This window comes from Chiloscyllium punctatum, chromosome 48 (assembly GCF_047496795.1).
Source record: "Chiloscyllium punctatum isolate Juve2018m chromosome 48, sChiPun1.3, whole genome shotgun sequence".
NCBI classification, from domain to species: Eukaryota; Metazoa; Chordata; class Chondrichthyes; order Orectolobiformes; family Hemiscylliidae; genus Chiloscyllium; species Chiloscyllium punctatum.
In genome coordinates this window covers 30,092,846-30,237,024 of record NC_092786.1, presented here as the reverse complement: position 1 = coordinate 30,237,024, position 144,179 = coordinate 30,092,846, and the positions used below count along the sequence as shown (strand labels likewise).

Here is a 144,179-nt window from a genome sequence, read left to right as displayed (position 1 = left end):
TTAATGGAATATTATCTTCATGTTTCCGACTAAGTACCTTCAATATCGCTGAAATGCTCATTTTATATTTCTGAACTGATAAATTCCACATTCTTTGAAACATGTTCTTGTTTTTAACAGTTAAATTAAGAAAAATAAAACTAAATTATCTTCTATTTTAATCCAATTATGGAATTTAAATTTGAAGTGAATAATGCAAAAGAAAAGCAAGAAATTGCTGAAGAAATAGTCAGAAACATGAAAACTACTGTAAAATCTTCTAAATGTACTTGAAAAGGAAAATATTAGCAAAAACAGACATGGTCCCAGCACCGACAAGGTCAGGAGAATTTATAATAGGAAATAAAGAAATGGTAGAGAAGCTAAATGACTAAATATATTTATCTTCAGAAAGGATGATGCCTAATGTCTCCCTGAAACCATTATCATCCATGGGTCTAGTAAGAGTCCGGAATTCAAAGAAATTAGTATTGTATTAGTAAAAGTATAGTGCTGGAGCAACTAATGGAACTGATAATTGGCAAAATCCCAGGAAGTGATGACCTTCACCCAAGAGTGTTGAAAGAGATGGCTACAGAGATACTGGATGTGTTCATTGGTGATGATCCATCAAAATTCTATTAATTCAGCTGTTGTGTCTGTGGATTGGAAGGTTACAAAAGTAATATCTCTGTTTAAGACAGGAAAGAGACCGAGCGAGAAAACAGACCTGTCAGCCTGATGTCACTAGTAAGGAAAATACTAGAATCTGTTATAAAGGATGTGATCATGGGTACTTAGAAAACAATTATGTTCTTGGACAGAGTCAATATGGATTTATGAAGAGGCAATCATGTTTGCCAAATCTTTGTGTTAATTCATTCATGTGATAGCGATGTCATTGGCTGGGCCAGCATTTCTTGCTGAGTCAGGTGACAGGATTTTTAGCTCATTGCAGTCACAGCATTTATTTGGCTAATCTGGTTTGGTTTCTGGTCAATAGTAATCCTCCAGAATATTAATAATGAGGGATTAGGTGATGATAATGTCAATCAATGTTAACAGGTGATGTTTATACTCTCTCCTGTTGGAGATGGTCATTGTTTGGCATTTCTGTTGTGCGAATGTTGCTCGTGACTTGTCAGGAAAAAAGAATTGTATACGATTTGCTGCATTTGGGCGTGGACTATTTTGGTATCCGAGGAGTTGTGAATAGTGCTGAACATTGTATAATCATCAAACATTCCCTTATGATGCAGGGAAGGTCATCGATGAAGCAGCTGAAGATGATTGGGCCTAGAACACTAAACTGAGGAACTCCTGCAGACATGATTTGAAGCTGAGATGACTGACCTCCAACAACTGCAACCTTCTTCTTTTGGGCCAGATAGGACTCCAAACAGCGGAGAGTTTTCCACCATTTTCCATTGACTCAAGTTTTGCTCAGGCAGGCATCTTGATGCCAACTTTGGTCAAATGTGGCACTGATGTCAAAGGCAGTCTCTTTCACCTCACCTCTGGAATTAATTTCTTTTGTGCTGATAGATTTTGTTTTGAGGATGTCACCAACAGTCAGAAATGAGTCAATGTTGTATATTTGGATTTTCCAAGAATTTCCAAGTAGGGTGGCATGGTGGCTCAGTGGTTAGCACTGCTGCCTCACACTGCCAGGGACCTGGGTTCGATTCCAGCCTCGGGTGACTGTGCAAACTCCACACAGACATTCTCCCCATGTCTGCTTGGGTTTCCTTCAGGTGCTCCAGTTTCCTCTCACAATCCAAAGATGTGCAGGTCAGGTGAATTGGCAATACTAAATTGCCTATAGTGTTAGGTGCATTAGTCATTGGTAAATGTATGGGAATGGGTCTGGGTGGGTTACTCTTCGGATGGTTGGTGTGGACTTGTTGGGCTGAAGGGCTTGTTTCCATACAATAGGGAACCTAATCTTTTGACAATGTCCCATAGGAGTTTGTTATACAAAATTAAAATGCATGGGATTAGATGTAATATACTAGTATGATTGAGGGTTGCTTAATTGACAGAAAGCAGACAGCATGAATAAGTGTGATATCCTGAGGTTTCAGACTATAAACGGGGGTGTCACATGGATCAGTGTTGGGCCCCAACAATTCACAATCTATATCAATGATTTGGACAGTAGAGACCAATTGTAATATTTCCAAGTGATGATAAAAAGAAACTTGGTGGGAATGTGAATTGTGAGAGGGGTGCAAAGAGGCTATACAGGAATGTAAGCAGGCTGAATGAATGGGCAAATGTATGGCGGGTGGAGGTTTATGTGGATAAATGTTATTCACTTTGGTAGAGGAACAATGGACAGACCAATTATTAAACGGTGATGAATTTGGAAGCTTTGATGCCAGAAGGGACTTAAATGGCCGTGTTCATAAGTCACTGGAAACTAGTATACAGCTATCATTACAACAAAATTTCAGTACAGCAGCAAAGAAGTCCGACTTGAATTGAACATGGCTGAGACATTTGGTAGTTTGGATTCAGTTCCAATCCCTTTGCCTGAGGACGGATATACTTGCCAAAGAGAGAGTGCAGCAGAGGTTCAAAATTATTGATCCTTAAGGAGAGTTTGAGGTGACAGGACCTATATTCTGGACAATAAGAGCAGAATTAAGCCATTTGGCCAATTGCAGTCGGCAATGCTTTGTGCTCTTGGTGAGAATGTTTCTCAACCCCATTCTTTTGCCTTCTCCCCATAATCTCCTCATTTACCCTCCCGCCCACCTTATCCCAGTTCCAACTCTGCATCATCTTCATGACTTGTCCTACATGTCCATCTTCCTTCCCACCTATCCACTCCACCCTTCACCTCCCCCCCCCCACAAACCAACCCAACCTCTCACTCTCGCAACCCTCCACTCCAACCCCAACCACCCCATCAAACCAGCAGACAAGGGGGATACATAGTGGTAGTTTGTTGCACTGACCTCTACACTCCTGAGGTCATGTGCCAACTTGAAGACATCTCCTCCTCCTACCCCCTTGACAATGACCTCACCACCCCCCCCCCCCCCCCCCCCCTCGCACCCCCATCACTAAACCATCATCTCCCAGACCATACACAACCTCATCAACTTGGGGGATCTCCCACCTACAGCTTCCAACCTCATCGTCCGGGAACCCCACACCGCCCAAATCTACCTTCTACCTAAGACCCACAAGCCTGACTGGCCTGACCAACCCATCATCTCAGCCCGCTCCTGCCCGGCCGAAGTCATCTCCACATACCTTGATACTGTCCTATTCCCCAGTCCAGGAAGTCGTCACAGACGTTCAGGACATCACCCAAGCCTTCCACCTCCTCCCAAGATTTCCATTTCCCTGACTCCCAACATCTCATCCAGTCCCTATACACCTTTATCCATCATGACGAGGGCCTCCAAGCCTTCTGTTTCTTCCTCTCCTAGTGTCCCCGCCAGTACCCTTCCACTGACACTCTCATTCATTTGGCTGAACTGGTCCTCGCCCTCAGTAATTTCTCCTTTGCATTCTCCCACTTCCTCCAGATGAAAGGGGTAGCCATGGGCACCCGTATGGGTCTCTTTGTCAGCTACGTGAAACAGTCCAACTTCTGCAGTTACACCGGCACCATTCCCCACCTTTTCCTCCACTACATTGATGACTATCAGCATCACCTCGTGCTCCCACAAGGAGGTTGTGTAGTTCATGTAGTTCATCAACTTCACCAATACTTTCCACCCTGACCTTAAGTTCACCTGGACCATCTCAGACACCTCCCTCCCCTTCCAGGACCACTCCTTCTCCATCAATGGTGACCAACTCAACATGGACATCGTCCACCAACTCAACATGGACATCGTCTACAAACCCAACGACTGCCACAGCAACCTGGACCATACCTGCTCCCACCCTGCCTCCTGTAAAAATGCTATCCCTTATTCCCAATTCCTCCGTCTCGGCCGCATCTGCTCCCAGGAGGACCAGTTCCACCACAGAAAACACCAGAAGGTCTCCTTCTTCAAAGACCGCAATTTCCCCTCCCATGTGGTTGATGATGTCCTCCAGAGCATCTCATCCACTTTCCGCACCTCTGTACTCGAACTCCACCCCTCCAACTGCAACAAGAACAATATATTGCATCACCCTCCGCCATTTCCCTCCCCACTCCATCTGATTTCCATAAAGACCATTTCCTCCGCAACTTCCTTGTTAGGTCCACGCCCTCCCACCAACCCACCCTCCCCTCCTGACACCGCAGGAATTGCAAAACCTGCACCTACACCTCCCCTCTTACCTCTGACCAATGCCCCAAAGGAGCCTTTGACGTTCATCAAAGTTTTACCTGCACATCAACACGTCATTTACTGTATCAGTTGCTCCTGATGTGGTCTCCTCTACATTGGGAAGATGGGATGTCTACTTGCAGAGCGCTTCAGAGAACATCTCCGAGACACCCACACCAATCAACCCCACCAACTTGTGGCCCAACATTTCAACTCCCTCTCTCACTCTGCCGAGCACATGCAGGTCCTGGGCCTCCTCCACTACAGCTCCCTCACCACCCTACACCTGGAGGAAGAACACCTTATCTTCCACCTCGGAACACTTCAACCTCATGGCATCAACGTGGATTTCACCAGTTTCCTCATTTCCCCTTCCCCCACTTTACCCCAGCTCCAACCTTCCAGCTTAGCACCGCCCTCAAGACCTGTCCTACCTGCCTATCTTCCTTTCCACCTATCCACTCCACCCTCCTCTCTGACCTATCACCTTCATCCCCATCCCCATTCACCTATTGTACTCTATGCTACCTTCTCCCCACCCCCACCCCCTTCTCATTTATCTCTCCACTCTGCAGGCACCCTGCCTCTATTCCTGATGACAGGCTTTTGCCCGAAACATCGATTTTCCTGCTCCTTGGATGCTGCCTGACCTGCTGTGTTTTCCAGCACCAGTCTAATCTAGAATCTGGTTTCCAGCACCTGCAGTCGTTGTTTTTACCTCTTGTCACTATGTCATCTGCAAAATTAGCAAAATAGACCTCAGTTCTGTTTTCCACATCGTGAACAGCTATAGTCCCAACACTGACCACTGTGGAACTCCACTAGTCACCAGCTGCCATCCTATAGAGGACCCCTTTATCTCCACTCTCTGTCTTTTGCCAGTCAGCCAATCTTCTATCCATACCAGTACCTTTTCCCTAATGCCATGGGTTCTTATCTTTATTAGCAGCATCCTTTGTGACATCTTGTGAAAGGCCTTCTGGAAATCCAAATAGATCATTGCTTTCTTTTCTTGAATCTCTTCTGAGTTTAGAAGAATTAGAGGAGATGCAGAAAATATATTTCCCCTGGCTGTGTGGTCTAGAACCAGGGGACATGCAACATCCGAGAAGCAGGAGAATCAATGTTTCAGGCAGGAGCCCTTCATCAGGAATTCCTGAAATGTCTATTCTCCCACTCCTCGGATGCTGCATAACCTGCTGTGCTTTTCCAGCACCACACACTCTTGACTCTGATCTCCAGCATCTGCAGTCCTCACTTTCTCCTCAAACCAGGGGACACTGGTCCCCTACTCCAGCGATGTGTAATAATATCGCTGAACATATCTAAATGACACACCATTTAGAAGTAAAATAAGGAGGAACCTCTTCACTCAGAGGATGGTGAATATTTGCAATTTTCTAACCCAGTGAGCTATAAAAGCTCTCCCATTAAATATGTTCAAAACAAAAATTGATTATTTCTAATTACTAATGACAACAAGGAAAATGAGGATATAACATGCATATTGCATTGATGTAAATGATCAGCCATGATCTAGAATGGCACAATAGGCTTCAGCAGTTGAATAACATTTTCCTACTCTTATGTTCTTAAGTGCTTTTATATGCCTGCTAAGTACTTTAATATGATGAGCTGACATCACTGATGTTTCAGATTAAAATGGAAAATGGGAAACCTAGAGGACAGATATGGTGAAATCTCTTTGAGCAGTGCTGTTTCTTTGCCACAGAATGCAAAATCCAGTCTCATGGGTGCAATATTTTTTGACTTCCTGTGATAAGTATTCTCTCTCTTCTATCAAGTTTTCTATTCTAAATTCTTAAGTTTCTTACACTCACTCTTAGGATCTATTAATTGTTTTGAAAATTCCTGTGTGAGCCTGATTGTCACTGTATTATACATGTCACATCCATATTTTATCTGCTTCATTCCACTTTTCATCTCTTATTATCAATCAGGGAATGGTGGATGTGTTAGCAACAAAATTCCTCCAACCATTCAGTGGAGGACCCTGAAGCATGTAGATGATCAGAGGGATTTTGTTGGGGAGGAGTAAAGAGGTTGAAATACAAAATTCCCTGATAATTGAATGTGGAGATGCTGGTATTGGACTGGGGTGGACAAAATTAAAGGTTCATAACACCAGGTTATAGTCCAACTGGATAAAAAAACAATGACTGCAGATGCTGGAAACCAGATTCTGGATTAGAGGTGCTGGACCTCTGATGCTGTCTGAATTGCAGTGTTTTTCCAACACCTTTAATCCAGAATATAGACCACCTGGACTACAATCTGGTGTTGTGTGACTTTTAATTCTGGAAATTGAAAGCATCCAGCTCATGTATGGATCTGAATATGAACATTTTCGATGAAACAGTACTGGAGGCAGGATAATTCATCAAATGACAATCTGTTGCCTGTCCACTATAAATCTGTTGTGAAAAGTGCCAGGCTTTGGTTTAAAAAAAAGGGCCCAATGGGTAAAGGAGCAACTTCCCCTCCCCCACCCATGAAACCCTCCACCACGTGACCGCCCATGCAACCGAGCTTGCTGCGATATGACGTCAGATGATTGACAGCGTCCAAGCCATACACGGGACAGCACGTGACTGTTGTGTCTAATCAGGAGGCGGTGGGCGGAGGCGGTCGATCAGGGTTGGTGACACTGGAGGTCGTGTGCCCGCGACGGTTATCAGGCGGCAGCGGACTCGGCTGTGGTGGTGGCGGGGGGGGAGGGCGATCGACAACAAAGAGGACAGGATGACCCGTGAGTAGCGGCGATAGAGACAGAGATATGGTGTCCCTCTGCCGATTAAGCCGTGGACTCGGAACCGGGGGAGGGGGATTGCGAGCGCCGCCGGGGCCTAGGCCCGGGATTGACGGTCCCGCATTTGGAGCGGGCCGCTGGCTGGCTCTGAGGGAATCGGGCGATGCTGGGGGGAGGGGGAATAGGCTCCGGGTTCGCTAACCCCTTTTTGTTTTTGTTGTCCCCGGGCGGCGTGTTCCTGTGAGGACGGGCCCTGCCCCTCCCTCTCCCTGCCACGTCCGCACTCCGAGAATATTAGTCGGCTCAAAATAAATCGGCGGAGGCGCCGTTAAAGGGGAGGGGGCGGCACGCTCCTCCTGCAGCTCTATGTTGTGGGGTGGGGAGACATGGGGCCACAGTGCCCTAGCAACCGGCCCCGGCCCTGAATCTCGAGTGGAAGGGCCGGAAGCGGTGACAGTTGAACGGCTCAGTGGTTAGCGCCAGGGACCCAGGTTCAATTCCAGCCTCAGGCGACTCTCTGTGTGGAGTTCTCCCTGTGTCTGTGTGGGTTTACTCTGGCTGCTCCGATTTCCTCCCTCAGTCCAAAGGTGTGCAGGTCAGGTGGATTAGCCATGGGAAATGCAGGCTTACAGGAGTAGGAATGGGGGCAGGTGGGATGTTCTTCAGAGGGTCGGTGTGGACGCGATGGGCTGAATGGCCTGCTTTCAGTCGGGATTGTCTGACTGCTGACAACATGCATGTAGAGTCGTGATGTAAGCGAGAATGTGTAGTCCAAGTGGGCTATTTGGCCCATCGGCCCTGGTGTTCGATTAGATGGTCACTGATTGAAGGGCTTTTGCCCGAAACGTTGATCTTGCTGCTCGTCGGATGCTGCCTGAACTGCTGTGCTCTTCCAGCACCACTCTAATCCAGAAACTGATTATTCATGTTAACTCTGCCATGTCACATTCTCTTTTTATTAGCTTTATGTTAAAAAAAATCTGAGGAGTGCTCTCAAAGGTACAGGAATCAGTCTCTTGAGTCCATCTATAGGAAAACCTGACGGTCTATCTTTGCATGAATTTATCATTGGATGAGGAAAATAAATAATGGCCTTTTTTGGTCAAGTGCTGCATTGACTGGCTTGTTGGCTTTGCACGTCTGCCTTCTGGTCTGAGTGACTTTTGAACTCACCCAGTCTGGCTTGACCACCTATAAACTGTCTGAACCCTGAACTGCTGAGGACCAAAATTGAGTGTGGATTTATTCTCTCGTTTTGAGACACTGTACCTGTACATTGACAGAGCATTCTCAGCCCTTTGGGAAAGGATTCTCAATCTTTCAGCTGTTTGTCTGCCATTGCTCCCCAGCACTCATTAACCTTGTCTGACACAATCTGTTGTGGCTTAGAAAGTCACCACACACAATATTAGCTTGTTCAAGGGAAATTAGCTCATTCTTGTTGGGGTGAATAAGTGAGAGGAAAGAATACATTGTAAATTTTTTCTTTGCTTTCCTGGCTCTCATTTAATTATTTCCCTCAAATTGAGGAAATTGTCTCTATGCTATTGAATGCTATTAACAAGTCAAAGTTTAACTGATTTATTATTGTAACATGCACTGGCATACAGTTAAAGTATTGTTTGTGTGCTAACCAGACACATTATACCTTAAGTATGAATAGTAAGTAGAACAGAGTAGTGTTATAGCTACAGAGAAGATGCAGAACTGTAACATGAGGTTCTTTAAGAAGTCTGATAACAATGGGGATGAATCAGTTCTAAGAGTTTTCACACTTTTTTTGTATCTTCTGTCCATTAGACAAGAGTTTAACTGTGCTGGGAAGAGTCTTTGATTATGTTCTTTCTATTTTCCAATTTTATGGGGTTCTTATCAAATATTTGCATCTACTGTTTTCGTAGATACTTTTCCTTCATGGGCTGTGGTGTCAATTGATATGTCAGCATTTATTGTCCATAACCTTTTAAGGTCCTCGTAGGGTAGCAACTAGAATTGCTTTAGTTTGTGTGGTATACCCACAGCCTTGTGAAGAAGGTCCTTACAGGATTTTGACCCTGTTATAGTGAAGGGGCACTAATGTTCCAAGATTAGATGGTATATTGCTTGGAGGGAATTTGTAGTTCATAGTGGTGCCATTCCAGGTAGATTTGAGGGACAAATCATAGATTGTTGTATTACATCTTGTAGATGGTACACACTGCAACAATTTATGTATAAATAGTAGAGGGAGTGAATGTGGAAGATGGGATGGAATTCTATGAAGAGGACTGCTTTGTTTTAGTTTGTGTTTATTGAAGCAGCAGGAAGAAGAGAGTATTCGTTCACATTGTTGACGTGTCTTCTAGATTGTGGACAGGCTTTGGGGAGTTGGGAGATGTTACTCATTGGAAACCTCCCAGATTCTGTCCCGTTCTTTGTAGCCAGGCTATGTGTATGGCTCATTTCTAGTCAGTGGTAATTCCTGGGAGGAGGATGGTGGCTAATTCTGCAACTGGGTAATGCAAGTGACTATCAACTTGTCATAGTTGATCTCTCCAATTATTGGGAATAATTGCCTATTGGCACTTAAGCCTAATTGTTCATATCATGTTGCTTGTTGCATAGACTGCCTCAGTTTGAGGTGAGGTGGGTAAGCTTGGATACTGGATTTGGGCCAGTGTAATGTAGAGTTTTAGAGACAATAACACATCTGTTTAGGGTGTTGGGGGAAACGTTTTGTACAATTGCAGCTGAAATTTAACCAAATGGGCACCATTGTCCACACACTCTGGGTGAATGGGCTATATTTGAAGCTTTGCACCTACCTGAATGTTTTGAGTTTTTTTTTGACTGGTAACATTAGGAGTTGCAACTATTTGTATAATCTGCATTTATAAACCTAAAATATGTCCTGTTATAGATTATAGGAGGCAGAGCCAATTTTTGTCATTGGGTGTTTTAAGCCCAAATTAATTTCTGTTTCAGAAAATCATGCCGTTCAACTGAGTTTCAGAAAGGGTTACTCTGTAATGTAACTTTTGCTGAGGAAAGCACTTTTTTGGGGGGGGGGGGTTTACTGAACAATTGTTTAACATTTTGCATCACAATTGCATTTTAGATTGAATTGTTCATCTCTTCAACAGAAGCAAAACTGCAATATAGTATTTTTCAATCTAAAGTTTTAGAAATTGTTCAGTACTGCTCCGTTAGTCAATATTTGATCATTGACACATGGCATTTTGAAACCAATGAAGTCGCATTCCAATGTAAACATTTAAAATGAAAGCCACTGGTTGACTTGGAAGCATTTCCATATCTACTGATATGTAGTTCAGGTTTTGGCCTCATATCAGTTTTCAAGTTACCATTCTGACATGGAATAGAGAGCAGTATGCACAAATAACCACTTTGGGAGATCTACACAAGATTTTTTTTAACTCTATCTTGTATGTTATTAACTTGTCACTCACCCCAAAAGGATAAATATCAATGATGGACAATCCACTTGCTGTTTAGTATACCACAATAAAAAGTCTTCCTGTGGGTAACTGCACCTTTTGTAGGAGACTAGACCTATTTTAATACAGCCTACGCTGGTAATCTTTTATTAAAACAATTGTGTTGAAACTTGGGGGTGGCTCAGTGCTTAGCACTGCTGCCTCACCATACCAGGGACCTGGGTTCAATTCCAGCCTCAAGCGACTGTCTGCGTGGAGTCTGCACACTGTCCCCATGTCTGCATGGGTTTCCTCCTATAGTCCAAAGATGTGCGGGTTAGATGAATCGGCCATGCTAAATGGACTATAGTGTCCATTGAGAGGGTCGATGTGGACTTGTTGGGGCCAAATGGTCTGTTTGTACACTGGAGGGAATCTGTGATTAACTGTTGGAATTTGAACATCTGATTCAACTTCAAAATAATGTTTTTATAAATTTTATGTATCATCCAGTGGGACCAGTTGAGCACTTTTTCTTCTGGCTACAAATTGCCAACGTTTTTTTTTAATCTGACTTGCTTTGCTGTAAAACCCTTCATCTGTTTTCTTCCCTCTTTCCATGTATGTCATGGGCTTCTATTTACTGTTTATCTTGCTCACAGTGTGGAATAACTCTCCTGTTCTACGCTCTACCCTTGCAAATTCACAAGGATTTGAGTTTAATGATCTTTGACACATTAGTTGCAGTATCTCAAGCTCTTTTTTTAGTTTAGTAAACATGCCATAGGGATCTGATTTGAATACTCTACTGAAGCTTATTAAATTCTTCTCTGCAGTAATTTAAGTCTCACACTGAACTGACTGTTAATAATTTAATGGGCCCGTGCACAGAAACTGAAGTTCCTCAAATTTTGTCGATTGCATTACATCTGCTTGTCCCTTGGCAATAGATATGGGAGCATATTTCCTGACTATGATACCTGATGCCCTTTTTGAAGTTCATTTAGGAGTGATAACAATTTTTAAAATGCCAAAAGACAGTTTACATGCTTTTAATATATTTTGAGGTACAAGTGTCAGGATTTTCCTGTTCTCCCAGTTAAAAAGCTGCATCTATTTTGTCGCTATTGTAAGCCATCTTCAAAATCTCTTTTGAATATGCCTGAACTCAATGAGCAGAACTTACAAAGAAAAGTGAAAGTTTACCATATTTCTTAGTCTCGCATTTTCAAGTCTTAATTATTAGGCACAACATTTTTGAAGGATCTCCTGTAATCTGAATAACTTTTCAGTTTCATCTGGACTTGTCTGTTGTTGGAAATGCCAAGCAGACTTTTTAGAATACATTTAAAAAGGCTTAAATTGTACTAAAACGCAAATGAGTTTGTTGCTATGGCAGAAAATGTCTCTCAATTGATACTGAATATCAGCAGTTTAAACCGACAAGTAATTCATGAAAAATCCATGATTTTAAAAACAGAAGGAGTGTGACTCACTGGATAGTTTTTCAAAGAATCTTTACAGGTACAATGGGTGTAAACGACCTCATTCTGTGCTGGAAGACTGAGATTCTCTACACGCTTGATACGAGAAAGGTGTCATGGCGGATGCCATGGAGGAAGCAAAATAAAATTAGCAACCAGAAGAACTGCAGATACTGTAAATCAGATTCAAGAACAAAGTGCTGGATAAGTACAAGTCTGGCAGTATCTGTCAGAGAGAAATCAGAGTTAATGCTTCAGGTTGAGTGACCCTTCCTTGGACCCTTGAGTTCTGAGGAACGGTTCACTGGATCAGAAACGTTAACTCTGATTTCTTTCCACAGATGCTGCCAGACTTGCTGAGCTTTTCCAGTAATTTCTGTTTTTGTTGAAACTAAAATTTATCGCGAGTCTGTTTTAGTGCTTTCTCAAAACTTGACTTTCAATCTCAGATGAGTACATGGTGCAGATCAGCGCATGATTTACTTAAGACCTGATCTGACTGACTTGACCACTTGCAGAATTGAAAATTGTCAATATTATTATCTGGTGGCAGTAACTTACTAACATTGTAACTCTGAGAATTATGGGCCAGATTTTCCTTTTTGTTTTAAACTAGAGTGCAGCATTTCTGCAGAGATTGTATTGAAGTGTCCCTCAAATACGGAGCAACACCCCCATCCTGACGGTTGTTTTGTAGTGCAGAACTCTCAAAAAAAAGCAAATCATGCCCCCTTTCACTGCAGTCAGCTGCCATATTCTGAAATGTTTAGCTCCTGACAGCCTGATAACTGGGATTGGATTGTGAGGCAAAGATGGAATCTGCTTAATAGTTACTCAGTTTTAAGGCTGTTAAATATTTAGTAATTGTTCTTTTCATGACTATTTTGCTTAATTTCATTGCAACTATCTAATGTCACCAATTTAAATGCAGATTTTGAGGAATTGTCAAACAGAAAATTTCAATTTCCTGGTTAATTCATTGAGTCTGCTTCGATGGGGATTCTGCAGGGTGCCTATTTGTTTTTAATTCTATATTGAGAATGAGTATTTTTTTTGTGCGTAATATAGCAAATTGCCTAAATCAAATTAGTTCCACTTAGGCTGGTGAATTGATCTCTCTTCAACAAAATTAGAAAAAAGAACCTGCTACACTGAAGAGGTTGAGCTCCATTTCAGAGGTAGCCCAGTTATGTTGATTATATCTGAGAAAAGAAAACCAATGTATAAATTACCTTTAAAATTTAAAAGCAAACTTTGCAGGAGTCAAGTTGGTTAGTTTACATTGAAGTCAGTTTCTTCGATGTATATTTATTCTAATCTGCATCTATGCTTAAAGTGCGACTATTATTCAGACTTGCAAGTTATGTATAAACCTGTTAAAGTGACAAAGCCTGTGGTTTTGTTACTGTTGCAATAAGTCAAACTTTATATTTTGAAAAAGTCTAACATTAGCTCACTAGTGGTTTTTTTTTACTAGTTGGCCTGATAAGTGAAACTTAATTCTTGCCCGTTAAAAATACCTTGCTGAAATTAATTGAAAGTAAGCAGCCCCTAGACCTCTACATGTTTTCCCGTTTCAAGTGCAAACCTGGTCAGGTGTCATTACTCATTTTAAACAGTGGATGGTGTGGCAGATAAGCTCACTGAGATAATGGTTAGATAGCTTTAAAGGTTATGCCTTTTTACTAAGTAACTTGTATATTTCAGGTAAGAAAAAGGCTGAGATCAGTTTTCCTAATCTTTCCCTATGGAAACTTGTGTATTCTCAACTGGATCACAATCTTAAAATAAGATTACAGAAGAGCTCACCTTTTTAAAATAGATTATTGTGATGCAGAAGACCTGATAAAATTGAGGGAGTCACCATTGACTTTTTCTCTTCCCAGGTGGTAATCAACGAGAACTTGCTCGTCAGAAAAATGCAAAAAAATCAAGTGAGCAAAGTAAACGGAAAAGAAAGGATGATGGTTTATCTGCTGCAGCCAGAAAGCAGAGGTAAACCAAACAGTGTCAACTGAATTTGTAAATCATAAAACAGTTAACTGATGATCTGGAACCAAAATATTGCAACTTGATGAGCAATTCAAATGATTCTGTATTTTTGTCAATGAACTTTATTTTAGTGAGGGGTTGGGTACAGACACAGGCAAACAATGGGCATTATTAAAAATGGGCCAGTTAGCATCTATGGTTGACATTTGAGCTATACATCCTTTCCAAAAACTAAGATGTGGATGGGGCTAAATAAAGTTTTAGGCGTGGTCAAAAAAGCTTGTTGATTACTGTAACAAAAAAGTAGCTCACGTATTTGGTAACTTAAGTAGTTTCTAAAAATCTACACAATACTTAATGAATGAATGTTACTATTGTTTTTTCATTCATGGGATGTGGGCAATATTGCCCATCCCTAGCTACCCTTAAATCTGGTGGTGAACCATTGCAGTCGAGATGGTCCAGGTCAGCTTGAGGTCGAGGTGGAAGGTGTCAGTGAAGTTGATAAACTGATCAACCTTGGTTGCGCTACAGTCCAGTCCAAATGGGTAGCCATGGGCCCCAGCTATGCCTGCCTCTTCGGGTATACAAACCGTCAATCTTCTACACCGGCACCATTCTCCACCTTTTTCATCTCCATTAAAGACTGTATCGGTGCCCCGTCATGCTCACAAGGAGGTTGATCAGTTCATCATCTTCATTATCACCTTGCACCCTGACCTCAAGTTCACCCGACTATCTTGGATACCTCCTTCCCCTTCCTGGATCTCCCCATCTCCATGTCTGGCAACCGACTCAAAACTCACATCTACGACAAACCTATGCACTTCCATAGCTACCTGGACTACACCTCCTCCCACTCTACCTCCTGTAAAAATGCTGCCCCTATTCCTAATTCCTCCGCCTCCACTGCATCTGCTCCCAGGAGGATTAATTCCACCATGAACATCTCAGATGGCTGCCTCCTTCAAAGATAGCAATTTCCCCTCTCACATTGTCGACAATGCCCTTCAGCGCACCTCTGCCTTTGAACCCCACCCCTCCAATTGCAACAAGGACAGAACTCCACCTGATTCTCACCTTTCACCCTAACAACCTTTGGATACGTTGCATCATCCTCTGCCATTTCTACCACCTACAAACAGACCCCACCACCAGGGATATATTTCCCTCCTCACCCCTATTTGCATTCCAGAGGGACCATTCCCTCTGCAACTCCCTTGTTAGCTCCATGCCCCCCCACCAACCCACCCTGCAGTCCCGGCACCTTCCCTTGCCAGTGCAAGAAATGCAAAACCTGCTCCTACACCTCCCTCCTTACCTCTGTCCAAGACCCCAAAGGATCCTTCCACATATGACAGATTTACCGTGATCTCCTGAGTCCATTGCTCCAAATGAGGAGGCAGGACCCCAACTTGCGGAAAATTTGAGAACATCTCTGGGACACGCACTAAACAGTCCCACCACTCTGTGGCCAAACGTTTTAACTCCCCCTCCCTGTCCACCAAGGACATGCAAGCCCTGGCTACCTCCACCACCAAACCCTAATCACCTGATGCCTGGAGGAAGAGCGCCTCAACTTCTGCCTTGGGACACTCCAACGACATGGCATCAATGTGGATTTCACCAGTTTCCTGTATCCCATTTCCCCCGCCCCTACCTTATCCCAGATCCAACCTTTCAACTCCGTGCTGTCTGACCTGTCCCTCTGTCCATCTTCCTTCCCACCTATCTGTTCCACCCTCCTCTTCACCCCCACCTTCATCTACTGCCAGTCCCACCCCCTTCCCATTTATCTCTGAGCCCCCTTTGTGCCACCCCACATTCCTGATAAAGAGCTTATGCTTGAAACATCAACTTTGCTGCTGGGATGCTGCCTGACTGGCTGTGCTCTTCTAGCACCACACTCTTCAACTCTGAACTTCAGCATCTGCAGTCCTCACTTCCTCCTGGCTGAACCATGGCAGTCAGACCATGTATTGTAGGTAGACCCACGACGTTACTGTAGAGGGAATTCCAGGATTTTGACCCAATGACACTGAAGGGTCAAAGTCAAGATTGTGTGAGGCTTGGAGGAGGGCTTGGTGTTCTCATGTATCTGCACCCTTGTCCTCCTTTTTATAGAAGTAATTTTGGGCTTGGGAGGTGCTAAAATAAGGAGCTGTATAAATTTGATTTATTTCAACTGTTGGATCCCCAGGCTAGAGCCCAAAGGGGATCCCACTTTGCCTCCAGTATTAATTTTTCTACATGGAGATTCTAAATTTATGACGTTATCTTTGTCAATCTCACATTCTTGGGTGGATATACAAAATAAATATTATCCAGGCATCTATTCATACCAATTATTGGAAATGTGATGGTGTATAATTTTGTATTCTTGCAGGGATGCTGAAATAATGCAGCAGAAACAAAAAGCAAATAAAAATTCTGCAGGAGCTAATGCAGGAACTTCAAACTAACGAGCCCACATCACTGGCACTCTACCTACTTTCCTGGATGGGTGCATCTAACGAGCAACGCGGCTTTGTCTTCAAATATTGAACATATTTAAAACATTGGGTTCCGATACTTCAGAAAATTGCATTGTTGTACCTTTCTGTGGGATTATGCCATGTTTTAATGCAAAGGAACGTGTCTTGCTTGTAGAATTGGTACTGATGCAGTATTAGACCTCGTGCTGTAAAGGTGCATTTTTTGCATGAGCATAATTTGAGAGGTATTTCCAGTTTAAGCAGAAAAAATGCTTGCATTTGGATTTGTGACCAGCCTTGTATTTTTGTATCAACGCTAACCCTTTAAATTCTGTTTTAATAAAGACAGCATTTAAGTTGACTAAGCTGGATTTAGCTGCTTGTCTTTAAATTGCCACTAAAGCTTTGCCATTCTTGAAATATCTTTTTTAGCTCCTGTGATTTACTTCCATTTGTGAATCAATCAGTTCTTAGCACCCAATTAGGTTTGACATGTTCTACTGAAGTTGGTATTTTTAAAAAAAACTGCAATATTTAAATTTTTGTTTTGTAAGCTTCATGTACAAATTAAATCTTAACTTCGTCCTGACAGAGGCTAATTTTAAATCTATAATTAGGGCTGTTGGAGTAAGTAAAGGAAATGTGTGCTGAAGCCTATTAAATAAAATGAGTGATTTGCGATTAGTTTTCTTTTGAAGACTGAGATTTGATGGCAGTTGCCACTTTATGGATCACAATTCTGCTATGGTGCTATAAAAGCCTAAGATAATTAGGTTGTTACTTTGATGATTAGATTGACTGGGTTATTCTCTGGGTGAGATGTGGACCAGCGAAGTTGTACAAGCTTGAGGAAATGTCAGTTGTTCAGACCAGAAGAGCCAATATCAAACTGAGTTAATAATTATGTTGAGACAAGTGAGTCACGGAAACATTGCAGAATTGTTCACAATTAATTAATTTTATCTATTGGGCAAGGTAATTCCAAAATACCATATTGGAGGGAAAGTGTTGAAATTTCTGAATAATTCAAGCTTGCGAGAAGTTTTACTGGATGGATGAATGAACTTAGGGTTGAATGGTTATCTTTGTGTAAATGGTGATTTTATCTTATATTGCACCAGTTGTTTTTCTTTGCTTTAAAATCAAAGCAATTAAACAATACGTGTATGTAGTTAAAGGAATCCGGTGCAGGCTAATTTTAGTTTTGTGACTGCATGAGCATTAGAAGCTGAAGGATCAGCTCCCAATTCAATTTGATTACTCGATCATTATAGTATAACAAACAACCATTCATTTATATGTATTATAAGCCCCTCCAATTTAGTACAGTATCATGTAATCCAGTTCTATTATTCCATATCAGTCTTTTACTGAATTCTAGCTTGTAGTAATACATCAATTTCCTGCCTTCATGAAATGTAGATATTGTTCTTTTTAATCTGGGCACACACATCACCTTGTTTTGAGGTCCTGTATAGTCAGTATCTCAATTGCTGAGATGCTAATGTTTTGCTTAATAATGCAAAGTGAGTATCATAAGTGGAATTGATTGAATTCTTGAAGTATATCACAAGTCTGAACCAAATATTCAGTGTGATCATCCTGCCCAGCAAAAGGCCTGATCATGGGCAGTGCATCTTTGTCACAGAACTTTTGGACTTTAATGGGAATTGGATGTTTGTGATGAAACCACACCCATTAACAATTTCCCTCCAAGAATTTTAATTGTTCTATTCCTTACAGTCCTGGTAATGACATGACACACAATATTGCTCACTTCCAAAGTTATATTTGAAAACCCATATGCTGCTTTATTTTCACAATTCCTCTGTTGCCATTTTATCATTGTTATAAAAATTGATTTGTTATCCTCATTAAATAATGCAAATTACGATCTTGCAGTCCTATTCAGGATCTCCATCACACTTCTGTAGCACAAATATCAGGCATTCTTGTTCTGGCCAGTGATCCTAAGAGTAGATCTGGATATTATTCAAAATAGCCTAGGAAAACCTTTTGCACCAGGACTTAAGGTATAGGCAAACTTCTACATGATGCCTGAAACTTGCTGGTGAACAAGTGTGGAGCAGGACTTCTGCAAAAGTAATGAATCACACTAACACCAGTGTTCTTTGCTTGAATGCACATTAACATTGAAACTGCTAACATTTTGAAAGAGCAGCTGTCGAGTATTTTGGGTGGATAATTCATTTGTGATGTTCATTCTGTACATATAAAATTTCCTAAATGGTTTCCAAAGATTTATATTGGATCTAAAGAGTTGATGCTCATCTCAAGCAGTTGATTCAGCTGCAAGTTTAATAGATGGGGGACCTGGTCATAAGTGCAGCAGTTTGAAATTCAAGCCCAGTAGGTTTGTGTATTTTCCCCAGCCTCTACACTGGAATCTGATGTTTCCGTCCATGAGCAATCTTTACTTTGCCTCCTTCCAAGCATTTACTAATTCCTCCTAATGTTTGCTCTGTCTGGATGCCAACTTTTTTTTTTAACCCTTCTGTGAAGTACTTTGTGCTGTTACATTACTTTTAAAGGTTGGTGAATAAAAAAGTTGTTTCTTGTGAGCTTCTGTTTTGTAAATCTAAATCATGCTCTGAATCGCTGCTTCACAGCACTGAACCGAAATTCATCGTTACTTGCTAAGCCATTCCTTTTAAATTTCAGAATTTTGCATGGTGACACCATGGTTAGTTGTATTTTTCAACCCCACTATCCTGCCTTTTCCCTGTAACCCTTGATCCCCATACTAATCCAGAACCTATCATTGTCTTAAATATATTCAGCAACTTGGCCTTCACAACCTTCTGTGGCAAGTAGTTCTATGAATTAGGCGTCCACTGGCTGAAGAAATTTCTCATCTCAGTTCTCACGGCTTGTCCCTTCACTCCGGGGTTGTGCCCCCCCTGCTCCAAATCTCTCTCACTATTGGAAACAACATCCCCATGTCAACTCTATCCAGTTTCTCTGTATTCTAGAAGTTTCAATGAGATCCTATCAGTCCCCTTTCTAAACTCCCATCGAGTACAAATCCAGAGTTTTCAACTGCTCGTCAAGTGATAAGCTCTTCATCCCTAGGATCACTCTTGTAAACCTCCTCCATGCAGACACCCGCATGTCTTTTACACTGCCCAAAACTGCTCTCAATATTTCAAATGTAGTCTGACCAGAGCCTTTTATGGCCAAAGCCATAAATGTCTGCTCTTGTAATCTAATAATCTAATCCTCTTTGAAATTCATATCAATATTGCATTTGCCTTCCTAACTGCAAACTGAACCTGATTGTTAACCTTAAGAGAATGCTGAACTAGAATTCTCAAATCAATTTGCGCTTCAGATTTCCAAAGCCTTTACCTGTTTCAAAAATACCCTATGCCTGTTCTTCCTACCAACGTGCAAAAACCTCATACTTTCCCACATTATAATCTATATGCCACTTCTTTGCCCACTTGTTTAGCATATCCAAGTTCTTCTGCAGCCTCCCAGCTTTCTCAGTATGACCTGTCCCTACACCTGTCTGTGATCTGCAAACTTTGCCAGAGTACCCTCCGTTTCTCGTCCAGAGTTTCATGTATAACATGAAATATTATGGTCCCTGTGGAAGTCCCCTATTCACCAGCTGTCATCATGCCAAAATAGAATGGTACCACTTTTTATTTTCCTGTGTTGTACAACAAAACTTTGCTGTGCATTGTTTTCTACTCCATTTTACTTGAATGTTAACTCTTCTACATTTATTTAAAAAAAAAGTCAGATAAATCGATCATGAAATGTCACTTCTTGACTGAGCAGTAAATGGGTACTGATATTTCCAAATCAGTATGATGCAAAACTTTGAGGGTCTCGTGGTTAGTAACATTCAAACACATCCACTGCACTTGTTCTTGGTAAAGGTGGAGTTCGAAGCTGATGCCAAATGATGTTTGAGCTGTTGGGAGTACATCTTTTAGGCAGTGATAGCAGTATGCATCATTATAGTGGATGGGGTGCCCATCAAACAAGGAATTTTGTCATGGATGGTGTTGAGCTGCTTAATTGTTGGAGCTACACTTTTTTTCAGACAAAGGAACCGTATGCTCTGTGTATTTGTTGGACAGACATTGGCTAGTTAAGTTAGTTCAGGCCCGGCCTCTGACCTGCTGTTGTTCCGTAATGCTTATGTAGATGATGTTATCCAATTTCTGGTCAGTGTTAACCCCAAAATGTTGATGCCTGTACCATTGTGGTAACGTTGAACTGCAAAGGGCAAATATTTGTCAAGTTATGTTTAAAATTTAGGATATAGCATGTATGTTGGCCATAATCTTAAGTGTGGAGGTGCCGGTGTTGGACTGGGGTGGACAAAGTTAAGAATCACAACACCCGGCTCATACTCTGAAAGGTTTACCTCCCAATACCAGGTTAAAAATGATTGTGGTTTTCTCCAACTCCCATTCTAATGCAAAAAACTTTTAAACATTGGCTAATTCTGGTTCTCCAGGTAGTAAAATCTAGAAGCATTCTTTTTAATTACATTGAAAATCAGGGTGATTTCAAGTGTCATTGAATTGGTAGTTTGATTATTGGTCTCTGGTTCTTCTAATTACCAGTGACTTGATAACTTTTAAAATGAAAAGCAATTGGTACTTAAGTTTTTTAATAAAGTAAGAAATGAAATGATGCTTTCTAATTTTATGTGGACTTGTTTAAATTTTTTTGTGCATTTTATTACTTTCATATAGTTCATTCTTGAGTGGGAGCATCTCTGGTTGTAGCAGATAACTTATGACCATTCAGCATAACTAGCATAATCTGGAATTAGTGATTTTACAGGTTAGAGAAACTTGAATTACAGTCCTTTTTTGCCTCTGAAAGCAAGATAAATTTAAGTTTTTGTCAGCCTTTTCTTTTCACTTTTTAATTTTGATTTTCATTCCCACTCCAAAAACGCTGTCAACGCAACTTGCAACAAAAAGGATTAATCCATTACGGCAGCAGCACATTTCTTTTGATTTGAAGGATGAAAGGCATTAAGTACATAAAACCTGTAGATCATAAACTGAGTTGCTGTCGTCTTGTGTATAAAGTGTGTGTGTGTGTAATATGAAGTGTCTATTTTGAATAAAATAACTTTAGGAAGCTCTTTTTGGAATGATTTTGTGCTGGCTTTTCTGATTTCCAGATAACCTGAAACCAAGTAGAGACTCATCAGTTTCAGCAGTGGGAGGGAAAACATTTTGGAGTCTCCACATGAGATACTTTTGCCATTTCTCCACAGGAAGCAGTAGTCTTTCGAGAACAATGCAAGTTGGCCACTGGAATATTAGTGTTTGGCTGACCACAAGAAAAAAAAATGTTACTACTTCATTAAAAATAAGGCAGTGCTAGAAAAGGCTTAGCAGGTTTGACAGCATTTGTGGAAAGAGCAAGGTTTGAATGCAGCAGGATGACTTTAAAATCAAGAGTGATAAGGAAAGCTGATATGCCACATGGACAGCTGGCTGGTTTTGGTTTAGATTGTATTTTTAATCATGAACTAGGGTGTTAATGTATCCGATTTGGAATGTAGGTGGTTCATTTACATTTTAAATTTCAAGGCATCTTTCTCTGGAATGCATTTACAGTTGCAAAAGGGGCCCAACTCCATAATTAGGGCTTACAGATATCAAGTATTAAGACAATGTGATGGTGAAAGCAGCAATCCTAGACCATTACCTAATTGTTTTACTGGGTATTGTACTTGAGATTGTGTTCCTGTCTGAGGGGAATCTGGCAAATCTGAGGGGAGTCTTGTGCCTATTTGTTGCACAAAATAGTAGAATGTGCAGATGATGAAATTCTGCAAGTGCTTAATTACTGATGGAGATTGAATCTTGAATGGAGGTTTTTTTCCAGGAGAGGCTGGACTAATCAAAGTCTGATCACTATTGGTCATATTTTGTCCATTCCCTCTGCCCTTTACTTCAGGGTATGGAATTGCTATGGTACTGAAGAAACCATTTGTTCTGTCACATCCATCACTGATCTCTTCAAGAACAAGTTAGCTAAAGCTTAAGTCTTTTCCACATCCCTGCAATTTCTTTTTACCTCCAAGTCTTTTCCAATTCCTTTTTGGAATTCACAATCTAATTTGCCTGTGCCATCATTGGGCAGTATTGTGTTTCAGAACAAGAAGTTTTTCACTTTGTTACCAATTTATTTTTAAATTTGTCAACTGGTTCTGAACATTTCCTCCAAAGGTAAGTTTGTATTGACTATCAATGTTCCTCATCGTTTTGAGCACCTTTTGTCGAATTTTGTCTCAACTGTCTCTAAGAAAAGCCTCAGTTTTTTCCATCTCAGTCATGATTGACGTTTGTCATTCCTGGAAGCATTGTTGTAAATCTTGTCTTCATCCTCTGAAGTGTTTAGATGGTGCTTATGAAGGTTTATTAAAACTTCCAGCTAAATAACAGCAAAGAATAGCACATCAAGAATTTCTGTACTAAATTACTAAAAACAGTTGAATTCAATTGAATTTTGTAGAGAAAATATAACATGATATATTCCACAAAAGTAATATTCTTAACTCTAAGCGGTTTACCATTGCGGTTTACCAGTCAAGTAATTCCAGGACTATCACTGTGCGGGTCACACTAAACTTCCTCTCCAGACTAAGCAAATCTTCTAGCCTCAGGAACTAAGAAGGAATAATGGAATCAGCATTTTCTCTGCTTAAAGTACAGACCGTGTGGATTCTAACAGTTGCTGTTCACCTCTCAGATGACTCCACAAGTCAAAATTGCTACATCAACCTGAAGTTCAGGAAGCCCCTAAACTGATCAAGTGGACTCTGAACACAGCAGAGGAATTATCTATCAATGCTAGATCCTACTTGAAATTAGTTCCACATGCGTTCAGGCAAAGGTCTTGTAAAATCAACTTTGGACTGAGTACTGTGTCCCCTCCCATCTTGTGTTTTACAACACCTAAAAAGGCCAGGTTTTGTCAAGGTGGACCAAGAACTGGAAGGGGCACTGGGTGGACAGAGAGCTGGAAGATGCATACAGGTGGGCTGCCTTAGTAGCCTGAAGGTGGGAGGGGTGGGAGCTTGCTGGGTCTGTATTGTATGCACTTTTTTAAATGTAATTGGATTGTCTTTTGATGTACAAATGTCATTGCTGTCTTGTATTGCTTGAAACTGGGATTTGAGGTTTGTCCTCATTTCCCTGTAAACTGGTTGAACGGTAGGGTTTGAGGGCCTGGCTTTGCTGCTTTTCTCTCCCTTGTAAAATTGCTGTTTCTTTGTATACAGCTGTAAATGTTAACCTTTTTGTAAACTTTTGTAATTGTTTAATAAAATATTTTTTTTTTAAAAAAGGCCAGGTTTTTAGGGAAGGACAAAGAAAATGCTTAGTATCGATTGTTGCCATTGTGAACAATGTGCCCATCAAGCGGTATCAAATTTTCAGTTGTAGTGTCTTAATGTTGAGCTAGTAAAAGAAAATGAAGCACGTTTAGTATTCTAGAGCCCACTGTCTCATGGAATCTGCCCAGATATCTAAGAACATAGGAATAGGAGTAGGCCAGTTCCCCCAAAGCTTGCTCTGAAAATCTTGAGTCAAAAGTTGAATTAGTAACGTGACATCAGTGGTGAAATCCTGTGTTCTGAGTGCACAGATATATCATTGAGAGGGACAGCTGATGGGCCTGGAGATGATTTCCTATAATCTTTGTCTCTCATTCTCTTTTGGAATTTTCTATAGCCTGGTTCTTTGTATCTGTTAGACCCATTTATCTTGGCTGTGTCGAAGTTTTCGAGTGTTCTGATTTTTTTTGTTTCCCAGTCCTTTATTTTGAGTGTTTCAATTATACTGCATTCATTTAGTTCATTCCTTTTTTTTGTAGTTTTGGTCTGGCAGTCATTGTAGTTTATTTGGTATTGGTCTGTTTTCAAATCACTGAAGGTAGCCTTTTTTTAATATTTTCACTTGAGCTTGTTCTTTGTCTTCTCCTGCAGCTATTACGAACTTTACATGCAAATTTGCTAAAATTTAGTTATTTAGTCTTCTGCCTCTGCACTCAGTTAGGTGGAGGTATACTGATGCTACAGGGCAGAGTGTAAGGAGCATTAGTTTTGTAAGAGCCTACGGTAATGGGTGAGTAGAAAAACAGTTTGGGAGGAGGTAGGATTGAACAGAAGATTGTGGGAAGTTGAGAGATGAAACGTAGTTGTGTGGTGATAATGATGTAATTGGCTGTCTATTTACTGGCAGTGAATTTGTTAGATGATAGGGTGGAACACAGTCTATAATTCACCTTCATTCCATCATTCTCCACATCCATGGATAAAGAAAATTTAACCTGCTTTAACATCTGTTAGAGATATCAGCTTAATAAAAACTGTTTGCCTAATTTGGTAAGATACAATGCTTTGGTTTGTGATGTTGCAGATTTGAAGTGAGTGAGTCAAATAATTTGATTATTTTAATGACAACGCATTCACTTTGCTGTCAAGCTGAGAGACATTCTCAAATGTATCTTTCAAAGCATCTTAGTGTAACATGACTATTTTTCCCCACTGTTAAAGATGCTTGCATGATGTCACCATGAGTTCCAGAAAATGTGTATGTGGAGTAGGGGGAAGCAAAACAGATGAGAGCACTAAAGTAGTGAAGAACAAAATCATTTTATGTTGCATGGGGCTGATTAAACAGTGGGATGAGCAGCAATGTGCCAAACTACTGTCAAAAAATGAGTTCATCTAACTGTGGAGCTGAGCACATTGGCATGCATTGTGTAGAATGCTACATGAACTCCCTCTGGCAGAGAATGGATCATCCAAATTGTTGGGCTTTTTCTTCATAACTGGACCTGTCTTACCTCCCAGCTCTGAAAGAGGTATCCAGTCACTCCGGTTTCCCTGGTCATCATCTTTAACCCTGCAAATAGTCAGGTGGTCATAGACCTGTACAGCAGGGAAACAGACCCTTTGGTACAACTTGTCCACGCTGACTAGATATCCCAACCCAATCTAGTCCCACCTGCCAGCATCCAGCCCATATCCCTCTAAACCCTTCCTATTTATATACCCATCCAGATGCTCTTTTAAATGTTGCAGTTGTACTAGCCCGCACCACTTCCTCTGGCAGCTCGTTCCAAACATGTAATACCCTCTCCGTGGAAAAAGTTGCCTGTTACATCTCTCATATCTTTCCCTTCTCCCCCTAAACCTATGCTCTCTAGTTCTGGACTCTCCCACAGTAGGGAGAAGACTTTGTCTATTTGCCCTATCCATGCTCCTCATTTTATAAACCTCTCTTAATGTCACCCTTTCAGCCTCTCCCTATAGCTCAAACCCTCCAACCCTGACAACATCCTTGAAAGGGTTCAAAAAAGATTTTTGAACCCTTCCAATAGGAAGGAGACCTGAATTGCACACAGTATTCCAAAAGTGGCCTAACCAATGTCTTGTACAGCTGCAACATGACCTTCCAACTCCTGTACTCACTACTCTGACCAGTAAAGGAAAGCATACCAAATGCCTTCTTCACTATCCTATCTACCTGTGACTCTACTTTCAAGGAGCTATGAACTTGCACTCGAAGGTCTCTTTGTTCAGCAACACTCCCTAGGACCTTACCATTAAGTGTATCAATCCTGCTCAGATTTGCTTTCCCTAAATGCAGCACCTCACTCTTATCTAAATGAAACTCCATCTGCCACCACTCAGCCCATTGGCCCATCTGATCAAAATCCTGTTGGAGATAACTTCCTTCGCTGTCCACTACACGTCCAATTTTGGTGTCATCTGCAACTTACTATCTATACCTATTATGCTGACATCCAAATAATATGTATAAAATGACAAAGTAGTGTACCCAGAATGATCCTTGTGGCACTCCACTGATCAAAATGTTTTTCCTTCAAGCAGATATTTCAATCCCCTTTTAAAAGTTACTGTTGAACGAACTGCCATTCATTTAAGGGAGGAATCAAACGACATCTATGTATTATTAGGAAGTTCAAAGCTTCTTTATACCTTTTTTGTTTGATTTTGCTGATTAAATTCATCTCTATTCCCAGTCAGACCACTGGGAACACTGCTCTAACAACCTCACTTTGTCATCTGTATGAATTTCATCTTTCCCCAGCAAACCTTAATTCTGATAAAAGGTCCCTGGACTCCATATTAAATCTGTCTACTCTGTGCTGGTGCTGCTAGGCCTGCTGTGTTGTCTAGCACACTATTTTTGTTTTATAAGTGCAGCATTCATAGTTGTTTACTTTACACATGGAGTAATAGAGTTGTACAGCATGGAAACAGACCCTTCAGTCCAACTCGTCCATGCCCACCCAGTATCCTAAATTAATCTAATCCCATTTGCCAGCATATGGCTCATGTTCCTTAAACACTATTCAGATACTCATCCAGATACCTTTTAAATATATTGTAATTGTACCAGCCTTCCTTTGGCAGCTTGTTCCTTACATGCATTACCCTCTGAAAACATTGCCCTTTAGGTCCCTTTTTAAATCTTTTTCATCTTGTTTTCGATCTTAGCCTTCTGTTTTAGACTCCCACACCCCTGGGAAAAGACCTTGGCTATTCAAACAATCTGTGCCCCTCATGATTTTATAACTCTTTATAAGGTCAGCCCTCAGTCTCTGACACTGGGGAAAATGGCCCTATCTATTCTGGCAACATCCTTAGAAATCTTTTCTGAGCCCTCACAACATACTATAGCAGAAACACCAAAATTGTCTACAGTATTCCAAAAGTAGCCTAATCAATGGCCTGTACAGCTGTAACATGACTGCCCAACTCTCAAGCCCAATGCTTGCAAAGGCAAGCATACCAAAAATTGGCTCCACTACCCCATCTACCAGAGATGACTCTTTCAAGGAACTATGAACTTGCACTCAGAGGTCTCCTTGTTCAGCAACAGTCCCCAGGACCTTACCATTAAGTGTATAAGTCTTGCCTTTTCAAAATGAAGCACCTCCCATTTATCTATATATTAGACTCCAACTACCATGCCTCAGCCATTGGCCCATCTGATCAAGATCCTATCAGACTTTGAGGTAACCTTCACTGTCCAATTTTGGTGTCATCTGCAAACTTGCTAACCGTACCACCTCTGTTCATATCCAAATCACTTATATAAATGACAAAAAGCAGTGGGCCAAGCACCAATTCTTGTGGCACACCACTGGTTACAAGTCTCCAGTCTAAAAACTGACAAAGTCTAAAAAGCAACCTTCTGTCTTTGAGCCAGTTCTGTATCCAGATGGCTAGTTCTTCCTGTATTCCATGTGATCTAACCTTTGCCAACCAGTCTTGTTTCGGACCTCACCATTAGCACTGCATCATGCTTATGCTATTTCAAAGCTGGTTCTCTTCCTTTTCAGATGTTACATTCTGAAAACTGCAACAATCATACCTCTCTGGAATCTTCCTCCCCTTCCCTACCTCTCAACTGGATATTTATCATCTTCTGTTTAGGTACTTTAGCCTTCAGGACTCAGTATTGAGTTTAACCAATTCAGAGAGAACTCCATTTCCTTGTTTATCCCCTACCCCTTGGTCCTGCTCTGAGCGCCACAAATCTATTTTCAATATTTGCAGTTTTTCCTGAGTACCCAATTTAGCTATCACCTCTCGCTTGGTTGATCATCATCAATCTTTGCCTATCCCTTTTTCTCTTGGTCAGGGTACTGACTCCATGTACTCTATTCTCTTGCTCCCAATCTCCCCTCATCAGCATAAATTCAACCCTTCCCAGCCCTCTTTAGTTCTAATGAAGTGTCTTAAGATTCAACATTTAACAGTTTTGTCTCTCCAGATGCTGCCAGACCTGTTGTTTCTACAGAACTTTTTGTTTTGTGCTTGCTTTTTATTTTTACATCAAATTTGAATTTAGTCCTCTTAAATTGTTCAGCCTCAAACTGTAATTGGACTGACAATCAAGTATAGCAGTTTTAATGATCTAAAATATACTCTTACTAAAAGAGTTGCTGGAGATGTTCTAGGATGCCTGTCTAAAACCAATTGCAAGAAATTTCATTCTCGAGTAATTTGCTATCATGTGAAATAGTGGAATGTCAATGATTCTGTTGATACAGCGTACAACACTGCACATAATTACACTTTTTAAAACGTGCTTAGTAGATCAAAAGAATTGTTTCTACATAGTATTCCTAGGTGGACCTCAATCTGACCAGAACAACATTTGGAAGAGATACTGTCCTCATTCTCAAATCAATCGTTTTCAGCAGTATGGGTGTAGAGTTATTTGCATTTGTTTTCAAGATACTAACAGAGCCAAAAGCTCCCTATTGTATTTGTGAATTAAACAAAATTATTTAAAACAAGTCTTGTCTTTTCTTTCCCCTATGGTACTACCAACATTAAATTTAATCAGTAGGTGGAAAAGTTAGGTTTATACCCAGATCTGTTCTTCGCTGCTCAGTTATATGCACCATCGTGGTTAGTATTAGACTTGTGGTGGAATTTGCATGAATAAAAAAGCTCTAGTTCAAATCCTGCTACAGCAGATAGAGTCCCCAGAACATTAGGAGAAAGTGAGGACTGCATCTGCTGGAGATCAGAGCTGAAAAAATGTGTTGCTGAAAAAGCGCAGCAGGTCAGGCTGCATCCAAGGAGAAGGAGAATTAACATTTTGGGCATAAGCCCTTCTTCAGTCCTCAGCAGAGGCCTCACCTTCATCCCCCTACGCTCCCGGATTAACGAATTCAACACACGGCAAGATGTCAAACAATTCTTCTGCTGCCTACTTCTCCAACCAGGACTCCCACCCACCCTTTGACCCCTTCTCCCACCTCCAACACACCCCATCCACCTGGATACCCTGTGCTGGCCTCTTACCCACCCTCGCTCTCTTCATAGCCAACTGCCACCGTGCCATTGACTGCCTCAACCTCTCCACCCCACTCACCCACTCCAACCTCTCAGAACGTGTGGCCCCAACCTCACTATCAAACCAGCAGACAAGGGAGGCGCGGTGGTAGTTTGGCACACCGATCTCTATATTGCTGAGGCTAAATGCCAGCTCGCAGACACCTCCTCCTACTGCCCCCTTGACCATGACCCCACCTCCCACCATCATCTCCCAGACCATCCATAACCTCATCACCTCAAGGGATCGCCCATCCACCGCCTCCAACCTCAGTCCCACAACCCCACACCGCCGTTTCTACCTCCTGCCCAAAATCCACAAACCTGACTGCCCCGGCCGACCCATTGTCTCAGCCTGCTCCTGCCCCAAACTCATTTCTACATACCTTGACACGGTCCTGTCCCCCTTAGTCCAAGAACTCCCCACCTACGTTCGGGACACCACCCACACCCTCTACCTCCTTCATGATTTCCCCAGCCCTCAACGCCTTATCTTCACTATGGACATCCAGTCCCTACACACCTTCATCCCCCATCACGAAGGCCTCAAAGCCCTCCGCTTCTTCCCGTCGAACCAACCAGTACCCTTCCACTGACACCCTCCTTAGACTGACTGAACTGGTCCTCACTCTTAACAACTTCTCCTTCCAATCCTCCCCAGAACATTACTTAGGTCTCTAGATTAATAATCCCAACTCAATCAGGATATGGAAATTTTCTAGCCAACTTGTTCAGGGATGTTTTAACGTGTCTGGAACAGGGAAGACTCAAACCTAGGCCTCCCAGCTCCAAGGTAGGGGTACATGCTCTCCACCCAATCTGTGTATAGTGAGCTATACAAAACTCAACACAGAATTCTGAAAATCATCCACTTAAGTGTAATTTTTAAAGTTAAGCTAGAAGTTCTCAATAGGAATGATTTCTCATTTAAGGTTGAGTCTATTAACTTAATAGACAGCTATTATTAATACAGTGAGTCAAATTCCATAAATTTGTAAAATGAACAAAATGTAATGAGCTCAATGGCAACTCGCATTAAGTGGTTAGACTGCTGAACCTGTATCCAATCAGACATCCACCTGCTTAAATGCAGGTTACATAAATCAGGCAGGCAATCAGTAAACAAGTCTGTGTAGGTAGCATGCATTCCAATAATTTTAACAGGTGGGAAAATGAAAGGAAAACAAGATTTCCATCAAGTAACACTAGGTGGAAACCTGACATTAAATGAACAGTGCAGAATTCACACAAACTGACAGCACAAATTGAGATAAATGGATGTAGTCTCAAACCATTACAGAAACATTGTTTCAAAGGAGTTCAGAATTGGGAACTTGACATATGTAGATATTTGACCTTTTGGAAAGGCAGAAGAGATGAAAAAGGTGAGTGGTGTGGCAGAGTTAATAAGAGATGAAATGAGGACAGTTGAGAGAGATAAAGCGGGAGAAGACACTGGTAGGAGTAGTGAATAGACTTCCCAAGTAGTACCCAGCCTGAAGGCAAGGGTATAATAGGAACCTGTGAAGAGAAGAACAGCAATAATGGATGACCTTACACCTCAGCCTGATTGGGTCAATCAAATTGGAAAGGGTAGCTAAGACTATAAATTCAGAGTAATGTGTCAAGGAACTAACCAGGGAACTAGCTGTCCTGGATCTGGTAATGGGTAACAAACCAAGTTTAATAAATGACAAATAAAAGATGACTCATGCTTAACATGATAGAATTTATAGTACAGTTTAGGTGTGAGACAGGTTGGAAAGGAGAGAGTTTAATTTTGTTAAAAGGGAATTACAATCAAACGAGGATAGAGTTAGCTCACAGACTGAACAGATAGCAGGAAACACAGTAAACAAGCACTGGCAGACATTTAAGCAGATAATTCATGACTCAGCAAAAATAAGGAACAAGGATTGTAAGAGAGGAATAAACCAAGAAAGTTGAGAATATAAAATGGAAAAAAAAGCATATCAGAAGACAAAAGTCAGTGATAGTCCAAAAAGACTGGGATAAATTGAGAATCCAGCAAAGGAGAACTAAAAAGATGATAAAAGAGAAAATAAACTGAGGGTAAAGTTTACAAGAACTGACAAAGTCCTTAAAATAGGAAGAGAAATTAAAGCTCATTAGAAACAAGTGGGGGTAATGGTCTTTTAAAGCATTGGCAACCTGTGCCCAGTGAGATTCCAGAGAATATATATTCAAGACTTGGAGGAAGAAAGTAAAAATGTATTGGAACCAATTTTGCAGATGACTCAAAAACAACAAGGTGCCGGGGTGGGGGTACAAACAGTTTGGAAAGATATTGATAACTTGACTGATCAAGAGTTGGCAAATGGAGGACAGTATGGGAAAATGTGAAGTTCATTTTGGAAGAGAAATAGGAGTATTATTTAAATGGGGATAAACTGCAGAAATTTGCAACACAAAAGAGACTTGTATACAAAACACAAAGCTAGCTCACAGGTGCAGCAGGTAACCAGGAAGGCTGTATAAGATGCTGGTAAGACCATGCTACCTTATTTAAAGAAAACTGTTATTTCATTGGAGTCAGTTAAGAGAAGGTTCACTAGGATGATCTCTGGTATGGAGGGATTGTCACAATTTGTCCTGATACCCCTATTGTATTTATTAACAACAGACTTTGGCTGGAACAAACCATCTTGCTACACTGTGTTCTGGCTGTGATAGCTCTTCAGTTCCAGCAGATGGAACCAGTCAGTTTTAAATCAGCAAGTTTGCAGATGGATGAAGCGAAAACGAAAGCCCTGTAGACAAAAAGATTCCTAGCCATAGAAAACACTGGTTTAAAATATGCTGGTCACTAGGCCAATGCAACCCACTCAAATTCCTAACAATGAAAGTCTGTTCTCAGCAGATATGAGCACTTGACTGCTGGCGAGTAAGGTGCACTGCTTTTGGGTTGTCATAACTGAAGATCACACAGGAAAGACGCTTTTACTTCAAAGTGAAAGGGTAGTCCTCACCATATCCAAGAATTTAATTCCTTGCAGTGTTCCCAAGTCTGCAGTGTACAGTAACTGGATTGATCATTTTTTAAAAATATCCTGGGTGTAGTCAAGAATGATAGATACTTGGGATATAGATACAAAGAACAGTTACCTGGGATGAAGCCAAGCAGTAATCCTGTGGAGGAAGATATAGTGGAACATGAAATCAGTAAATTTTCAGGAAAAATTGACTTTTATCTCTGTGGAGTTAAAGATTGAGAAAGAAGAAAGTTTGAAAAATGTCAAATTTAAAAAAAAGCACATTGACCTGGACCCAAAATACCGATCACTGCAGCAGACAGCTGGGAACTGACAACCGGAAGCGGCAGAGACAAACCACTATAAATGCCGGAGGAAACAACACAGAAGCGCTTCACAGGAGGCTCCCAAGCACTGAGGTTGTCACCTAGACAGGGGACAAAACGTCTGCAACACAAATTCCCAGCTCGACGAACAAAACCACAACAACGAGCACCCGAGCTACAAATCTTCTCCCAAACTTTGAAAAAAAAGTGGTTTACTGTAATTCACTTTATTTCAGTTTCTAACCCAAAAGCTTTTACTGAATAAATGCCATTTCAAAAAACAAACTCCTTCATTTTATAAAACTTATTTTTACATTCCTTGCACGTTATTTTTAAAGTGTCAGTTACATATCAAGGTTAAAATTTATCACAAAATAGAATGGGTAACACTTGTTCCTCAGCTCAAAAATATACATTTCAACCTATATACCATCAAAAATATACAGTGTTAGCCATTTAGTGGCCATTAAACAGATGCTCTCAAATGAGAGTAAAATTTTGCCAAAAGGAAAAATGCGTTATAGCGTATTGTGAGCAAACATCACAAATCCCATGAATTATCTGCGTCTTTGAGGACAGTGAACAATGACAATCCAAGGATTTCTAGTCTTATGTTTTGCAGCAGTTGTTCAGTACCTTTTTCCCATCTGCTGCTATTAGCTTTGTCACTGGTTGAACACTGTCCCTGATGTTTGCATTCTTCTTGGCTTCTCTGCACAAGGGAGAAATGAACACAAATTATGTTGATGTATGCACTGGACAGACATCAAGTTTATTCCAATGATTTGTGTTTCAGTTAGAGATTAATTAGTACTGCTGAACATGGTTTTGGCACATAAACATTTGTACTAGGTATGTCTGGTTATCTGATGCATACAGGGGTCTATTGTGGTTTTGTTCTTGTTGGCCAGAGATGGGTTTTCATGCTTCAGCTGTTTTGATTTGGCAACAAGGCGTGGATTCAGATTTCAGTTGCTACAGCCTGTATGCAACACTTAAAGTTGATCGAGAGATTTTCCCTCTGCCCAAGAGGCAGCACCCATCCTGATGGTATAACCTGCAACTCATCAGGGTGTCCCATTAAATCCCTCAGGAACTTGAAATCAGGCTTAACATCCTTCATTTTCTCAGTCCTAATTTGTCAACTCACCCACTGCTGTCAAGATTTCCATTTCCGATTGCTAGCCAGAGAGTGCAGACACTACACAAGACTTGGCTATGAACGTCACTGATTAACATACCTCACTCTTGAATAGTAGCTGCAAGAGCAAGGCACCACAAGACCAAGTAGTGAATCCCAGTAACACTTGTTCAGTACAACTTCTGTTTTAATAACTATTACCAGGATAACTATGACAATTCCATTATTTTCTGGACCTTGTCCCCACTCCAGGAATTTGTGAATACATGTCTCAGTAATGGAACATTTCTCAACACAGGGATTATCTTAACACCAAAAGCTCCAATTTTAATCAAACCAGTGATTAATCAGACATAATGCAGAAGCAAATTACTGCAGATGATGCAATCTGTACTGAACAAAACCATGCTGGGAATCAGAGGGTCAGGCAACATCTATGGAGATAGAGTCATGTAGACTTGAAACATTAGCTTGCTCTCTCCACAGATGCTACTTGATCCTCTGATTTCCAGCATTATTTTTTGTTTGCAATCTATCTGCATTACTTCCAAAGTTCTTCATGTAATCCAGAAACCAGGATAAAGAATGATCTGTAAAGAAAGTTCTTCCTCTTTCATTAAGTGGTTTTGTGTTGTTACCCAAGTAATTGCAGCAGTTAGAATAGACTCATTCGGTTTACTTTAATACCGTAGAACTGTACAGTTAGAAGTGAATTTACCTGGCCAAATGCAGAACAGCCTCCACCACATTGGTCCCATCTTTAGCACTTGTTTCACAGAATAATGCGTTGTAAGTCTAGACAAAGAAGACGACCAGTTTAGAGTCCATTTCTGGTCATCACAAGTCATTCAGCCATCACCTGCCCTTATCCCAAACAAAACATTCTTCAGACATTCAGCCTATTTTCTTTTGTAAACCACATTTGAATCACCATCACTAGGATTGGCACTCTGTCTCACACTGAATTGCTCGCATCCAAAGTGTTCTCATGTCACCATAATTTCTTCTGCCAATTACTCTAGATTAGTCCCCTCTGGTTTAGGAGCTTTCTGCCCACCAAGCCTGCAATGATTCCTATTTATTTCCGCTACATATTGCCTATATGTAGATTTCTATTACTCAGATACATGAATAAGAGGCAATCAATCAAGATACACCTTAAATGCTGCTAATGTGCCTACTTCCCCCACTTGCACTGGTAGTGCATTCCAGGTATCCACCATCCTCAATGAAAAATTTTCCCTACACTTCACCCCTAAACTCCCCCCACCTGTGCCCTCTTGTAAATGACCTTTCCACCCTCCACCTATCCAGATTCTCTTATTGGAATTTTGAATGTCTTAATTTGACTACTATCAAAATGTTCACTCATACCTAAGGAGAGCAGCCCAGCTTCTACAATTTGTCATTTTAACTAAAGTCCCTCACCCATATATATATCCTCAACTTTCTGTACCCTCTCAGAAGTCTTGCCATTCTTCCTAAAAATGTGGTGCCTGGAACTGGACAACTGGTTAACTTGGATTTATTTACATACAGGTTAATCTACAAATTATATCACAACAACCACTAAGAAAGATTAACTCAATGTAATACCCACACTGCTGGACACACGTGCGGAAAGGCCATATGCTCATTGTAGTAACAGTGAAAACCAACTTAATCATTTACCTGAAAAATTGTTCTTTATTAGTGTCACTTTGTTTGGAAAAGCAGCTTTTATATAAATTTCACTTCTGGTTTGTATTAATGACAATATATATTTATATCACAATAAATCTCACCATAGCTAATTTCTCTCCATGGGCAGTCAGCACAGTGCCACGCTGTGTACGAGGCAGTTCGTTTCTCAAATCTATTTTGTTCCCAATTAAGATAATTGGCGTTGGGAAGTCAGTAGAACTCTGAAAAACACATTCATTCATTGTAAACTTTGAACTGTTTGCATGCCATACATAATGAAGCCTGCATATTGGGGACACAGTCTTGAGCAGTCTATTTTGGTATTTTCTGTTTTGTGTTTTAAGTCAACAGGGAATTCTTTACCTAAAAAGAGCATCTGAGAAGCTACTCATCCTGGAGATGGAGTTGTGTCTATTCCACAGGTAGAACAGTTTGTCCACCGCTACAGATGCAAGAAAAAAAAACAGCTCCCTATTCCACAAAAACAATTTCTGTCACAGAACTCACTTGTTCACCTGTTTTAAAAAATACATTTGATGGCTGTCCATAATTTGAAGGGTCCATGGTTTCAGAGTGCCTCTTCCAAGTTATTTGGATTAATCAAGATTCTAGTGTCTGCTTATATAGGTTTCACAATATACAAGGTTTTTGGAAAAAGAGTTCCTGATATTGTTAAAGCCTTAGATCCCATTTAAGGAACAGATTGTAAATCATTTTGTTTCACTGGTGACAACAGCATCAAGAGTATACAATACCAGCTCACCATCTTGGTTCAGGTAGACAGTGCAATACTCCACACACCAACACACAGCAGGAGATAGGTGAGAAGTTTCATATATTATACTTTAGAATATCCTGAAGATAAAATGTATGTCACATCTCATGGATAACTTTGGTTACATAGATAAAATTACCAACCAATCTGGAGAATGCAAGGTGCCATGGACAGAAAAGTTGATGAATATAATTTTCTAGCCTTGGCACAAGATCTCTTGCCCAAGAAAGAATGTTAGAGATTCATTTTTAGACTGGAACATGCAATCTAATCTGGTATTTCTGTCAACACCCCACCTGCCTGCTCAGGTGGTCATAAAAGGATCTCAGAATCTTTAGAATGAGCACATTGTGAAAGCAGTGTCCTTTCCCTATAGCCCTACAAATATTTTCCCTTCAGCTGTTTAACCAATTCCCATTCAAAACTACTCTTGAATCTGCATCAGAAGTACAATCAGGATTCTAAACAGGCTTTTCTTTATGTCGCCGTTAGTTCTCAGTCCATGTCTTGGTCTACACCTGCTAGTTTTCAATGAAGGTGCATTGAAGTGAAGGGTCACTGCGCCCACACCCTCTGCCACATGAGTCTCTAAAGAGAGAGCAGGAACGGACTTTTCATTTCTGCTGTTGGGTATCCAGGCAAACTGCACTGCGCTTTATATCATCCAACTCAAACTAAAAACTTTGAAACAGAAAAAAGTGGGACTCTGGAAGCTTTCTCCACTGGTATATGACCTTTAACACAGCAGCAGCAGCACTCAGTCAGATGTATAGAATGGGAACAGACCCTTCAGTCCAACTCATCCATGCCAACCAGATATTCCAACTCAATCTAGTTCCCAGTACCCAGCCCATATCCCTCCGAACCCTTCCTATTCATAAACACATCCAAATGCCTTTTAAAATGTTACCATTGTACTAGCCTCCACCACTTCCTCTGGCAGCTTATTCCATACAAGCACCACCCTGTGAGAAAGTTGCCCCTTAGGTCTCATCCTAAATCTATATCCTCTGGTTATGGACTCCCCCCACCCCAGGGAAATAACTGTATCTTTATCCTATCTGTGCCCCTCATGATTTAGTAAACCCCTACAAGGTTGCCCCTCAGCCTCCAATGCTCCTGGGAAAACAGCCCCAGTCTATTCAGCATTTCCCTTTAGCTCTAATCCTCCAACCTTGGCAACATCCTAGTAAGTCTGTAAAAATGGATTATCCTTTCTGACCTTTTGCATGTCTGAACATTCCATACTTTCTGTCCAGCTCCCACCTAATCCCATTCAGCGAAAGGACAGCAACCATAGCCTCTCCAATCTATCCAGCCATGTAACTAAAGAATCCTATGGTTTTCCACACTCTCCAAAGCCTTCACATCTTCCCTGAAGTGTCAAAGAATCAGACCAATCTCAGATTATAACAGAATTAGTGGTCACCATGATGCCGTTGCTAATGTTTGATGCTTCTACTTACAGAACCCAAGAATGGGATATACTTTTTTTTAAAAAAAACTTATTTCTTAACTTTCCCTATCTTCAACAATTTGTGCACATGTACTCCAGGCCTCTGCTCCATCGTGTTTAGAAGGGCACCTTTTATTGTGTTGCCCCCGTTCACCCACTCTACAAAATTGGTGCATTGCCATACACCAAATTTCAGTCTATGTTCCCTGAAAAGTGCTCATCAACCTGCTCTCAGTTCACGAGATACAAGTTGAATGTCATCTATAAATTTTAGAATTGCGAATGCGCATACGAGACCAAGTTGCTGTTATGTTAAGAGAAACAGTAATTTGTGTACCAACCACTTCAGAAGCCTCCAGCCCAAACACAAACTTAGTCACATTGCTGTTCTTCAGACCTTTTATTCGCCAAGATTTAAAGCTGCAGGCAACCTCATTAAATAAGATTTCTCAAAACACAAGATGTGTTGAAAGGACTGATTAGGTAATATAGCTTAAGCAAATTAGTCATATACAATTTGCCTTTAACAGGTCCAGGCTGGCTTTTTTCTTAATTCAGTATCGAGAGTGTGGCGCTGGAAAAGCACAGCCGGTCAGGCAGTATCCATGGAGCAGGAGAGTCAACATTTCGGGCTAAAGTCCTTTATCAGGAATGAGGCTTGTGGGCCAAGGGTGCTGAGAAGTAAATGGGACGTGGGGGAGGGTGGGGTGGGGCGGGGAAGAGAGAGAGAGAGGAAAGAGGGGAGGGAAGTGGAAGATAGCTGAGTGTGATAGGCAGATGAAGGTGGGAGTGAAGGTTACAGGTTGGAGAGGAAAGTGGATCGGATAGGTGGGAAGGGAGATGGACAGGTCAAGAGAGTGGTGCACGGTTGGAAGGTTGGATCTGGGATAAGATGAGGGAAAGGGAAGTGAAGAAACTGGTGAAATCCATATTGATCTCGTGTGATTGGAGGGTCCCAAGACGGAAGATGAGACATTCCCCCTCCAGGCAGTGGGTGGTCAAGGTTTGGTGATAGAGGTGGCACAGTACCTACATGGTCCTTGGGGAGTGGGAAAAAGATTTAAAACATTCATCCATGTGGCAGTGGAACGGTTTCGTGCATGTCCCAGAGATGTTCCACAAGTAGGTGTCCTACCCCCTGCAATGTAGAGGAGACTGTATTGGGAGCAACGGATACAGTAAATGAAGCGTGTGGAAGTGCCAGTCCCTTCGTAGTTTCCATCCGTCAGCATACTTTGATCAATTCTTGGTGGTTTATCAACATTATATACCTCCAGCCTAACTAATAATCTCAAATTTTAGCCCATCCAGTATGTCAACTATTCCCCAACCCCACCTTCATTATGACTTTGACAGTATCTTATTGTTGGTAAGGGCAGATACAAAAATACTCATTTAGTACCTCTGCAATGCCCCTACCTCAAAGGAACCCTTTTAGTTAGAGTTAGAGTCAGATTCATTACTCTTATTTTTACTATTCATCTTCAGAAAATGTTAATGTCTTGTGTTGGCACTAATATCATGGCACAATTTGAAGTACCTGGATAAAATTTCTTTCTCAAAACTAATTTGACAGGAGATTATCTGACCAGTGCTGTTTAATCTTGCAGGGAGAATGGTTTAAAAAAGAAATTTATTTGCAAAATGTAACTATCGAGTACTTTGGGATATCTTAAGGATCTTGAAAGTATGATATAAATACACAACTCTCCTTTAAAAGGTTAAAATTGATTTATTTTTTAAAATAGCAATTGGTCATAAAATGTCAAACTCCAGGTGAAAGAGAAAATCATGGAAGAGAAATCAATTTCCCACCTGGAGAACAGTTTAGGAAACTCTGGTTTCTGTACGGTCACTGTACACTAATCAGTTTGATTTGTCGCTATCATTATTGCTTTGCTTGGACAACTCTGCCCTGTGGCACATGCTGTTTATATACACAGAACTATGCTGCTTCTACACTGTAGTAGAGTTCAGCATTATAGGTTCTGAGGAAACCATACATTTGGCACCCACTGTGTAATCTGCTAGTCACCCCATTTAAAAGAGGAAGAGATAAGATAATCTCAGGACATTGAACATTTTAGAAAAATAAGAGAGAATTATACAGTTACAGGATGAACAAAGGACTTGAATCATAGGGAAGCACTACAACAGACATGGGTGATTGACTAGAAGAAGTAAAAGGTAAAGGTAAAGGTAACATGGAAAAATGCATTTACAAAGCGTGTTGGGGGATTGATTCTTAGAGTCACATGTTGCAGAACCTACACAGTAACAGCCTGTTTTAGATCTAGTAATGGGGTAGGATTCATAGACAAGAGAGAGAAAAGGATCCTGTTGGGGTGGGATGTATTTCAGTTTGATGGCGAGCAACACAGATACCCAGGGTCCTCAACTTAAGGTAAATTACAGAAGTACGAACTAAACGGGCTTGAAAATTGGACGAAGGTGAACACCAATGAAGGATCAGTGGCAGATGTTTGCTCAGCAAAAAAAAAAAAAGGCTGCCTGGTCAAAGAGGAGGACAAGGAGAACAACCATGAACCATCTGTAGTGAACAAAAATTGGTCAAGACGACTATCCAATCAAAAACTAAGGCGTACAAAGTGACAAAAACGCAACGTAAGTCAGAAGTCACTGAAGTCTACAAAAAAAAACAACAGTTGGCAGTACAGACTTGAGCTGAAGGACCTCTTCTGTACTGTAGGATTCAAACTAACAAATTCCCCTGAGCATCTTGAGGCATACAAAATGACAGAACAGCAGCTAAACCTGAATGTGGGATCCTTGGAGTTCTGAGAGTTAATCAGGAACAGAGAAATGGCAAAATATTGGTTAGGTTATCTGATTCAGTCTTCAGTGGGAGACATTGTGAAAATCCCAAAGATATCAGATAGGCAAGGGAGGGAAAATTTTTTGTGACAGTATCAATTAGAACACCGTATGTGACAAATAAATGGGGCTGAATGCAGACCAAAAACAAAAAAAAAATCACCAGAACCCGATGACCTGGAGATAAAAGATTTTAAAAGCAAGTGATTGCAGAGACAGTGAAGGCACTGGTTGGAATATTCCAGATCTCACTAGATTCTCAGAGGGTTCCAACAGATCACAACATCACTAACATGATCCCTGTATTCAAGAAGAAACACACAAAGCAGACAACTATAGGCTAGTTAGCCTGTCATTGGGAAAATGACAGTTCAGTAAGAATGCATTAGCTCTTCTAAATGGCCTGCCATTTCTATCTAGTGAAAGTGAAATCATATTTAACCAATTGGCTTGAGTTCCTCTAAGATATGAACAAGCAGAGTTGATAAAGGAAAACTAGAAGATGTAATGCATTTGAACTTCCAAAAGACATTCAGTAATGGTACCACATAGAAGATTACTACACAAGGCAGAGCTCTCAGTATTAGGGGTAATGTATTAGCATGGATTAAGTGATGGTCTTCTCAGGTGGAAATACTAACTAGGGGAGTGTCACAAGATCGGTCAGTCCTTGGGCCTCTATTTGTGACTTGTATTAATAACTTGGAGGTATAATGTATCCAAGTTTGCTGCTGATACAAGAGATGGGTGAGGAGGCATTTTGCAATGAGGGACATAAAAGAACCTGCAAGGGGATATAAGTAGATCGAGTGAATGGCAAAAATGTGAAAGTTTAATGTAAGAAAATGAGAGGTCATGCAATTTGATAGGGAGAATCAAACCAGAGACAGATCCACCAAGAACATGTTTAATAGTGGGACAGGTTTGAGGGTCCAAAATGGCTTTCTACAGCTGCTTTTTCTTATACAACTGCAAACAGATCATGTAATCCAAAAGGAAGCTAGACCACAACAGTAGCTTAAGTGAACGACTATAAACTTGAAAATGCCCACTGTCATAACAGCCCAATACAAAACCGTAGAAAAGGTTGAAAAATTGTTAAGCAAACAAGAGATGTACCTTAATTTCATCAATCCACTCTCTGACATTAAGAAAACTAGTCTCAGAGGTCACGTCGTATAGTAATAACACACCATGTGCTTTTCGGAAGTAGGATTTGGCAATACTGCGAAACCTGACAGAAAATAAAAGGAAGAAAAATGCCGTGGTTTACTAAAAAGCATTTGAGCTATATGGAAATGGGTTTCGTACTGTACAGACTCAAAACGGATTCATCCATATTGTTCACCTACAGTAAGAGACATCGTTACAAAGATGCAGTTTTATTTTTTTAAAAAAAAGAGATTGCTAAGCTAAAGAGATAGTGACAAAATAGAAGATAAAATATGGAATGAAAGTGGTATGACTGGTTCTTAATTCTGGCTAACAAACTTGGTTAAAAAGATTAGAGGGCTTCATTTACTGGGAACAGTATATTGCGAGATTCCTCTCCGAAGGAAAACAAAACGTTTGAGCAAAAATCAAATTCCTCCATTAAAAAAGATCACACTCAAACATGATTTTTTTACCTTCACAGCAGAAACCCACAATCAACCAATCATTCCTGACAAAGTCAGTGACTCATTTTATTGGAATGAAATAGAGCAGGTTCCACACTGAAAAATAGGGCTGGTGCAGTTTTAAACCCCATCTGTAACCTCCAGCTGGGTGGCTTACTATAATAGAGATTTGAGTGTTATAATTTGGAACATGTTGGTGGAACAAGTATTTTGTCATTTACTTTATGTTTGTACAAGAGCAAAGGTTTTGCATCTCTAAGATTATACTTCCCTGCATTAACTATAAGTGCATACACAGATGGACCACTTTAAACATGGCTACGGTGAGTATTCTCTGTGCAATTAACATCTAATGCTATAAAAATAGAATATAATAATTGTGGGCAAGGATGCAGATTTAAATTCTGACTTATTTCAGAAAAGCCATTAAGTTTCTCACTTTAACCAGTCACCTTTACCTCTCCTGCCCAGCAGTGTCCCAAATCTGTAACGTGGCACTTTCACCATCAACCAATAACTTCTTCATTTGAAAATCAACTCCTAAAGACAAACAGATAGATTTTTTTTAAAAAATACAATGCATGCTGGAAAAATCAGAAACCAAAACAAAAATTGCTGGAAAAAGCTCAGCAGGTCTGACAGCATCTGTGGAGAGAAAGCGGAGGTAATGAGGAGTCCAGTGACCCTCCACCAGAAGATAATATTCAACATTAGGATTAGATCTTTTGAAAGAAAAGCAGAAAAAGTTACTAAAAAGATGCATAAGACAATATTATTAATATGGTCCATGTAATTGGGCGCACAGTTTTACAAGTGGAACATAGATTTGTAGCAGGTATTTCGGTCATTTAAATGATCATGACTGATCAAAGTCAGAAATGTATTAGTTTCTATTTTAAATCTTGGTCGCCATACTATAGAAAAGATGTGGAGGCACTGGAACAGGTACAGAGGAGTTTACCAAGATGTTGCCTGGTATGGTGGGAAGATCATATGAGGAAAGGCTGAGGCACTTGGGGCTGATTTCATTGGAGAAAAGAAGGTTTAGGGGTGACTTGATAGAGGTGTAGAAGATGATTAGGGGTTTTGATAGGGTTGACCACGAGAACCTTTTTCCACGTATGGAGTCAGCTATTACAAGGGGGCATAGCTTTAAATTAAGGGGTGGAAGTTATAGGACAGATGTTAGGGGTAGATTCTTTACTCAGTGAGTCGTGAGTTCATGGAATGCCCTGCCAGTAGCAATGGTGGACTCTCCCTCTTTATGGGCATTTAAACGGGCATTGGATAGGCATAAGGAGGATAGTGGGCTAGTGTAGGTTAGGTGGGCTTGGATCGGCGCAACATCGAGGGCCAAAGGGCGCTGTATTTTTCTATGTTCTATGTTCTAAATATACACAGACTGAACTTCAACATCCCTTTAAAAGCAGAATTCCAAAAATTCACCTCCCTCAGTTTAAAATATATTCTCCTAATCTCAGTCTTAAATGGCACTCCTCTTATTTTTAAATGGTCCCAGCAGGTTCGGAACACTAACTCAACCACGTTTACCCTATCTACCCCTTTTAAGTATTATTTTGTAGGGTTCAACAAGACCACCTCATCCTTCAAAGCCCAAGAGAATACAGAGCTGAAAATGTGTTGCTGGAAAAGCGCAGCAGGTCAGGCAGCATCCAAGGAGCAGGAGAATCGACATTTCGGGCTTGAGCCCTTCTTCAGGAATTCTTCTTCAGAGAATACAGGCCATTATCTCTCTTTACAGGACAATCCCACCATTCCAGGGACAGGTTTGGTGTATCTTGGTTGCACTCCATCCATGCAAAGTGTATTCATTCTTAGGAAGTGGGCATCACCAGCCAGCCAGCTTGGCCAACATTTGCTGGACCTCAACAGTCACCCTCAAAACAGTGATGAGGGTACTTGCTCAGCAACAGTTCGTAACAGTTTTGATACATTGGAGTAGTTAGAGTGAAGCATTAAGAGTTGCTATGTGATTGGAGTCCCACATAAGGCAGGCAAAGACAGAAGGTTTCCTTTCCCAATGCAGTTAGGGTTTCCATGACAATAATGAGAAACTGATTGTTACTTTTACTGAGGAGTTTCTATTACTTCTATTTAAAGACATATTCTCAGAATTCTCAGAAGTACTGTAGTGCGATTTTAACTCATGTCTTGCTGCATTCCTAGCACAGTACTGGTGAACTAAACTATCCTACCCAAAAAAGGTTTAACCAACCTTGCGACCTACAACTGCTGGTTTTGCAATCCTTCAGTGACTGCACTTAGGGTCTGTTTCTGTGCTGTATGACTCTTTGGCCCAACTCATCCATACCAACCTGGTTTCCTAACCTTAACTAGTCTCATTTGCCTATGCTGGGCTCATATCCCTCTACACCTTTCCTATCCATGTACCTGATCAAACTTTGTAACTGTACTTGCCTTTACCACTTCCTCTAATTTTCTCCCCTTAATAACATCTCCAAACCTCAATGCATCCTGGAACACAAGTAAATAAAATGCGTTTGGTGTAGGTGACTCACCCCTATTGCCTCTGTTCCAACACCAGTTGAGTAAATACCTGAACTGTTGCTTTCAAACAGAAACATTGAGAATGCAAGGCAGTTCACTTAAAACAGTCACATTAAAACAACAAAATCAGGCAGTTACAAAAGATAAATCTCTTACCCAAGGTGGTAGGAATATGCCCTTTAAACTCATTCATACACAGACGCAATAAAAAGCTGGATTTCCCCGAACCAGCATCCCCAGCAAGGACAAGTCTGTAGAGTGGGCCATCGGGTTTGGAGTTCTCTACTGCATTACCCGTGTTCTGAAAAGACAAACAACATTCTTTGATAAAAATGCACGAATCTAAATTCTTTTTAACTTTCCTTTTGTGAAGTTTATAGTCCTGATTCATCAGAATAACTAATATCAGAATTCAATTCAACTGAACTCAAATCACTGAATTACCTCTTTAAAAAAAAAAGGAAGCTAAAATTTCAATGAGAAAATGTCAGAGATTAGGTAAGGCATCCAACACAATGAACTGCTGATCTCAGTTAATTTCTCCAATTGATCATGATCCCCTGACTGTGTGGGGGATGAAATATGGATGTGTCACAGGTTGTGTGTTATGGTGCACGTGCAGGGATACAGGCAGATGTATCATAGCAGGATGATCTGCTCAGTTAATTTTACATGACAAAAAGGTTATACATCATGCATATACAACAGCTTATATTTAAATGTAGTAAAAATGTTTCCAGGAACTCCCAAAGGTTAACAGTCTGGAAATGAATAAGTGATTTTGTACACTTTGGAATTTTCTCTCCTCCTTAGAGATGGTCAAAGTGTGGTAAAAGGGGGAAGATATTGGACCAGTTGAGCCAAGAGTTACTTAGAGTCATAGAGATGTACAGCATGGAAACAGACCCTTCGGTCCATGCCGACCAGATATCCCAACCCAATCTAGTCCCACCTGCCAGCACCCAGCCCATATCCCTCCAAACCCTTCCTATTCATATACCCATCCAGATGTCTTTTAAAACATTGCAATCGTACTAGCCGCCACCACTTCCTCTGGCAGCTCATTCCATACACGCACCACCCTGTGTGAAAACCTCTTCCTGCCACTTCACCAATTAGGTTCTGGACAACAAGGTTCATTTGGGACTCTCAACCCACCCTCAATTAAGGAAATTTAGTGGTTAACTAATAGCCATCTTCTCATAATCAGCTGTCTTTCTAACCGGCAATATAAACGCGTAGCTTTCTTTGATAACTTTCTCCTCCCACCTAAGGCACAGCCCCACATTCAGCATACACCCTCCTGTACCTTACCAGAGTGCTGTTACTTTGGAGGCATGTTCACAAGTAAGCGTCAGTCCATTCAGTTGAATAAAAGCCATGACCCGCCAACATCCACAACCTGGTGAAATTTCCATCTCAGGAGTGGGGAGACACAGAGCAATTGGAATATCCTGGTCAGCACCCCTAAATCAGCACTGAAATGGATCAACACTGACCCTTTCCCAAAATAAACAATTATCTACTGCCTGGATCAACGCACGCTTGGGGTAAGGTTGAGCAAACACTTACACCACATATTGTTGGCATTGAGTGTCTAACCAGTTCTGCCTGCTGGTTTACCATGCAGTCACCATTCCATTCAAGAGAAGATTTACCATGCTTCCTTAATTTGGGCACATTCAGATTGCCGACCTAGTTTGAATATTGCCCATCAACATGAAAGCATAGAATTGCTGCATTCCCAGAAATATTCAAGTATTACTTATACATTAAGTACATGCAACAAAGCATCAACCTGGAACTGGTTAGTGAGTCTCAGGCTGTTCCAATCTGTCCCTCTCCCAATGGCTGCTAACATGGGAAGCCATCCCTTGTAGAAACTCCACAGGGTGATAATGAGTGAGGTGCAATGATCAAATACAGATCCATCAGAAGACTGTGGAAATCAAACTAGAAGGTGTTGCAAGTTAAGCTTATGGTTTCCATTATGCTGTTGCAGGACCCAAGCAGGAACAAAGAGAAAACTCAAGTTCTGTTCAATAGCCAAATGCAGCCAGCCTGGAGTTTGAGAGATCTTCATTTTTAAGTAATGTTCATCTCTTCACCAGTTTTCATTGTGAATTCTCGGTTGAGCAGAGTGCCTGAACAAAAAGCAAACTTAACACAAGTCTGCAACTCTTACAGAAAGGGCTAGATTAGCAGCTGCTTATGAGCCTAAGAATAACAGTATCCTCAATTTAATGCAAACCAAATAAATTACTTATAAAAATACTTCACATTGCAGATTGGTACATCATAGTTTGAATGATCACAGACAAAATAACATGCTCTTATTGATAGAGGTTTAGAAACAGAACATTTTGGGTCTCTAGGAATTGATAGCTGGCACCACAGTCAACAAAAATGGATTAAACTTCAATTAAATGGCAATGATGTAAACATTTATAAACTGCAACCCCAATACAAATGCATCACCCCCTTCTCCCAAAGTAAAACGTGGATTTACAATGTCGTATTCATCATAATGTTGACTTCCCATACATTTTGGGAATGTCTTGTTTGCCCAATTCAAAAGATTAGAATTGGCGTGTCCCAGGAGTTAATCTAGGGGGAAAAAATGGGAATTGGCCCTCTGACCCAAGGGGCTCAGAGTGGAACATCTCTCTTTCACCCCCCCCCCCCCCCCCAATTGGTCTCAGTTTTTAAATTTCAACCTTTCACCTCTCTGGTCACATGGTTCTGGCTAGGTTGGGAAGGTGCTGAGGGGGTAAAATGTCGCGATGCTCAAGGTATTGATATTGTGCACGGGCAAGGGCTGATAGAGGGTGTCTTCTCATCGGTCATTGTTGGGAAGTTACCTTGGAGGTGAATGCTGGCAGACGTCTCCTTGATGATGCTATAGAACTGGAACGGCTAACAGGCCGTGATGGCTTCCACGTCCCGGGCAGTCCATCCACCTCAGATTTAAACTCCGGCATCTAAAAGAAACAGCCAGATAAACATTCAACAGTCTTGGTCCACAGAGAGATTATTACAAACATTAAAAGCACATTTTATATTCACTTCCCACAAGGTCACTTTTCCTTTGCTCTGTATTACATGAATCCCACTGGTTTCCTGGCTGCTTCTTGTCCAGAGTCATCTTATTGGTTTATTCCTGACTCTATCCTGACATGTTCAGTAACATGTCTGCACGGTGGCTCAGTGGTTAGCAGCACTGACTCAACAGCTACAGGTTGGATTCCAGCTTTGGGTGACTTTCGCACATTCTCCCGTGTCTGCGTGGGTTTCCTCTGGGTGCTTCAGTTTCCTCCCACTGTCCAAAGTGGTGCAGCTTAGGTGAACTGGCCGTGCTAAATTACCCATTGGTGTCGAGGGAGGTGTAGGTTTGGTGCATTAGTCATGGGAAATGTAAAGTAATAGGGTAGGGGACTAGGTCTGGGTGGGATACTTTGGAGGGTCGGTGTTGACTTGTTGGATCAAATGATCTGTTTCCACGCTGTAGGGATTCTATGATTCTGTGTCTACAACCACACCTTTGTGTGCTAAAACAGCAAGTGAATTGTATCAAAACAAACGTTTGACACTAATCTACATTAAATGATATTAAGGCTGGTGATCAAATGTTTTATCAAAGTGATATGGTTTAATAAGCACCTCAAAGAGAGGGTGGTGGAAGGGAGGGAGGGGAGGAGATGGAGGGTTAGAAGAATGTCTAGATCTTACATCTCGGCTAGCTGAAGGACAGTAGCTGATGATGGAATACTGAAAATTGTAGGTTTTGAAGGCTTGGAATTGAAGAACATCAATCTCAGAGGGTTATGGCTCTGGAGGAAGAGAGAGGCTATGGAGAGATTCAAACAAATGAGGGGGGTTTTAGGATGAGTGTTTTAGGGGTGGCGGTGGTGATGGTATGGGGTGGGTAAGGAACATATTTGTGTCACATGTCAAAACAATGGCTTTGATCTTCAATATTTAATTGGGAACAAAGTCCTAAACTTAATTGTATAATAAGATTTGAAGTTAATGAAAAAAGTCAATACAGCTTACTTAAAATGGAATTCACCAACCCTTTGTGCCCCTCACCATTTACCTGGAAACAATAAAGACCTCATTATAGGTAGACCCACAAATACAAAGTAACCATAAGTTTGACACAGCTGGAAGAGAATCCTTCGTTTGCAGAACCAATTTACATGGATAACATTACACTATTCAATGATTTAGAGTTGCTGGATTTGGCCTCCGATAATTTTATATAAATGTAGAATAGTAAATTCATACTCAATTACCTGGAAGCAGGCAAATGTCAGAATAACATTTAAATCAAATTGGTTGGTTAGGGAGGTGTTTGTGCTATATGTACCTTTGAAAAGAAAAAGGGACTGTATGCGCTGCCTGTATACAATGTTGAAACTCTGCCTGATAGTAACAATCAATTATTTGCTCTCATAGCCTACATGTTCCACTGTTTAGAAATAATCGAACCACGGAAATAATCAGTTCCCTGAAATCAACTAATCATTAGACCATTAGCATTAACATGGCAGTATTTTTTGACAAACTTAAATCTACAAATCAGATAGATTCCTAAGAAAAAAATGAATTTACAACACCTAGCAACTCTTCAGAGTTTTTCCTGAAGAAGTGCCAAGCTGTGGTATCTGTGTTTTGTGACTGGAGACATCAGATTTTTGCAACTGGTTGTTACAATGATAGAAATGTTTTGTATGAAATCACGAAACAAATGCTGAATTGTTCATTTCCTGGCGTGAGGCATCTCACTGTCCAGTTAGATATTACTTCCTCACCTTTCAGCAGAATTTATTTTTCATCTTGTAACCACTGAAAGTGAAAGATCTTAAGGGAGACAAAGCTGCTGTGACCTTGATGATTAATGGGGTGAAGAGTGTATTCCCGAGTTAAGGATTGAGATATAAAACAGGGGAAAGTGCTGAGAAAGGTCCAAAGGCAAGAGTACTAGGGCAAACCAGGTGCAGAAAAAGACTGAATTGAGAAAGAAAACAAAAAGCAGAAAAGAAAAAAATGTTTACATTTAAAATCTTCAATTACCTCAACTTCATGAAACGCTTTACAGGGAGATGTGAGATGACATTTCCAAGAAAATGGAATGACAGATTAACAACAATGAAACAGTCAATTAACTGATGACAATTCACAAATTGCTGACTGATTTGCACACTTGTTAAATTTAGCAGATCCTGGTGATAAAACCATAGCTCAAAATTTTCTACATTTATCAGCAATATACACCAGCAACATTCCACCAAGATGGTCATGTGAGCTGTGAAAATTAAAATCAAGACCCACAAACCTTTGGGCAGGACAGTCTAGCTTCCTTATGACAGAAAGCACAGTAAACATGACATACGGCAGTGGGAAAGTGCGAAGGAAAGTTTTTTTTAAAAACTCCCCATGGAATCCATTGTGGAAAGGAACAATTATGCAACATTGGAAATTTCTACAGTTCAGATTTTGAGGTTCAAACGATAATTGCAGAAACTCATTCTTGAAACTTTTGAAATCTACTGAATTAGCCATCTTCATGTGAGGAGAAAAATAAACACTCCAGAATGCCTGTAACTCAAAAGAAACACTTTTGAACAGAACAGGTCAGCTCACCTCAGTATCCGAGGCCACATACGAGTAACTGTAGTGCATCGTTTCATGAGAATCATCGCTGTATTCATCTGAGGAATAATCGACAATGTCCTGAGACGTGGAGACACCGCTGTCCAGGTATCGGTCTGCCCAGTTTGCTACTTCAGAAATTCTCTGTCTGGAGTCATCATTATTTAAGATCACAGATTCTTCATTGCCGTTCAAAACACTGCACGTAGAATTACATACAATATACAGTAGAGAAACAAACCTGGAGAATCAACCAGCCTGTGCTAACTTTGCTACTTTATCCCATTTAAATTTACATCAACATTTTATCATCTAAATCATTTTCTCTCATGTACTCTAGTTTCCAATCATTGGATCTCCAAAATCTTTCCAACTGATCAATCCACTAATTTAGAGACTTCTGAGGTCGGCTTAAAATCTTCTCTTTTCTAAAGGGGAAAGCCCCCTGTTGAATCTCTCTCAATGGCTAGAATTTCAGTTTTGGTACCATTTTTGTATTTTCTCTCTCACCTCTTCCTCCATCCCTTTTAGTTTTATTACAAACTCAAAACCTGTGCAAGATATCAGAGTTGAATACAGATTCACCACTTTTTAATTCTACCTTCCCAGAAACAAACCCAATACTGTGTTTGCAATTTTAATTGCATTTGCAGAGTGAAAATTAATATAGACCATATTGGTTTTACCAATTTTGATATTATATGCAGCAGGTTAGAAAAGAATCAGTTCTTGGGAATTGTGGTACATCAGAAAATGATCCTTTGAATCCTATGTCCAGGTCAGAGTTCAACTCAAGACAAATGGGTTGAGGCATTTTATCATTGGCTCAAATGTAAACAAGCTTGGGTATTTCCAAACTTATTGATTCAATTTGATGGGAGGGTACAGGAATGCAACAAATGAAAGCCTAATAGTGATGAGCAATCTCACACAAGCCCCAGTTTGTAGACCTCTCCTCTCTGGCCTGATGAAGGGCTTATGCTCAAAACGTTAACTCTCTCGCTCCTTGGATGCAGCCTGACTGGCTGCGCTTTTCCAGCACCGCACTTTTCAACTCACCTCTCTGGCCCTCTGCATTACAGCAGCTGAACTAGTCCATCCATACACCATAAACTCTCCACTAAACACATTCACACCATCTCATTTCTGCTACTGTATCAGCCCCATATACAAAATACACCATTTTGAGAATATGTATTATGCTCAGATGGGAGTTCTTTATCTTAACAGACCTTGACCTGGGGGTGAAAAGGGATGAGGCCCAGGTTTGTCAGTTTGTTCTGCACCTATGTCCTTTTTGGGGGTTGACCACCTCACAATGTTTGTTCAACATTATTTTATTTCCACTCCAACCCAGCCTGACTTTGTCCAGCTTTTCACCACAAAAGCTATTTGTAAATTTGTGTTGATCCCTTCCACTACTTTTTCCGTTGTTGGGATACCTTTTTGCATGATTTAACAAGAACCAGAACCTTCATTAAGTTGTTCACTGCTCATTTAACTTGACTACCGGAGAGAACAATTTTATCTTGCACTTCTGACTGGCTTTTCCTTCAGTTTGCCAGAACATCAAGTGCACGTTACAATAGGTCAACATGCAGTCACAGCCCAAAGACTCATGGGATACTATCCTTTAGGATGAGAAATTAAAACAACATCCTTACTCTTATGTTCAGTTATACAGGATACTTGTTAAGACCGTATCTTGAATACTGTATGCAAAGCTGATCTTCTTAAAAAGGATGGATGCAAATGCTTGGAGATGAATCAGAGAATCCCTACAACATGGAAGAATCCCACTGAGTCCACATTGACCCTCTAAACAGCAGCCCATTCAAACCTACTCCCTTACTCTCGGCCTGCAATTCTACATCCCTAGACACTATAGGCAATTTAGTATGACCAGTCCACCCTAACCTGCACATCTTTGAAGTAGGTTTACCAGATTGATATCTGAAATGAGTGTGTGTCCTATGAGGATAGTTCAGACATACTGGGCTTCTTTCCATTTGGGTTTAGAAGAGGGAGGGGTGATTTGATTCAAGTATAAAAGACCCTGAATAGTCTTGACAAGATGATCTTGGAAAAGATGTTTCGTCTTGTGGGCCAGTCCAGAACTAGGGGGCATTGTTTAAAATTAGGCTTTCCCCTTTTAGAATGGAGATCAAAATGGGAGGAATTTTCTTTCTGAAGATGGCAAAGGTGGTTCAGTGAACATTTTTTTAAAGGCAGAGGTAGTTAGGCAAGGGATTTAAAAATCAGGTACAATTAGCAATGTAGGATTTGGAATATAAAAAGATCAGCCATGATCTTACCGAATGTCAAAGCTAGACTGAACAACCAAAAAGGATGTCCTTCTGCTTGTAACTCATTTGTAAGGAGGATACATCCCCATGCCATTAACCCAACTATGTCTGAATGACATTGCCAGCACATTACCGCTCCAACATTTTATGGTTTCATATTTTCAACATTTCAGGGTATCCTTACCAAGATTAATAGTGACCATAGTTGCCATACCTGCTATAGCCAGTGTCAACTATTCCATTTTGTATTTCTGACTTCACTCCTCTCTCTGGAACAGATCCATTTAAAGAATACTGCAATTTAAAAAAAAGCCAACTCTTTAGAAATGATTTTGTCCTGAAATGCCAGTCAAATAGTAAGTGCAGATGGCAACATTTGGACAACAATTATCAGTCTTTCCTCTCTGCCTTTAGGGATCTTTGGTTTTACTCATGGGAGATGAGCATCAGTGGCCAGGCAGCACTTATTGCCCACTTTTGGTGCCCTTAAGATGTTGAACTGCCTTCTTGAACTGTTGCAGTCCATTTGCTATAGCTAGACTCAATGCCATTGGGAGGGAATTCCACAATTTTGACCCAGTGACACTGTAGGAACAGTGATAGGTTTCCAATTCAGATGGCGAGTGGTTTGGAAGGGAACTCTTAGTGGTGGTGTTCCTGTGTATCTGCTGAGTTTGAAAGGTGCCATTTAAGGAGCCTTGATACATTTCTACAGCGTATCCTGTAAATAGCACACGCTGCTGCTTCTGAGCATTGGTGGTGGAGGGAGTGAATGCAGTGCCAATCAAGTGGGTTGCTTTGTCCTGGATGGTGCCAAGCTTCACGAGTGTTGTTGGAGCTGCACTCATCCAGGCAAATAGGGAGCACTGATTCATACTCCTGACATGGGCCTTATCAATGGCTTTGGAGAGTTACTCACTGCAGTATTCCGAGCTGAGAGAGGAGATGCTAATTTGCTAACAAGTCACTGCATCTATACTACAAGGTGAAAAACAAATTAAATAATGTTCTGACAAAGATTTTATTTTGTATTCCTCCTTTGCATCTAAATCGTACACAATAACATATTTACCCTGCAACACCACTATTATAAAGCTTCCTAAAATTTTAATGGAACAAAATTCTGATTCTTGAGTGATTCAATCATTGGGTATTACTACCAAGAAACAGATCCTTTCATAGGAAATTTTCATTTAAAAAACCTACCTTAGTTTTATTTGAGTTGTGATTCCTCTCCAAAGCAACTCTTAACCCATTGTTACTATCATAAAGAGCTTTATTAGCCTCTCTAAAAAAATACAGAGAAGAGAAGGTTAACAACAGACCATTGAAAACTCAGTGATTTCCTTCATCTATTCAGAAAACAGACATGGACAACAATAACATGCATTTAAGATCAGAGTGCTGAATAAAGGACATTGATACAAAAAAAAGTTAACAGATTTTCTCTCCACAGACACTGCCTGACCAGAAGAAAGTGAGATCTGTAGATGCTGGAGATCAGAGTCAAGAAGTGTGGTGCTGGAACGCAGAGTCGGTCAGGCAGCATCAGAGGAGCAGGAGAGTCTACGTTTCAGGCATAAGCTACGTGTGCGGGGGGGGGGGGCGGGGGGGGGGGGGAAGAGGGGAGTGCTAGCTTATGCTCAAAACGTTGACTGCCCTGCTCCTCAGATGCTGCTTTTCCAGCGCACGTTTTGACTCAGTATTTCCAACACTTCCTATTTTGCTTATGTATTTTGACATCATTCCTGACTTGGTGAACATCCAAAAAGGTATTTTCACAGAAGAATTATCAAACATAACTAGACAGCAGCAATTGAGAAATACTGTGAAAACTGACATACAAAGTGGGTGATTCTAAAAGAATAGCTAGCTAAGGGAGGAAAAAAAAAGGTGACACAAAACAGGAAGAAGTAGGCCATTCAGCCCTTCCAGCCTGGTACACCATTCAACATGATCATGGCTGATCATCCACCTCCGTCCCCTGTTCCCCTTTTCCTCTCCATATCCCTTTGGTCCCAAGGCATCCAATTCCTCTTGAAAACATTAATTGTTCTGGCCTCAACTGCTTTCTGTAGCAAAGAATTCCAAATGTTCTCTGGTTGGAAAAAATTCTCATCTGAGTGATGAATGGCCTACCCAATTCTCAATCTGCCAGCCTTACTCCCCTGATCATTGGAAATATCCTTACTTTGTTTGCACTGTCTAGTCCTGCTAGAGCTTTTAGAATAGAAATTTGTCACATGTAATTTTACATTTAAAATACAGTGAAGTTCTACAAGTCACCCCACCACAGCAATCCAATATCATTGCATAGTCCAGTTCTACCATCCCAGGAATCAGTCGGGTAAACCCTCACTGTATTCTCTTCAGAGGGGTTTAAGGAGGGAAGTCAATACCACTGAATGCAGTGGAGGAGCACTGAAAACTTGGGGATGAGAGACATTTTGATGGAACATTCAAAATAACCCATGATTGTACTTTACTACTCTTCTTTCTGATCAGATTTTATTTTAGGAAGAAAAAAAACAAAAAAGTGGTAAATTACCCTGAGACCTTTCTAAAAAAGAAATATGGTATAAATTGTTCAACACGGTAGGGGCATTGACTCCTACGCACTGTCAGGCAACCACCTCCACATTGCATTGTTAAAACCTTCACGATGTCAATTGTACCAGCGCTTCGAGTGATGGATTAGCTGCGGTGTAGTCAGATTGTGTTGGAGGATGGCAAATAGGGCAAAGTACACAATAGCACAAACAAAAGCAGAACATTCCATTTTATTTTAAAAGAACATTTTACACACATATTTAGCTGTCTCCTTTAAAAAATTTAAAATCCTTCAAATAAAATATAACCTACTGAAGCATCTGTATCTGATTTGTGGAAATCTCATTCTCTTCTGTTAGTTTGTGGATAGTTTCCTTTGCCCTGTTGAGGAGATAGAATTGTTAAAACAAAGTTTTAAGTGGTGTCTTGCCACTGCAACATTGGAACTCAGCAACATTGTGTGAATAAGGCCAAAATATCCACCCCTCAGTCTTCGGTTATGCTGTTGCATGACACTGCAGGACACACACGCAACACACACCACCCTGGTGAAAATTTCGGAAGGCATCAGACTCCAAGGCCCTACGATTACTGTTCTTAACCCGTCACTAAATAAAATGATCAAGTTTAATTTCTGTCAGGAATCACATCCCTGCCGTTTTCAATGCATTTGAACAGCACTGAGCTGCTGACATGGTTCCTGCAAAACAAAAGAATTCGTTTTTCTGGCATGTCACTCAAACGACAACCATTTTCAAAAAATCACATTAAAAACGCAATTATTCAAAACAAGGATCGCCACCAGTTACAAAACCAGTTATAATGCTCTGATTTTGCATCACTTAAGGGAATCTTTTCAACACAAGTTAGGTAAACAACATGAAAATTTTGTTCACATAGCCTCAACGAAGGTTCAGTGCAGTACAATTCCTTGGATTATTAGCTGAAAAAAAAAGTAGCCAAAAGAAAAAACAGCATCAAGACTTGTAACCTATAGTCTTGCCAGAGATGTAGGTCTTAGCAAACATCTTAAATAGGTGAGGGATACAGGTGATAGTAAGTTTGAAATGGAAACACAGAGCTTCAGGCCGAAGCAGTTGCCAACAATATAGAGTGATGAAAACTGGGGGCTTGTTAGGAGACTCGAAACAAGACAAGACAACTTGGCCACAGCATCAGGGAGTGCAAGAAGTCAGTATTTCAGTGGAGAACAGAATTGGAGATGGTTAGTGGAGGTAAATATCAGGATAAGAATATCAATCTGATACAGACAGTTTGGTCAGAGGCCCAATACAGATCAACAGCTACAGCGTGACAAATAAACAGGAAAATTCAAGCATTTGAATAAATGCATAATTATGTAGGAGAATTAAGTGCTAACATATTTTTAAAAAAAGGAGAGCTGGCATGTTACAATCAGAGCAGATAATTCCATCAGCTACAATAACAGAAGGTCAAACAGGCAGATCATTATATCGGACAAAACGTTGAGTGTGGTGCGGGTCTTGTGCTGCCAAGAAAGCAATAATACTACGGTGCTGCCTTGTTGAAGGAAGGGCAGCTGGATTTTGGGCCATTAAGCAAGCTTTCCTCTTGGCACAGGGCTCCATGGGAGGATGGTCTATCAACTGAAAGCTGCTGGCAAATCAAAAGGCCACCATTTGCAGAAATTGGCAGTGCCATGGAGGACATGGCTGCTGGTCATACTGTGCCTCGAGAGCCCCAGGATGTCACAGCAATCAGAACAATGGTAGGTGTTGTCAGTCAAGTGCAGGGAATCATGGGTGCTGGGGGGGTGGGGGGGCAGGGAAATGGTCTTGTGGGGCAGGAAAACCATCAGGATTGAAAATAAAAGGACACGGTGATGTTAGTACCATCCCATTAATGTAAAAGTACTGCAGGTTAAGGGTTGACCACACTCACCCCACACAAGTGGCAGGCAGCCCACATGGGCTCTTCCTTTTGTGTTCTCCCCATTACATGTCCTACTTGGAGCAGAGATTTGCCAGACAGGAAGATTAGTGATCCGCTATGTTCGTTGATGGACCATCCAGGAGTCTTCAGTAAAGACAGGGTGTCGTACATAGGTGGGGAGGCAGGACACTATTAAGTATCTATTGCAGTATAATCCTCCCACACTTCATACAGGTTCAGAAGACTCCCTCCATTACAGTGTAAACCTCATTTGTTTAGTTGAAGGAATACTCATTTACCGTTCCTGATCAAGCAGACGATCAGCAAGCTCATTTTTACATTTGTCCAGTCCAGCTTCAAGGATGGAAATCTCGGTCTGACTCTGAAGCAGGGAACTTCTCAAATACTCATTCTCCTGCAAAAACAAACGTTACATAACACAAACCTCAAATACCAAACAACACGGCTGATAGTTACAGATTCCAAACCCAGACCAACCACTTGAGCACATACACTCTGAAATGTCAGCCTGAGTGATACTGATGTTTTTGAAGAGATCATCCAGGCAGAGAGAGCGAGAGGGAGAGACAGGCAGAGCGAGAGGGAGAGGGAGAGACATCATCCAAAAGGTGAAAGCAATATCACAGTTCATTTATCCCTCAGACATCATTAAACAGGTTAACTGATCATAGGCACATCACTATTTGTAGGAGCATGGCAACTTTGACTGTCACATTTCCTATATTAGAGTACTGACCACAGTTCTAAAGCACTCTGTTGCTGTAAAGTGTTTTGGGACACATGGAAGGCACTCCATAAAATGACGACAGTTTTTCATAGCGTAGAACTGTATCGGAAGATGTTTAAATGTGGGAGGATTTGAACTCAAAGCAGGAGTGTATATCACAGTGATATATAATGATTAAATCTGCATCAGCATTAATTTTAAACACAAATTCTAATACTCCACTGCTTTTAGAGGTCCAGATGTAGGATTTATCCAGCAATGGAATTATAGCATTTAATTAACCAGAATACTCACATTTCAAACAGGGTAATAATAATGTAGATAATAATAATGTCGAATGTAAGTTGATTCCATATATTGGGATCACTAAAGACTATAAACGTTTTATGGTGCAGATATATGCCATTTGGCAACTGTTGCTACTCTGGCTCAAAACTTTTTTTCCAGCTTAATCCCACTTTCCAGCATTTGGTCTGTGACCATGTAGCACTTCACAAACTGCTTTATTAGACTGAAAGGTGTCAGTGTTGATTCCCCTATACTGGAAAGGTTAATGAAATTCCATTCACAGACCCAAAGTTATGAAGATTTCTTGTAGACATTGGATAAACGAGAATGTAAACCAACATGCACAAAATGTTATTAGGGAGGAGGGGAGTTGTGTAACACAATAAATCTCTAATGGTAATTGAGCAATAACTACTGCAGCTGATTGGAGAGTCATAATTCAGAACAGGCCCTTCGGCCCATTAGGTTTGCAACAAACAAACAAAAAAGCCATCTCCTGTCTACAATAAACGCACCGTCCAGCACTCCACCCAAAGCCTGGAATGCTGTGACATTTCAGATGCTCATCCATGTACTTTTTTAAAAAAAAGGCTGAAAGACTTCCTGTCTCTAATCTCCCAGGCAACGCATTCCAGACCCCCAATACCGTCTGTGTATGTTTGGGGGTGGGGGGCTTCTCCTCAAATCCCCTCTAAACCACCTGCCATTCAACTTATGCCCCTTTGTTACTGACCTTTCGGGTATTTCCTATCCGCCCTGACTATACCCCCCAGTCTTACACACCTGAAGAGAACTCGTGTTGTAGTGGCAGAGTCCCTAACCCTGATCCTGGAGGCCTCGATGCAAGTCCCTCCTCCTCCTCCAGAAATGTGGAGTAACATCACTGAACAGGGAGATTCAACAATACCTACACCTCACATCACATCCTTCTTAACCTTCTCTAAAGAAAATAACTCAAGCCTTTCTTCATAGTTACTTTGCTCCATTCCATGCAACATCCCCTGTACTTGCTCCAGTACAGTCACATCCTTAATACCTATCCATACATCAGTGTGGATGTTAAAATATATTTATCCAAATAATCATTGTCTACAATCCAATTAAATTGGACATCTTTGTACAGCATTGCAAGAAACGGCCTTTGTTATAGCGCTTCAGGCATAGTGAGCATCATTGCACATGCAATTTAGGATAGATCACCATATCTCACTTGGGTAGCAGAGTTAACTAATTCCAAAAGATCTCAAAGAAAACGTTTGCTACTGTCCATTACATCTTTAGTTCCAAAAGCCTCTTAAATAAAGACCTCAATTGTTTTGTTTAAAACCATAGATAATGCAGTTTGGGCTTTGAGGAACATAAATCGCACTTTGAGCCTAGGATTCGGTTATTTATCTGCAATGCCTGTAAGACATTGATCTGGAGGCAAAGCTGACATTTAAATCTGACTCACACAGCACAGTATGAAGCTCATCGTGCTTGAGTTAGTCCTTTGAAAAAGCTATCCAATTAATTTCACTCTGACTGTCCCCTTAACCGTGCAGATCTTTCCTCGAGTCTAAATCCAACTCCCTTTTGAAAGTTCATGAATGAATCGACTTCCCTCAACCGGTCAGTTAGTGCATTCCTGATCATAACACTGAGCAAAAATCAATTCTTCCAATCTCTCCTCTGATAGAGTCACCAAACGTAACAAATTTGGAACAACAGCTCCATTCAGCGGGGATATGCCAAACTAATTTTGGATTGTCGGTTTATTTTGGCTCATTGCCAACTGCAAGCTCTGCGCATTTGTCAAATATTGGTTTTATTCTTTCAATAGCGTGAAACATTTCCTTTGGGGACCACAACAACAGGCTGATCTCAAAACACGCTTTCTTCCACTAGTTATTCAAGGTCCTTCAGAAGCAAGAAACATTAGAAATCCAAAAGGGTCACCAAGACAACAGAGCTTCAATGCTGGCACAGCAAGGAGTCTAATTTCCGTCTTCTCAGGAGAATAAGAAAAGCTCCATGTACGCAAGAGATCATGGTTTGGATTATATTAGCTTTAAAAATAAAGCCATAATGGTTGTAACACTTGCGCGCACACACACCCGGGTTAATTCATCCAACTGCTCTTTTAATGCAGAGACGTCCCCTTTGGAATTAGAATTCCACAGCTCTTCATTAAGCTGGAAAAAACAACAACAATCAACTTTAATACATAAGTGAGGCTGTTGAGCAGAAGTCTTAATATTTGCACAGAACATTAAAACGTAAATATTGATTTAAGATACTGTGTCAAGTATTTCTACTGTGTGCACTCTTCCATTGAGACATCCCAGTGGTCACAACAGATTAAAAACCAAATGGGCATCAAGCCCAGCATTCCTGTGCTGGGTCCTAGATGAAAAAAAGTTAATTAATCCAATTGCCCAGCCCTCTCTCCTCATTGCCCTGCGATTTTCTCCCCCCAAGTTTATCTGAAATTCCCTTTTTGACAGTCACTATATGCTCCCACCTTTTCAAGCCTTATATTCCACATCACAACAATTGCGTTAAAAAGAAATTAATTCTCGGCTCACTCTGGCTTTGCAGCAAATTGTTCCAAATCCACATTCTCTAGTTAACCCAGCCTCCCAGCAGTTGACTAGTTTCTTATTTATTTACCACTTCAGTAGTCTTCTTTTGTTATCTTTAAGATGCCCCTTTGAGGGGTACTAGCAGGGTAAAGTCAACTCTAAAATACCCTGACGCCCTTGTGTAGATTTTAAAATGAAAGTAATTGAGTAATTAGCAACTTTAAAATAGATCAGTTCAGTCTTATTCTGAATTATACAATTTTCAGTATTTTATAGAAATGTGAACAAATGTGAATTTTGTTTACCAGTTTTACATTGTTGCTTTGCAGTAAAGTAAACTATCCTTCCCCAGGAAGGAATCAGACTAATCTGTAACCTAACCGTATTCTCGAACATAAATACCTTTCTCATTCGGTCAATGATTGCCTGCAGATCCGTGACTTCACTTTCATGTCGCTTCTGCATTTCTGCCACTTTTGCCTCGAGTTTCGCCTGCTCCTGCAATGGATGAAACTTGAACACTGAGTTTTTGTTTGTCAGAGTGACCAAGCAATCTTTGTTATATAAAAAAACCTGTTTTCAGCACACTGCACTAGTCAGTCAATTCAAGAGAACAGCCTAAGCTACAAAAGCAATTCAACAGTGTCTGCAAAGTGACGCAGTGCAACCCTCAAAAGATCCATCTCTCCAGCTCTTCCTACCTCCTAAAAAAAGGAGCATTTTTGACAAGTATTTAAAACTGAATAATCTGCTTCTTTAAATCTAACTTTGCCCGTAAAGGGCAAATAATCAACTTCTCATTTCATGTAGTTACAAAATAACAGATGAAATCTGAACTCAGTTTCTCTGTGCAATGCTGCTCCTGAGTAATTCCAACATTTACCAGGTTCAATGTCAGATTTCCAGCATCGTGTCCCACTTTGATGAAACTCTGCTCTTCTTTCAGAAGATTTTACACTTTTTTTTGCTGCCCCCTATTTTTCCACTTGCTTAAAAACACTTCCTCTCTTGACAACTTCAGCCCTGATGCAAGGAGTTGACTTCTGACTCCCACTGAGGTTAGAATTGAGGGGAGCAGGACTGAAAACCCAAGTCTCTCCAGCTGCTATGGCAGCTCACTGGGTCAGTCCTATCATTTCTTTGTAGGATCAGGGATGTGCAGAGCTACCTGTTGCACCGCCGATAAGAATAATTGAAGATGATTAATGGATATACTGGAGTTTTCTTTTGCCTGAGGTTGCTGAAGACACTTTAGGAGTCAGCTGCCGAACTAAGTACACGAATAACTAGAGGTTACACTATAGAGTGTCTTCTCCCATTCACCCCCTAGATTATTTAAAATTAAGCCAGTGTGTGTGGGGAAGTAATGCTAATTTTTCTTCAAAGCTCATGGTCTGCAATGTAGGAATTACATTTATGCTGTAGCATGAGATTTGACAAGGATGGTTCATTTTTGAGACAGCACATTCAGCCCATCAATCTGAGCTAGTCACCATAGGCAGAAATATGACATTGGAACACCACACACAGACTCACACCCCAGCATAAAGTTTCTTGCTTTCTTCCATCTTCAATCTACGATTGCTAACAGACTTATTGGCAGATGTTGGCAGTACGTGCAATGCTTTCTCAAATTTTTCCAACATAATCACCACGAAATGTGCAGGGATTAAACACACCTCAAAGCCAAATGATTTAAAACATTATGGGGACTCTTAATTGAAGAATGCCTGAGAAAATATTTGGATTGACAGCTGGGAGGTGAGACTTGACCTGGCCTTCTATTTCCAATCGCTAGTGGACAGGATTAATCACTGAATGGTCTCCTGTATAAAGGGATTTAATGCAGGTAACATTAACACTCAGACTGGCCTTAGCCAGGGAGGATGATAGTACTTTAAAAATGTAAAAGTCAACTCTAGAACACTTTGATCCCTCTGATTGTGAAAGAGACGAGACAATCGTATGAGAGTCTGTCAGCTCAATCTATCCTCAGGAGGGGAGTCTGGTGGCGAAGTTTTTAAAGGAAGCAGTGTGGCTCCTTTTTAACAAGATTCTAATCATTCAACTCAGGCCACATTTTGCAGGCCAGCAGGTGAAGGGTGGGGGGGGGGGGGGGGGGGGGGGGGGGGGGGGGGCAGAAGAGGGGGGTGCTGGATTCAGGTTTCTGTCTGCCTTTATGGCACTACTTGTGAATGAGGAGAGCAGAGGCATTCCCTCCTGGCCCAACATTAATCCACTAACAAACATTGTGTCCCCCACGCAACACCTCATCCCTACTCTGCCCAATCGCCATAATCCTCAGACCCCAATATCTTCCCCGATATCCCTCAAAACTCAGCCCTGTGATCTCTCGCTCTCTCCCACGACCAGAAGTACCCTCAACCCACTAGAAATCTCCCTACCTGCTTCTTTGACACATCCTTCATAGGATCATAGAATCCCTAGAGTATGGTAGCCCACCTAACAGACCCACCCTATAACCCTGCATTTCCCATGGCCAGCCCATCTACCCTGCATTTTCCATGGCCAACCCATCTACCCTGCAACTCCCTGGACATTACGGACAATTTCCCATGGCCAATCCACCTAACCTGCACATCTTTGGACTACAGGAGGAAACCAGAGCACCCGGAGAAAACCCACGCAGACATGGGGAGATTGTGTGGAGTTTGCACAATTGCCAGAGGGTTGAATCGAACCTGAGTCCCTGGTGCTATGGGACAGCAGTGCTAACCACTGAGCTCCAGCCGAAGGGTTAACTGCCCAACAGCCCTTTATTCAGTCTGACACACCTGAACAGAAAGTCCAGCAAGGAGGTGCTAGCGTAGTAAGTGCAGAACCTTCAGAAAAATGTGTGCCTCCATGATTTCTGTTCAAAAGGCCACTTCCACAGCTGCACTCAAGACGTGCAGCCCTGTACATGAGGGTCTTTTGATTCAAGATCAATAGCATTGTACATCCAGAAAGCAACCCAAAGTATGCCCATTACATAGTCTGCATGCAGATATTGTGATTGCTTTTTAATAAGCAAGGTAACAAAAAAAGAGAGGTAAGATCAAAAAGAATATGTCAAAAAGAGAGGATCATCAGATCAGTCATGGTCTTGTTGAATGGCAGAATAGATTTGATGGGCCAAATGGTCTTTTTCTGCTCTTTGGGTAGGTCACATGGTTGTGAACAATCTCCGGTTCTTTGGCGAATCTCGTGTGGTCAGGCAGCCCAATGGTGCTCATTGTAAACAATTCACCAGAAGTGACCATCACTCGAGGTATCAGAGGCTGTTCATTGTGAAGTCTCCGATCATTGCAGACAGTCAAAAGGACAAATCATTCTAAATGGGCGGCATGGTGACTCCATGATTATCACTGCAGCCTCATAGCACCAGGGACCCAGGTTCGATTCCAGCCTTGGGCAACTGTCTGTGCTGAGTTTGCACATTTTTCCCCCCCGTGTCTGTGTGGGTTTCTTCCGGGTGCTCCAGTCTCCTCCCACAGTCCAAAGATGTGCAGGTCAGGTGGACTGGACATGCTAAATTGTCCATAGTGTTAGGTGTATTAGTCAGAGGCAGATAGGTCTGGGTGGGATGCTCAGAGTCAGTGTGGATTGTTTCCTCACTGTAGGTAATCTAATCTAAATCATGCCACACTATTTGGAGCAGGAGGAGAATTGCCCTGAAGGGTTAAACGATTTTTTAAAAAATTTGAATTCAGGAGACGTTTATACAACATTCCTGCACATTTTCCGCTTGGAGATTTTGAAGAATGCAGAGCAAAGGCATAATAATTATACCACACCCCGCTCCCCCCACCACAATTATACAATGGCATGGAATTCCCATCAATGCCTACATGCAGATCTCACCTCCCCTCGGATTTTCTGCTCAAGTTTCAATGCCTGCTGTTGCACGTCCTCTTCCATTTCAGCCAGTCGCGCGTCAGCCATTGCCTCCGTCCTGCCGGAGATGATCAGGCAGTTCTTTTAACAACACATTCACTGGCAGGTTAAAGTGAACCATTCTCTCAGAAAAGTTATAGGAAGGATACTATCAAGCTGGAGAGGTCTCAGAAGAGATTCACTGGGATGTTGCCGGGAATGGAGGGTTTGAGTTATAGGGAGAGGCTGTGCCTATTTCATTGGAGAGTAGGTGGTTGAGGGGTGATCGGATATAAATTTATAAAATCATGAGGGGTATAGATAAAAGGTGAATATGAAATGTTTGGAGGGATATGGACCCAGCGCAGGCATGTGGGACCAGTTTAGGTTGGGATTACGGTTGGCATGGACTGGTTGGACGGAAGGGTCTGTTTCCGTGCTATATGACTAAGTAGCATTTTGAAAGATGCCAACACAGCTTTATGGAGTTACATTGGGGTAACAATTAGGTCATGGATATGAAAGTTAACTCTTAGTTAGGGAAACTAACCAACTTATCATCCAGTGCATTCTCAAAGAGACTTTCATCATTCCATTGTTCCTTAACAGTTTATAAAACAAAGTGATTTATATTGATTGACCCTTTTGAGCTTCTTTAACATGAAATTCAATGAAAAGCTTGAATGTAGGTGACGACAGCCAAGGAAGGTCTCAGGGCTATTGCAACTGTCTTCCACACTAGAAGCGAAAGAATAAACGTATTTGAGAAGTTATCAAATATGTGCACCACACAGACAGTTGCGATGCATCAGATGCTGCTCTCAGATCCTTTGTGTTCTCGTGATGAGATATTCACAAACATTAAGTGTGCGATACCTCATAATTCTCAGTTCAGCTCTGCACCGTATTGCCAAAGCCAAGAGATTGCGCAGTTTTGGAAATGGGTCTTAAATACACTTCAAATTGGGAGCTTATCTTACCTTCCAATGTGTAGTCGTTCAATAGTGTGAAACAGGTCATAACAATGGTTACCTCCGCCCTCCCACCACCCCCAACACTCCTACCATAATCTTGTGCTACTACACGCACTCTCCCAATCTTTCAAAAAAGGCCAACTGATTAACATAGTGCTGAGATGTTGCCAAATCCAAAATCATTAAGCTGTTTAAGTCAGAGTATTAATTACATCAGAGTGGAATTTCACCCCTTCCTCCATTCAATTTATTTCCTCCTTGTTATAATAAAGAAAATTGCGAACTATGCAATACTCTGCCTGATTAGCAATGTCTCTATCGAAGCCAGGGAATCTGTTCCCTCACTGGTTTTCCCACACGTGATTCAGAGCAAACCGTAAATTTGTCACCTCATTGTAAAATTAGCAAGCTAACTTTGGCCTACTCCTCCTTCACCAAAACTACCAATTAAAACTAGTCACTATGACCCTAATTGGAGAACCTACAGCCCATCACCCATTTTCATGTCACATTGGTCTACACAAACATTTTACTTTTGGCATGGGTGGGCTGGAGCACCAAGGGTAGGGACCTTATGGCACCAAGACCTAGATTCATTTGTACTCACACGTGGTGTTCACCTGCTCCCCAGAGGCTAAGAAAATAATTCAAGCTCTAGATTTGCCAGGCCTTGTCATGTCTCACTCACAGGTCTGTTTGAAGACCGAACGGTACAAGTTCTGACCAAATAATATTCAACCTCCAATTTTCACTACAGAAACTTGATTTCCACATTCGAAGAAACCCATTGATCTGGTGATTAACTTTGGTAGGGGCCAGTGTAATGGGAAAGGTAGTGCTTTTAAAAAGCCTTCCTGTCAAAATGTATTTCTGGAACATTCCCAAACCTAAGTGATGTCAAATCTTTTAAAAAAAAAAGGAGGTAGCAAAACTTTGTTAACAGAAGAAAGCTGGTGCAAAAATAACCTTCACGAAAGATTTAAAGAGACTGCAAAGGGCGAGACAGAGCTGGATAAGGTAGTGGCAGATGGAATACAGAGGAAACTCAATTACCCGAAGATGATTTCAAAGGTCCCACAAAAACGTTTCAAAGAGATAAATGTATGTGATTTACCTGGACTGAAGAACATGTGAAAACACTGGCAAGAAGCAAAAGCAGCTCAAGCATCAGCAACTGGATATTTTTTAGATAACAGTTGTTACACAGCCTTTTGCAAAAGTAAGTGTCTTACAGTACTGTATTCCCCTCACTTTACTAGGTCATTCATAAAAAAAAATGGCCAAGAACTTAAATGCGTGCACAAGGCAATGCTTCTGTCTTTCTATAGTGAGATGGAATTCCCAGCAACTGACAAACACTCTTGCAATCGTAAAAGCTGTTCAGGACCTTGCTTAATGCTGTCTTCACCACTCCTTGCTAAATGCTAACTACTGCTGCATTTTTAAAAAATGTTCTCATGTTATCATTACTTTATTTTGTTCATGGTGTCCTCTTGCACTCAATACATTAAAATTATAGGTTTTAAACAAATCCTCCGGTACAGCACAGCATCAGATCAGCGTGGCTTCCCTTGTTTAAGGTAAAAATCAATTATCCAAATGAAATAGTGCCAGCCCATCTCATTTGGATAATTGAGGTTCCTCTACATAAAGAGAAAAGACAAATTATCCACATTGCTCAGAAGAATGGGGAGGTAAAATATCTTGGAAAGATTAGCCAATGCCAGTCTTCAGCAGGATTTTATAAGTCTTTGTACAAGAACCAAAGTCAAAGTCAATGTGTACAGGAAGTGATTGAGAAAGTAAATGGCATGTTGGCCTTTGTTGCAAAGAGGTCAGTACAAGGGTAAGGAAGTGCTCCGCTATTTTAGAGTTTTAATCAGCATGGCAGCAACACTATTTAGGGTTTGCCTCCTTAACCAAGAAAGCTATATTTGCCATAGCTGAGGTACAAAAGGTTCACTAGATTATTTTCATTCCATGAATCATTGTCCAGTGAAGGGGAAAACAGAGGAAAAGGCTTACCTTCTCCGGTGATTGGCAACAAAAAAGGGACGTTGTCTTATTAAGCTGCATAAAATTCAAAGAGGGCTTGACTGGGTGGAGCCAGAGAGGATACTTCCCTGGACTGGAAAGTTTAGAATTAGGGGCTATAGCCCCAAGATAAAGGATTGGCAATTGAGGACAACTGAAATGGGGTGTCTAAAACTCTAAGCAAATTAAGGGTTGGGGGAGGGAGACAGGACAGAGCAAGAGGTTGGAGAAGTCTGATAAAACAATTAAAATGAAGTTGATATCAAAAGTATAGCCAGCAGCTCAAGAGGCTGTATATAGACTACTGCTGCTCTTAATTGTTATGCTTTCTGAATTCCTTTGAACCCTAAAAGAATGGTTAATTACACAACTAAATTGTGAAGAGATGATTCATACATTGTCAGAAGAATAATCATTTCAAAAACAGGCTTCTGAAATGACATTTCATACTAAGCATATTGCTTACATTTTACATAAAATGTATTTCAACAAAACTGCACTTGTACAATTACAGTCTATTACTGAGAGGGTGCAGAATCCATTACATCTTTTCATCATTTTATGTTTTGTCAGTTGGATTTTTTGTTTGTAAGTTCCACATTGTGTATAAGCTATACAGGGTCTAGCTGCTTTCTCAGCTTCAAGGCTTTTCTTATGAAAGAATAATCACACTAAATTACTTTGACATGGCCAGTTATAGCACTTTTTCCCCACAAGTTCAGAATGTACTGTCTCAGAAAGAACAGTGTAGAACCATACACCAGGTTCAATGAGCAGTGGTTTATAAAAAAAATTGAAATGATTTTGACTCTCTGCTGAAAAGACAAAGTTCTTATCTTCCATTCATGGATTAATACAAGTAGATACAACAATACTTCAGTTCTGTACCGTTCTTCCAGTAGGTTAACGGTAAGTCTGTCTTAAGCTGAGCAAATGAAAGGAAAAGAAGAATTGGAGAGCTAGAAAAAAAGTAATCTTTCCAAAAATGTGTAAAATGTTTTGTTTCACTCCTAATGTGATTGTGATTTAGATTTTACATCGAGAAAAAAAACAGGATACTACATAAACAGAGATATGGTGAAGCCAAGGTGCAGTCTCTCAACACCCAGGGAACAGAATCCAAACTGCTCCTATACTTTTTACTCATTGATTTGTCTAATTTTAATTCTGTAGGTCCAAGAGATTTTGACAGAATCGTCTTGGCTCACCACCACCTTCAAGAGCAGTTAGGGACTTGCAACAAGTGGCTGGCTTGTCAATCCCATCTCAATGAATAGGAAATAACTCTTGATACTTTTGCTCTTTAGATAAATTTAAACTTGTTCCATTAGGATTTCAGAGGTTCCTGAATGTCAAGGGAATCAAGGGTTATGGGAAGAAAGCAGGAGAATGGGGATGAGAAACTTATCAGCCATGATTGAATAGTGGAGCAGACTCAATGGGCTGAATGGACTACTTTCTGCTACGATGTCTGAATCAATTACAGATGTACACTTAACAATGAATTCATTAATATGGGGTTAGATTACAAAACCTGCCACTTTGATGCATAAATATTAAAAATCAAGACACCAATAGCGGAAACTCTAATGAGCGCATTAATTTATGTTTTACATCTAAGTGAAAAGCCCATGAACACTGACCTGGGTATGCCAGTTCTCCATTATTCAACTTTGCTTAGTCAGATTTAAGATTATATTCTTATGATTTTACTAGAATGGGAAACGTGGAAATGGTTACCCTGAATGCTGGAACTAATCAGAAAATTTTATCCAATTCTAGACCGTACAGCCACAAAATGCTTTTAAACTCATATTGCAAATGTGCATTATCTAGAGAAGATAATTTGCCAAAGAACTGCAGGTTAAATCAAAAACAAAAACTAATTGTTGGAAAAGCTCAGCAGGACTGGCAGCATTTGTGAAGAGAAATCAGTTAATATTTCAGTGACCCTTTGTCATCAGATAATTTACCCTCCAGTACCACAAATGTTTTGTTAAATGATCGACTATGGTTTGATTTAAAGTCAATGTTTATATCTCAAACTATGTGAGGAAATAAAGTTACAGCCTAGTACACAGATGGTATGCCAATATTTCACTTTTTATACAGACTCATGCAAATCCAGCCCCACGTGTAACTAACAATTGTGTTAAGAATGAAGTTGATTGAAGCCTTGCAGTTTGATGGGGTAATGGCTGTTGAGTGAAAATGTGCTTCCATAACGATTGAAGTACTCTGTTGTAAATTAAGAAAGGATTATTTAGTTAATTAGGGCCTCTTTCTGTGCTGCAGTGACTCAATGGCACTAAAATGGGTGTTATTTCCAAAACTGACACATCATTGGTTATAGTTATAGATTAATATAATTGCAAGGCCCTTTACCATTGATAAGAGGCAGCAGTGGTGTAGTGTTAAAAGTAAGTAGACTAGCAATCCAAAAGTTCAGCCTAATTTTCTAGGGAACATTGGTTCAGATCCCCCCCCTCCCAATACTTGGAAATATAGTATTTAAAAAAAGTTAGTCTCAATAAGTTGCAACAATGATTGATTGTTGTTTAAACACCTTCTGGTCCTATTAGGAAAGGTAACTTTTCATTCTTAAGCACAGTCTGGCCCACATGATGACAGACTCTGAACAGTGCTCAAAAGTGGCTTAGCAAGGGTAATTAGGGGCAGGCAATAGAACTTGCTGAGGACACCCACATCTCATTATAGGAAAAAGCTAAACTTCCCTGACTCAAGTGTGACACCCTCCAACATTCCTCTATTCTTGCTGCTCAATTCCAAGTCAACTGGATGCCTACCTTGAAGTTCTCCTCCTCTCACTACAAAGTCCTGATTGAAGGGCTTTTGCCCAAACGTCGATTTTCCTGCTCCTCGGATGCTGCTGACCTGCTGTGCTTTTCTAGCACCACACCCTCCACTCCAAGTCAACTGGAGTCCAGCCCAGAAAGTGAAGACATTTTATCACTTTCTGACACCAATTCCCTTCAAACAGACCAAACTGCAATACTTTTAGGATCATGTTGCTCCTGGGACTGCCTTGCACTGTTTTCTTTCAAAATCACTATATAAATGCATAGTGTCATTGAGATTGATCAATGCATCATTAAAAAGATGAACACAAAGTCAAATCAGTGCATTTTAAAAGACTCTATATAGAATAAAAGTTTATCACTGTTGGGTAAAGCTGCACTACAACAAAATCAATTGTTACAGAAAGAGATACAACGTGATCACCCTGTTATATGAAGGATATTATTAAACTGGAGAGGATTCAAAGATTATTTATCAGGATGTTGCCAGGAATGGAAGATTTGAGATAAGTTGAGGGGTAACCTTACTGAGGCGTATGAGGGGCATAGTTAACACAAATAGCATGGGTTTGTTCCAGGTGGAGTTCAAAACTAGAGGATATATTTTTAAGGCAAGAGAAGAAAGATTTTAAAAAGATAGGAGGGATTTTTTTTTAAATTTTTACATAGTGCTGTGTATGGAATGAATTTCCAGAGGAAGTGGTGGATGCTGGTACAGTTACAACATTTAAAATACATTTGGATAAGTTCACGAATCAGATATGTTTGGGGGGATATGAGCCAAACGCAAGCAGGTGGAGCAGGTTTAGTTTGAGAACACTTTCAGCATGGACTAATTGGACCAAAGGGTCTGTTTCCATTGCTGTATGACTATGTAAATAGAGAGAGAGAGGGGAGAAAGGGTACATGCCAAGTGAAACAAGTTAGTTGCCCACACGCTTTAATATTCCAAAGTTGTACTCAGATACATTCCAGAAATGCTTCCGGCAACAATTCCACGAATGGTGACAGGACACGGGCCACAGCAACCAGCCCCCTTACCTCCTGAGGGTCTGTTCCAGTTTCTCTGTCTCCATGTCCTGGACCTTACTGTCTTTGATAAGCTCCTGGATCAGTTTCTCATACTGCAGGTTCAAACCATAGTCTGAAGATGCACGGATTTGCTGGTAGAACTCGAACAATTTTTCCCGGCTGTTTGGGGGAGGAAGAAACAACGTTAATAATTGCCGGAATTCGAGTGAAATCTCGACACCCTCCACCCCCAGTTTAAATTGCTAATCAGTTCCTGATCACTCGGCGTCCAAGTGAACAGAGTTGAACGCCTGCACCATCAATATTAACCAATGGAGTTCCAAACTCGCTTTAAGTTCCTGGATGAAGGTTTAAATGAATGCAGCCCGTGTACGCGGTTCTAGGTCTAAGGTTGACAAAGACCAGCAAGATAGAAACACGGAATTGTGTAGCGCCTTACTGAGAGATGCCGAGACCCGGGTTGACGATGTGGGAGCTCCGCCTGCTGCCGCTTTGAATGGCAGCTATTAGAGCAGGGGGAGAGGCTGACTGTGAAAACCAGCCCAGCCACTCTTCCAGTCAATCTGAACTGCGTGTGTGCACCCTCTCACCGAGAGCTCCCTGTGGAGGGAGAGGCGAGAGCTGTCGCCAGTTTAACCCTCTCTAGAACTTTTACCAGCTGTGCACAGAAGTGAATGGATGCATTTTTTTTTAAATCACAGAACACCAGGTTTATTTGGAAGCACTAGCTTTCAGAGTGCTGCTCCTTCAGCAGGAGGTTCTGGTGTTGTGTGATTTTTAACTTTGTCCACCCCGCAGTCCAACACCGGCACCTCCAAGGCATAGGGTTCATTTTAGGAACGAATTACTGCAGAAGCTGGAATCTGTACTGAAAACATTTTATTCTCCCGCCATCCCTTTTTGACGGTGATCAGGGTACACGTGTACCATCCATAAAGGCTTCCAGCTTTATCGCGTGTATTTTTAACCGGAGGCTTCTACTCAATTACAAAGAATGTTGTGTCTAAACTAACTCATTTCTTTATAACTACCTTGCCCACATTTCTTCCTTTTAATCAACCTGTTCGGAGACGTTATTCTTCACCTCTGGAACTGGTGAGACTCAAACCATATCTCCTGGCCCAGAGGCAGGAACACTACCCCTACCCCACAAGAGCTAAACGACCAAAGTTGCTGTGATTAGACCCAATAGAAACGGCCTCTCACTGACATCCCCTCAAAAATCTGACCCACTCCATAAACAAATGTTCAATAGAGATTAAATAAATCCAAGATAAAGTGATAGAGTCCTAACCCAACAGAGAAATCAAATAAGATGTAATGATTAAACCATAATCTTACTAAAGTGTGTCTTATTAAAGAGTTAATTCTGCAAAGGAAGTGGTCATTTAGTCCTTTGAAATAGTTCTGGTATCTGATTATTGCTGATCTGTATCTTGATAAACATGCCTTAACTCCATATCATTTTATAACCTTGGCTAGTTTTAAAAAATTCTCAGATTTAAAGAGGAATTGAGCTGGCAACTATTGCTTTTTGTACTGGAGTGTTCTATACTTCCTGAACCTGCTGTGTGGTGTTTTCGAACCTCATTACTGAATGAGTCTACTTTAAAGTTTATTTTCTCTTGTTCTACACTCCACATGCCCAGCAGAACACAAGTTTCTTCTTATCTATCCACATCAATTCCCTAAGAAATACAACCCTTGTTTGGGTAATCTCTCCTTAATTTTGGTGAACCATACTGCACTCCGAAGATTAATATAGCATTTTCATTGTGTAATATCCAGAACTCTACCCGAGACTCTAGGTGTGGTTTAAACAAGGATTTTATTATGGCTGCAAGAACATTTTCCACTTCAGATACTAGCTTCGTAGTTTTAAAAACTTCCATGAGCTTCCTAATGATTTCCTGCAATGGAGGTAAAGATTTCTTGTGTGAACCATTCCAAAGTCACCCAGGGCATGGATTTAAAAAAAACTCAATAAAGCAACCTGCAATCTCGTGTGACCATCCCGGATCTACCAATAGCCATCTTGACTAGATCTGTGAGCAGACTCATTTAAAACAAAATCCTCTGACTTGCCCACCTTCCATTATGTGAGCAAAGATGAGGAGCATTGCACTGGAGCGTGATCATAGTGTAAACATCAAGACTACACATAATGGAATGTAACCTTTCATATGCAATGATAATGCTGCTTCCTTTATCAACAGTACGAAGCTGCCCATAAACCAGAGAAGAACGCAGCCACAAAAGGCCATTCAGTACACCGTCCTTCTGGTCCCTTGGCAGAACTATCCATTCAATCCCACTTTCCTACTTTTTCTCCATTGCTATGTATGTTTTTCCTTTGAGTATTCCTCCAATTCTTCTTTGATGGTTACTATTGAAACTGCTTCCAACACTCTTGCAAGCCATGCATTGTGATCACAATAACTTGCTGTATTAAAAAAAGTTTGATTATGTTGTTTCTTTCTGCTCACTACGGTGAACCTGAGACCTCTGGAAACAGACTTCCCTATTTAGAATCAAAGAATCTCTACAGTGCAGAAAGAGGTCTTTCGGCCCATCTAGTTTTTACTGACCCTCCAAAGAGCATCCCACTCAGATCCACCCCCTACCATTCTCCCATAACCCCACATGAGGTTTGCCAATCCACCGAATCTGCAGATCTCTGGACTGTGGACGGAAACCCACACAGTCACGGGGAGACTGTGCAAACTCCGCACAGAGTCACCCGAGGGTGGAATTGAAACTGGGTCCTTGGTGCTGTGAGGCAGCTAATGACTGTGCCACCCAAAAATCTCTCAAAAATGTTCAGGATTTTGTGGCTTCATCAAATCTTCTATCAAACTTCTCCACTATAGGGAAAACAATGTAGATTAGATTACTTACAGTGTGGAAACAGGCCCTTCGGCCCAACCAGTCCACACCGCCCCGCCGAAGCGTAACCCACCCATACCCCTACATCTACATTTACCCCTTACCTAACACTATGGGCAATTTAGCATGGCCAATTCACCTGGCCTGCACATCTTTGGACTGTGGGAGGAAACCGGAGCACCTGGAGGAAACCCACGCAGACACGGGGAGAACGTGCAAACTCCACACAGTCAGTCGCCTGAGGCGGGAATTGAACCCAGGTCTCAGGCGCTGTGAGGCAGCAGTGCTAACCACTGTGCCACCGTGCCGCCCACAGCTTCTCCAGTTTCTCAGTGGATCATCCCAACAGTCTCAAAACTGTTTTGACTCTTCCTGGTCTCGAGAGCCCTTCTGCAAATGGGATGTAGAGAACTAATCACAATACTCCAGCCATTTTAAGGTTGATCATACCATCTTATGTATTTTTTTTCCCCACTACTAATAATGCCAAAGATTCATTGTGCTTTTTTTTAAACCACCTTCTCTGCCTGTTCTGCCAGGGATAGTGTTTGTATGTAGTTCCCTGGGTCTACATATCTCTCGGTTCCTTCACCACCTTTTAAAACTGTGCCATACAGCTAGTATTGTCTTGACTCATACTTCCTGCCAAAGTGCACCTCTTCGCATTTTGCTGCATGAGTTTTCGTCAGCCATATCTCTGCCCATATTACAAATCCTGTTTCAGTTGCCTGTGTTGTTTGTTGCGATTGACAGTGGCTTAGTGGTTAACACTGTTGCCTCACAGTGCCAGGGACCTGGGTTTGATTCCCGCCTCAGGCAACTGTCTGTGTGGAATTTGCACATTCTCCTCGTATCTGTGTGTGTTTCATCCAGGTGCTCCAGTTTCCTCCCACAATCCAAAGACATGTGGGTTACGTGAATTGGCCATAGTGTTCAGGGATGTGTCTATTAGGTGCAAGAGTCTGGGTTAAATGTAGATTACTAGGGGAATGGGCCTGGGTAGGTTATTCTTTGGAGGGTCAGTGTGGACTTGTTGGGCCGAAGGGCCTGTTTCCACACTATAGGGATTCTATATAAAAAAAATTATGCCATCTGTAAATTTTGAAATTCTACACTACATATACTCATATCCAAGTCATCAGAAGGAGTCAAAAACAGCAATGGTCCATATATTAATCCCTGGATGGAATTGATGTAACCTCCCTCCTGTATCAATTAGAACTGGACACTATTTTTAATCCTATGGTCTCCAGTAACCTTGTGTGTTCAATATTCAAAATACTTGGAACTCCTGGTCCAGAGCCTTTTGCAAATCTCTCTCTCCACCCACTCACCTCCATCCATTAAAGAAGCTCGGCCTTGCTTTCTCTGATTGTATTTTTAAAGGGTTTTATCCTTTAAATGCAGTTTTCACCAATTGTGATTGTTTCAGTATAGGTAGGGGCACATTTACATGGGACGCATGTGTGAGCGGCTCAGTTTTTGGCTACAGATCCTAGACGTGGGGGCCATGGCGAAAATCAATTCATCCATCCCAGTCTGAATTATTACCTGGTGTCATATTTTCTCTTTTGCAAAGCTTCTGATATGCAAAATACATCACAAGTGATTAAAGTTTCACTCTCATGGACATGTTTCTACATCACATTTTAATATCACTTTGAATATTTGATTTAGTAATTGCTTTGCATTTCTATTCATCAGTTCGAAGGCCAATGTGTCATATTGTTCTGCATTGTTGATTTTTCTCTCTTTAGTCTGCTCAGACGAGTACAGACAAGAACATATTTTAGTCATTATTTCTTGCATTAGGTGGGGCACACAGCCTCATCATAACAAATCCTTGTGTCAATTGTAAACACTCCCAGGCAATTTCTTAGTCCGTGAGGGCAGAACGATGGCTCAGTGGTTAGCAGTGCTGCCTCAAGGAGCTAAGGACCTGGGTGTGATTCCAGCCTTGGCCGTCTGTGTGGAGTTTGCACATTCTCAGTACCTGCATGGGTTTTTCTCCAGGTGCTCCAGTTTCCTCCCACAGTCCAAAGCTGTGCAGGTTAGGTAGCCTGGCCAGACTAAATTGCCCCATAGTGTGCAGGGGAGGAGGGGGGGTGGATTAGCATGCAGTGTTACAGGGATGGGATGGGATGCTCTTTGACAGGTTGGTGTGGACTCTATGGGCTAAATGGTCTGCTTCTACACAGTAGGGAATCTATGATTCTATTTAACGAGTGGGAGAATCATTGTGAATACATCCTAGCTGTGCAATTGTAGGCTGTGAGGTTAGTACAATTAAAAGTTGCAGCAAGTGTTACACAAACCACTGAATAGTTGCAATGGATACATAGTTTGTTTCTTTCTCTACCCAGTTAAGAAAATATACATTTAACAGTGAATAGGCTTTTCAAAAGAGTTGGGAAGTAGAACAGTTTCGGTATTCAGTCTTTTTTTAAAAGGGTGGAGAGCAAATTACATGTGTGAATTCCAAGGTGCTTGCTCTACAATCAGTCAGGCCCGTTCATATCTTCAGAAAATTGTTCTAGTCTTTCACTTTTGTCCCTTTATTGGCTATTGTAACTCTCTCTTCACTTCCTGTGTAGTGCAAGTTTGTTGCCTGTGAATTCCTGGTGTAGTATCTGGCACCCAGATAAACTCCTGCAGTTTCACTGAAATTGAAAGGCTGGCAGACTCCAGGTTTTGATTACTGCCATTAAGTTAACATGGTAACTGATCGAAATTAGATAAACGATTAGTACTAACATAATTTGAAACAGAAGTGAACAATCAAAACATTCCTCCATTTTTTAGATTTTCAAAAGCAAAATGCCATTGGGAGACAGAACACTTCATTATAAGATAAATGTAACAAATATTAGTCCCTGTTTACGAGATTGATCCAAGTTTACGAGATTGTCGTCTCCATTCATCTCAACTAGTCTCTACTGAATTTCAAAAGAAAACTTTCCTCCTACATCATCTCCTGACTAATTCTAATGGTTCTGCCTCCATTATCCTACTGCAAAGATGGTGCCAAATGTTAATCGCAATTTGCAATAAAGCTGGTAACATTTATCCTAAACTTTTCTACATTTCCTTTTAACAATTTTCAGCGTTGCCATATCTGGCTGATTTAGCAATTGTGTATCAGATTAAACTTGTCCATCTATTTTAACATGGTGCACACTGTCTCCTCTCAATCAGTTTGATTCAGCCCATGTGATATAAAGGTATAATTGAAGGCACTTCATAATACACTTGGACCCTGGTCCTGATGACTTGTGCTCCAGAACTAGCTGTGTCCCGAGCTGAGCTGTTCCACTAGAATAACAGCAATAGCATCCACCGAGTAATGTGAAAAATTAACCAGGTATGTCCTGAGCACAAAAAGCTGGACCAATTAAGCCTGGACAATTATTCCTGATGAAGGGCTATCGCCCGAACGTCGATTTCGAAGCTCCTTGGATGCTGCCTGAACTGCTGTGCTCTTCCAACACCACTAATCCAATTTCTGTCCTAACAGTCTACTCTTGACCATCAGCAAAGTAGGATTAGTGATTAGTCTAATTCAGGATGGGCAATAAATGCTGACTTAATCTACAATGGTCATATTTCATGAACAAATTTAAGAAAAAAAACTTTTATTTAAAGAACCTTGTTTCTCCTATCTTTGCTCATCACTTGATCTTCAAAGCCCAGCACAGACACCTTCTGCTTCATTCCCTAACTTGCCCAGTTCTGCCCAGTGAATGGGTTGAAACTCATTGTTAGTTGTGTCTTTGCCAACCAATGTTGGCTTAAGGTCTGGCCTTCTGACTCTTCTGTGCATAGTCTCCATGATATGAGTAGTTTCCTTATAATGTGCTGATCAAAACTGATGGTGAAATTAGAAATCTTTTAACATGACATAAACTCAACTGACCCTGAATGAATAATGTAATTTAACTCTGTCTGCTTTGTGTATTGATTTGACAAATTAAATATTAAATGGGAGTTTCTAGATTTGACAGTCATGTCTAACAATGGTTGTATCATAGTCATGAAAATTAGAAGAGATGTTGCTTTGCTCTACACTAGAAATATGAATTAGATTTTATTGTCATGTGTACTCAAACACAAAAGAACAGGAGTCCAGTGAAATATTTCACCACACATGGCACCCTCTTTAGGTACAAAGTACCTAGTTACAAATCTTAGGTACTAAAATAGATTAGGTATAAAAATAGAGAAATTTAAAAAAAGACATTACAGGGTATTGCTCTTATTTTAATTTCAATCAATTTTGAATCTTCAGGTCTTAAATTGCAGTGATTTTAAAAAGTAATTTTAAGCAATAAAATCTGTGCGATTAGCAATAAAATAGCCATGTGCTCCTCATTCCCTCCCACATTTTCCTGGCTCCAAAGGTAGAAGAACAGCACAGGAAGTCATTGCTGGGATGTGTGATTAGAATTAGATTAGAATCCCTACAGTGTGGAAACAGGCCCTTCAGCCCCACAAGTCCACACCAACCCTCCAAAGAATAATCCACCCAGACCCATTCCCCTACCCTGTATTTACCCCTGACCATTGCACCTAACCTACACATCCCCCAACACTATGGGCAACTCTGCATGGGCAATACACCAAACCAGCACATCTTTGGACTATGGGAGGAAACTGGATCATCTGGAGGAAACTCACGCATGCCGGGGAGAATGTGTAAACTCCACACAGACAGTTGCTCAAGGTTAGAATTGAACCCGGGTCCCTGGCGCTGTGAGGCAGCAGTGCTAACCACTGAGCCACCATGCTGCCCAGTGTACAACTTCAAACAGCTTGTCAAGGTTTGTTTAATTTTTACAACCTGGTCACTCAGTTATTTGCTTGATTCAATGCTTGCATTCTTCATTTTGCATTGTGATTCCATTCTTTTATTAGTTTATTGTTAGGGATGTGGGTGATGTAGGCAAGGCTATATTTATCAAACATGCCTAGATGTGCTGGGACAGTGATGGTGGGCTTGACTTCAGCAGCTGCAGCTTTTATACTCCGAGTGTCTACATAGCGTCATAGAGATGTACAGCATGGAAACAGACCCTTCGATCCAACTCATCCATGCCGACCAGATATTCCAACCCAATCTTGTCCCACCTACCAGCACCCAGCCCATATCTCTCCAAACCCTTCCTATTCATATACCCATCCAAATTCCTCTTAAATGTTGTAATTGTACCAGCCTCCACCACTTCCTCTGGCGGCTTCTTCCACACACGCACCACCCTCTGCATGAAAAAGTTGCCCCTTAGGTCTCTTTTAAATCTTTTCCCTCTCACCCTAAACCTATGCCGTCTAGTTCTGGACTCCCCAACCCCAGGGAAAAGACCTTGTCTATTTACCCTATCCATGCCCCTCATGATTTTGTAAACCTCTTTAAGATTAGATTAGATTACTTACAGTGTGGAAACAGGCCCTTCGGCCCAACAAGTCCACACCACCCCGCCAAAGCGCAACCCACCCATACCCCTACATTTACCCCTTACCTAACACTACGGGCAATTTAGCGTGGCCAATTCACCTGACCTGCACATCTTTGGACTGTGGGAGGAAACTGGAGCACCCGGAGGAACCCACGCAGACACGGGGAGGACATGCAAACTCCACACAGTTAGTCACCTGAGGCGGGAATTGAGCCCCACAGCCCTCAGCCTCCGACGCTCCAGGGAAAAAAGCCCCAGCCTGTTCAGCCTCTCCCTGTAGCTCAGATCCTCCAACCCTGGCAACATCCTTGTATATCTTTTCTGAACCCTTTCAAGTTTCACAACATCTTTCTGATAGGAAGGAGACCAGAATTGCAATAGACATTCCAACAGTGGCCTAACCAATGTCCTGTACAGCTGCAACATGACCTCCCAACTCCTGTACTCAATGCTCTGACCAATAAAGGAGAGCATACCAAACGCCTTTTTCACTAACCTATCTACCTGCGATTCCACTTCCAAGGAACTATGAACCTGCACTCCAAGGTTTCTTTGTTCAGTAACACTCCCTAGGACCTTACCATTAAGTGTATGAGTCCAGCTAAGATTTGCTTTTCCAACATGCAGCACCTCGCATTTATCCAATTTAAACTCCATCTGCTATTCCTCAGCCCACTGGCCCATCTAATCAAGATCCCATTGTCCTCAGAGGTAACCTTCTTCGCTGTCCACTCCACCTCCAATTTTGGTGTCATCTGCAAACTTACTAACTATACCTCTTATGCTCACAATCAAATCATTTATATAAATGATGAATAGTAGTGGACCCAACACCGATCCTTATGGGACTCCACTGGTCGCAGGCCTTCAGTTTGAAAAACAACCCTCCACCACCACCCTCTATCTACTACCTTCAAGTCAGTTCGAAACCATATGGTTGGTTCTCCCTATATTCCATGAAATCTAACCTTGCTAACCAGCCTCCCATGGGGAACCTTGTTCAGTGTCTTAATGAAATCCATCTAGATCACATCCATTGCTCTGCCTCATCAATCCTCTTTGTTACTTCTTAAAAAGATGCAATCAAATTTGTGAGACATGATTTTCCACACACAAAGCCATGTTGAGTAATGCTAATCAGTCCTTGCCTTTCCAAGTACATGTAAATCCTGTCTCTCAGGATTCCAACAAATTGCATCACCGACATCAGACTCACTGGTCTACAGTTCCCTGGCTTGTCCTTACCACCTTTCTTTAACAGTGGCACCACGTTAGCCAACCTCCAGTCTTCCGGCACCTCACCTGGGACTATTGATAATACAAATGTCTCAGCAAGAGGTCCAGCAATCACTTCCCTAGCTTCCCACAGAGTTCTAGGGCATATCTGATCAGGGCCTGGGGATTTATCCACTTCTATGCATTTCAAGACATCCAGCACTTCCTCCTCTGTAATATGGACATTTTTCAAGATGTCACCATCTATTTCCCTACTATGTCTTCCATGTCCTTTTCCGCAGTAAATACTGATGCAAAATACTTGTTTAGCATCTTCCCCATTTCCTCTGGCTCCACACTTAGGCTGCCTTGCTGATCTTTGAGGGGCCCTGTTCTCTTCCTAGTTACCCTTTTGTCCTTAATGTATTTAAAGATTCCTTTGGATTCTCCTTAACCTTTTTCCCAAAGCTATCTCATGTCCACTTTTTGTCCCCATGATTTCCCTCTTAAGTATATTCCTCTCGCCTTTACACTAAGGATTCACTCTCTGTCTCTGCTGTCTATATGTGACATATGCTTTTCCTAACCAAAACCTCAATTTCTCTAGTCATCCAGTATTCCTTACACATACCAGCCTTTCATTTCACCCTAGGGAAAGTGAGGACTGCAGATGCTGGAGATCAGAGCTGAAAATGTGTTGCTGGAAAAGCGCAGCACGTCAGGCAGCATCCAAGGAGCAGGAGAATCGACGTTTCAGGCATGAGCCCTTTCATTTCACCCTTACAAGAATATACTGTCTCTCGATTCTCTCCTTTCTGAAAGCTTCCCATTTTCCAGCCGTCACTTTACCTGGACCCTCATTCAACTTTTGAAATTTCTTGCCTAATACCTTCCAAAATTGGCCTCCCTCCAATTTAGAACTTTTAGATCTGGTCTATCCTTTTCCATCACTATTTTAAAACTAATAAAATTACGGTCACTGTCCCCAAAGTGCTCCCCCACTGACACCTCAGGTCACCTGCCCTGCCTTATTTCCGCCGAGTAGGTCAGTAGATTTTCTTGTACACACTTCAATTCTTCTCCATCTAAACCCTTAACTTTGTGGCAGTCCCAGTCTCTGTTTGGAAAGTTAAAATCCCCTACCATAACCACCATATTATTCTGACAGATAACTTTAGTTTTAGGAGGCAGGGGAAATTCGTCGGTATTCGGTAAACTTCATTAGAAAACCAAACTACAACTATCCAATGGAAAAGCCGCACCCCCCCACCTGCTTTACCTCCTCCTCTCAACCAAGGTTTCTCCTGTTTAAGATGCTGTGTAAAAACCCTTTTTCTGTCCTAATATCTCGTTACATGTAAAATTGTGTTTGTCAATGCTCTTGGGAAATACCTTTGTACATTTCACTGTACATGCAAATTGTTGCTGCAGAGATCAAGACTTTGGTACTGATTCTGGAAGTTAGAAGTGGAAGTATTCGCATACAATTGTGCAAAATTAGGCACTGTTTGCAACTATTCAGGTCCTTGTCTGGATGGGTGTAGCTTCAATAAGTCGCAAGCAGCTTTGTTGCCACCCAGGACAAAACAGCTCACTTGACTGACATTCGATTTGCCACATTCGATATTCTGTCCTATCAGCACCAATGCACAACAGGAGCAGTGTGCACCATCAACAAGATGCACTGTAGAAACTTGCAAATCCTCCTTTGATTGGACCTTCCAAATTTGTGTCAGCTCCTAGAAGGACATGTGCAGCAGATGCATGGGAACACTAGCAGGTTCTCCTGCAAACCACACACTCCTGTCATTCCTTCACCATCACTGGGTCAAAGGCTGGGAACTCCCTTCCCAATAGCTCATGGGCTGCAGCTGTTCAAGATGGCAGCTCTCCATCACCTCCTTCTAGGGCAATTGGGGATGAACAATAAATGCTGGTCTATGTGAATAACTTTTTTTTAAAAAGCAACATACAACCAAGTGCAAGGACCCATTCCCTGCAAGGCTCAGTGGTGAGCACTGCTGCCTCACAGCACCATGGTCCCAGGTTCAATCCCAGCCTCGGGTGACTGTCTGTATGGAGTTTGCATATTCTCCCTGTGTCTGCGTGGGTTTCCTCCGGGTGCTCTGCTTTCCTCCCACAGTCCAAAGATGTGCAGGTCAGGTGAATTGCCATGCTAAATTGCGCATAGTGTTAGGTGCATTAGTCAGAGGGAAATGGATCTGGATGGGTTACTCTTCGGAGGGTCGGTGTGGACTGTTTGGACCGAAGGCCTGTTTCCACACTGTAGGGAATCTAATCTAATCAAAATACAAGGGATAAGTTCAAGCCCTGCACCTTTCTGAACTACATGGGAGTATAGGAAGCCTGCAGTTCTCTGTTGATTTCTCCAAGGCAAAGTCTCTGTTAATCAGAACGCTTTACTCCTCTAGTCTAAATGAGTGTGACTGAAATGTGTCATTCTTCTGCTTGTCCTGATGAGTGAAAAATGAAAAGGTTTGTCAATACATCTCTCTTTTCAGCAATGGTCAAATTCTGTATCCACAAGTGACTGACAGGTTTATGGAGGGAGCAGCAAGGAAGATAATGGGCACTTAAGATGACATGGAGCAGTAGCACCAATAAACCAGGCTCTAGCCGGAAGGCGGCATAGGGGTGGACTGCCTCAGTGTGGCCAGAAGGTGAGAGGGACGGGTGGGTTGCTGGGGAGGGGGGGGGGGGGGGGGGGGGGAGTTCTGTATTCTATGCACTGTTTGCACTGTCTTCTATGTATTTGCTACTATTAATGTTTTGTGATGACTGAAAGTGGGATTTGAGGTTGGTCCTCATTTCCCTGAAAAATGGTTGAACAGTGAGGTTAGGGGCTGACTTTTCTCTCCCTTGTAAAATTGCTGTTTCTCTGTATACAGCTGTTAATGTTAACTGTTTTGTATAGATTTAATAAAATAAAAAAAAGAAAAGTGTAAAAAACAAAATCGGCTCTCTGCATATGGTTGATTATATTCACCACTTTGCAATCAGTTGCCACAATTAAAGGACATTGTTAACTAAACACAAATGAAGGGAACAGGTGAAGTATTGCTGAAGTCCTATTCACAGCTCTTGCACTAAGCAATGCACAAAAATTAAAAATTACTGACATGTCAGTTGGAAAAGTATAAACCCTGAACTTTTATTAAAATGGAGGATGAGTGCATACCAATAACTATATAAAGAGGTGCTAAACTGGGGACATGTGATGACTGCATCTGTCAGAATTTGGGCAGTTATGTGGAAAACATGATATCCACTGTCACTGCCATGCCTATTCCAAGCTGTGTGTGGGTGGACTGGTTTTCAACAATGCCTCTGGAATTAAAACAAAAATCAAAATACACCTCCCTTGACATTCTTGCAGGTTCGTTCATCAGTTAGAAACTACAGGCTCAGTCAGGGTCAAACAGAAGTAATCAGAATGGAAAACTCGTCATTAGCATTCACACCACCACCCCCACACCCTCAAAACTCCCAGAAAAAGTGCATTTGGCTCATTGGAGACAGTATTGGGTCCATCCAAAAACAATTTGTTTATGTAGCAAAAGGTTTTCATTAATTAAAGAATGTATTCCACTTTGTGTGATGAATATCTAGACCTATATGTATTTTTCACTGTTTAGAATCATAGAAAAAAGGAAGAGGCTATTCAGCCCATCGAGCCTGCTCCACCATTCAACATGATCATGGTGTTAAATGGCTGATCTTCTTAATGTTCTTAATGTTCTTAATGTTCTTGCTCTTTCCCCATGTCCCTCAACAACATTACCTTTGAGAGGTCAATTTCTTTCAAGTATTTGGTAATTTCACCTCCATAGCCTTCTGTTGTACAGAATTCCACAGACTGATCATCCTTGGCATAAAGAAGGTGTCCCAAGCAAGGATGCCCCAAGGCATGGTACATTGGTGAAACTGAGCAGAGGCCTATGGCACCACACAACAATCAACAGACAGGAGGGTTCCCTCCCAGTTCAAGAACACTTCAGCGGTCCAGGACATTCGACCTCGGACCTTCGGGTGACCATCCTCCAAGGTGGACTTCAGGACAGGCAGCAGCGAAAAGTGGCCGAGCAGAGACTGATAGCTAAGTTCTGTACCCATAGGGATGGCCTCAACCAGGACCTTGGATTCATGTCACACTACACACACACACACGCGCAAAAACCCACATGCACACATACACATATACGTTTGTGGGATGAACTGATACTTGCAGAGTTACATTTGTACTCTGCTCAAAAACTGCATGAATCCATGTAAGACTCTGTTAACTCATTTTTTAGATTAGAATCAGTCTAAACATTATGGCACAGACAACAGACCACAGGGGGCTAACACCCTCAACATCTTATCTGGCCTGAACCAATTGTTAAAGTTAACCTGAGAATGTAACTTTTAAAAAGAGTTTTGTGATTTACATATGAAAGAAGTGAAACTATCATGGTCATTCTAACAGATGGGAGACTTAAGAAACGTCAAGGTACTTATCAATGTATAATTTCAGTTACATCACACTGTAAACATTTGCTATAAATTCTGTGTCTTACAATTGCGTACTCCATAACCACGTGATGAAGGAGCAGCGTTCCGAAAGCGAGTGCTTCCAATTAAACCTCTTGGCCTATAACCTGGTGTTTGTGATTTTCAACTTTAAAAGCAAGGTTTAGTGGACCGTATCAAATTGAGAAGAAATTGTGTGAGGTGAACTACTTGATAAGGACTCTAGACAGGAGTGTGCCATGTGAATATGCTCAAAAGGTATTCTGATTGGGAACTGAAAAATGTGTTGCTGGAAAAGCGCAGCAGGTCAGGCAGCATACAAGGAGCAGGAGAATCGACGTTTCGGGCACAAGCCCGTCCTGAAGGAGGGCTTACGCCCGAAACGTCGATTCACCTGCTCCTTGGATGCTGCCTGACCTGCTGTGCTTTTCCAGCAACACATTTTTCAGCTCTGATCTCCAGCATCTGCAGTCCTCACTTTCTCCTTCTGATTGGGAAGGAAAGCAAGAGGAGAAGGTGTTAATGATTACAGCACAGAAGGAAGAACCAAGTTCAGAGGATTCTGAATTGGACATTCCTCAAATCAAATTGGACAATGAGGAAGTTGTCAAAAATTGGGATACATTATTGCATTACCTTCCACAAGAAAATCAAAATGGCCTGAAAAGAGTTATTACTATCACATGGGGTGATTGCAGAAATAAACTGGGAAGTACTAACCTAATTGTGTATGATGTAGATATGGGAGATGCTGTTCTGATTAAGCAACATCCTTACAGGCATAACCCTCTAAAGTTGGCACAGGTTCAGAAAGAGATCGAGCAAGATGGCCTAATCGAAGTGAGTTACAGTCACTGGAGCTCATCCATAGTCATGGTGCCAAATCCAGATGGTTCCCAATAGTTATGCATGGACTATTGCAAAGTCAACGCTGTTACAAAGACTAATGCATATCCAATTACACGGTCGGAGGATTGTGTCGAAAAAGTGGGCCAAGCAACTTACCTTTCTAAGTTGGACTTGCTCAGAGGATACTGGCAAGTATCTCTGTCAGAAAGAGCAAAGGCAATTTTGGCTTTCGTAACTAAATGAACTATATCAGTTCAAAGTCATACCATTTGGTATGAAAAACACTCCAGCCACATTTCAGAGACTGACCTATAAAGTCATTGCCAGATTATCCAATTGTGGTGTGTATTGATGACCTGGGAATTTTTAGTCACTCATGGAAGGAACATTTACACCATTTATCTGACTTGTTCAATCCAATCAGTCCAAGCCGAACATAATCCTAAACTAACCTAGTTCCACCTTCCTGCTGCTGGTCCATATCCACAACATCCCCCCCCCCTCCCCCCAAGCCTTTCCTATTCACGTACTTATCCAAGTGTCTTAAATGTTGCAATTGTACCCCCATCCACCACTACCTCCGGAAGTTCATTTCACACATGAACCACACAGTGTAAAACATTTGCCCCACATGCCTTTTAAAATCTCTCTCCTCTCACATTAAGAATGTGCCCCTGGAAAAAGACAACTCCTGCTAACTCTATTTATACCCCTCATTATTTTGTAAACTTCTATCAGCTCCTACACGTCAATGAAGAAAATTCCAGCCTATCTTTATTACTAAAATCTTCCATATCCAGCAACATCCTGGTAAATCTCTTCTGAACTCTCTCCAACTTAATATCCTTCCTAAAACAGGGTGACCAGAACTGGATACAGTATTCCAGAAGAGGCCTCACCAATCTCCTTTGTTTCAGATTCAGCAATAGTCAACTTCATCTTCCACTATACTGCCACATTACCTATTTTCTCCAAATTCTTGCTATATTTTTTGCACTACCTCCTCAGACCATCTGCTTCTAATTTAATATAATTTATACTTTAATCATTAGGAGCAGCATTTCTGAATCCAAGGTCTTGATTTCTATCGGAAACAATAATGGTTTCAATATTAATTCCACTCCACTCAAAACACCCCAGCCAACACTCTAAAATGCTTAAGTTAACAATTCCCAACTCTTTTCTACTCTTCCCATAATGCCTTTCTGTTCCCAAGTGTGAAGCATTGTCCAGTGGATTTTGGAACTGGACGTTTTAAGAAGAAATGACATCTCCCATATCTCATACCATATATTTTCATGGACCTTTGGACCCTTCATTTCTAAGTTCCCAGATAATTTAGTCAGGCAGCATCTTCCCCTTTGTTGAGTACTGTTACTAGGTTACAGTTATTTTAAAAAGAGTTACGTCAAGTATATTCCGAACTTTTAGTCAGTACTTTTCAAAGCTGCACACAAATGTTGTTAAAAATGTGACCATTGGTATTTGAGCTACAGACAAATTAAGAAAATACATAATCAATGATGGACATTGTCAACAGGGAATAATACAATACTTTGCTTAAAGATGGGCCAACACAGGAGTATTAAGTTCCACATTTCCTGTCCCCAAGTTTCTCACACAACAAAAAGATCAAAACACAATTTGTGGCAAATGGAAGTGAATGGCCACTGTCATCTTCCCATTGCATCAAAATAACTCGCCCCTTCACACTGGACAGGGTAGACTACACAGGTCCACAAAATAGGGTGTGAAATTAACATAAATATCAACCCTTCTTTGGAAAAGAACTTGAACTTGTGGAATGTCACATGGTGAGGGAGCTGTACTTATATACACTCTTAAAAACCAGCTAAAACCTGTTTGTGATCAGTTCCATCAAAGCCATCAGAAAAATGACTTTAGCCACTGCGTAAACCAGACTCAACTGCAAGACATCACATAACTGCAGTCTGTAACCTGTCCGATTTAAAGTCTACCCGAGAGCCAGCCTCCTACAAGTCTGACTGCAAGAAGCTTCTCAGCCTGCTGTACAGGACTCCCCACATCAACATTAAATAATCAAATCCAAACAAGAGACAACAGGGCTGTTATTTCAGAAACCTTAGATTGTCAATCAGAAACTAAGGATTGGAATTAGTAAAATTGCTTGATTGCTGTATCCAGTCTTTGTTTATGGGGGTTTGCAAGTGACACTGATGTTGCATTTAATTTGAGGTAAATGTGAGAATAACAACATTTGTTATATTTAAACTCATAAATATTTGCTGCTGAATAATTTAGATAGTAAGAAAGCACATGCTGTCTATGAAAATGAATACAAATCAACTAATTTCCTGACAGCCAGATACACTTTTCTTTACACAGTTTGTTATACATTTGTGCCTAGAATACGGAGAGACAATCGCGTGTTCTGGATTCCTATCACTCTCTGGGTGAAAAGTTTTTTCTCATGTCCCCTCTATACTTCCTGTCCCTTACCTCTCCATCAAGCCGAAAAAAATTCTTCCTGTCTATGCACTCCCGCCCCCCCCCATAAGTTTATACATCACAATCATGTCCGCCCCATCCCCCCCCCAACCAATCCACCCTCCACTCTCGACACCTTACCACTGCAAGAGTTGTAAAACTGTGCCCACACCTCCCCCCTCACCTCCATCCAAGACCCCAAAGGATCCTTCCACATCAAACAGAGATTTTCCTGCACCTCCTCACACATCATCAACTGTATCCGTTGCTCTTTATGTGGGAGACGGGGGGGGACGCAGAACCCCAACTTGTAGAACGTTTCACAGGACATCTCTAGGACACACTCACTAAACAACCCCACTGCTCTGTGGCCAAACACTTCAACTCTCCTTCCCAATCCACCAAGGACAAGCAAATCCTGTGCCTCCTCCACCATCAAATTCTAGCCACCTGACGCTTGGAGGAAGAACGTTTCATCTTCCACCTTGGGACTCTCCAAATACACGGGATCAATATTGATTTCCACCAGTTTCCTCATTTTCCCTCCCCCCACCTTATCCATGACCCAAACCTCCAACTCGCACCACCCTCTAGACCACCATCTTCCTTCTCACCTATCTGCTGTACCCTCCACTCCGACGTATAACCATCATCCCCCACCTTCATCACCTACTGCATTCCCAGCTACCTTCTCCCCCAGCCCCACCCCACCCCTCCCATTTATCTCAGAGCCCCCTTGGCACACACCGCCCCCCAATTCCTGATGCTCAAAACATTGACTCGCCTGCTCCCAGGACAACACCTGACTAGATGCGCTTTTCAAGCACCACATCTTTTGACCCGAGAATATGAGTAATGCTTAGAAAGCTGCATTTCCTGCCTACTTTGAGTTTGTCAGAAATGAATGAGGTGGTGTTGCTTGTTGGCATCTTTCATTATTTTACTGATGACTGGCAGGGAACAAGCTGCTGTGTAATTGACAACATTACATTGATCCTGTGTCTTTGTGGTTATGACATACTTGGGCAATATTGTTGAGAAGGTGCCAGTGTCATACCTGTGCTGAAATGGTATGAGAGGCTGGTTTTGGTCCAGTGTGCAGATCTTTGGCAATACCTTACGATTAGTGAATCTGGAATTCTACATGCCTGCTTTGTTGCTCGTCCTGACATAAGGCATCAGTATTACCCTGTCTCCTGACTGATATTTCTGCAGCACACATCAGCTCCATCAGAATGATTATTGATGCTTCAGACCATCTGTTGAGTCCATCTTGGTAATCTCAGATTCAGTATTTCTACCTGAAACTTTATTATGCAGTTAATATGGCACAGAATGAGGCCATTCTGCCATTTGAGTCAATGCTAGCTCTTTGTAGGCAGCCCAATCAGTCCCATACCCTCACTCAAAATCTGTAGCCTGCAAGTCTAAACTAGAGATTTCCCAACTTTTCAAATTTTCCCTGCAGCGTCAGAAGATGAGGGGTGGCCTTAAACTTTATAAAGTCATGAGGGGCATGGATAGGGTGAATAGTCAATGCCTTTTCCCCAGTGTATGGGAGTCCAAATCTAGAGGGGATGGGTTTAAGGTGAGGGAGGAAAGATTTGAAAGGGACCAAAGAGGCAACTTTGTCACACAGTGTGGGTGCGTGTATGGAATGAACTGCCAGAGGACATGGTGGAGGCTGGTACAATTATAACATTTAAAAGGCATCTGGATGGACATATGAATGGGAAGCGTTTAGAGGGTTATGGATCAAATACTGGTAAATGGGACTAGAATAATTTGGGATATCTGCTCAGCATGGGTGAGTTGGACCAAATGGTCTGTTTTCATGCTGTACACTCTATGACTCTACAAGCCAATTCACTGCCATGGACCTATTGGTAAACAAGCTCAATAAATCTTTGAGTGCTTCATCTAATTGATAAAAAAAAGATCATTGCTTTCATTCCCAACCAGAGGATGACTGAGGATCTTATAAAGTTGGGGATAAAGAGATTTCTTTGATTTGTAAACGAAGATCTCCACACATACAACACAGGTGAAAATAGGCTTATTAAACTCACAACATGTGGTACCACCTTCTTCAATTTATTCTGCAGAAGATACAATTCATTGAATTAACACTAAGCCATGTTGGAAATCATTGGGATTGCAGCACTGAGTATTTCAATATTGAGTATTGTTCCCACAGGCGCAGCTCTCTGATTGCACTGCTGTCACTGAAACTTTCCTTGAAAGGTTTACATGAAGTACCGCACTAAAATCATCACCACTCACATCAGAATTTCACATTTGCTACATTGTCAAACTTGATCTTGGAAGACGCTCTTCATTCAAAGGGATCTCTTTGTTTCTCAATTCAGAAAATTAAAACGGGAATCCACATCATGGGAACAAGATCCAATCAGGAGCTAAAATCCTAGTTGAATCATTTATTTTTACTGATGCAGTAAAACTATATGTCAAGCTTCCATCTGAGTTAAAATAGGAGTAAAAAATGAATCAACTAAATGTTCTTCTCAATGCAATTTCATCGAACCACACCCCAAATCTGTATGTTGAATTATCGAGTATTTTAAATAAAATAAACTCTTGCATTCATGTTATGCCATTTTGCATTTTGGGAGATTCCAAAGTGCTTTACAGCCAATGGAGTACTTTCAAACTACAGTCAGAGTTGTAAGGCTGAAAACCACACAAAGAATTTGCTGACACCAAGCTCCCACAAATATATCAGGAGGAGTGACTAAGTAATCTGCTCCAGTGAGATGGCTTCAGGAATAAATAGTGACCAGGACACCAGTGAGAGCTCTTCAGCTCTTTGAATAGTGCCAGTGAACCATTTCTTTTCACCTGAGATATCAGTGGAAGCTTTGATTTAAAATCATCAAAAAGCCAGTCCCTCCAACAACGCTGCGCTCCGGTGTTAACTTGCTTTTGTTACAGGACTTGAACTGGGTATACAGAAGTCTCTTGCCCAGTGGTAGGGCAATGGAATTTTTTTTGTTTTTTTTTCAAACAGCAGATTCCCACCTAACAAGACAGTTGAAGGGTATCTGGGGTTACATAGGAAGATGGAGCGGAGGCTTCGGTCAGACAGCCATGTTCTTATTGAATGGTGGAACAGGCTCAAGGTGCTGAATGGCCTATTCCCCGTCTTTGTTGATATGCATAAACTTCCAACCACAAAGCAAGAATGCTGCCATTTAACCAAGGCTGCCACAAACACAATTTCAGTTTGGATTAACAGGAGATTCTCTGGTGTGATCCAGAATGCTGATTTGCGAGCTGAGTGTAATCTCGACAACTGCATATTCTGGTGTTGTATTTTGCAGACTACTGGAATGCAGTACATGACTGTGCATTGTTATAGTGATAGCTATACTGGAAATTACTGAATTTACAGTTACACCCATTACAACAGCCAAATATCCACCCAAATTATCAAAGACCTGTGAAACTCAGTGTAATTTAATGAGCTCAAAAACTACTCTGGTTAGTCATAGTTTCAGCTCTCATTACAAAGAGGACATTGTTACATCCAAGTGGGTTGAGACATTCTTAATGAGTGTATTCACAGCCAGAGAATGCAAAAGGTAGTGATTGGGCAACTGTGTTGTCAAGAAGACCCAACAGGAGGCTCTTTGAGTGATTCTTTGACTTATCACAGTTACAACAACAACATATGGAACTGTGCTGCCCTCTATCACCGACACAATGGTACAATGAAAACCATCCCAGGCCAATTTTATATAAGGATGTGTCGTTCGTGTCATGGATATATAGTTTGAAAGGTGATGCAAGCCCAAAATATGTAATAATCAACAGATTAAGTCAGTGAGAAATGACATCTTTTAAGGATTTAAACATCAGAAGTGTAAAGTCAGCAGTAGCTCATAAAGGAAACAAACTGTGGGCGGCACGGTGGCACAGTGGTTAGCACTGCTACCTCACAGCGCCAGAGACCCGGGTTCAATGCCCACCTCAGGCGACTGACTGTGTGGAGTTTGCATGTTCTCCCTGTGTCTGCGTGGGTTTCCTCCAGGTGCTCCGGTTTCCTCCCACAGTCCAAAGATGTGCAGGTCAGGTGAATTGGCCATGCTAAATTGCCTGTAGTGTTAGGTAAGGGTGGGTTGCGCTTCGGTGGGGCGGTGTGGACTTGTTGGCCCTAAGGGCCTGTTTCCACACTGTAGTAATCTAATCTAATCTAAACAAACACATGAAGAAATATCTTGTTCACTGAGAACTAGATGGTACAATTCGACATGAGAGGTTTGGAAAACAATTGTTTAGCTGTTATTTCAAGGGGAAAGTGACAAAAAGCTATCCAACTCAAAACATAATTTGTAAAAACAGTAAGTTAAATGGTTAGCGTTTCACTAGCAACCAATAAATGGGCACAAATAAACAACTGTTTTATCAACATTAAAAGTTAGGACTGGGAGATAAACCTGATCAATGTTTTATTGGGTCACTACAATTCTGAATGCTTCTGAATTCAATATAAGTAATTGTTTGTTTGCAAGGTTGTTTCAGTAATATCTCTAAAAGGTTTCATTATAAATTGTTATACATATCATACTTATTAGAGCTGACCTATACTGCAGTTACATTCAGAATTGAATTTATCATCCTGACCAACCACCCACACCCCCCCAAGCTTTTATCTAAATCTTACCTCAAGGTCTCCCTCACAGATCAATAATCCTGCAATTTACACAAATCCCTCATTCCTGCAGTGTCTCAAAATTAAATTTCTAATTTTTATGTTTAAATCTTATCCTGACCTCTCCTCTCCATATCTTTAACCTCCTCCATCCTTAATAACCCCAATCCCTGAACTTTGCCTTCCTTTGATACTTCTATGTCAATGCAATTCCCTACCTGCCTTTATTTTGCTTTCTCCCCCCAGTGCAAACATCTATATTGGCTCCTCTCTCCCTTATATTAGAAAAAACTAAAGGTAACAAAATGGGTTTAAACAGGTCCCAGTGGGGCACTAACAAAATAAAAATTAACAGCTAATGGAAACTGCCCCTTATATCCTTTTAAATCTTTCTCTTAATAGGTGGCACGATGACTCAATGGTTAGTATGACTGCCACACAGTTCCAGGAACCTGGGTTTGATTCCAGCCTCATGTTACTGTGTGGAGTTTCCACATTCTCGCCGTGTCTGCATGGGTTTCCTCCGGGTGCTCCAGTTTCCTTCCAGAATCCAAAGATGTGCAGGTTAGGTGGATTGACCATGTTAAATTGCCCAGTAGTGTCCAGGGATGTGCAGGCTAGGTGGGTTAGCCATGGGAAATGCAGGGTTACAGGGATGTGGTAGGGGGATAGCTATAGGTGGGATGCTCTTTGCAGAGTTGGGGTGTCTCAATGGGCTGAATGACCTGCACCTGTATTGTATGATTCTATAACCCTTCCCTTGTTTTTAAGAAGTACTTTAAAACCAATCTCGTTGACCAATCTTTTAGTCACCCATCCTAGTACCACTTTCTTTGGTTCACCATCATTTCTGTATGATTACACAGCAGTGAAGCACCTTACAATGCTTTTTCTATGTTAAAGGTGCTACATAAATGCAAGCCATTGCTGATGTTATGAATATGGAGTCTGGGACAGATCTTCATCCGCTGCAAGCATGTTACGAGAACCTGTGAGTAAGCTCATTTTTTTCAGTCTGAAATGAATGGACTGAAGCTCTATCCATTGACTCCATCTATAATTCCCACTGCCTCCGGACAGCAACCAACATCATCAAAGTCCTCTCCCACCCCAGTTAGACTCTCTTTCACCCTCTACCTTTCACCCTCTACCTCACCCTCACCCTATACCTACAAGATATAAACATTTGTACACGCGTATGAACAGATTCAAGACAAGCTTCTTCCACACTGTTATTCGACCTTTGAATGGACCTCTCACCTGTTAAATGTAATGGTGATCTCGCTCTCTATGCAAGTTCTCTGCAGCTGTAACATTGTACTCCTCCCTCTATTCTATTACCCTTATGAACTTTGTATAGTATGGTCTGTTTGTACTGCACACAAAACTTTTTACTGTAGCTAGGTACACGTGACATTAATAAATCAAATCAAATGAAATCCTGGATTTGCCTGTGCTTCTTTGACTGTACTGCCTGATGAGTAAGAGTTTGCACAAGGAAGGCCACACTTTGTAAATCGGTCAACCATTGACAGCTGTGCCATCAAGTCTCCAGGACCTAAACACCGGGCTTCCTTCACTAAACCTTCCACCATTCCACCCATCTCTTCTCAGACAATGGAACTAAAATCAGATATTGTGTAGAAGGACTGGGCGATCCCATACCAATGGGCTGAGGAGTCGCAGCTGGAGTTTAATTTAGATAAATGTGAGGTGCTGCATTTTGGAAAAGCAAATCAGAGCAGGACTTATACACTTAATGGTAAGGTCCTAGGGAGTGTTGCTGAACAAAGAGACCTTAGAGTGCAGGTTCATAGCTCCTTGAAAGTAGAGTTGCAGGTAGATAGGATACTGAAGGCGGCATTTGGTATGCTTTCCTTTATTGGTCAGAGTATTGAGTATAGAGGTTGGGAGGTCATGTTGTGGCTGTATAGGACATTGGTTTGGCCACTTTGGAATATTGCATGGAATATTCCTATTGGAAGAATGTTGTGAAACTTGAGAGGGTTCAGAAAAGATTTACAACTATGTTACCATCATTAGAGGTTTGAGCTATAGGGAGAGGCTAAATTCGCTGGGACTATTTTCCCTGGAGTGTCGGAGGCTGAGGGGTGATCTTATAGAGGTTTATACAATCAGGAGGGGTGTAGATAGGATAAGTAGACAAGGTCTTTTCCCTTGGGTGGGGGAGTCCAGAATTAGAGGGCATAGGTTTAGGGTGAGAGGGGCAAAAGATTTAAAAGAGATCTAAGGGACAACTTTTTCACAGAGAATGCTATGTGTATGGAATGAGCTGCCAGAGGAAGTAGTAGAGGCTGGTACAATTACAGCATTTAAAAGGCATCTGGATGAATGTATGAATAGGAAGGGTTTAAGGGGATATGGGCCGGGTACTGGCAAATGGGACTAGATTAGGTTAGGATATCTGGTCAGCATGGACGAGTTGGACTGACGGGTTTGTTTCCATGTTGTATATCTCTAATGACTCTATGACCTCATTTCACATCAGCATCCAAGATGAACCTCTAAGCCAAAACATCAATGGACAAGATAATGCCTGCACCATTGTGCCATTGACTAAGATTAATATTTTATAATGCCTTTCAAAGCGGTAAAGAGTGAAATACGTTTTCAGCTAAATCAGCTGTTCTTGGAGTTGGTACAGTCCTGGTAGTTTTATGCCATCTCCAATCACCAACAGGGACAGTTGAGCTGACTACCTGTTGCCTTGACAACACTGGTGCTGTGCCTTCATGCGTGTCATGGTGATAAAGGAACCCTGAGGTTATTATCAGAGATATTGACCTTTTCACTGAAACACATTTTTCTTTTAAAAATTAAAGGACTTGCAGTCCAAAATGACTGCAGATTTTAAATTTACATCTATCTGGAGAAATAGGCCTCAGTGTCACAGCTGACATGGCATCGAGGAAACTTCAAAGGGATAGACTAAGAAGGGAGAAAGTTAATTACAAAGTGAACTGTAATCCTCTGGGCGTTATCTCCGACCTCAACAGGAAAAAGCCAGCAGTCTGGCTAAGAGAGGTGTTTGTGTCTTCCTGTTTAGATTAGATTCGCTACAGTGTGGAAACAGGCCCTTTGGCCCAACCAGTCCACACCGACCCTCTGAGGAGGGACCCACCCAGACCCATTCCCCTACATTCACCCCTGACCAATCCACCTAACACTACGGGCAATTTAGCATGGCCAATTCACCTAACCTGCACATGTTTGGACTGTGAGAGGAAACTGGAGCACCCGGAGGAAACCCACACAGACACGGGGAGAATGTACAAACTCCACACAGACAGTCGCCCAAGGCTGGAATTGAACCTGCGTCCCTGCCGCTGTGAGGCAGCAGTGCTAACCACTGAGCTACCATGCCGCCCACTTTCAAGAATACAAAAAAAAGGTTAAAAGCCAGTTCTGGTCTATGTATGCTAATGGAAGATTTTTTTAAAAAGTTCATTCACAGGATGTTGGCATCTCTGCCTGGACCAGTCCATCCCAAATTGCCCAGAGGGCAGTTAAGACTCAACCATATTGCTGCAGGTCTGACCAGGTAAGGATAGCACTAAACAGAAATTGCTGGAAAATCTCAGCAGGTCTGGTAAAGATGGCAGTATCCTTCCCTAAAGGTCATTAGTGAACCAGATGGGTGTTTCTGATAATGTCACCATGAGACTCTCGATTCCAGATTTTAAAAAATGAATTTGAATTCCACCATCTGCCATGGTGGGATTCGTGCACAGAACATGACCTGAGGGTCTCAGGTTTAACAGTCAGGCACTAATACCATTGGCCATCGCCTCCCCTTTTCCAACAAGTAATAATGGTTTCAAATCATCATTAGTCTCTTAATTCTAGATTTTTATTGGACTCAAATTCAACCACCTGTAGGATTTGAATCCATGTTCTGAAAAGTAGTGCAGCAAACTTTGTGCGTGAGCTGAGGTGCTCATGTGTAGTAGTGGGCAGAAGCACTGGAGTACAGTATATTGTTGTGATGCTAACGAGTCAGCCAGGTGGACCTCAGAATATGAGTTCTCCTTTTTGCGTCTGTTAATCTGGTCCAATCAGAGAGCCCTGGCTGACTGATATAAACAGGAATGCCCTCTCCTTCACTGTTTTGATCACACAGCATTGCTCTTTGATGTGAAGGGCACTGCTTGTCACTGGCCACTCGGGTGTTTTCCTATCTTCAAGGTGGTGGAGATTCGTACACCTTGTGTTTCTCACTGTGTCTCACACCTGCACACACACACACACACACCATGGGTGCTGGGGGAAAAAATAAGCACTACCACAGTTAGGCAGAAGTGTGGGGGTAAATAAGAAAAAAGAAAAGAAAAAAAAGAAAAAGAAAAAAAATAAACAGGAGTGCCCTCTCCTTCACTGTTTGATCACACAGCATTGCCCTTTGGTGTGAAGGGCACTACCCACTCCGGTGTTTCCTTTCTTCCTGGTGGTAGAAATTTGACTAAAGATTCGTGTACCTTGTGTCTCACACCTGCACACACACAACATGGGTGCGGGGTAAAATAAGCACTACTGCAGTTAGGCAGTAGTGTGGGGGGAATAAAAAACAAAAAAAAAGAAAAAAGAAAGAAGAACAAAATAAAACACAGGAGTGTCAGATATCTTGTTCACTCAGAGAGAAAAAATAAACAGGATTCCCCTCTCCTTCACTGTTTGATCACACAGCATTGCCCTTTGATGTGAAGGGCACTGCTTGTCACTGGCCACTCAAGTGTTTCCTATCTTCCTGGTGGTGGAAACTGAATAAAGATTTGTGCACCTTGTAAAAATTAAAAAAAAAATTAAAAAATAAATAGGAGTGTACACATGACATGGGTCCTGGGGAAAAATAAGCAGTTAGGTGACAGTGGAGGGGGTATTTTAAAAAAGAAGAAAAAAAGTAAAAAGAAAAAAGAAAAAAATGAATAGAAATGTCAGTGGTTCTGCTCTTTCTGAGAGTTGCCTCTGAGGGAGCTGGAAAAAAAAAAAGGATAAACAGGAGCAGGATTGGAGGTTCAATCTTGTTTCCCTGGGAATTGGTTATACGGTGGGGTTTGGGGTCTGGCTTTGCTGCCCCCTTCCCCCTGTAAATTGCTGTTTCTCGTATACAGCTGTTAATGTTAACTGTTTGTAGTTTGTACTGGCTAATAAAATATTGAAAAGTAGAATAAATAAATAAACAGGAGCATCAGACATCATGACATTATGAGAGCTGGCTCTACAGGAGCTGGATCAATGTCAAGGATTCTCCACATGTAAATAAAGGGTAACTTGGTGACAGGATACTAGTCTTGGTAGAGTTATTTCATATGTTAGCCTTAATTTGAGCATGAGTGAGCTGTGAAGACCACAGTAAAAGAACCCAATAGTCACCTCTGCATTGCAAGTAAAGGAATATCTTCCTCCGAACTGGACAAACCAGCTAGCTAGCAAGCAAGTCAAATGGAAATCAGACAAAAAAAAAGGACTTATTTGCTTTGAACAACGTCAGTCAGTTAAAAGGAAACAGAACACAAGAATTTCAACCAACCTGCAAAGCAAAAAAATTCCAAAACTTACTGCCTGCCTATTAATGTTCCACCATCGGCACTTCATTGGCAACCCAGAGACCAACATGTATATCCTTTATGGTTTTTCTTGGACTCACTTCACCATTCTAATCATTATATACGCGGGTTGTGATTTTCTACCTTCTCACATTTAGTAATAATCTCACTCCTTTTTTAACTCAAGAAAATCTAGTTCAACTGGCTCTTTTTAAAAACATATGTTTATTTGTTCTGGAAGAAAGGTATCCACAAGGGAGGTTCTTTTTCACATTAACCTGGTTTTTCACATTAACCTTGTTGCAACCATGTGCAGGTAAAATACAAGAGGATCCCTCCTCACCCAGGAACCTGATGACTTAGAGTAAGCCACCTAGAGCTGTAATAACTTGGGGAGTCTTGGCCAGGGATCTGGTCATCACAGTTGTCTACATCTCAAGCTTTATAAATCCCTCATTACATCTCTCTGCCTCTCTGCATCACTTCTATCATTTTGAAACACTAGCCATAGAGATATACAGCACAGAAACAGACCCTTTGGTCCAACTCGTCCATGCCAACCAGATATCCTATCCTAATCTAGTCCCACTGGAATTCTGGAGATATGAAACCAAAACATAGCTAGCAAAACTGAACAAGTCTGTGGGAAGAAAGCAGAGTTCATGTCTCGAGTCCAATTACTCTTCATTAGAATCCACTGGGTTACAAGTCTTGTGCCTCCACTGTTGCACCACCTCCTGTCCTCTACATTTAACTTCTAACAGATTAGTTTTTGAAGGAGTTTAGGTTCTGAAGAGGAATCATACTGGATTATTAAAGGATTGGCCACTCTAGAGGCAGGAAACATGTTTCACTGATGGGTGACTGCCAAACCTGAGGACACAGCTTAAAAATACGGGGTAGACCATTTAGGACAGAGATGAGGAGAAACTTCTTCACCCAGAGAGTGGTGGCTGTGTGGAATGCTCTGCCCCAGAGGGCAGTGGAGACCCAGTCTCTGGATTCATTTAAGAAAGAGTTGAATAGAGCTCTCAAGGATTGTGGAATCAAGGGTTATGAAGATAAGGCAGGAACAGTATACTGAATAAGGATGATCAGCCATGATCATATTGAATAATGGTGCAGGCTTGAAGGGCAGAATGGCCTACTCCTGCACCTATTGTCTATTGGATTCAATATATTTTCAACAAAAAAGGTTTAGACTTATTGAAATTCCAATAAACAGCTGCAGCATCTTCAGCTGTGGAAATAAAAAGTTCTGGAGAACCATATCGGATTCAAATTGTTAACTCTATCTCTCTCTCTCCACAGAGCTGCTGTGTTTCTCTAGAACTTTCTGTTTTCATTTCTGATTTCCAGGATCTGCAGTATTTTATTTTTATTTGCATGTTTAATTTTGAGTTGGCTCTGAGTACAGTAGCACCTCGACTTGACGAACTTAATCCGTTCCGGGACCCAGTTCGCGAACTGAATCAATTTTTCCCATTGTTCGGATAGTGTAAGAATGCTTGGACGTAGCAACGAACGCTGTTCAGAGCGCACGCGCCAAAAACGAACTAAATGAGATCACGCGGGGCCCGAGAGCTTTTGCATACAACAAGCGCGTAGCAAAGCAGAACAATGAAACCACGTGGTCGCACATGGGCTTTTTGCGTTCATACCTTGAATTTCGTACATACGTTGAAGCAAAATTTTACATACAATCCTGTACGTAAACCGATTTGTTCATGAACGGGATCGTTCGTATGTCAAGGCGCTACTGTATTCTATTCCCCAGTGGGTGGAAACTCTCCTACAAAACTTTGCCACCTGTCACAGATGCTCTTATTTTGTTTCTTCACATCACTGAAGCCTGAACACACACAACAGCCAGTTTTAAAACAGTTTCTACCCTACTGTTGTTAGAATACTGAATGGACTCTCAAACTGTTAACATTCACCTGTACCTGTGTTTTTGTTTTAGCTGCTATTTACTTATATATGCTACTTAACTCTGAACTGCTATTAAGACAAAGCTTTTCACTGTGCCTTGGTACACGTGACAATAAATTCAATTCAATTCACTCACTTTATGTATTTAGAAAAAATAACCCTCTTATAGTGGTGGGTAGTGGGCTTTACTTTTGGTGAAATGCTGGGGTTGTGGATGGTGGTCAGGAGAAGTAAAATCGACAAAACTCTCAAGCCAGTTCAGAATCCGACTCTAACCCAATATGCAGGTTGTCCCGAGGTGGGGCAAGAGAAATGGGTTGGTATTTTAAATAGAACAATGACGGTCAGAGCTTTGGATGGGGCCAGTTTGACAGGTTTTGAAGGCCTCGGGAAACGTGGCAGCTACAGAAAGGTAATGACAGGCTTGAGGGGCATTCCTTTTGGGTTGGACTGAGGGAGAAAGAATATTTACTCCCAAGGTCCTCCACTGTCGGACCCCAATACTCCAAAAAGCAGCACCCCACCTCTGCCAGGTGATTGGACAGCACCAGAGTTCAGAGAGTGACAACCTCCCTTCCCTCTTCCAGAAAGGATCTGGAAGACCAGTCACCATGATGGTTATGACTGTGTTCTTTTTTTCCCCCCATTGTCCTTCAAGGTCTCAGCCTCCTTTGTAATTTGATACATTAAAACAAACATTGTGTAGCAAATGGATCTCACAGGGTTGTGACATTACAAAGGGCTTTTAGTGTCAGCCCAAAGTCAATGGGTTACTCTATTGCCCCTGAATCAAAGTGGGTTCATAAGGGGTTGCAAGCCATTAGGAAAGCTAATGGACCAACATCGCAACAGGTTTGTAGTGTAGGAGAAATGAAATCTTGCTTCATTTGTAACAGAACTAGATTTGACAACACCTGGAGTACAGTGTGCAGTTTTGACGTTCTTACTTCCAGAAAGAGATAATTGCCATAAAACAAAAGGTGTACTAGACTTGTTCCTAGGATGGCGAAACTATCCTATGAAGAGAAATTTAGCAAAGCTGGACCTGGACTCTACAGTTTTGAAGATTCAGAGGAGATCTCATTGAAATCTACAATACACTTAAAAGTGTGTCATTTATATACATGATTTGGATGAGAATATCAAAAGGCATGGTTAGCAAGTTTGCGGCAACACCAAAACTGTTGACATAGTAGAAGAGAGTTCTCTAAGACTGCAAAGGGATTTTGATCAAATAGATCAACGTGTGAAATATGGCAGATGAAATTCAATCTGGACAAATATGAGGTATTGCATTTCGGTACAACAAACAGGGGCAGGACTTATACAATAAATGGTAGGGCCTTGGGTAGTGTTATAGAATAGAGGGACCTAGGGGTTCAGGTACATAATTCATTGAAATTTGGACATAGACATCTAGCACACTTGCCTTTATTGCTCAGTCCTTTGAGAATAGGAGTTGGGAAGTCATCTTAAGGTTGTACAGGACATTAGTAAGGCCTTTCCTGGAGTACTATGTACAGTTCGGGTCACCCAGTTATACAAAGGATATTATTAAGCTGGAAAGCATTCAGAAGAGATTTACCAGGATATTTCTGGGTATGGAAAGTTTGTGTTGTATAGAAAGGCTGGATCTTTTTTCACTGGAGTGTGGGAAGTTGAAAGGTGACCTTATAGGAGTTTAGAAAATCATGCGGTGTATACGTAGAGTTAAATGGTAGCTGTCTTTTCCCTAGGATGGGGCATTTCAAGACTAGGAGGCACATTTTTAAGGTGAGAGGAGAAAGATTTAAAAAATGCATGGGAGCAATTTTTGTTTAAACACAGAGTGGCTCATGTGTGGAATTAACTTCCTAAGGAAGTGGTGGAGGCAGGTACAATTACAACATTTAAAAGACATTTGGATAAGGACATGAATCGGAAAGGTTTGGAGGGATATAGGCCAGGAGCAGGCAGTTTAGTTTGGGATTATGTTTGGTATGGACTAGTTGTACTGAAGGATCTGTTTCTGTGCTGTACGACTCTATGACTTTATGACTGTGACAGACAGGGTCGATGCAGGTAAGATGTCTCCCCTGGTTGGGAAATCTAGGACTGAGGGTACCAGTTAAAAATCAGGGAGACACCATTCATGATGGAGACTAGTAAAAATTCTTTTTACTCAAAAGGTGGTGAAACTGGAATTCAGAGGAAGCTCAGCCTGTCCAAGTAAAGGTTGATAATTTTCATTAACAATAGTATTTAGAGTTATAGGGTTAGCTTTGGTAAAGGACTTTGAAGTGTTCAATCAGGCAAGTGTTCATTATAAATGGAGGAGCTGACTCAATGGGCTGAATGGCCCACTCCAATACCTATGTTCATGTCCACTCCAAAGGAGCTGAGCACAAAATTGAGGCTGACCCTCCACAGCAGTACTGAGGGAGTACTGCACTATTAAAGCTGGGCCCCACTTGCCTTCCTGAGTGGATGTAGAAGGTTCCATGGCATTATTTTCAAAAAGAGTGTATGAGTTCTCCTCGTCAATATTTATCTCTCAACCAACATCAACAATAGCTTATCTGGTGAGAGATACCGTGGGAGTTTGCAAATTGGCTCCCACTACAAATGTGGATACACCAATTAAGTAATTTTGTCAATTACTATGGATCATCCAGAGTCCTGAAAGCCACTATATAAACAAAAGTGATTTTTTTTATCCTTTGATTGGCATGTGTTCCTTTCTGTTCCGTCACTCACTTACCCTGTACTATATTCTTGGTCTTCTCTCCACACCTTACTCCCCACATATCTGTCACTGACATTGACTCTTTGCTGTATTGGTTAGTTCACTAGACTGTAGTCATGCCTGAATGGCATCAATTAAAGATTCCTGCAGGAGCTCAAGTGGGTTTTACTGCTCATTCTTGTTCTTAATATTGTTTCATCATGCAAACTTAGAGTTTTATATTCAGAGTGTTTTACATAGGAGTGTTTTACTGACCAGGCAATCCTCTATAATCCAGACAATGGGTTTGGAGACCTTGAATTCCCAAGGTTTCTGACCAGCGTACCACTGATTCAACTCAGAATTCACATCTGTCTCAAGCATTTCCAATACAACTTCCCAGCAAGAATCTGGAATATCTAGTCTTATATTTGATACTAGTAAATCATCCAAGATTGTGAAATGCTATGTGTGCACAAAATACTGTTCTCAGCCAACACACTGGAATTTTAGTCTGCCCGTTTTTCAACGTAATACTGCGGAATGGTAGCGCTGTCTCAGTCATCTTTTTGTTTTCTAAAAATTTAAATTAGTCTCTTTTGGTTTCCTAGCTACTGTTTCTTTTCAGCCACGAGATATTTCCTTTATGCCACTGCAAGTTATCTCAATAGACTGTTTTTGGATTCTGCTTGGAGTGTGGAAGCCCAGTTAAAACTTTTTAATTGCTTGCCTCTTGACTGGTTGAATGGTTACCTCACAAACTCACCATCATAGTGGCCCATCAAATATCTCATAGCCTTCTAATATTTCCACTCCATGTCCATTCAACAAACAAAAATGACACAGTCAAGAGTAAAATATATTAAGTTCTTTTAATAATGATTAACTTTAACTTATAGCTTGCCTGGTTTTCTCAGAGGTAAAATGTTTTAAAATCACTTGGACAAAAAATTCCTATCAAACTTTCTCCCAGTGAACAAAAAGCAGATCAATAATCCGATAAAATCTGTTTGAAAATCAGATCTGAAATGCTTCATCACCTTAAACATCAGAGAAGGGCAATAACTTTAAACCTTTAGGCCTTCAAGAAATTTCAGAGGGACTCAAATATTAAAGTTCTGCTGTATGGATCGTTAACAATCTTAATGTGAAATTTTTAAAAAAATCTTTGTTTCAAGCTTTACTTTGTACATTGTTACTTTCAGTTGCTGAGAGAAAAACAATTGGTTTCGGTCAGGGTTAGGCAACTATTGATTCACTCTCTGAGCTCCTTGAAGATTCTCCTGATTGGTTGCTCAGAGCAAGTTGTTTCTTTTTCCAACTTTTCACAAATGATTTTCTCTGTCTTTTATGTTTTGAACCTTCTCCTCCTCTCTCTCTTTTACTTTGAGTCATGAAAAATTGAGAGAAAAATCTGCAGTAGCAAATTAGAATGACACTTAGAATGCTGCGATCTGCAAAGTTACAGATCAGGTTCTGGAAACTGTGATTAAGATGGGTGGTTTGTTTTTAGATTAGATTCCCTACAGAACGGAAACAGGCCCTTTAGCCCAACAAGTCCACACCGACCCTCCAAAGTGTAACCAACCCAGACCCATTTCCCAACCCTATTTTTACCCCTGACTAACACATCCAACACTATGGGCAATTTAGCAAGGCCAATTCACCTGACCTGCACGTCTTTGGATTGTGGGAGGAACCACAATCAGGGAGAATGTGCAAACCCCACACAGACAGTCCCCTAAGGTGGGAATTGAACCCAGATCCCTGGTGCTGAGAGGCAGCAGTGCTAACCACTGAGCCACCATGCTGCCCCAGCACAGACATGATTGGGTGAATGGCCTCTTCCCATTCTGTAACCTTTTCAATGGTTCTAAAAATCCATTACATCCAGTACTGAATTATGATAACTTTTTTTATAAATATGAAAGAGAACAATTCATTCACTGCTCGATGTTAGCAAGCATAAGGGGAGGAATGACCTTGTGGCATTATTAATCCAGAGGCCCAGATAATCTTCTGGGGACCTGGCTTCAAATCCCACATGGTGGAATTTGAATTTAATAAAAATAATCTGGAATTAAGAGTCTAAATGATGGCCTTTAATCCAATACAGATTGTCAGAAAAACCCATCTGGTTCACTAATTTACTTTAGGGAAGGGGACTGCCATCCTTACCTGGTCTGGTCTACATGACTCCTGATCCACAGCAATGTGGTTGACTCTTAACCAATTAATACTGGCTTAGCTAATTATGCTCTTATCCCGTGAATAACTTAAAAAAAACTTGTGTGTGCTCCCAACTCAGGAGGTGAGACATTAAAAATGACTCTGAGAAAGTGAGGACTGCAGATGCTGGAGATCAGAGTCGAAAGTGTGGTGCTGGAAAAGTACAGCAGGTCAGGCAGCATCCGAGGAGCAGGAAAATCGACATTTTGGGCATTAGCCCGTCACCATTCCTGATGAAGGTCTTATGCCCGAAATGCCAATTCTCCTGCTCCGCGGATGCTGCTTGACCTGCTGTGCTTTTCCAGCACCACACTCTCGACATTAAAAATGACTGCTGTGTTCCCACCACACATGCAGAGGTACACTCATAATGCAGTTAAAGCAAAGAACAGGAAGAGAATTTGACATTTATGATCTTCCTATATGATTTCTTTTTAGACCACTTGTACAAGTTACACATTAAATAAGGTGCTGCATTGCATTAATTATTGCAAGCTGTTAAAATATATAAATACTGAATATAAGGTAATTAAATCCAATTTTTGAATTAATATCCTTTAAGCAATTAAACCTGTTGTTCTCAGTTAGCTAACAACGTGGACTTACTAAATGCTTGCCTTGCCAGCAACTCCCTCAGTCGCGATTCCCCAGCTTGGGGGATATCCTCTCAGTGTCTATCCTACTTAGTGCCGTCAAGACCTTAAGGAATCACAACAATCCAAGTTTTAATCTATGTTTTTGAGATGAATTGAAAAGAAAAAAAAAGGACTTGATGTGTTTGTAGTCATGCAGAAGACTGAATCCTGCTTAAGATGGAAACATTCTCCATCATGACACAAATTCCATTCAGTGCTTTACAAACTATTGTTTATTTAATCGTATAGCCAAGATAGGAGGCCATTTGATCCATTGTGCCTGTACCAGTTCCTTGAAACCAGTGACACAATTATTCCACTTCAAGTTTCCTCTTACACAATTCCAGAATGTTCCACACAGTCAATAAGCAGACAGCAAACATTGAAGAGAAAAAAATAGAGAGAATGTGGGTCCCACACCCTTGATCTTTTCCTCACAACCCTGCAGTTGTTAAGCTGAGGATTTGGAAGGTTAAAATACGAACCAAACACTAAACCATATGAGGCCGAATTGTGTTCCCATATTGGAATGGCATCAGTCAAATTATCAAGTAATGAATAGCCTTTAGAGCTAATCACGACTCTTTATGTATGAAGGTGTTTTTACAATGCAGTTTCGATGCCAGAGGAAACAGAAAAAGGAGTAGAACTAGGCCACATGGCTCATCATGCTTACTCCATCATTCACTGTGGTCACGGCTGACCCTGTATCTCAACACCATACTCCACTGTCTCTCCCATATCCTTAATGGCTTTGGTTTCTAGAAAGTGATTTCCTTCTTAAATATATCCAGTGACTTGGCTTATGTGGTAGAGAATTCCACAGGGTCATCACCCTCTGAATGAAAAAAAAATCTCATCTCAGTTCTAAATGGTATCCTAAGACCAGACCCTCTTCAGAATCACAGAAATATTACAGTGCAAAAAGAGGCCATGCGGCCCATTGTGCCTTTACCATTCTATTGTCCAGTACCAACCTCTGACTTTTGCCCACATCCTGCACATCATTACTATCCAAAAAAAACTATTTAATGCCCTCTTAAAAGCCTCAAGGGAGCATACTTTAGGGGCACTGGACTGGACTAAGCACCATCTCTTTCTGAAGTCAGGCTGTATATGCCCTTTCAGTAAATATGAAAGGGCGCTGATGGTTCAGAGTAGCTGCTACATTTTCATTAACCACAAACAAGAGTACTCACAAAAATGGCTGTTGATGCATTCACATGATACAGAAACATGCCCTTTACACAACTTGCCATCTCCCACCACTCAGTATGGAGGAAGCAAAGCAGTCACAACAAGCAAAAGACAGACTTCAATTCGATTTTCAGCATCCCAGCAAACGCATTGAATACATCCAAGATATCCCCCTGTATATCGCCCTGTACATGCAACCCCATGAGAACTGAGGGCTGAGATGACGCAGTTAATCACATAACTCTTACAGTGCACAAGGAAACGAGTTGGGCCATCCAGTCTGTGCTGGCTTGCCAAATCAATAATCAACAGAGCCAATCCTCCTCCTGCTTTCCACGAGATTCCACATTGCATTTCTATTACTTAGCGTGTGTTTTCCATCGATTAGGTAGATCTCTTGATCAACCAGAATATTTGATCAACTGGTACACTCCTGGTCCCTCAGGTTCCAGAAGGTTTGCTGTAATTCATTGGCTGTAAGGTATTTGACACTTGACTTGACACTGACATTTTTTACAAACCCACCAACTCCCATAGCTACCTGGATTACACCTCTTCCCACCCTATCTCTTGCAAAAATGCCATCCCGTATTCCCAATTTCTCTGCCTCCGCCGTACCTGCTCCCAGGAGGACCAGTTCCACCATAGAACACACCAGATGGCCTCCTTCTTTGGAGACCGCAATTTCCCTTCCCACGTGGTTAAAGATGCCCTTCAACGCATCTCGTCCACATCCCGCACCTCCGCCCTCAGACCCCACCCCTCCAACCGTAACAAGGACAGAACGCCCCTGGTGCTCACCTTCCACCCTACAAACCTTCGCATAAACCAAATCATCCGCCGACATTTCCGCCACCTCCAAAAAGACCCCACCACCAGGGATATATTTCCCTCCCCACCCCTTTCCGCCTTCTGCAAAGACCGTTCCCTCTGTGACTACCTGGTCAGGTCCACACCCCTCTACGACCCACTCTCCCATTCTGGCACTTTCCCCTGCCACCGCAGGAACTGTAAAACCTGTGCCCACACCTCCTCCCTCACCTCTATCCAAGGCCCTAAAGGAGCCTTCCACATCCAAAGTTTCACCTGCACATCCACTAATATCATTTATTGTATCCGTTGCTCCCGATGTGGTCTCCTCTACATTGGGGAGACTGGGCGCCTCCTAGCAGAGCGCTTTAAGGAACATCTCCGGGACACCCGCACCAATCAACCAAACTGCCCCGTGGCCCAACATTTCAACTCCCCCTCCCACTCTGCCAAGGACATGGAGGTCCTGGGCCTCCTTCACCACCGCTCCCTCACCACCAGACGCCTGGAGGAAGAACGCCTCATCTTCCGCCTTGGAACACTTCAACCCCAGGGCATCAATGTGGACTTCAACAGCTTCCTCATTTCCCCTTCCCCCACCTCATCCTAGTTTCAAACTTCCAGCTCAGCACTGTCTCCTTGACTTGTCCGGACTTGTCCGACCTGCCTATCTTCTTTTCTACCTATCCACTCCAGCCTCTCCTCCTTGACCTATCACCTTCATCTCCTCCCCCACTCACCCATTGTACTCTATGCTACTCTCTCCCCACCCCCACCCTCCTCTAGCTTATCTCTCCACGCTTCAGGCTCACTGCCTTTATTCCTGATGAAGGGCTTTTGCCCGAAACGTCGATTTCGCTGCTCGTTGGATGCTGCCTGAACTGCTGTGCTCTTCCAGCACCACTAATCAGTACTTTATAACATCTGGAGGTCATGAAAGATGTTACATTAATGCAAGTCGCCCCTTCTTATGAAAATTTTATCTTAAGCTAGCTCAAACAAAATAAGAAAAGTGGAAAATGACTGTAAAATTATACATTTCAGAAGAATCATTATGTTCTGTGCACAAGTCACAAAACATTAGTATGCAGCTACAGTGAGTGTTTAAGAAGACTTATTGAATACTGGCTTTTATTACAACAGAAGTGAACATGAAAGTGAGGACGTTATGCTTCAGTTATACAGGGCATTACATCCTCCAGCCAGGGTACACACCATTCCTACATCCAGCCTGTCTAGCCCTGACAGTATTTTGTGTATTTCAGCGAGATCCCTTAGAACATAGAAAAATACAGCGCAGTACAGGCCCTTCGGCCCTCGATGTTGTGCCCACCGAAGCCTACCTAACCTACACTAGCCCAATAACCTCCATATGCTTGTCCAATGCCCGCTTAAATGACCATAAAGAGGGAGAGTCCACCACTGCTACTGGCAGGGCATTCCATGAACTCACAACCCGCTGAGTAAAAAATCTACCCCTAACATCTGTCCTATACCTACCACCCCTTAATTTAAAGTTGTGTCCCCTGGTAACAGCTGACTTCATTCACGGAAAAAGGATCTCACTGTCAACCCTATCTAAACCCCTAATCGTCTTGTAAACCTCTATCAAATCTCCCCTAAACCTTCTTTTCTCCAATGAGAAAAGCCCCAAGTGCCTTAGCCTTTCCTCATACGATCTTCCTACCATGCCCGGCAACATCCTGGTAAACCTCCTCTGCACTCGTTCCAATGCCTCCACATCCTTCCTATAATATGGCGACCAAAACTGCACACAATACTCCAGATGAGGCCGCACCAGAGTCTTATACAACTGCAACATGACCTCAGGACTCCGGAACTCAATTCCTCTACCAATAAAGCCCAGTACACCATATGCCTTCTTCTCAGCACTATTTACCTGGGTGGCAACTTTCAAAGATCTGTGTACATGGACACCAAGATCCCTCTGCTCATCCACACTGCCAAGTAGCCTACTATTAGCCCAGTAATCCATCTTCTTGTTACTTCTACCAAAGTGAATGACTTCACACTTAGCTACATTGAATTCCATTTGCCACCTTTCTGCCCAGCTCTGCAACTTATCTATATCGCGCTGAAACCTGCCACATCCTTCTTCGCTGTCCACAACTCCACCGACTTTCGTGTCATCTGCAAACTTGCTCACCCAGCCTTCAATCCAGGTCATTTATAAAAATGACAAACAGCAATGGTCCCAAAACAGATCCTTGTGGAACACCGCTAGTAACTGCACTCCAAGATGAACCTATACCATCAACTACTACCCTCTGTCTCCTTCCAGCCAGCCAATTCCTAATCCAAATCTCTAATGCACCCTCAATGCCATAACTCCGTAGTTTTTGCATTAGCCTGCCATGGGGTACCTTATCGAACGCCTTGCTAAAATCCATATACACCACATCTACTGCTTTACCCTCGTCCACTTCCTTGGTCACCTTCTCAAAGAATTCAATAAGGTTTGTGAGGCACGACCTGCCCTTCACAAAACCATGCTGACTATCCTTGATCACATTATTCCTATCCAGATGTTCATAAATCCTATCCCTTACAATTCTCTCTCATTCTTCTGAACTCTTATAAAAACATCCTGAGGATTCGCACATCCTTTGTTTATGACTGTGGTGGTCTGGAAAGATTTGAGAAAATTATCCTGCCATGTCAATGACAGGTTTACTCAACATTGCAGCAATCAGGCCTCACACGCGAGAGCTGAGTCTAAGCTCAATCTTTTACGGTCAGATAGATACCCAGATAGTGAGGTTCTAAGTGGGACTGTCATACCAGTCAAGAGCAGACAAAGTACAAAGCCTCACTGCTAGTAGCTGAATGAAGTACTTTCAAATGATACAGAAAGTTGAAAGGGAGCTTGTGTGCCCTTGCACTACTTGCATAACCATGGGATCCTTGCTTAATACCACGTGATCTTCAGATCAGATACTTGATTTTCTAGCTGTCTGATTTTGATGAGTGCTGCTCATTAACATCAAGAGAAAACGTGGTTTTCAGTGTTGGCTCTTTCAAAGGGACAGCACCAGGCACTCGGGTTCTATTCCGCCCTCAGGTCCATGTGGAGTTTGCATGTTCTCCCTGTGTCTACATGAGTTTCATCTGGGTGCTCTGGTTTCCTCCCACAATCCAAAGGTGTGCAGGCTAGGTAGATTGGCCATACTACATTGCCCATAGTATGCAGGTGAGGTGGGTTAGGCATGGAAAATGCAGGATTACAGGTATAGGGTGGGTCTGGGTAGGATGCTCTTTGGAGGGTTGGTGTGGACCAGATGGGCTAAATGGCCTGCTTTCACACTGTGGGGATTTTACTGCAGGCTGTTAAAACTGGGCCGCTTCAGTCTATTGTAGCGGAGATTATCTGTGTTGGCACACAGAACGCAGCTAGTATCAGGCAAAGAAAAATATATGGATTGCAAGGCATGTTTGCAAAGGAGCCTGTCCAATTATCTGATATTCACTACACCCAGAGCCCTGAGCCAAAGAAGTTCACATCGTCTACCAGGGTTGGTAAAAGTTTTCTAAGTTAAGGCAGTGAATGAAAGGATGAGATTTCCTGTTCTCCTACAGTTTGTTTTCTCAACTGAATTCATTATTTGTTTGGTACAGCAGAAGTTGGATGATGTTATCAAATGTACTTTGTATCTATGTACAAAGTGCAAAATCTTTAAAACCCTGAGTAGCGATGAAAGGCAATATAATCCATGTTTGTGGATAGCAGTGCTGATTGTACCCTAAGCTTGTATTTAAGACTGTATTTTAAATGTACAATTAACCATCCACTGCGCAGTTTGTTAAAATATTTGATGTAACTACAGAAATATTTAGCAAACTCTTCTACAAAAATTCAGTCTTTTTTAAAAAAATCAACCCATTCAGAGATGTTATGATACACCTCTGGAGCAGGTGGGACTTGAACCCAGTCTAGCATTGCATTGCACCACAAAATCCTCGCAATAGTTTATTAACCAACAATCTAGTTGTAAGAATCTGTATAATTACTTTCTTCATTAGACAAAAGTTAGAGTATTCTTCAAGTTAAGTTCCGTTCATCATCTGGTTTCACTTGGTTTGATCCCAACAAATTAAACTAGACAAGGAAACCATTAGGGTGCCCCTTTCTCAATCCTGTTTATTTTCACCTCTCACAAGAGGTTACATGCTTTGTGGGGTTTGGGAAGTGCCTGGACATGTTACTACAAGAATCAGGAGGGTGGGGGTAAGCCCAGTGGACCACCTTTCATTTCCCATCGGAGATTTGTTTGTCTTGTGTGATCTTGGGATTGCCAGTGTTTGACAGGCTTCATCGGATATGCAATTTGGGGTAGAGTCCAGGATGGCTAAGAAACAAGGAATCTAGCTTTTGTGATGGGAACACACAATCAGATGAAACAGGAGTAGACTCAAGCCTATTCTACCATTTGGTACAACAGAGATGATCTTGAGCTTCAATTCCACATTCCTGCCCATTCTCCAAATCCCTCAATTGCCAAAGAAAACAAAAACCTGTCTATCCCAGCCCTAAATATGTTCAGCAATAAATCATTCACAATCCTTGCAGGCAGGGGATTACAAAGATTCAAAACCCTTTCGGTGAAGAGGAGTGGACTGAAAGATGTTTCTGTCAAGAGACAGATTACATGGTAACAACATTCCTCTGCAAGACATGATGAAGTTAACTTGTGAGAAACAAGATTAACTCTTTTTAGCACAATGATTTAAGATTGCATGTTGGTGGCGGACTGTTCATAAATTAGAACTGGAATTCTGACTGAAAAAAACTGAGAAAGATTTTAGCCATGATTTCTACTCCCACTTTACAAACACACTATCCACAACACTAACTTTTCCATTTAAGCAACTTTGAGGCCAAAGTAATATAAGAGCAGAATGTACCTTTTACTTGACAGCTGTACCTAATTCTCAAAATGAATCTTCCTGGGAAATCTACAATATGATCAGCTGGGAGTATCAGAATGTATTATTAAAGATATTTAATTTCTCTGATTTGGAGATGCCGGTGTTGGACTGGGGTGTACAAAGTTAAAAATCACAACACCAGGTTATAGTCCAACAGGTTTAATTGGAGGCAAACCAGGTTTCGGAGCGATGCTCCTTCATCAGGTGGTAGTGGAGGGCTCAATCCTAACAGAATTTATAGCAAACATTTACAGTGTGATGTAACTGAAATTATACATTGAAAAATTGGTTGTCTGTTAAGCCTTTCATCTGTTAGAATACAGTGATAGTTTCACTTCTTTCATGTGTAAATCACAAAACCTTTTTTAAAATTAAAAAGTTGCATTCTCGGGTTAGCTATTAACAATGGTGATAGCTAGACAATATGTTGAAGGTGTTAGCCCCCTGTGTTCTCTGTCTATGCCATGATGTTTAGATTGATTCTAATCTAAAAAGTGAGATAACGGCGTTCTACATGAATGCATGCAGTTTTTGAGCAAAGTGCAATATAACCCTGCAAGTTCACCCCACAAAATATATGTGTGCATGTGGGTCTTTGTCTGTCTATGCATGTCTGTCTGTCTGGGTTAGGGGTTGTGAGTGTGAGAAAGTGTATGTGTGTGTTGTGAGTGCAGAGTGTCTTAAGTCTGTGAGGGGGTGCATGTGAGAGTGTGGGAGTGTGTGCGTCTGTAAGGGTGTGTGTGGTGTCTGTGTGTATGCGTGTATAAGAGTGCGTGTGCGTGTGTTGGTAGGAGTATCGGTGTGTGTGTATAGTGCAATGGTGGTCACCTGTAATGTGACATGAACCCAAGGTCCCGGTTGAGGCCCTCCCTATGGGGACCGAACTTAGCTATCAGCCAGGGAGGGCCTCAACCAGGACCTTGGGTTCATGTCACATTACAGGTGACCACCATTGCACTATACACACACACACACACACTGACACATGTACCCCCTCACAGACTTAAGACACTCTGCACTCACTACACACACACACACACACATACACTTTCTCACACTCACAACCCCTAACCCAGACAGACAAACACACATAGACAGACAAAGACCCACATGCACACATATATTTTGTGGGGTGAGGGGGGTATGGGTGGTGAGGGGGATATGGGTGAGGGTGAGGGTGAGGGGGGTGAGGGTGAGGGTGAGGGTGAGGGTGGTGAGGGTGAGGGGGGTGAGGGTGAGGGGGGTGAGGGTGAGGGTGAGGGGGAGTGAGGGGGAGTGAGGGGGTGAGGATGAGGGGGATGAGGGTGAGGAGGGTGAGGGTGAGGGTGAGGAGGGTGAGGGTGAGGAGGGTGAGGGTGAGGAGGGTGAGGGTGAGGGGGGTGAGGGTGAGGGTGAGGGGGGTGAGGGTGAGGGGGGTGAGGGTGAGGGTGATGGGGGTGAGGGTGAAGGTGGTGAGGATGAGGGGGTGAGGGAGTGAGGGTGAGGGAGGTGAGGGTGAGGGGGTGAGGGGGTGAGGGTGAGGGAGGTGAGGGTGAGGGAGGTGAGGGTGAGGGGGTGAGGGTGAGGGGGGTGAGGGTGAGGGTGAGTGAGGATGAAGGTGGTGAGGATGAAGGGGGTGAGGGTGAGGGGGTGAGGGGGTGAGGGTGAGGGGGGTGAGGGTGAGGGGGGTGAGGGTGAGGGGGGTGAGTGAAGAGCTTTGTGATGTACCTGCGGAGATAGTGCAGCCCAGCCCCGAAGCGTTCCTCAAACTCGTCCCGGGCCAGTCTCTGGTTTCCCTCGGAGCCGATGGAGGAGAGGTCGAGGACGGCGGAGACCTCCTGGAAGCCGGCGGTGAAGTCGCTGAAATTGATGGAGCCGTCACTGTCCACGTCCAGCTTCTGGAAGAGGGGCTCAATCTGCGAACGGGACAGCCCCAGCTCCCGGCAAACGCCGGAGAAATCCTCAAACTCGATCAGCCCCGAGCGGTTCAGGTCACACGCCGAGAAAAGTCTCCTTAGATCGGGCCGGGTCATTGCCCCTGGCTCCATCCGGCAGCAGCAGCAGCTCCCGACACAATCTGCTCGGTGTGCCCGGGTTCAGGCTCCTGTCGCCGGCCCCACGCTCCAGATGGACACCGCTGCCCTCTCTCTGTCTCAGGAGACAGTCTATGAGTAATGCTGGTTATACAGGACAAGCTCCAATCACTCACCTTTCAATAGGCGTTTTCCAGCAGCCGGGATCATTCTGTGCACCAACCCCCTGCCACCCGCAAATTAACAAACCCCTGGCCTCTCCAACTCGCTGCTCACTTCACTGCTCACATCTTAAAAGTCTTTGTTGATTGCAAACACTTCCTGTGAAGTCCTATTTCCTGCTCCTACTCCCTAGATCAGATTCCACCCTATTCCGTCAATCAGATGGAGCAATGCCGCAAAAAAGTGCTGAGATTTTTCAAGTTTTAAATTTCTACAAGAACATACAGACCACTCCACAGACCTGAGGAATTCTAGCCTGGCTCTGGTGGTGTGATAAAAATCACATAACACCAGGTTATAGTCCAACAGGTTTATTTGGAAGCACTAGCTTTCAGAGCACTGCTCATTCATCAGGTGGTTGTGGCAGAGATGCTTTTAAGCATCATTGAATAGATTCTGCTCCACCACCAAGTCACTTGTGTTATTTTTCCTTTATCCTCTACCACTGAATTCGAGGATTCGAGGGTTTGAGCTATACAGAGAGGCGGAGTAGACGGGGGGTATTTTCCTGGAGCGTCAGAGGCTGAGGGGTGACCTTACAGAGTTTTATGAAATCATGAGGGGTATGGATAGGATACCCCTGGGGTCGGGGAGTCCAAAACTGCAGGGCATAGGTTTAGGGTGAGAAGGGAAAGATTTACAAAGGATCTAAGGGCTAACGTTTTCACACAGAGGGTGGTGTGTGCATGGAATGAGCTGCTTGAGGAAGTAGTGGAGCCTGGTACAATTACAACATTTAAGAGACATCTGGATGGGTGCGTGAATAGGGAGGGTTTAGGCGGATATGGGCCAAATAGGACTAGATTAGTTTAGGATATCTAGTCAGCACAGACGTGTTTGACTGAAGAGTTTGTTTCCATGCTGTACATCTCTATGACGAGGGTGGTGAATTTATGGAATTAACTGCCAAAGGAAGTGGTAGATGCAGGCACAATCAGAACAATTAAAAAGGCATTTGGACATGTGCATGAATAGGAAAGGTTTAGAGGGATATAGGCCAAATACACACAAATGGGACTAGTTTAGTTTGGGAAACCTGGTCAGCATGGATGAGTTGGACCGAAGGGTCTGTTTCCATGCTGTATTACTAGATGACTGTATCACTTGTATTTCTGAATCAATTATCCATGTTCATCCAAAGCCAGTCAGAAGCAGCGCAATGACCCCAAAAGTGAGGGAAAGGTAGAGAGAGGGGGACAGCGTTGAGTTGGAGAGGGAGATATTGCACTGCACCCCTCATCATGCCCATCTCTCTCTTTAAATACGATGAGAGTGTTAGTGGACCATTACTGCCTTCTTCCTAAGAACATCTGACCACAGGCGTAGACACTGAGAGGGTGCTGCCTCTTTTATGTCTGGGATGTTAAACTCCTGGAGCTGACTTCTCTGGTAGACTTCAACGATCCTACAGTGATATTTTGAAAAAGAGCAGGATGAGGTATAAGAAATAGCAGCAGCAGGAGGCCATCCAGCCCATCATGTCTGTTCCACCATTAAATAAGATCACAGCTGATCTGATAATCCTCAACTCCACTTATCTGCCTTTTTCTCATATCCTTGATTCCCTTCCAGTTTAAAAATCTCACTGAATAAGCTTATCAACCCAGCCTCTACGGACCTCTGTCATACCAATTCACTGTCCTCTGAGAGTAGAAATTCCTCCTCATCTCTGTCTTAAATGAGTAACCCCTTATTTTGAGATTATGTTCTCTGGTCCCAGACTCTTTCAAAAGGGCAATAACCTTGCCACATCTCCCCTACATATCTTGTATGTTGCAATAAGGTGCTCTTTCATTCTTCTGAACACCAATGAGTACAGGCCCAATCTACTCAACCTCTCCTGATAAGATAGTTCCTCCATACCTGGTGTCAGACTTCTTTGGACTGCTTCCAATGCCAGTATATCTTTCAATGGAATTGAAGGGAACCAAAACTGTTCATGGTATTCCATCTGTAGTCTGACTAGCACTTTGTACAGTTTTAGTGAGATATCCCTATTTTGATGCTCCATTTATAGGGTGGCATGGTGGCTCAGTGGTTAGCACTGCAGTCTCATAGTGCCAGGGACCTGGGTTTGATTCCAGCCTCAGACAACTGACTGTGTGGAGTTTACACATTCTCCTTGTGTCTGTGTGGGTTTCTGCCAGGTGCTCTAGTTTCCTCCCACAGTCCAAAGATGAGCCAGTCAGGTGGATTGGCCATGCTAAATTGCCCAAGTGGCAGGTGCATTAGTTTGAGGGAAATGGGTCTGGGTGGGTTACTGTGTGGACTGGTAGGGCTGAATGGCCTGTTTCCACACTGTAGGGAATCTAATCTAATCATTCCTTTTGAAATAAAGGGCAACACTCCATTTGTCTTCTCTATTACCTGCTGAACATGTATACGAGCTTTTTGTGACTTATGCAAAAGTATTCTGGAGTAGAGTGGTGCTGGAAAAGCACAGCAGTTCAGGCAGCATCCGAGAAGCAGTAAAATTGACGTTTCGGGCAAAAGCCCTTCATCAGGAATACAGACAGAGGCAGAGATCTCTCCACCCTTCAGGCACTCTGCCTCTATTCCTAATGAAGGGCTTTCGCCCGAAACGTCGATTTTACTGCTCCTCGGATGCTGCCTGAACTGCTGTGCTTTTCCAGCACCACTCTACTCCAGAATTTGGTTTCCAGCATCTGCAATCATTGGTTTTACCCTTATATAAAAGGATGCCCAAATCCCTGTAGCCTGCAGTTTTCTGCAAATGTCTTTTCAGCATTGTATTTGTACCCATATCTACCACGTCATCAGGAAGTTGATTCCAAGCATGAACCACCCTCAGTGAAAACAATTTGCCCCTCATGTCTTTTTTAAATTTCTCTTCTCTCATCTTAAAAATATGCCCTCTAGTCTTGAAATCCCCCATCCTAGGGAAAAGACACCTACCATTAACTCTATCTATAGCCCTCATGATTTTATAAACCTCTATACAGTCACCTCTTAAATTCCTATGCTCCAGTGAAAAAAGTCCCAGACCATCCAGCCATTCTTTATAACTCAAACCTTCCATACCGGCAACATCTTGGTAAATCTCTTCTGAACCAGTTTAATAATATCCTTTGTACAACTGGGCAACCAGAACTGGCCACAGTATTCCCGAAGAGGTTCACCAATGTCCTGTACAACCTTAACATGAATTCCCAACCTCTATACACAAAGGACCGAGCAATTAAGGCAAGCGTACTAAATGCCTTTTAACCACACTGAATATTTGTGGTGTGAACCTCAAAGAATTATGTCCCTGAACCCCTTGTGTCCCTCTGTTCTACAGCACTTTCCAAGGCCCTATTATTAATTGTATAAGCCTTGTTTGTTTTACCAAAATGCAATACCTTGCATTTATCCAGATTGAACTCCATCTGCCATTTTTTAGCCCATTTGCCCATTTGATCAAGATCCTTTTGTAATCTTAGAAAACCTTCTTCAACTGTCCACCATGCCACCAATATTGAACTCCCCTATACTTCCTGCCAAGTGCATACCCTCACATTTTCCCACATTATGCTGCCTCTACAGTTTTTGCACACTCACTTAATCTGAGACAAAAAAAAAACTGCAGATGCTGGATTCCAAAGTAGACAAGCAGGAAGCTAGAAGTACCCAACAAGCCAGGCAGGACCAGGAGGTGGAGAAGTCAACATTTCAGGTATAACTCTTCTTTATATTATCCTCACCACTTCTATTTTCATCAAAAAAAACTCTATCCAACTCCAGAACTGGATGCAGTACCCAGTCTTCTCTGTGGTTCTACAGATATGTAATAACAGGAGAAAGTGAGGACCGCAGATGCTGGAGATCAGAGTCGAGAGTGTGGTGCTGGAAAAGCACAGCAGGTCAGGCAGCATCCAAGGAGCAGGAGAATCAATGTTTTGGGCATTAGCCCTTCATCAGGAATGAGGCTTGTGCACCAGGGGGCTGAGAGATAAATGGGAGGGGGTTGGGGTTGGGGGGGCGGGCGGAAGGTAGCTGGGAATACGATAGGTGGAAGAAGGTGAAGGAGAAGGTGATAGGTTGGAGAATTTGAGGTCGGGGTGAAAGGTGTTGGTGAAGTTGAACTGTTCAACCTCCTTGTGGGAGCACGAGGTGGTGCTGATACAGTCATCAACGTAGCGGAGGAAAAGGTGGGGAATAATGTTGGTGGAGCTGCAGAAGATTGACTGTTCCACATACTCAACAAAGAGGCAGGCATAGCTGGGTCCCATGTGGGTGCCCATGGCTTGGAGGAAGAGGAAGGATTGAAAGGAGAAGTTGTTAAGGGTGAGGACCAGTTCAGTCAGGTCAATGAGAGTGTTGGTGGAAGGGTATTGATTGGCATGAGAGGAAGAGACAGATAGCTTGGAGGCCTTTGTCATGGAAGAGGTTGGATGTCCATGGAGTATTGGGGTTTTGAGAAACGAAAATCTTGGAGGAGGTGAAGGGTTTCCTGAATGTAGGTAGAGAGCTCCTGGACTAAGGGGACAGGAAGGTGTCAAGGTATGCAGAGATGAGTTGAGTGGGACAGGAGCAGGCTGAAACAAGGGTCGGCTGGGGCAATCAGGTTCGTGAATCTTTGGTAGGAGGTAGAATCGGGCAATGCAGGGTTCACGGACAATGAGGTTGGAGGCTGTGGATGGAGATCCCCAGAGGTGATGTTCTGGGAGATGATGGTTTGGTGACTGTGTGGAATTTGCACATTCTCGCGTGTCTGTATGGGTTTCCTCCAGGTGCTCCAGCTTCCTCCCAAAGTTCAAAGATGCATGAGTTAGATGGATTGGCCATGTTAAATTGCCCCATAGTATCCAGGATGTGCAGGTTAGGTGGACTAGCCATAGTAAATGCAGGGTTAAAGGGATATAGTGGGATTGGGGGGACAGTAGGAGGAGGTGTCTGCGGGTTGGCGCCTGGCTTCAGTGTTGTAGAGATCAGTGCGTCAAACTACTGCTGCCTCCCCCCCTCCCCACCCCCATCTGTGGATTTGATAGTAAGGTTGGGGTTGCAGCAGAGGGAGTGGAGGGCTGCGCGTTGTGAGGGTGAGAGGTTGGAGTGGGTGAGAGAGGTGCACAGGTTGAGGCAGTCGAGGTCACAGCAGCAGTTTGAAATGAAGAGGTTAAGGCCAGTGACAGGCCCACACAGGGTGTCCAGGTGAATAGGGTGTGTTGGAGGTGGGAGACGGAATTTGAGGTCAGGGTGAAAGGTGTTGGTGAAGTTGATGAACTGCTCAACCTCCTCATGGGAGCACGAGGTAGTGCTGATACAGGCATCGATGTAGCAGAGGAACAGGTCGGGGGTGGTGCCAGTGTAACTGATATGGAATAATGATCTAGGAATTGAGCAGGTTGTGTCTAAAACACTGTGTGGTCATGTGGACAGTAATAACGTCGGAGTGGAACTTATAGATTTCCACCTCAATAACGATCATCGTGATCTTCATGATGCAAAGGTTTGACTATAATCTGGTGTATATGAAACTGCCTGATTCAAATACCAAAACCTGTTATAAGAAGGAAATTGAGCCTCATAATGTAAATAGAACCACAATTACTGTTAGGTAAGAATTAGCTTGACCCTACGCTATGCACACAACAGCAAGTTTCATGGCCAACAGAATTGAAGAGGCCAGCTAATCATTGAATCCTACAGTGTGGAAGCGGGCCTTTCAGCCCAACAAATCCACACCAACCCACTGAAGTGTCCCACCCCACCATATCCTTTTCACCCTGCATTTACTATGGCTAGTCCACCTAACCTGCACATCCCTGGATACTATGGGGCAATTTAACATGGCCAATCCATCCAACTCACACATTTTTGGACTTTGGGAGGAAGCTGGAGCACCCAGACGAAACCCACACAGACATGGGACAATGTGCAAACTCCACACAGACAGTCACCCAGGGGTGGAATCAAACCCAGGGAACTCTCTTCTCTCCAGGCTTAGGAAACTACCTTGCTGCTTTATGCCTTGGCCTGATCATCAGGCTTCAATCTAGAGAGCTGCTTTGTGACCCCACCATTCATCTGCAGGATTTAAGTGAGGGCATACCTCAAAGTAGTCAGGTATTCTCATCACTGCCAGAATGTTTGATGGGCCAGCAACTGATCTCATTCACTGCAGTAGAAATGGATTGGTTTATGTAACATTGTGAATGCAGCTGTCTCTAAAGGGAACTGGCAATATTTTTCAGATAAACTGATTTGTAGTTGTTTCAGGGCTGGACTGAAACTTTTAAAACCCTTGAAGCTAATTGTGGAACTTTTGAAATAATTTTGTTTTTAATTGCTCTCAAATCTTTGTCATTCATCTAAACCACTACCATGGATAAAACAAAAATTAGACTTAGCAATAAAAGGAAGTCGTATAACTCTTCAGCACCTACTGAAGTGTTTTTCACAGTCCATGAAGTATTTTTAAAAGGGCAGGTCCTGTTGCTATGTAAAGGAAATACAGGAACTAGTTTTGCACACAGAAGAACCACAAACAGTGAGTGAGAGGGTGTAAGGTGAATTCTAGTTCACTCGTGCTGATATGGTCTTTTATGATAATGTGCCCCAGGAACTGGACAATATTTAGACTTGCGCTGATAAGAAGTAAATAACATTCCTGCTTCATAAGTGCCAGGCATTGACCAAATCCAACAAGAGAGGGAGTTGAACTGCTTACTCTTTCCCTTCAACTGCATACCATCCTGGGTATCCTATCAACAATATCAAATCCAGATAAATCCTCGGACAAGTGGTTCATATTTCTAAATTAAGTTGTCCCCCTCATTTAATATTGCTAACATGAACCTAACATACAGCAGTTGGGGGAACTTGATGTGTGTAAACAGGCTGCTGTGTTTGCGAAATTACAAGTGGCTACTGTTAGGAAGTTGAATGAGTGTATGTTCACTTTAAAATAAAGAGTGTTTTCTGAATTTTGAAATAAACCTAAAGTGTAGGCCCATCTGACTGAATGGAAAGGCTGGGAGATGGGCTGTTCCAAAATAGATACATGTAATAATTGGCTGTTAATTGGATAACCTGAGTTTTGGTTGCAGGTTTGAAAACAATTCAAATTTAAACCATTAGTTTAAGTTGTGCCCTGGATACTAAAACCCAATCGAATTTGAATTTATTGTTTTGACAGCAATGGACCAATGATAGGGAATGATGTTGGGGCATATAAAACCAGGGCATGTTGAAAATTTGGTCAGGGCAACTGCCAGAGAGCTAACTGCCCATCGAAACTCTTGATCTCAAAGAAGTTAGAAGACACTTTCAAATAAAGGTACTTTTTCCTGTAAAACATGCTCGCAGTAAAAAGAAAGAAGATGACACAGGGAGGTCAGCAAACAAAAGATTGAAGACAGCGGAGAAGACAGAGACTGTGTGGACTTGAGATTAAGTTAATCTAATGTTTAATATGTATGTTATTGGAACAGCATGTGTTGTTCGGAGAAAGAGTGTCGGTTTGTTAATTGTTTTGTTTAGTGTTCACAATTAGAATCAGAAAAATAAGTAGTTGTTTTTCTTTAAAGAGTGGAAGTTAGGAGTTCTCTGTCACTCAGTCACATTTTAACAGATTATGAGGCGAGCTTTTCTGAGAGTTTGGTTTTAAATATCAGAGGCTTTCGACTCCGCCTGTGTCATAACAGCTACACTCTGAGACAACATCATTGGCTGTGAATCACTTTGTGATGTCCTGCATCTTCAAAAGAAGCATATGGTGATATTTTAGTTGGTACATTAAACTACATCAAGGATGTGAGACCTTAGGAATCAGATCTCCAAAAACATTATCACATGATCCACATATCTTTGCACACTAATTCTGTATAAGATAGTTCAGAATCTAATTTAATAAATATGCTTATGCTTTCACCCTTGTGCTCTGAGGTACATGCCATCTTGACCAAACAACATCTTAATTTTAAAAATTTTGTCCTTATTTTCGAATCTCTCACCTCTCCTCATCTCTGTATTCTCCGCCAACCAGCCGACTCTCTCTCCTCCAGTTATGACATTTGTGTATGTCTTATGTTAGTTGCTCCATTGCTGGCAGTTACACATTCAGTTGCTGAGGACCCATGCTTTAGAATTCCCTCCTTCCACCTCTCTATCTCACCTACCTCCTTTAAGGCAACACTGTTTAATGCTTACTTCTTTACCCAAGCCTTTGATTAACTAAGCAAATATCTCCTTCAATGCCCCACTATCACATTTTTATTCTAAAAGGTTCTTGACCACTAGATGTCTGACCACAAACAAATACAGAAATTGCTGGAAAAGCTCAGCAGGTCTGGCAGCAAACATGGAGAGAAATCAGAGTTAACGTTTCAGGTAAAGTGACCCTCCCTCAGAATTCTTGAGTTCTGAGGAAGGGCCACTCAACCCCAAATGTTAACTCTGGTTTCTTGCCAGAGATGCTGCCAGACCTGCTGAGTCTTTCCAGCAATTTTTATATTTGTTTCTGATTCTCAGCATCCACAGTCCTTTTGGTTTTTATTTAGATTTCTAACCGCCTTCAGGAACTCATTTACAGCAGCCCCCTGCTTCAGAAATCGTATGAGCAGCATCTGAAGAGTGCTGCACCAAGTAACAAGGTACCTGTCAAATCTCTGGTGCACAATCAGAACTCAACAGGCACTGACACATCAGATGAACTCTTTGCCAATGCCACTACTTGAAAGGGCAAGTATTAGCCTGGATGCATGACATAATTGTGAGACATCATTGAGCTGCAAGGAACATTGATGTAATAGCTCTCTCCAGGTTGAAACTCTCTATTTCGTATTCCAATGTGCTTAGAATATTTGTAGTACATTCATTCAACCAAGTTTGTCAACTCCCTCAGACCTTGTAAACTATTTTATTCACCTTTGTGACATTTTTCTGAATCACTAACTTTGTGTAAGTTATTGTCTGCAGTTTGTAAATTGAAGATGAGATTGTCATCACTAAAGTGAAACATAAATTAATGTGCAATATAATCTACCCTAATTGCTTGAGCATTGTTACTGTCATTATGGACCCTATATTCATAATTGATCTTATGTGATACTGAAGTGTTGATGGGCTGCGCTAACCAGGGAGTGGATTCTTAGGCAAGTAACAATTGATATTTGAGCAAATTTTCATATTCTGCCTTCACTTTGCTCATTTAAATTAATACCTACGACCAGCAATGGAATTCTTCCCAAAAACAAACCGTGATCAATACAATACATGATGAGGTATTGAAAATAAGATACCTCATTAAAACTTTGAGTTTTACATGAAAAGTAAGAAAATATTTGCAGTTGCCACAAGTCAGGATTCTGGATTCATTTTTTTCACAGCATGGATTTTTTAAAAGGTGCTTTGAAGGAAATGTCTAATTTCATGACTTACTTTTTAAACATTGGGTTACTACTGTAAGTTAATTTACAATGTCTATAATTTAGAGGCTCTTTACTATACAATACAAAGAAAGAAATAACTTGCATTTTTATTGCATCTTTAACAACGTTAGGACTCTTAAAACCCTTCACACAATAAAGTTTTTTAAACTGAAATTGTACAATTGTGCTAAATATGAACTATCAAATTTAAGCTTCCATCACCTGATTATGGCTCATGGATTAACCTGGTTTTAAAAAGGATAAATATTGACCTAAAAGTGGTCGCTTCTGTCACACTGACCACAGAATGGGGCCAGTCCAGAAGAACAATGCTGAATAAATGAAACTATCTCCACTACATTATCATTTTCTTTAAAGAATTTGAAATCAGACAACTAAGTCAGCATCATGAATTCACATTCCATGCACAATAATGCCTCTTCTTCCTCAGGTGGCTCAAGAAATTCCATATGTTTATAAGGGCCCTCACCAACCTCTACAGATGCACCACAGAAAACACACTGACTTGGTATGGCAACTGCTCTGACCAGGACCTAAGAAACTACAGGAGGTTGTGTGCACAGCTCAGACCATCACAGAAGCCAACCTCCCATCCACGGACTCAATTTACACTCCTCATTACCACAGAAAGGCTGCCAACATCATCAAAGACTCCTCCCACCCTGGTAATACTGTCTTCCAGCTTCTTCCATCAGGCAGAAGATACAGAATCTTGAATACATGTACCAATAGCTTCAAGTTTAGCTTCTTCCCCGCTGTTATCAGATTGCTGAATAGACATCTCTAACTTCAAATAATATCGATCTACCTAATGTTGATCTTGCCTAGTGCATAGACTGTGTGACATAACCTTTATGCCTTTGTCTTAGTCTTTTTCACCCTATGACCTGTATGTTCTTGCTTACTATGATTTTCTGGCACTGCTCATAAACAAAGCTTTTCACTGTAGTTAGGTGCACCTGACAATAAATAAATGAAATCAAATCAAATGTTTTAATTCATGGTTGTATGATAATTTCATTTTGTCAGAGGAACCATTCTCTTCTGCCAGTCAGCTAACTTGGGAATATAATGGAGCCATACTTGGGTATATACAAATAAACCATATGTCAGGAGCTGTTTTTGAGCAGTATAATAGAGAGAAGAAATTATGTCTTCTTCAGTTTGACTCTTTTGCTTATGTTTGGATCAAAACTGTAATGAGGTCAGAAGCAAAACCCAATTGAGCATCAGGGAACTAGTTATTCCCCTGGAATTGCTGCTCATTGACACTGTCTGATTACTTTGCTAATGATTGGAAATAAACTAATCAGATAGTAATTGGCTTGCTTGGATTTTTCCCAATTTTGTACATAGAACTGCCATGACCACAGATCATAGTTCTAAATCACCTACAGACACATTGAACTTTAATTACAATGTTTTTTGTTTAAAGGCATCCAGCCACAAAATTCTGTGAGTGTCTGGGGAGAGAGCCTGGAAGGTCACCCCTGACAAGGTGCGGAGGAAGCTTCAAAAGGATGAAGTAAAATGGAGAAAATGAATGACAAAGTAAACACCAATCTCCAGGCGGCCTGTGAATGTGATGGAGAAAAGTCAGAAGTGCACGTGAGAGGAATACTTTGTGTCTTCTCTGTTCAAGAGCACACAAGAACAGGATTCAGCTGTGGTCTGTGTGTGCTAGTGGAAGGAAATGTGCCAGTGAGCTGAGGGGCTCATGTCTGTCAGTGGACTGAGGTATGTGTAATAGCCTGTGCTCAAGTATTAATGTGCTGTGAAAGTTGAGGAACCACCCACTGGTCACCTCTGCATTGCAGGTAACTAGCTCGTACTGTGAGTGCTAGAAGCCAGCTAGCCAACAGCCAGTGTCAAAAGAAAGCAGAAATAAAGGATTTCTAATTAGCCTGCAAAGCCAAGAATCCTAAAGCTGAGTGTTCAACTATCAACATCCCACTATCTACTTTTCACAAACAGCTCTATTTATAAAGATTGTTTCTTATATCTTTTAATATTTATCTATTTTTGATGCACTGCTGCCTCACAGCACCAGGATTCTGGGTTCGAATCCACCCTCAGGTAACTGTCTCTGAGGAGTTTGTACATTCTCCTGTGTTTGCATGGGTTCCTCTGGGTGCTCTGGTTTCCTTTCACAGTCCAAAGATGTCCAGGTTAGGGTGGATTGGCCATGCTAAATTGCCCATAGTGTCCAGGGATGTGCAGGCTAGGTAGATTACCATGGGAAATTCCAGGTTATACGTTGGTCCTGGGTGGGATGCTCTTCAGAGGGTCAGTCTAGACTCGATGGGCTGAATGACCTGCTTCCATACTGTAGGGAATGTATGATTCTATGAAATGAGAAGTATGTGTATTATGTTGTTATTCCTTCCTGCAATGAATAAACTCACCTTTTGTTAACTCGATAAAGATTGGTGCAGTTGGCTTCTTTTATAACAGAAATCCATTTGCTCTAGGAGAAAGGTAGCTAGAAGGGAAGGATCCTTTGTAAATGTATCTTTTTGTAACTAACCAAGGAAGCAGATGAATAAAGAAGGGGAGCCAGTTCATCTCTCTTCACCTGGGTGCTTAACAATTTGAGATTTCCTTTCTGGAACCAAAATAACATGAGGAGGCTTACCCAGGGTGTGGTAGTAACAAGGGAACACCAAGGCAATTTTCCATATTGTTGGATAGAAGCTAGAGTTGAACTGTACTGGAACAGCTTGGCTAGTTTTTGGAGCCCAAGTTATCTACAATTGCCTGAATGTTTTCAGTTCCCATAAACTCTGCAGTATCCAATGTCTAACTGCTTCTTGATCTCATGTGGAGTGAATTGAATTGGTCAAAAACTGGCATCTGTGATGCTGAGGACTTCAAAAGGAGGCTCAGATGAATCCTTCACTCAACATTTCCGGCTGAAGATGGATACAAAAGCTTCAGACTTGTCCTTTGCCTTTGGGCTCCCACATCATTGACAATGGGGATATCTGTGTTAGTTGTTTAATTGTCCACCACCATTCATGGCTGAATGTGGCACAAGTGATGAGCTTAGATCTGATCTATAGGTTGTAGGATTGCTTCATCCTGTCTGTTGTTTGGCACACAATAGCCCTCTGTTATAGCTTCAATAGGTCAACACCCCATTTTTAAGTATGCTTGGTGTTGTTCCATTTGCCTTGATCATTAAAACAGGATTGATCTCCTGGCTTGCTGGATAGTGTCTTTGGGTTTTTTTACATCAATGTGTTAGGACTTCAGAATTACTTCTCATCCAAAGTCCCTGCATTACCTCAGTATCATGGTAAGGCACTGGTGGTTTGGATAGGCATGTTCTTTATAGGAACAAGCTTTCTCCTTCCTCCCCTCCAAACTATTTGTGCCCACACCCATGCCCTGATCATGCAAATGAGCCTAGTAATTTGAAGTTGGTTGCTGACACAAGTGAAAACAGCTCCCATTGCGTTTGCCCCAGTGGAAGCGGCTGAGGAGAATTTCAGATAAAATGTTGTGTCCATTTGTGGTTTGCAGCTCCCAGACTTTGCACTGATCCATAATCCATGGGACTAGAAATTCAAAGATGGCTCACTCCAGTGTAATTACTGAGCACCAGCAACCACAACTTGCATTTGTCATGCCTTTTGCATCATGAGAGACATCAAAACTGTAGATGCTGAAATTCAAATTAGACAGGCAGGAGGCTGGAAGAACATAGCAAGCCAGGCAGCATCAGGAGTTGGAGAAGTCGATGTTTCGGGTGTAACCCTTCTTCAGGACTGGGGGTGGGTGTAAGGGGAGTTGCAGATAAAGGGGATGGCGGGGCAGGGTGATGAAGTGAGGATAGGTGAAGACAGGTAGAGGGTACAACCTGGTTGGTCAATGTGGGGGAATGAATCTTGTTGGTGACAGGGAGGAGTGGAAGGAAAGGGAGGCACTGGGAGGGGAGTCAGGGGATGAGAAGGGAGGTTGTTTGAAATTGGAGCACTCAATGTTGAGTCCTCCGGGCTGTAGGCTGCCCAGGTGGAAGATGAGGTGATATTGCTCCAACTTTCAGTTTGGTTTGTTGTGGCAATGGAGGAGGCCAAGGCTGGTCATATCGGAAAGGGCGTGGGAAGGGGAATTGAAATGGGTGGCGACTGGGAGCTCCGATTGACCTCTGCAGGCTCGGTGAAACATTCCCTGAGTTTACATTTGGTCTCCTCGATGTAGAGAAGATCACATCAGGAGCACCTGATGCAGTACACTAGGTTGGAAGAGAGGCAGGTGAACCTCTGTCTCACCTGGAAGGACTGTTTGGGGTCCTGGATGGAGGTGAGGAGGGTGATGTGCCGGCAGGTTTTGGATCTTTTCCAGTTGCAAGGGAAGGTACCTGGGGGTTTGGGGAGGACTTGGGGTGGAGAGTGGCGCAAACCAAAGACTGTCAAAGGGAACATTACTTGCAGAAGGCAGAGAGGGGTGGGGAGGGGAAGATGTTTCTTGGTGGTGGGGTCTAGTTGGAATTGGCAGAAGTGTTTAAGGATGATGCATTGGATGCAGAGACTTATGGGGTGGTGGGTAAGGACAAGGGGTCTCTATCTTTATTGAGTTGGGGGGTGTTAAGAGCAGTGGAACAGGAAATGGAGGTGGTGCAGTGGAGGGCTGTCTGTATGAAGAAAAAAACATTGTCCGAAATAAGTGGATATCTGGAGAGGAACATCTGCTTGTCTGAGCAGATGTGGTGGAGGCAGAGGAATTGGGATGGAGTTCTTGCAGGATACTAGGTGAGAGGAGGTGTAGTCCAGGTAGTTATGGGAGTCTGTGAGTTTGTAGTAAACTACGTGAAAGTGAGGACTACTGATGCTGGAGATCAGAGTTGAGAGTGTGGTGCTGGAAAAGCACAGCTGGTCAGGCAGCATCCAAGGAGCAAGGCAGAGATATCTATTTTTACTCTAATCCACATAAATGTCACACTAGAATTGATATGTTTTTTGCCCCCCGACCTTTTTGAATTCCATGTCGTCCTGCAAAATAGGTGATATAATAATTTTTGATCACGCTGCTGTGTATATGGAAATCAAGGCTAGGAACAATGCGACATCCCCCAACATTGGTGTATGGATTCTTTCTTAATGAAGGATAGTAAATTTGTAAAATATTTCTCTCAAGAATTCAAAACTTTTTTGGAAATTAATTCAGGTACAGCTAGTAACCCGTCAATGATGTGGGAGACCATTAAGGCTTAAGCGCGGGATCTGATCATTTCATACTTTGTGACCCAGAAAAACTAAAGGGAGAACAACAGCGTCTACTAGAGGCTCGTTTAAAGGCAGCTGAAACAGCGTACGTTTATAGACCCTCTGTTGCTAAATTACAAAGGATTACGGCCCTTATGACAGCCTGAATAGCACGCTCACTCAAACAGCAAAGAAGAAAATATTATTTGCAAAGCAAAGATTATATGAATTTGACGATAAACCTGGTAGATACTTAGCATTTCTCGCAAGGCAAAAAAAGGCCTCTCAAGCTATCATGTCCATTAGGGAAAGTGCTGGTACTCTGACTCACGATCATAAAAGGATCAACACAATCTTCAGAAAGTTTTATTCTGATTTGTATAAATCGCAGGATTGTGAAGGTAGAGTCAGGAAGATGCAATCCTTTTTAAAAGCCTGGCCTTTCCGGACTTAACCCCGGAACAGGTGTCGATCCTGAATGCTCCCCCAACAACCCAGGCAGCTTCAGAGTGGTAAGGTACCTGGCCCAGATGGATTCCAGGTTGAATTTTACAAAGAGTTTACAGGAGTATTAGCTGGTCCACTTATGGACATGTATAACTACTCTTATTGTCAGAGCTGCCTCCCGCCTTCACTGAAAGAGGCGAATATCTCCCTCATTCTCAAAAAAGGAAAAGACCCAGAAGATTCCGGATCATACAAACCAATATCCTTACTAAATGTAGATTTTAAAATTCTTTCTAAAACATTTGCATTGAGGCTGGAGAGGGTATTGCTATTTATCATGAAAGAGGACCAGACGGGGTTTATCAAAGGCCGTAGATCATCTAACAACATTAGAAGGGTTTTGAATGTGATTAAGTCTGTCATCATGAAAAAATACTGGGAATAGTAGTCTCATTGGACAGAGAGAAGGCATTCAACAGGGTTGAATGGTCATGCCTGTTCTATACATTGGAAAGGTTTGGCGTTGAAAAGGTATTTGCTAAATGGGTCTCAACATTGTATAATGACCCCAAAGCAGTTGTGATCACCAATGGATTAGGTTCGGATAGCTCCAGTGTGAGTAGGAGCTGCCGTCATGGATGTCCTCTCTCACCGTTGTTATTCATGCTAATAATTGAGCCACTAGCGGAAGCTATACGGGCTGACTCTAATATAACGGCCCCGAGGGTTGGCACCGGTAAGCATAAAATTACCATTTATGCAGATGATGTTCTCCTTTTTCTTATTAATCCTCTGATGTCCGTGCCTCACTTAATCCAGGTTATTAATATATTTAGTGCATTCTCAGGTTACAAAATTAATTTCTCAAAATCGGAGGCTATACCGATGGGCATCCTTGCTAGTATATCCCACTTATTGGATGGATCTCATTTTCCTTTTCGGTGGTCTCTGGAGGGTTTCTTATATTCAGGTATTTTTATCACCCCAGTATTTGGCCAGCTGTACAAGGTCAATTTTGTGCATCTACTGGAGATGGTAAGGCAGGACCTTCAACATTGGGGAGATTTTCCAATTTCCTGGTGAGGTAGAATAGCTCTGATTAAAATGAATGTCCTGTCCTGTCTCTTATACCCTATGAGAATGCTCCTGATGGTGCTGCCAAGGCCGGCACTGCACAAATTATATGGTTGGCTTGATTCTTTCATCTGGAATCATAGGCGGCCCCTCATTAAGTTAAAGAAGCTACAGCTTCCACAGGCAAGGAGGTGGCTGGATTTTCCAGACTTTAGGAAATATCAGCTGAGTTCCCTAGTAAGCTACATAGCTGATTGGGTCATGTCTGACCCACAATCAATCTGGCTGGACATCAAGGCCTCTCAAGTAAAGTGCCCTCTTATTAACCTCTTATTTTTAGATAAGATGAAAATCATTATGGACCTTTGTAAAAACCCTATAGGATTAAAGACAATTAAAGCCTGGAAGATAATGTGGCAAAACGAGGGTAATTCACATAAAACATCCCCCTATACTCCTCTAGTGGGGGCATGGGATTTTCAACCGGGACTCACAGACACCACATTTAAATTCTGGAGATCCAGGGGTCTCCTGTTTAGGGGATCTATTTGAGAAGGGGGTCCTGATGTCTTTTGAACAACTGCTTCATAAATTTGGACTAACTAATGGAGACCTCTTTCGATACTTCCAAATTCGAGATTACACACAGCAGAAGACTATGCTATTAGATAGTCTTTATAAATCAGATAAAGAACTTAGAGTGTTGTGGCCAATGGGGGCACCCTCGGTCAGCACTCTCTATCATTTATTACATAATGAAGTGTCGGATGACATGGAATGTCTGCTTAGAACATGGGATCAGGAATTGGGCTGGAAATTTCCACAGAAATGTGAGATGATATATGGGAAAATGCCAGAAAAATCTCCATCGGTAATAGAACCCAGGCCATTCAGTTAAAGATACTCCATAGGACTCATACAGCACCGGAACGATTGGCAAAATTTAGGGCAGGAGCATCTCCAATGTGTCCCAAATGTAAAACAGAGGTGGGGACTCTCACACACTGCTTATGGACATGCCATAAGATCCACAAATACTGGATCAGAGTCGCAAATGCCTTGACAGAAATCTTAGCAACGGAAATTAGAGTGGATCCAGTATCTCTTCTCCTGGACTTCTCGAGCTTACCTTCTCTCCTTTTGTGCAAGGAAAAATATCTTAGTAAACTGGGTGGCTGAGGGCCCTCCAGGACTTCTGAATTGGCACAGGTTAATCATGGAATGTATTCCCCTTGACTTCCTTACAAATATGGTGCACCGAAAAACTGAATTATTCTATAAAATATGGCAGCCCTTCTTGAATTACATAGATACAGATATTTCGGCCATTTTGTCAAGGGCTTTCATCTAGTTGAGGTAACGTTTCTGGCTGGTCCAGGGCTCCGTGGGGGAGGAAAGCAGCATGAATACGGGTTTTATTACGCCTTGATGTTAATTCGTTCTGAGCAAGTACTTCACTATTTAATTACTATGTTATCCTTTTCTTTTCTTGAGTAATGTAAGATATTTCATTATACACTCTGGTTAGTTATAGGTTAGATTAGTAGTTAGTTGAGTTCTGTCTTTTTCTTTTTTTCGCTGTATCTCTTCTTTTTGTTTAACATATCTTGGTTATTATTTATTTAATATTTAATTGCATGTTAGTGTTTATACTTGTTCTTCTTTTTATTTGTAAGTTTGTAAAAACATGTTAAATTTTCAATAAAAATATCTATTAAAAAATAAAAAATAAAATAAAAAAAAGGGGAAGGGGTTGCCCGAGATGGATCCAAGTGAATTTGAGGGCGGGATAGAAGTTATGGGCGAAGTCGATGAACTGCTCCAGTTCAGCTGGGTGCAGGGCGCTGCTCAATTGCAGTCATTGATGTGATGGCAGAAAAGTTGAGGCACTGTGCCTGTGTTGGTGCTGAAGAGGGACCGTTTGGTATAGCCAACAAAGGGGCATGTGTAGCTAGTGCCCATCAGGGTGCCCATGGCCACCCCCTTGATTAGGAGAAAATGGGAAGAATTAAAGAAAAAGATATTAAGGGTGAGGACCAGTTCAGTGTGGCAGAGGAGGGTATTAGTGGAGGGGGACTGGATGGGTCTATTGGGGTATGGACGTGTATAAGGACGGCACATCCATAGTGAAAATGAAGCACTGTAGGTTGGGGAGCTGGAAGTTGCTGAAGAGATGGAGGGCATGGTTGGTGTCACAGATATAGATGGGATGTGCCTGAACCAAGGAGGTTGAGGTAGGACGAGATGAGTTTGGTGGGGCAGGAGCATGCGGAGACAATGGGTCGGCCAGGGTAGTTGGGCTTGTGGATCTTGGGGAGCTGGTAGAACCGGGCAGTGCAGGGCTGGGGGCTATGAGATTGCTGGCAGTGATGGGGAGATCATCGGAGGCAATGAAGACACGGATTTTGACCAGATACATCGCCTGGGTCACGGTGGGGTTGTGGGCAAGGGGGAGGTAGGACGTGGTGTCAGAGAGTTGGCGTTTGGCAACATAGATGTCTGTTCCCCAGTCTACCACTGCCCCGCCTTTGTCAGCGGATTTGATGGTGAACTGGGTGTTGCTGTGGAGCGAGCGGAGTGCTGCATGTTTGGCATAGTGAGGCAAGGCAAAGCCATTGCACAGAAAATGATCAAATAATATTTGACCCGAGCCACATAAGATATTGACCAACCAGGTAGATATTCAGGTGTGTCTTTAAAGTAGATTTCAGCGGCTGGGTGTGGAGGATGAGGGAGCAGATCCTAGAGTTTAGGCAATTGAAAACATTACCATCAGTGATTAATGTTGGGGATGTGCAAGAGGCCAGCATTGACAGAATTCTGTGATCTTGGAGAACTGTGGAACTGGAAGACGTAAGAAGTAGAAAACAAAGAATGGATGAATAATAAGTTGCAAGGTGGCAGCTTACAAATGCACCGCTGACTCATGATTTAAGAACTCACTTCAGATTTGCTCAATATTGACAATGAACAATATGTGCTATGTGTATGTAGGGAGGAGAATTTCAGAGGAAAGGAGGCAGACCCATTTTTGTTTCTTTTTAATGTAGCAGAACCCAAGTGCAGAGCTAATTTTGCAGAACAACATAGAAGTTAAAGAGACTAGGATTGCTAATGCAGTGATTGAAATAAATCAAGCAGCATTGGTCAGGTTAGGGTGATGTCAAGCTTGGGTTTTGAGCCAGCATGTTTATGGATGTTTTGACTGTACACTGTTCTCAAGAATTCAATAAAATCCAATTCACAGCGAAATCATAACAAGCAAAAGTATGTGTGGAACTTGTCACTTAACTATCAGTATTCAGATTACATTTATGACTCAAAGCCAATGAATAGAAACAAAAAGAGAGCAATTTGAATGTTTATAGCACCTTTCACAAGCCCAAGCTGACCCAGGATGGTTTATAGCCACAATTTCTGAAATGTCACTCTTACATTGCAGGGTACATGGCTCTGCCACTCCTTGTTCCAAACAGTAACACAAAAACAGATTACAGAGTGTCTAGTTATTATCACATTGTTGTGTAAGGGTCCTGAATTACAGGAGGTGGCAGGGGAAGAAAAAAATGTCACAGGAATCTACACTTAAATTGGCGTGAATAACATTAAAGTGGAATTATTTCTTTGCTCTACAAAGGGGAGTTGGTTAGCTCAGTTGATTGAACAGCTGGAGTGTGATGCAGAGTAAAGCCAACAGTGCAAGAGCATCTCGACCTCTGCTAGTTTTCTCTCTCTAATGGCTAGAGCAGCCCAAGGAGCTCAGGGACTTTGGTGACCAATACTTCCTGGAACTCTGTCCCTGAATAGTTACATCTGACTAACATCATCTTGTAAAATATAGTGAGGAATTATCCGCAATCTTCACAATGAGCTGGGGTGTGTTCTCATTTTGAGAGTGTGGAGCTGGAAAAGCACAACAGGTCAGGCAGCATCTGAGGAGCAGGAAGATCAGCGTTTCAGGCACGAAGGGCTTATGCCCAAAACGTCGACTCTCCTGCTCCTCGGATGCTGCCTGACTCATGACTCTGATCTCCAGCATTTGCAGTCCTCACTTTGTCCCTATGTTCTCTTTTTGGTGACTCAATCCTTTGAAAGAACACAATGGTTGGAATAAAGATGTCACAAATAGTTGAGAATTCCAGTTAAGATTTAGAAGGTTACAGATTTAACTCTTTGAGGGCCTTGCTAGCATAATATGTATTGAACCTCTAAGCAAATTTGTTTGTCTTTGGTCAAGGGTGCTGAGATGAGTTTTGATACTGTGGATTAATTCTTTGTTGCACCAGAGAAAGTGAGAAAGATTGACATGAATGATACAGGAACTGGGAGGTTATAGCTATCAGGAAAGACTGGTAGACTGGAATTTTTGAGTTATAAAAATAGACTGGAAAGGCTGGGATTTCTTTCACTGGAGGTTGAAGGGTGACCTCATAGAGTTTTATAAAATCATGAGCTGCATAGATAGGGTCCTTTTCCTCAGGGTGGGGGAATTCAAACCTCGGGGGCATATTTTTAAGATGAGAGAAGAAAGATTTAAAAGGGACATGAGAGGCAATGTTTTTGCACAGAGCACGGTTCATGTGTTGAATGAACTGTCAGAGGAAGTGGAGGATGCAGGTGGAGTTACAACGCTTAAAAGACATTTGAATAAGTTAATGGATAGGAAGCTTTTGAAGGGATTTGGGCCAGAGTGTTACAAGGGGACATAAATTTAAGGTGAAGGGTAGAAGGTATAGGGGCGATGTCAGGGGTGGGTTCTTTACCCAGAGAGTGGTGGGGGCATGGAATGCGCTGCCCGTGGGAGTGGTAGAGTCAGAATCATTGGTGACCTTTAAGCGGCATTTGGATAGGTACATGGATGGGTGCTTAATCTAGGTTAGAAGTTTGGCACAACATCGTGGGCCGAAGGGCCTGTTCTGTGCTGTATTGTTCTATGTTCTATGTTCTATGTTCAAGTGCAGGCAGGTGGGAGTAGTTTGATTTGAGAACATAGTCAGCGTGAATTGGTTGGACTGAAAGGTCTGTTTCCATACCGTAAACTCAATGACTATGATGTTAAAACCTTTTGTTTCTCCAGGGGATAAATGTGGAGTAATAGGGGAATGGGTGTGGGTGGATTACTGTTCGGAGGGTTAGTGTGGACTTGTTGGTCTGAAGGTCCTGTTTCCACACTGTAGGGATTCCATGATTCTGCGATCTATGAGTTCAGTTCAAAGTCAAAGTGTTAGATTTACAATGCAGAATACAGACAGTCATTGATTCAAGTTTACTCCTTTGGGTAGCCCAGTATTGAATCAGTGACATCAAATGGGTGTAGTGAAGAAAGCCTGTTTAGTAAGTAACCACACCCAAGTGGTAGCCATGGATAAATGGATAAATATAAAAATATGATGAGGTGTGCCACTGCCAGATAGATATCTGGCGAAACTGGTTAGTGCTGCAGATCAAATGAAAACAGACACCATGAAGCACAGATACATCACAGAAAAAACAATAGTGAAGATCTTTTGTTTTGAAAAAGAATACATTAGCTTTTATTCACCTGACCTCAGTTATCTAGAGTATGCAGATTTGACTTTTCACCTTAACATATTTAGCAATAAGGATCTCAGCCTCTGATGGTTTTTACAGGAGCTTTGGATCCATAGTTTGGGACATCGCTTGGCATCATGAAGGCCACATTGTTAACCATTGAGGGGGTTCTGTCCCTGTCCATTTTGAAAGGGGCTGAGAAGAATCCATCAGGCACGTTAATTCTGGTTGAGGGGATGTAGTGCTGAACCTTAATGGTTAAAAAGAAAACCTGAACTTAGCACGCACAATTCTGTCATGTCTTTCAGAGAATGTAATTTTTTAACATTCTTTTTAATGGAGGTCAAGTCACAACTGGTACATCTGGTGAACTCCACCTCTTGGTCAATGCAGTATATGCTGTGCTCACATTCAATCTTGATAGACAATAAAGGTTTATTACATTTTACTTAATAGCTGTTTACTTTACACCGTAGGTATGCGGTCAATAATCTTTTGTGAGACTATCAGGCTTGACCTAACAGTTAGTATATATTACTGATGGCTGTGAGCAACACCAGCACATGCTGGTTAGGTGCAAACAATATAAATCTTTTGAAATATTTGTACAGTGATGCAAATAATTAGCAAATTAATGTACAGATCCTAAAGGTGCTTCTGAATATTTAAGAATTTTCATTGAACAGAATTGGATAAATAAAAGTCCATACATATCACCCAGACATCAGTCAGCTAAATAACTGCAGCAAAGTCTTGAATGGTAACAGGTCGACAAAGCATTTACATTTTGAGGATAATAAAATGTGTTGAGGGTTATTGACAGACTCGAACTCCCTTTCCTCTGACATGACTGGCTTCTTATATAACCGATTAGTTTTCAGTTGATTTAAAACAAAAATCAAACACAGCATGTAGATTAGTTTCTGTTGCCATGGTAACCAAAGTACGAAGTAATTACAGAGACAAAAAGTATCTGGGTCCTTTATTTCTTGATTTGCTGATAAAATATTAAAAGGCACGTTCCTGTTTGAACTTGAGTTAGTTGTGCGTATCTCGCGTGGGTTTTGCTTTGTTGATAGAAAGTCCGATTTTCAATTATACAACCTCAGGACGTAACCCAAAGTGCTTCGTGGCCAGTGAAGCATTTTCAGAGGTGCTGAGAAGCTACAAATTTGCAGTTGGAATAGTCTCGCAAGCAGCAAGGAGATACACGACCAGATAAATCTGTTTTAGTGACATTATTTGAGGAAAGGATGTTAGCCAAACCAGTGCCATGCGAGCCATCTGAGAGAATGGGCAATGTGTTCAGTTTACTTCAATGGTTTAGACTCTCTCTCCCTCTCAGCATTGACAAAACCACAGCACCGAACAGAGAGAAGCCTGAGGAGCTGATGTAGAAGGTGTTTTTGATCAATGTATTTCATTATCGTAATGGTGTTGGTGATAACAAGTGAGTGCAGTCCCCAAATGCTGTAAAACTTTGAGTAACTATTGGATAGACTTCACATAGTGCTATATATAGTGTAAGTATCAGGGATAAGTGACACTAAATTCTACCCTGCAATGCTTGGCCTGAAGTGCCAAGGGGACAAGGGGAAAAAAACATTCCTTGACCTACATAAGCTTTAATAATAATGTGTTTCTAATGTTTGTCAGGTTATTGCTGATGCTGCTGAATCTCATGGTCTTCTTGAGACGAGTAAGCAGAACAATTCGATCATTTAAAATGCATTTAAAGTACGTATGCACATGTTAAACTTAGTTAAAAATCTGCCTAATGAGAAAAATCTATTGAGAATTGCTTCAGTTACCCAGAAGCTGCTCTACTCCATCACATTTTAACTGGAAGTGACACTAGACATGCATTTTTCATGAAAAGCCATGACACCAAGAAAACTCCAGGCCAAATCATTCCACATTTAACAAAGGAGATGGCAGAAACTTGAGATATTTGTTGAACCAATTCTCAAAGTTCAGTGAAACTGATATTTCTGGGCCAGTTAGTCGATGCATCTAACAGAGAGAACATGATGCCTATTGTGCTTTCACTACATAGAAAAACAAAATAAAACAGAAGCAGGGGTAGGCCATTCGCCACTTCAAACCGGTCAATCATTCAATATGACCATGGCTGATCATCCAACTCAAAACTCTGTTCCTGCTTTCTCCCCATACTCTTTGAAGTGTATTTTTCACAACTAATTAATCATATTTCGAAATGTAATCTTTATTGGTGGTGATAATTTGAGAGAAGAGTGTTGGCTCTTGTACTGGACAACTCTATCATTTCTTCAAAGAATGCTGAAGAATGTTTTAAGCTTAATGGCTCACTCAAAATGCCTCACCTCTAACATTGCAGCATTTCCCTTATCACTGGACTGAACTATCACTAGAAAGTGGTCAATCTGCACTGGCTCTCTGAAGATCCAATTTCAACCTTCGGTTCAAACACTTTCATCTTCTGGCAGACAGATTTGAGTGCTACCAACTTAGCTATGCTGTGTAAATTCTGAGTTACTTTTTGAAAGCATAATCAGGATACGTTTGTTAATTGCCATAAATCTCACTTTCAAATGGTCAGTCAACACAACAGATCAAATTTCACACAGATATACTTCATTATATCTAAAGAAAAATACCATGCAGGGCCTAACCTTACTCGAATATAGGGCAAATATAGCAAGTGTATGCTAGCAGTAGGAGATGCAGAGGAACAGCAGTAGCCCATTCAGCTCTCATGACTTGTCATTCAATTAGATTCTGATTGACATGAATCTTTACTCCATCATCCTGCTCTGTTCCACTTTTTCTTAACAATCTAGCTCGATTTCAGAGGGAACGAGGATATTCACACTTTCCTGATAGACTAGCCAACACCATTATGCAGTCAAAAAAGTGGTAACACACAAAAAAAAGCATACAAAAGCCTAAGCTTCCTGGTATGAAGAGAGACTAGATAGGCTGAGGTTGTTTTCATTAGAGCATTGAAATCTGACTGAAGTAGCAATGTTCTGAGGGACTTAGACAAGACAGAAATGGAGAAGCATTTTTGCATAGTAGAGGGGCCAATAACCATAGGGCATAGTTTTAATTAAGGAGGAGGAAGTTTAGAGGTGATCTAAACACAGTAGAATGAGGAATGGAACTCACTGCCTAAAAGGGTGGTGGAGGCGGGAAACATCAAATCATTTTTGAACTATTTAGATGGGCACCTGAAATGCTGTTGCATTCAAAACTATGGTCCACGTGCTGGAAAATGAGATAAGAATAGGTGGGTGTTTGATGACTAATGATGGGCTGGAAGGCCATTTTCCATACTCTTTGGCTCAAACTTAATCAACTATCTTTTAGCACCTGCCATGTGCAGTGTCAGCAGAACTATGGTGGATGCGGGTTACATACATCATTATTTGCAAGAGCAAGTTGTCATCTAAGCTGTTCATAAACCTGTATGAGCTTTTTCAAGTGAACCAAATCCATGCTACTCAATCTATGTAACTTACAAATAACGTAAGAAAACAGATAGAAAGGATAATGATAAATGGAGGAAGTCTTGTGGTGCAATGGGCAGCATCCCTGCCTCTGAGCTAGAAGCTCAGTTCCCATCCCACTGAAGGACACAGATGGTCAAGGACGGTACATTCAAAAAGTGGCCAAACAGGTTGTAAACTCTTTCCAGTGCACACCAATGGCAAGCAGATTGGGAGAGATTGCAGATCAGCCACGTCATGGAATGAAATTGGAGCCTCTACTACCATCATTGCAGGCAACAACAGGCAGGTACATGCTGTCACCGCAGTTCAGATCCTTGGGAAGGCAGCTGCTGGATAGCTGTTGTGGAATAGATTGGTGCCAACAAGGTAGCATTTGATCCCTAATCTTCTTGGTGTGAATATTGGCCCCAGCACTACCATAGCAGAAACAGGACATGGATGTTATTGACCATCATTTATTGCCCTTAAGTTTAAAGTGCCAGGTCATTTCAGACTCAACATTACTGACAATCTGGAAGGTCAGATTTGCTGATTTCTTTCTGATAGGGCTTTCTTGAATCTGTTCTAGTTCTCATGATGCTTGATGATGGTTTCATGGCTGGAACTAGCCTTTTTTCTCTTCAGTGCCAAACTTAGGTAACTGAATTTAGGTTCGACCAGCTTTCATGGTGGATTGTGAACCCATATCCCAAGGCATTACGCAGCCTCCTGAATACTAGTTCAGTGACATTATCTGCCACATTGTGGGGCTGTGAATTGGACCTATCTTCAGGCAGAGAACTGAAAAGCCATTTTCTTGAGCCCAGTCAAGAAAGTCACAGAGTATTAGAGCCAGAAAGAAGCACTTCAGCCCATCATGTCTGTGATCTGTCAAGTCCCATTTTCCAGCAGTTGGCCCAATACCTTGTATGCTTTAGCATGCCAAATGGTCTATATGTGATGGTTCCCAACTTTCAAGCAGTGACCAACATCACATACTGACCAACATCATTCCAGAACTATATTTGTAAAGTGAAACCAGGAATTATGACGTACAGAAATGGAAGAATTGACAGCTAACAATATTCTGACCAGAGTGAAGTTTGGAGGAGGGGCAAGTAATGGGTATAGAGTATAGAAGAAATTGCTCATTGAGTTGACACAGACATGAATTAGATTTGGCTGAAGGGAAAGAATTCAAGGCAATGTTCTGGAGGGGCAGATGTGCATCTTTATCTGCCTGCATGCAAGATAAGACAAGCAGCTCAAAAATAGGAGTAATTCTGAGGCTTTGGCAATTCAGTAGCTGCAAAAGCATTCCAGTGTTGATATAATGGAGCAAATTAGATTTGGAACAAAAACAGAAATTGCTGGAAAAGTTCATCAGGTCTGTCAGTATCTGTGGAGAGAAATCACAGTTAACGTTTCAGGTTCAGTGACCCTCAGAACTCGAAATGTTAACTCTGATTCCTCTCCACAAATGCTGCCAGACCTGCTGAGCTTTTCCAGCAATTTCTGTTTTTGTTTCTGATTTCCAGCATCCGTGGTTCTTTTTGATTTTATATTAAATTAGATTTGGTTTTGCTTTGCTAACAGTCAGATAAAGGAAAACGGTACAGTGTCCTTATCACTTTTTCTATTATTATTTGTCCCACATCTACTTTCCCCATTTTCTTTGTTGCATTTAGGTTTTCCTATGCCACCATCTCCTCCAATCATACTCTCCCTGTTAGAAAGTGCATTGTTACTGTAACATAGTCAATAGTGACAGATGTATTCATCATTCAATCCTTCCACCTGATAGACAGTACTGTATATCATTTTAACCCAGTCTTTGTTGTTTGTGGTGATCTTTGACCTGCAGAGTGGACTCTAACACAGGATTTCAAGGCTAATTGAGCAACAGTCTAATGAAACTCCTCATTTGCAGGAAGGAAGGACATGCATGCATTTGGCTAGAAGGTCATCAGCACTGAATTAGAATTAGAATCCCCTCAGTGTGGAAGCAGGCCCTTCGGCCTAACCAGTCCAAATTGGCCCTGCGAAGAGTATCTGACCCAAATCCACTCCTCTACCTTTACCTCTGACTGATACACCTAACTTACACATCCCTGAACACTATGGGCAATTTAGCATGGCCAATTCACCTGTGGACTGTAGGAGGAAATTGGAACACCCAGAGGAAGCCCATGCAGACACGGGGAGAATGTGCAAACTCCTAACAGACAGTCACCAAAGCTGGAATCAAACCCAGGTTCCTGAATCTGTGAGGCAGCAGTGCTAATCACTGAGCCACTGTGCCACCCAACACTGGTTGCGAACAAGCAGCAGGGTTCCTCACCCATTGAAACATCTGCAAATTTCTATCTCATGTATCTGCAAATAAGGGCCAAATGCTGCTTGAAAGTGTGCTTTCTAAGATTGCTTTGCCCTGGACAGCCTGAAACAGGATTATACTTAGGATGAGCAATCTTCAAGTTTGGATGCCAAAGTCTTCCTCTCAGTCTCATTATAAAGGACCTGAATGCTGTTCGTGACTGACACTGACCCTTTCTAAACTCCTGACACTGACTCAGGCTCAGGTCTAGGCCTGATTCCAAGAACTGGAACCTGAGGGTTACTACATTGGTTCAGAAAACCCAAGCATGGGACTCCTCATTACCTGCTGGCCTTTGGTTGTCAAGCAAACCACCGTTCTCCATGTAGCCTGATTTCTTATGTTTAAAATTTCAATAACAAATATGACAGTGATATTTTAACACACAAAAGGGCATTTGTGCAGTATTCCAAAGAGCAGTGTTGTTGAGGAAAAGAATATTTAACAGGGATAAATTTGACACTACTGTTCAAGGATTGATTTGGAGATGCCAGTGTTGGACTGGGGTAGACAAACTTAAAAATCACACAACACCAGGTTATAATCCAACAGGTTTATTTGGAAGCAAGGTAGCTGATGAAGGAGCAGCACTTTGAAAGCTAGTGCTTCCAGATAAACCTGTTGGATTATTAGCTTTGTTAAAGGAAGGGTGGGAGGACAATTATATCCAGTGCAAGTCAGTTTAATGTAAGGATGTGTCAGGTTTGAGAAACAATAATTGGGAAAAGTTTTAATGTGCCTTTTGAATTAATTAGAGCCAGAACTCATTTGTAAAATGCAGGTTGAGTTCGATTAATCAAATTTAATTTCTTGCTGAAGTAATAGAGAAGGTTGGGATAGACAGATTTGGTTGTTGAGTGTGGGGCAGCGTGGAAAAGTCACTGAGTGGTGGGTGAGGAGATTTCAGTGATAAAAGCTCAGACACCAACTGTTGGGCAGGCTATGCA

At 41.8% G+C, this 144,179-nt stretch overlaps 2 protein-coding genes across 3 annotated transcripts; one reads left to right on the top strand and one right to left on the bottom strand.

The window, feature by feature from the left end:
• The first annotated feature begins 6,903 nt into the window (after positions 1–6,903).
• On the top strand, positions 6,904–16,756 carry LOC140468863 (small EDRK-rich factor 2-like). The gene is made up of 3 exons (XM_072564920.1): positions 6,904–7,029; positions 13,816–13,924; positions 16,308–16,756. The coding sequence occupies exons 1-3, from the start codon at positions 7,023–7,025 to the stop codon at positions 16,381–16,383; spliced, it is 192 nt and encodes a 63-aa protein (XP_072421021.1). The 5' UTR covers positions 6,904–7,022; the 3' UTR covers positions 16,384–16,756.
• Positions 16,757–32,813: 16,057 nt separating this feature from the next.
• On the bottom strand, positions 32,814–115,837 carry rasef2 (RAS and EF-hand domain containing 2). 2 transcript variants are annotated; one of them, XM_072564919.1, is made up of 17 exons: positions 115,204–115,837; positions 71,414–71,563; positions 64,534–64,624; positions 61,072–61,167; positions 60,202–60,279; positions 57,369–57,484; positions 55,468–55,536; positions 53,812–53,893; positions 52,820–52,899; positions 50,291–50,447; positions 47,506–47,625; positions 44,801–44,945; positions 42,574–42,655; positions 41,616–41,730; positions 35,532–35,651; positions 34,466–34,542; positions 32,814–33,318 (listed from the first exon to the last, which is right to left on the bottom strand). In XM_072564919.1, exons 1-17 carry the CDS (start codon positions 115,521–115,523, stop codon positions 33,216–33,218), a joined length of 2,001 nt encoding a protein of 666 aa, XP_072421020.1. In that variant the 5' UTR covers positions 115,524–115,837; the 3' UTR covers positions 32,814–33,215. The 2 variants fall into 2 exon arrangements, with proteins under 2 accessions (XP_072421020.1, XP_072421019.1); XM_072564918.1 differs by having other exon boundaries at positions 50,291–50,498; positions 115,204–115,835.
• Positions 115,838–144,179: the final 28,342 nt, after the last annotated feature.

Coding starts and splice junctions, on each gene's coding strand:
- LOC140468863 (XM_072564920.1), top strand. Junction 13,925..16,307: donor GCTGCAGCCAGAAAGCAGAG/GTAAACCAAACA, acceptor GTATTCTTGCAG/GGATGCTGAAATAATGCAGC.
- rasef2 (XM_072564918.1), bottom strand. CDS start 115,523: ATGGAGCCAGGGGCAATGACCCGGCCCGATCTAAGGAGACTTTTCTCG. Junction 53,894..55,467: donor AATCAGATACAGATGCTTCA/GTAGGTTATATT, acceptor GTATTTTTTTAG/AGAGGCTAATAAAGCTCTTT. Junction 44,946..47,505: donor TGCCAGCATTCACCTCCAAG/GTAACTTCCCAA, acceptor TTGTCTTTTCAG/AACACGGGTAATGCAGTAGA.